General features: G+C 40.7%; 4 protein-coding genes across 4 annotated transcripts; all 4 read left to right on the top strand.

Annotated features, from left to right (window-relative positions):
- The first annotated feature begins 7,099 nt into the window (after window positions 1-7,099).
- On the top strand, window positions 7,100-48,150 carry cntn3a.2 (contactin 3a, tandem duplicate 2). The gene is made up of 23 exons (XM_085393218.1): window positions 7,100-7,609; window positions 10,235-10,374; window positions 11,128-11,263; window positions 18,864-19,039; window positions 20,856-20,951; window positions 21,113-21,316; window positions 22,165-22,267; window positions 22,944-23,128; window positions 23,995-24,131; window positions 25,147-25,276; window positions 25,749-25,899; window positions 26,185-26,312; window positions 27,585-27,754; window positions 28,037-28,154; window positions 33,859-34,017; window positions 40,079-40,228; window positions 40,332-40,402; window positions 41,041-41,275; window positions 41,756-41,865; window positions 43,293-43,479; window positions 46,282-46,394; window positions 46,522-46,690; window positions 47,547-48,150. Exons 2-23 carry the CDS (start codon window positions 10,320-10,322, stop codon window positions 47,642-47,644), a joined length of 3,081 nt encoding a protein of 1,026 aa, XP_085249344.1. The 5' UTR covers window positions 7,100-7,609; window positions 10,235-10,319; the 3' UTR covers window positions 47,645-48,150.
- A 6,650-nt stretch (window positions 48,151-54,800) lies between these two features.
- Window positions 54,801-66,967, top strand: exosc10 (exosome component 10). The gene is made up of 25 exons (XM_085392685.1): window positions 54,801-54,987; window positions 55,542-55,678; window positions 58,060-58,183; window positions 58,271-58,375; window positions 58,564-58,723; window positions 59,033-59,141; window positions 59,235-59,310; window positions 59,400-59,510; window positions 59,637-59,780; window positions 61,155-61,345; window positions 61,456-61,612; window positions 61,794-61,942; window positions 62,093-62,143; window positions 62,293-62,404; window positions 62,553-62,600; window positions 62,678-62,753; window positions 62,853-62,953; window positions 63,041-63,133; window positions 63,226-63,294; window positions 63,472-63,577; window positions 63,664-63,737; window positions 66,121-66,301; window positions 66,424-66,488; window positions 66,576-66,652; window positions 66,745-66,967. Exons 1-25 carry the CDS (start codon window positions 54,862-54,864, stop codon window positions 66,773-66,775), a joined length of 2,673 nt encoding a protein of 890 aa, XP_085248811.1. The 5' UTR covers window positions 54,801-54,861; the 3' UTR covers window positions 66,776-66,967.
- A 9,697-nt stretch (window positions 66,968-76,664) lies between these two features.
- Window positions 76,665-79,659, top strand: srm (spermidine synthase). The gene is made up of 8 exons (XM_085392687.1): window positions 76,665-76,857; window positions 77,174-77,294; window positions 77,371-77,463; window positions 77,551-77,704; window positions 77,825-77,908; window positions 78,129-78,274; window positions 78,433-78,555; window positions 78,660-79,659. The coding sequence occupies exons 1-8, from the start codon at window positions 76,727-76,729 to the stop codon at window positions 78,675-78,677; spliced, it is 870 nt and encodes a 289-aa protein (XP_085248813.1). The 5' UTR covers window positions 76,665-76,726; the 3' UTR covers window positions 78,678-79,659.
- A 133-nt stretch (window positions 79,660-79,792) lies between these two features.
- sst6.1 (somatostatin family member 6.1) lies at window positions 79,793-83,417 on the top strand. The gene is made up of 2 exons (XM_085392688.1): window positions 79,793-82,323; window positions 82,700-83,417. Exons 1-2 carry the CDS (start codon window positions 82,219-82,221, stop codon window positions 82,925-82,927), a joined length of 333 nt encoding a protein of 110 aa, XP_085248814.1. The 5' UTR covers window positions 79,793-82,218; the 3' UTR covers window positions 82,928-83,417.
- Window positions 83,418-100,946: the final 17,529 nt, after the last annotated feature.

The following is a 100,946-nucleotide window of genomic DNA, read 5'->3' as shown; positions in this document are numbered from 1 at the left end:
TAGTTATACTTCATACACTTACCTTGACATCTTTAACGAGGCAGTGTTATGTACAATAGTAGCAATTTATGGTACAAAACAGTATCTCTTCTAAGTGGTGCAAAATGTCTGTCTATGTGATTATCCCTTTTCTATAAGCCGTATTTCTTCTTGCTGTTTACCATAAGATATTAAATTTATTTCTGCTGCCTTGTAATAAATGAATTGCCTTCATATGCATTTCCATAGATAAACAGATGCATTGCCTTTTTTTCTCGGTACACCCCGTGTCAGACCTCACAAGCTGGTTTCTAATTGCAGGTGTTTTCTGTAGGCAAGTGAATTTCTTATTGAATAAAAGGCGGATTTATCTCAAAGTGGATCTTTCCCTTCTTGATCCTCCACAGCCGTGGAACTGCTGTATGCAATAAAAGGTATGCTGGCCAATTAGTCTTCTATGTAAGGCTCTTGAAAGGAGCCTAGCTAGCTAATGAACTAAAGCTACCAGAAATGCTAAAAAAAAGAAAGAAAAAAAATCTTGTGTTAGTTGATAGCAGAGAGAGAAAGAGCGAGCCCTCCCTCCCACAAAGTGGCTGTGTGATATACGTTTAAGTGATGTGAAGAAAACACCCAAGTTGCTTTAGATTGACTGCTGTAAAGGCGAGAGATGTTTTTTGTGTCTGGATGTATTACCACACAGAACAAATGGATGAAAAAAAAGAAAACAGGAGAGGATTTATGTTTTTTGTGAAAAATGATTACATAAAAAAGGTGAAGATGATATAGGTTTACATATTTGCAGCAATAGCTGTTAAATTTTTCATGAAATAATAAAGTATGCTATAGTGTTGCCTCCACTCCCGACAAATGACAAATTGTCAAATTAAATTCCATTTACGAGTGACAAATTGCCTTCCTTTCTACCTCTATGTGTGTGTGTGTGTCCCATTCATGCAAGAGCCTTTACTTCCCAATCTTTGAATGCATGCATTTTCCCCCTCACTGCCTTAAGAGATTCTGTCAGGTGTGCAGTCAGGATTTGAGCAATGTTCTATGATCAAGAAACATCATAATTAACATCTTAAATCCCATTTCAAGTGTGTGCGTGCATGCGCCGGTGTGTGTGTGTGCATTTGAGATTTCCTGCTCTACTTTGTGGGAAATTGCTGTGTTTCGCTGTCTGTTAACCAACCTGCAGAGTGAGCAAATTAAGCAGTGATGTTTTTCCTCCGCAAAAACTGGGTTAAACATGGGGGTCGCTGCATTGTGCGATAAGCGCACATCTTGCAACCGTTTGCTCTTTTCTTTATGCTCTCGCGCAAAATTAGACAAGACAGGAGTTATAAGAGAGAATTTACTGAGTCTCCTGAATGGTTGAGAAATAAGACCTAATGACTTTTTGCAGCTTAACATACGCATTCAAGGCACAATCCTCATTGCCATCATACGCACACACACACACGCACGCATACAGACAGAGAAGAAAGTAATACCTTTAGGGGTTTGCTATTAAGATGGTTAATCCACGAGCCTCCAGAGGAGCAGGATAAAATATTCCTCAAGGAAGCTTTTCACAACAAGCTCCTAGGATCAAGTGCATGAATAAATTACAGGCCTAATTAAAGGAAATGTCAAATGGCTGCTGTATGGAACATTATTAACGATGTTCTGGACATGTTAAAGAAACCTGGGCCTGGAATGAGGATGATCAATGTAAGTTTAATGGGGTTCCTATTAGACTGAGGGTTCTACGAGACTTAAATAATATAGTTAGACTTCACTGAAGTTCAGCGAAGATATTGACCCATGTGTTTGTGTTTTGGAGGAAGATTGGTAACGTCCAAAAGGGTAACCTGATTACAGTAGTATAAGGAAGAGGGCGTTCAGTGTTTTTGTCTGAGAGAAAGACACAGACAGATAGAAAAGAAGAGACTGACAGAGGCAGGGAAGTTGTTTATCTGTAAGAGCGGGAGAATGTGACTAGAAAGAGAAGCCGAGAGAGCTGGAACTGGAAGAGAAAGCAGTTTTCCTGCAGTCTTTGTCATGGGAAATGCATCCTTTCACAATGAACCAAAGCTGTCAGCGGATGCTTATCAAGAACACTCAAACATCAGCCTTCTGCAACTCAGTACCTACAACAGGCCTTTTCAGTCGGTGAAACAAACTTGAATCATAGTCTAATAAGTTTTCTTTCTGCAGCTCGAAATTTCTTTCAGACGACTTTAGAATCAGTGCAGTTTAAACTTTCATTTTATCCATAGATTTGGATAAAGCAAAGAGAAAAAATAATGAGTGGAAAAAGTAAAACCTACTAAGGAGCAGTGAGCAATAAATCCTGTTTTAGAGGTTGGCCAGTTTTAAAACTAGTAGCAAAGGCTGCTGGGAGTTAACCAGTGCCTGAGTGCAATTATATGTTAAAACCTACAGACTGTTTAAATCAGCAGAGCTGCAATTGAATTTTGTATTCTCTACCACGAACTATGAATTATCTCTGTTTTTCTGTGTTCTGTTATATTAAATTTATATATGCAGGTCAGAGTTTAACTCTCTGTGGGTCGGCACTTGTGAGAGTTGGGCAGTGAGAGCACAGGTTTTTCCTGGTGCTAGAATTCAGTGAGAAAGACAATAAACCGCTAAGTCACAATGACAGTATTAAGTAAATTAAGTAAAATAAACATGAGTAAATTTTTTTTGTCCCATGTGACCATAATGTCTTTTATTCGTGGGTGAAAGGATCGGTTGAGTTTTTCCTCCTGTGTGTCTGAGGAATAGACTATATTTAAAGGATAGACATAGCCTTGGGCGCTGTTGAAAGATAAATAAATAAGTCAATGCAGTCCATGAACAAGTGCCAGCAGGGGATGACTCCTATGATTGCAAAATCAAGTGTGATCGTATAGAGGTCTATGAGGCCATTTATTCTACTTTTTAGTTGATTTTAATGCCTCATTTAACATCTTACTAAGAAGCTTATAGTCTGAGTTGATACGTTCAAGTACTCTTCAATACAGCATGATGTTCATCCTGGAAATTATGTTCATATTTACAGTATGAACAGGGTTGGTTTTCTTTGGTAGGGTGACCATATTTTGATTTCCAGAAAAGAGGACACTTGCCCCAGTCATGAAGAACTTTAATAATACTGTTTGCTTAAAGAAAATTTTAACATATTTAAACGCTGCCTTCTCTGTGCGGTTAACGAATGGTGAAATACAAAATGTCATAAAGGCTTTTACAAGTTAACAAGTGCAAAAAATAACTTATAACCCTCTGGAATTAAATAATGATACAGAAATAATGCCTCATCTGTATTAAAAAAATTACCAGTACTGGGATGGTACGAGGGAAATTTCTTTTGTAGTTCATCTGAAAAGATGTACTTGCGCTTTGGCATCTTTTAAACATCATCAGGCGCGTTGCTTCATGCTGTCTGTCCCATCTGTGAGCACAGAACCACTCACAAAGCAGCAACTACGGGATAACGCCTTCGATGCTTATTCCCTTCCGATGCTGACGGTGGATCAAGGAGACCAGCGCACAGGCTGCAGGCCCGGATGTATTGTCTAAATCGGCTGTCTCTCACCCTTTACCCACCCCTGTTGCTTGTCATGTGTTTCTTTGGTGTATTAAGAGTTTTTTCATGTGCTATGTGCAGAGGTGTTTTTTTTCTCCTTATCTTTCCTCATGTGGTGCATTTTCCATTGTTATACCTCTCTGACCTGTCTTCCCCATGTGATGTTTTGTGTAATGTATGTATGGTCGGAGGGTAAGATGGCGCCGCCATTGCGTGCAATAGATCGGCAGCCTTATGAAATTTCCCCTTGTGGGACTAATAAAGGTATATCAAATCAAATCAAATAACGTCACACATATAGGTCCTCTTTAGGCCTATAGGAAAACCCAGACATTTCCATCAATCTTGAAAATCCCCCTGGACACACGGACAGAATGTTTTTAGACATACTTTGAAACACATTTAGTTGTCGACCTTCTCCTCCGGAGAAAAGAGGACGGTTAGTCACCCTATCTTTGCGTCATACTCAGCATGTCTCTTCCTCCAAACACAGTGGTTCAAGTTGATGCCAAAGAGCATTTTTTTGTTTCATCTGACACTGAGCACTGTCTCTGAGGCCTTCTCTGAATCATTTAGATGTTCACTGGGAAACCTAAAAGAGATCTGTACGTGTGCCATCTTGAGCAGGGGGACTTTGTGGATGTTGTACGATTACTGCCCACTACAGCATAGTGTGCTACCAGTGCTGTTGTTAGTGACTTTGGTAGTTTTGAACAAATCCACAACCTTTCTCATGATCATCATCATTACCCCATTGGGCAAGATGCTGTATAGAGCTCCAGACCGAAGGTCAAGGTCAATTTATGTTTCTTCCACCAACAGTTAGCAGGTTCTCACCAAGCTTCTTGCTGCTAATCTTTTAGCCCATTCCACCATTGTGCAAGTCTACAGTCTTGTCCCTGACGTCCTTTGACAGCTCTTAGGTGGTGAATATTAAAATGGAAATTGATTACATGGAGAGGTGTGTAGTTTAGTCAATATCTATAATTGATTGATTGATTGATTGGAATCTCTGTGCCACATGGGCACACAGCCAATCTGCCAGAGCCAGAATTCTGGCTGGGTTGCAGTGAACCAAAAGCTTATTTCATTCAATGAGATGCAAATCAATTTATAACTTTTGTCGTGTTTTTTCTCTATTTTTGGTTGATATTATGTCTCTCTGCATTAAAATAAAACTACCATAAATAGAGAGTTCATTTCTTGAGCAAACTTTAAAAAGTCAGCAGGGGATCAAATAATTACTTTGGCCAACTTTGCAGCTTTTAGTTTATGGAGTCTGTCTTCCATCCAGATCTTCAGAGTGTAGTGGAAGTTGCATGTCTGAGGGTGTGGAAGATTCGCTGTCTCTATATTTTATCTATGCTGTCCATACTGTATCTCCACAAAAGCTCAGGTGAACTATCATATTGTTTTTAATAGCTTTTAACCACGGGTTAGGGCTCCATTACATTTCCATGACAACCAGGTGCTTTTTCTGTACCGTGATTGGTACTGTGGGAAAAAGAGAGGTTCAGTTGTACCCACACCACTCCAATCTCATCCCATCAGAAACTAGTTTGAGGGATGTCACTCGGCCTCCATGCATGCCCCAACTGCACACAAAGGAGAAGCCACATCGACATATTTTGGAGTAATTTGAACACCCCACTCTGCCATGTTTTCAGCCACTTACAGCTCATTACATTGGTTTTCTGGTACATGTATACTTGAGTCCTAATGGCTCTCACCAACCCCACATATTATGACAGGCAGCCACTCCTATCTCAAAAGCTTGCACAAGTCCACCCACCTTTATGCCGCCTGTTTAGCGTAAAATGGAGGCTTGTTGAAATAAACAAGTAAATGATAAAGAAAGTTAAAAACAAGGCAGAGCAGAACTAATTTTCTTTTTCTTCTTTAACACTTTGTGACCCCTGGTGGTAGAAAATCTGTTCTTCCTTAAAGAAAATAAATATCAAGAACAAAGAAAAACAAATAAGTCATAAATAGAAGTAATAAATAGCATAAGTTCGGTCCTATTAGGGTCTTTGAACATTTGAAGTTTGCTGAAAATAGGACAAGTAAAGTCAATTATTAGGCAGGCTAATAGCACAAATTTGCTTGAAAGACATTTAATTCACTGTCTTCTCCCTGCAGACCTTGATTTGGAAGTGAAATCGCTCCTCCTCAGAGAAAGAAAGGAAACAGACCCGAGGAAAGGCAACTGACGAGTAATTCCTATTAGACAAACACGCAATGTTACAGAGCAAAAGAGCAAAATTGCAGATTATCCCCTGATGTTTGACAAAGTAATTATTCTCTTTAACAGAGGGTCTCTGGGGTATTATATACTGTTTCTATATTTAGATGCATTAAGCTTTTCTTTTTATATTAACCTATAAAAATCAAATGACAGAGAGAGCACAGGTGGAACTAATAACATTACCAAGTGCTACTGCAATAAATCACTCCAACATGATGCAAAGTAACTACACAAATAAAATCAACCATTTTTTTTATAACTGCACCTGTGCGCTACCTATTACAACATGTCAAAATATCTGTTCTGAGACAAAGGTGGACATATATTTTCACTACTGGTGTGAGAACAAAAATTCTGTTTTGGACATTGTTAAGCGAATAGTTCGGCACGGTTTTCAAAAACTCTTTCAGAAAAGATGTGAATACTGGATGAATGAGTAGAGAGAGCCAGCAGCTTTTAAGCTCGTTTAACACAAAAACAGAAGTGACATGTTTAAAGCTCAGTAATTAACACTTTGTCGTCTCCTTTGTTTAATCTGCACAAAAACGGCAGTGTAAAAAAACACAAGTTGCTGCTCCTGCCTCGTTTCAATCTCATTGTGGTTTAGGAGGTTTGGTGCACTGTGTTACCCCGAACCAGAGGCTCTCTGCCTCCTCACTGTAGCTTCATTGTTAATGGATAGATATGTTTCAGAACCTTCTTATCTATCTATCTATCTATCTATCTATCTATCTATCTATCTATCTATCTATCTATCTATCTATCTATCTATCTATCTATCTATCTATCATTTTTGGCTTTTTGTATTTGTACACTTTTACACATTTTTTCCTTATTTATTTGTCTAATATGTCTCTAATTCACTCTTTCTTGCAGACCCCTGTGCTTCTGTAACATGTGAATTTCTCCCATTGGAATTAATAACGTCTGTTTTGTGTCTTTATCTATCATTCTCAAATTAAAGTTTTCCTATGCAGCGGTATAAATTAAAGAAGTCTGGCCCAAAATAAAATAAACTTCCTGATACTTGTACAAAGCTACTTGTCATTTTAACTGTTTATCCAAGTTTTGTGTTTGTTTTCTGATTAATGTTTTCTGTCATTTCTAAACACTACACAAACAGGCACTGTGGGAGAATTAGCTTAATTTAAACTAATGTCTGTAGGCTGCACGTGTGCCAGGAGGACTGTACCAAATGAAGACGCAGGGGGGCGCAGTTCCCCGCCAGGTGCGCCTTCTTCCCTGCCTCCCTCCCCGCACCACCTTCCCATCCCATCGCTGCACGTTCTGGCTGCTTTATCGACCTTCTCCCCGCCGTGCAGCCCACTCCTCCTTCCTTCGCGGGGAGAGCGGGACTCTGACGCGCACAATAAATCATCCTCGCGAGGTTCCTTTTTCAAGCCCCATTTCATACTTACTCGCACTGGAGCGCAGACACGGGCGAGAGTCAAGCCTCGTAACTGTGGATGTAGCAAATGTGATTCAGCACAGCAAACAACGTGGGTGTTGTGCGTGCGAGCGCGCGCGCGTGTGTGCTTTTTCTTTTTTTCTTTTCTTTTCTTTTTTTGGTGGGGAGTGGAGGAAACGGAGGAGGAGGTGGGTGAGAGGGGCGATATGAAACGCGTGTGTTTATGTCTCCTTCGTTACCCGTTATCTGTGACTGACCACCGGCTCAGTTTCACCTGTACGAACGACCTTGCAATTGCGACCGAAATTCTTCTAACGAGGTTTCCATGGAGGAGCAGTTTGTCGTTTTATCCGTGAGGGCTGAATTTGGTTCCTATTGGTGTCAAGATATTTCGGGATAACAGGTAAGACTGTGTAATTTATATAAATAGCGACGGGCATGCTGTTGCCACCACGTCGGCCTGTTTTTATGCTGTTCCCGACAGCACCGTCCGCTCCTAATGCCTTTTATTTGAGAATAATTGTTTGTTTTAGACTCGAGCAACGTGACGTGACCTCCCAACTGCGGCCAATTCCTGCACACTGAGCAGGCTGATTTTTTTTTTTTTTTTTTTTAAAGAGGCAATCTAGAAAGAGGAGACTTCTTTTTCTTTTCTTTTTTTTTTATTAAGGAGTTGGCTCCAACATGCCTGCCTTTCTTTGTCAAAGTGATGTAAGGGGTGCAGTTAGTCACAGCCTGGCATTTCAGCCCCCTAACTGCTCCTGTGGTACTTACCTGGTGTGGTGCCACACTGCAGCTCACCCCGTGAAATAGAGCTAACCTACAGGCCAAAGACCAGTACATTTTTTAAGGGCTGAATGGGGCTTGGGTGGACTTGCATGCACTAAAACATAGAAGAAAGAAAAGTAAGAAACGTGTAATTACGGTTCTTTTGGCTGTATTTTAAGTAAAAAAAAAACAAACAGAAAAACTTCAGAAGTAGCAGTAATTATGGGCTTTATCCTTTATGCGATCCACTGAGTGCAAAGGTGTACACACACACACACACACACACACACACACACACACACACACACACACACACACACACACAGTTTCTACCTTGCAGCGTTCACAAGGTAATTGCATACTTTAATGCCACAATGTCAGCTGAACAATCTGTGATGAATGCAGCTCAGGCCTTCAAACTAAGTACACTCCTACTCTTTCCAGCTGGGCTGTTTGTTCAGTCAGCATGTTACTTGGATGCAGGCAGAGTGTGATGTAGGTGGTAGATATGTGTTTATACATTTATTCTTTTTTTAAGTGTCAGTTAAGCCAGTGGTGTATTGGTTCCAGAAAGTACCCTTCTTGATTGAGACCGATCCCCCCCAAAGCTTTCTCACCACCTTCTGTCACCATCCTGTTAGCACCATTATTGCAAGCAGTGTGAATGTGTGCTTATGTGTGTGTGTGTGTGTGTGTGTGTGTGTGTGTGTGTGTGTGTGTGTGTCTGTGTGAGTGGGTGGGTCAGCTTGCATCTGTGTGTGGACAGCTCTATACAGCATGTGTTACGCTGGTGTAATTCTCTAATCCTCCAATTTGCATTTTTAAACGATTTATTGGATGTGTAGGGGGAAAAAAGGAACACATGTAACTCAGAGCCATCCCTGTAAAACCCCGCTGCAAATGCAAACCATGCAACATGCGAAGTTGACTGTACTGTAATACCCTCCATACCTTTTACACACACCAATTTTCAGTCTTGAGATGCCAGCACTTTACACTGTGGGCCTATTACTGAGGTAAGGCATGCAGGAGTCTTCTAGAGAGGAGGCATACCAATCCAATTTAGCAGACTTTGGGAAGGGGGGGGGGGGGGGGGGAGAAAACATGAAAGGTAGGAAATAAAATCTTGGCTGAGACCCCAACGTGTCTGATTTGACATGCAGGCAGCTAACAAACAATTAGACCCTCCATAAGTAGCACTCTGAACCAGACTCGCCTTGGGATTAGACCACAAATGAGCCGCACGTCACAGCTTATGTCTTCTAAATGGAAAGTGAGGGTGTGTGTGTGTGTGTGTGTGTGTGTGTGTGTGTGTGTGTGTGTGTGTGTGTGTGTGTGTGCGTGTGTGTGTGTGTGTAAGCTGGCTGGCTGTTACATGTGTTTCGTACATGGTGAGAAAGCAACTTTAGTGTGTAGGTGTGTGTGGGCTGTGTGACATTTAGCAGATTGATGTTATTATCTGCCCCTGCCCTTAATACGGCCGCAACACCTCTTGAAGAAACTTGTATTTTCAGACCCGACTTATTCATATACGCTTCCCTTTTATGCGTGCGCAGAGTAATGTACACAAATCTTCCCATACGCTGCGCACTCGTAATATGTGTATGTGTGTGTGTATGAGACCGTTCCCTTATTTGCTGTGTTATTGCCTGCTCTTCATTGTGTGTATGTTTGACATTTTGTAATTGCATCATTACGCGCTCAGTCCCCTCCTGCAAGAAGCGCGCGCATCGCAATTTGCAACACATGCTACAAGCAGTCAGACTCTTGCCCTTGATTACGGACCTGGGTGGAATGGCTTCCTCATCAGGCTGTCTTGATTCACCCCAGCATGTGGGAAGACACATGCTGCTGTGGGTGAATCTAATTGATTGGATGGCACCCAATTCCCAGGTCCAAGTCTCCTCAGGCAGCCAGAGAGTGAATCTGTCCAAGTGAAGGATGAGCCTAGGCGTTGGTTGCTCCCCTAATAGATTGGCATGGACTTCCTCCCATATGCCTCTGGTATCACCCTCAGACATCTCCGGGTTCAAGTTGGCCACACTACAGGGCGCAAAGTGACATTGCCTGGATCATTGCTGATTAGAGATGTGAGGGCTATCCGGCACCAAACTGTTCCTCCAGTTTTACAGTGATTATGTTTCCGCTGACAGAAAAATTCTGACACTTCCCCTGTCTTAGCTTGATAGGTGATTAAAAGATGTTACGCTGTCAGTGGTGGAGTTTTTGGTATTTTACAAGGAGATTCTCGTTTCAACAGGTCAAGCTCCTCTCTCTCTCGGAGAACACAAGTGCCATTTCAAAGCTTATTGGATGAAAGTCTCATTTACCCCTGGCTGCCAAATATGACGTTGCCATGGAAACAGCTTCTACTGTTATCAATCATCGACTGTTTGACAGGTAAACTACCTTTTTTTTTTTTTTTACGAGTGATGGATTTTTGGGGGGGTTTCTGGTGCGTGCGCACGTGTGTGTGTGTGTGTGTGTGTGTGTGTGTGTGTGTGTGTGTGTGTCTTCACGTTTGGACATTTACAGCTGTGGAATGAGACAAAAATAGTGTCAGAGAGGATGATGGCTCAGGTTTATAGGAGCACTCTGCAGTATTGGCTTCCACTCACAATCCAGACACAATACTCTCAATCTTCGTCATCACTTTCACCTGATGATGAGGCGTTTTACTTTTCTTTTCCTTTTTCACTTAGACAAAAACACTTAAGTAACATAAAAAGAGAGTAAAGATTTCCCCTTCTGCTGGGAATGATTTTCTTTGAATAATAATCATGTAATGTTTGTATTTACCAAGCATAGACAAAAAGTTTGTTAGTAAATGATTAAAAAAGTTTTCTTGTGAATTTGTTAAACTAGAGGTGTGTATTTTATTTTTTTTAATGCTGGAGCAGTGACACTTTTAAAATGACAGAAATGGCTTCCTGGTACCGGGGAACGCTGTGAGAAGTTCATTTTTTAAAAATCTATTTGTTTGCAAGAACACTTTGCAACACCCGCAAAGATATGAGACTCGCTTCCCTGTTTTAAAAGCCTCTTTATGACACTTTTCCATCTAAGAAAAATCAGGTAATAATGGAGTCCCGACTCCATTACAGTGATTTCTATTCTGTCTTCATGCTCACGCTGGAACTGTGTCTCTGTCAGATTGCCTGGACAGTGGATCATTCCATGGTCCGAGATGGAGAATGGAGCCGGGTGATTTGTTCATTCCCATTGACTCCATAGAAGAGGAAGCTACTCTGACTTGTGACGCAAAGGGAACACCATCTCCTCAGTACAGGTAGGAGCACATTCACGTTTAGGTTTTTATTCTTCAGGTTTTCAAAAATGTTAGTTTGGGGTTATTAAAATGGGTGAAAGACTGATTTAGAAATCATTATTTGCAAGATTTCGTTGGGTTTAACGTAGCAGTCATTTATAAGAAGTCGAGCTCAGCAGAATCCCAGCAGCTCAGCTGATCTCAACGTTCGCCAACATCAGCTGACAGCCTTGCCGATGCTCTTCCATACATTTAACTGGCAAATCTCACTTAGGACTAGAGCTGGGCGATATGAGATTTTTTCATATCACGATATGTTTTTTTCATTTCAGGCGATAACGATATCTATCACGATATAAGCCAAATAACTATATTTGTAAGATTTAAATGTGCCGTTGCTCACAAGTAAAATGTGAAATAATCAGCAGCTTGTTTTTATTTAAATATTTATTTCCCATAATAAGTTCAACAGGGTAGATGTACTTAAGGAACATGAGACTTTTTCAGATAAATAAAGGCAAATATTACAAACTACACAAAAGGCAGCCGCTAAAGCGTTTAAGTTTCAAAATAGAACAAATGAAACAGACTAAATTGTCAATTCCACTTAGAAACAAAATATTAATTCTAAAAATAAATCTTAGTTTGTTTTACAGAAGAACAGACAAAACTGACTAACTTTTGTCAATATCAAATAAACTGAGAACTAAAAGGAAATTCTCAATCTGTCCTTGTTGTATAGCTTAGCTTTTCAAACAGTTTTAACAGTTACTTTAGTCTGACAAAAGCCGAATGACGAATTAGCGCTTCCAGTCAGAGACTGACACGTACACGGGTATTTTTGAAAACGGAGATTTTCCGTTTTCGTTTTAAAAAATAATCTCGTCCACACAATAAAGGCAGAAATGAAGGAAAACGCTGCTATGAACATGCCAAAGCAGCAGGTGGCGCTAGATTCCTAACCGTGCAGAAATGTTGGCCAATCAGAAGTCTAGAAGCCTTGGTGGGAAAAAGTAAACAAAGCTGGGGCATAGAAGCAGAACCGAGTCGTATGTGTGGAGGGACAGTAACTGTGTGTATATGTAAGCATTTAAACACTGCAGAGAGTAGAATTAACAGTAACAGTCTTGTAGAAATTCATTTCACCGAAACAATAACGTGGCGCACAGTGTGACGCATGCACCAGTTTATTGTATTTCCAGACTTGCTTTCGGCACAATTTACAGTGCACGCTACTCTGTTTTTTGTCAGACTTGAAATAGCCGAAATACCTTCACACTACGGAACTTCTATGGCTCTTCCGTTCGACAATCTCTCCGGCATTGGAACCATCATCTGTTTTCTCTTCGGTCACGCTCGGTTGATTTTTCTAGTCGGCACACTCATTTCCTCCATTACCCGCTGGCTGCTTCCCAAACAAACACACGTGCGGCTTGGCACTTGTGCTGTATGTAACAAGTCACGCGACGTGACGCTGCGGCTGTGATTGGTTCGGCTCTGCGCTACTGAATTTGGATTGGCTGACCTTTTTTTTTTTTTTTTTTTAAGAGGACAAGAGCGGCGAGGTCTATCGCGATAGCTTAATTTCTCTATCGAGTAAAAGTTATATCGCGATACATATCGTTATCGTTCTATCGCCCAGCTCTACTTAGGACACACTATTAAAGCTGCTTTAGCCAGCCCACGTTTGCCTCATTCCCCAATGTTTGCACCTGCAAGGCGCTTTGCAACCCACCTGCACCCCATCACTTCGTCTTGTGCTGTACCTGACTTATTAAATGTCCCATCTATAGTCACTGATGCATGACTCTGTGTTGGGTCCCGCTTGTGCTCACTTCCAGATTAGTACATTCATTCACTCATGGGAGTGAGATGCCAGAACACAGCTTTCAAATATAAACTGATGGAAATAAAGATCCAGCGTCCTAACTGAACTGCAGTTCAGTTAGCACATTATCAACGCCGTATTGCTCTTTTGTTTAAAATAACACAGACGGACTCGTTCTCCACCTCATAAGCAGTTACTTGCACTTTCTCCACTCTTTCGCGTTCATCACCGACGGTATTTTCTCAACTGTCAACGTCAAAAGAGGAGCTTGTTTAAAGTAAATGATTAGTTGAGCAAACATAAAAGCTGCATTGAGACATGATCGCAATCTAAATGGAAAAAGAAGATGAGGGAAAGGAAGAAGTGATGTACTCATCTGGATATTCTCAGTGACTTTTTACCCCAGAAAAGAAAAGTAATACAGATGCAGACACCTTTTTATACTCCTGGCTGCTCCCAGCTTGCCATTCTTGCAAAGCCAATTTAGATTATAGTTTTCATGCAAGCCGCTTTCCTTTCTATTAATTTTCTTCAAATTAGACTGAAATGCACATAGACACTCTGTGCAGCAGTGTCATTATGGCTTTACTAATTCATATTGACTAACACACCACCAATCTGCCTCTTGTCTTACCAGATAGTATCTTAGTGACACATGTGTAGCATCTTAATGATCGTCTCCTCTTATAAAACACAATGAGGCCGATGCAGGTTGCTAGACACCGGTTGGCACCAACAGACATTGATTACAAGTGTCTTTGGCGTTCGACGTTGGAATTACTGCAGCACAGCCGGCGCAGATGAAATGAATGACAGTGGTGTGGAGTATGTACATTCATTATTTCAGGCTCTTCACATTCCCCATCTAAGACCAGGTATTTCCATGTACTGATTAAAGGTGAGATGAGCATGTTTAACGGGGTGTCTTGTCACGCTGGCTGTGCTAGGCTCTGTATGCCCTCAGCACCTCTCTGGCTCCTCTCTTGAAGTGTAAATGGGCTCACACTGCTCTCTCCCATCCCCCTTCTTCTCTTTTCCCCCTTTTCCCTTTCCTCTGCCACTCCTGTCACTCACAGAGATATGAGACTTTCATACTATGCGCACAGCACTGATTTAAAAACTCGTGGGAGAAAATCAGATCTTCTATAGAAAAGCATCGTTGCTGCTGCAGGCTATAAAAGTTACACTGTGTGAGTGTCTTAAACGTAAACAGAAGGTGACTTGTCTACCAGGGATAGCTCAGTAGGTAAAGTGGTCGCCCCATGATCGGAAGGTCGGCGGTTCGAATCCACTTAACGGCTACCCTGAGGTACCCCTGAGCAAGGTACCGTCCCTACACACTGCTCCCCGGGCGCCTGCTTAGTGGGCTGCCCACTGCTTCACAGAGTGAATGGGTCAAATGCAGAGAAAAACAAGTAATTTCCCCATGGGGATCAATAAAGTATCCATTATTATTATTATTATTATTATTACCCTTTACTTGACCTGAGGTTTGAAGTCTGTGGCTCTAGACCGGTAGATCATCCAGAATACTCGGATTTCTCTGTGGTCAGACAACATGTGTTCACAAAATGAGTTTCAAGCGGAGTAATTCAGTTTTCCAGTTGCCATTCAATCACCTGCCCTATGTTCGTGGCACCACTGAACAGCAGAGGCACTTCAGAGCAGGTCAAAAAGAGGTGAAAACGGTGGCTAAGGGATTAAGAGCTGAATGCAAGAGTGGACATGGACACCTACACAAACATGCAGGCATGTACTAGTCATTCCAGCCCTTTAGGTGTTCATCGTAAGCCACAAGAGTAATAGGGTTAACCTCATTGCATACAGTGACCAAGCTGCATGTGTATTGATCGGCCACAACATTAAAACCACCTGCCTGATCTTGTGTAGGTCTGCCTCGTGGCGTCAAAGCAACACGGTCCCCTCAGAGCATGGACGTGGGATTTCTGGGGAAGTCCTGGCATCAGGACATTTGTAGTCGAGTCTTTCTTCGCCTTTCCGTCTCCAGCGACTTCATCATCTTGTTTATGTCTGTCTTTTCGCACAAATGTTTCTGTTATGCTTCCCTTTCTTGGCAAAGGAGATATTTTGCTTTATTTTTCAAAGTTATTTGAGTTATTTCTGAAACCAGTGGGCAGTTTTGCCTGCCACTTCAAGTTTCTGCCCTTTTTATTGCTTTGTTTCTGCAGCACAGACGGTTCATGAAGAGTCATATTTCATTAGTTTAAAAAACAAAGGTGTTATCGAGCGCTTGCTTTTTTTTTGCTCAAGTTGGTGGGAAAGCTGTCAATCAGGCTGTGGTGTCAAATAAACAACCACTCTCCCCTTTCCAGGATGTCCACATACACATATACCATAGATGTGAGAGCAAATTGATCTGCCAGTCTGCATTCTGTGTAAGCAATCTATGTGCAGCGCTGTGGAAAGATTTCAGGCAGAGAGGCATTGGTTAAGTCACAAACTCCTTGTACAGCATGATAAACGTGCACTGATCAGCCATTAAAACCTCCTCTATTGTTTAGATGCATCAAAACAGCACTGACCTTTTTGGGCATGGATTCAGGACCTCTGAGTCTAGCTCATTGGTAGCAGATCCTCGAGGTCCACTGGGTTAAGAGCTCTTATTGGATTGGGCATCCCACAGATGCTTGAACAGATTGGGATATGAGCCCTCAACTTTTCGAAATATTACCTGACGGAGGTGCATGTGAGAATGCAAATGTCCCACGCAGTGGGTTCTGGTTTGCACAGATTGTGAGAACAGCACAGATAATACCCTGGTGAATGCACAGCTAGCGAGCCCTATGTGCTGCTTTGTGGACGCTCTGCACAGGAAGATCTCTACTGTAAACCAAACTGAATATTTCCAGCATCGAGAACATGGCTGGCACGAGCGATCTCCATGTGTACTGCATGTGAGAGAAGACGGCATCTTCCCAAGTACTGCCAACTTTTTCCAGAGTTAATGTGTGAAAACGATTTTTGTAATACTCCCAAAATGTTCCCACCACCTTTTTTTTTAAATGCAGTGGAGCGCATTGCTCTACTGAGGCTGGAGGAAGCCACTGCAATTGTCATGAGTCTGCAACCATGTAAAGCATTAAAGTAAAATCCACATGAATTCAGTGGTGCATTTTAATGACCAGTGTTATTCCAATGTTGATATTGTTGCACCTGATCGCTAATTATTCTTTAAGAATGTTTTCTTTTTCTTCTCTCTTTTACTGGGAAGCGAAACATATATGCTTTTGAAAAGTCATCCATTGTGTTTCCCACATGTCTGTTGCCACTTGTTGCCACTTAAGTAAAGCAAGAAAGGAAGTGTTTTGCTAAGTGAAAGAAAGGGTTATGTTTTTTTCTTAAACACAAACAATGGAACATTCTTGAAAAGTGCTCTGTCCTTGAACCCATCAATGCTCAGCTTTTGAATAGCATTTAAAAGGAGATAGAGTTTTTGCGGTGGCGGGGAATGAAAATGAATAATGAGACTTGCTTGAATCAATGAATTAACCTTAAGTTTTTAAGAGTTCTTTTAGGTGCTTCATTTATTTGATAGCACCGTCGTAACCTGCTTCACAGAGCTTCTTCTTTTTTAAATTCTTCCTCCTGCTAAGTGTTGGAAAGATATAATAAAGGGTGAAAAGGAGTTTAAAAGGCCTCCTTTGATACATTGAGCCATTGTTACCTCTTGCCAGGTGGTAATGTTTAGTCCTGATGGGGAGTCAAAGGTGGAATAATATCACATTATGTAAATCTAATGTGACAGAGACGAGGTGATTATGGTTAGACTGATGATCATTGTCCAGAATGGCTTCTAAAACCTTTGTCCTCCGCTCCCCTTAAATAGCGAAGGACAGCTTTGTGTATGATACCCCTAGATTAAACTTTAATGATCCCTGTGGGGAAAATGGGATAACTGCAGCAGCAAGTAGTAGCAGAGCTAAATAAAGAAAAATGGAAAAAATACAACACCGTAAAGAAATTTGCACTTCAAGGTTTATACAGACACAAAGGACATCTGTTAGGTGAGTAAATTAATGATATATAGACATGGCAGCATGATTACGGTACTGTTAGACTGCAGGTACAAAAAAATATGATTCGCTCAAGCAGCATACAGTCTCGAAAAACAAAGTACACTCTCTTTTAATCCTAAGGTGGTAAATTTCAGCAGATAATAAACTCATCGGGTCCTTATCAGCTTCGAAAGTTACTTAAATACAACCTCAGATGTAGAACAATATATGATATATTGTTTATTTATTTTAACAAAAATAAGCTAAAATGCAGAAACATTTTGGTTTCTGCAAAATGTTTCTGCATTTTGGTAATAACTATAACCACAATAACATGAATGAATAGTTTTTTGCGTGACTTTATCAGTCTCTCACATTGTTGTGGAGGAATTTTGATTCACTCTTCTTTACAGCATTGATTCAGTTCATCAAAGTTTGTAGACTGTTGTTTATGCACAGCTCTCTTAAGGTCCCACCACAGGGTTTCAGTCAGCTTGAAGTCTGGAAGAGTTCATTGTCGACTCACTGACAGCTGGTTTGAGGTGTTTGTGCTGATATTCGGCGTTTGGTTTTCTCCAAATGTGGCACAGTGCAATGTGGCCAAACAACGGTCTTGCCTGTCCACAGGACATTGTTTCAGAAGTCTTCTGGTTTCTGCAGATGCAGCTTTGCAAACTTTAGCTGAGCAGCCGTGTTATTTTTAGAGAGAAGAGGGTTTTCTCCTGGCAGCTCTTCCAACCAAGCCATACTTGCCTTTTTCTAATTGAGTTGTCATGAACTTTAAATTTTAATGCTAACTCAGATGTTGCTTTGAGGTTTTTGCAGGTCACCTGTCTGACCTTGGGTGAATTTGCTGGCATTCCCACTCCTGGGAAGACTAGCAGCTGTCTTGAGTTTTTTCCACTTGTGAATAATCATTCTTACTGTAGAATGATGGACTTAAAATTGTGGGGGAATGTCCTTTAGACCCTTCCTAGTTTAATGGTCAGCAGCTTCTCCCAGATCACTGCTGATGTCTTTCCTCCTTGGCATTTTGCTAACACACACCTGAACTTTACAGACCAACAGACTGCCAAAAATCTTTCTTTTATAGAGGTGCTTACACTTGCTGATCATCACTTAATCAAGTGGACTGGATTAGCAGCACTTGGCTGTTTCTCATCCTCTTAATTCCTGGGGAATCAGTAAGGGTGTACTTAGTTTTTTCATGCTTCTGCATTTTGCTGGGGTGGGGATTTGTTTGTTTTTTTCAATATATAATGGCATGGCATAATATGTCGTCATCTGTTTGTCTGAGCCTGTAGTAACCTTGTATCAACTTTGAATCAATTAATTTTCATTGTGTCCTGATGCACGAGCCTTAGAATTTAAAGAGGGTGTACTTTCTTTTCAAATGACTGCAAGCATAGTTTATCAAGTTGATGCACAGAACTGTCCATAATTTGCTGGCAGTCACACATGTATCATCTCCATTGTCCTTAACCCTGAACACAACACAGTTGTGTTTGCAGATTTGTTTGTTTTTAAGGAAGTTTAATCACAGCCGAAAAGAATCGTTGGCCAAAGTCCTAACCACAAGAGTTCATTTCAACTAGCAACCTTTTAAAATCCTCGGCACCATCGCAAATCACACCACATAAAGTGTATTATTCTTATTCCAAGTGAGTTACCACAGTGAATTGTGTTTTCCACTCACCTCCTGTCAGACCACCTTGGTTGGAAGGAAGAAGGGGACTGCGTGTTTTGCCAGGGACTGATGGTGTCTTTGCCCTCACAGATGGTCACTGAATGGGACTCTCGTAAATCTGGGTCTGGATCGTCGGCGGCGTCTGTCTGGGGGCAACCTCATTATAAGCAGCCTGGACCGATACCAGGATGTAGGGATGTACCAGTGTATGGCCTACAACACAGTAGGAGCTATCCTCAGCAGAAGAGCAAGTCTTCAGTTTGCCTGTAAGTTACAGTCAGAGTTTTAACTACAAAAAACCACGGGTGTGTAAATGCTCTTAACTACAAATAATGCAGACGTACACTAAAATGGAAGCGCTTTATTTGCAGTATTTATCAGCACGCAGCAAGTTCAGTGGGGAGCCGCATTAAATATTAACGTAACATGGGAAGAATCTGAGTGCGATGACGCTTCCTTACTTATGGTCATGCAGACTAAGAGTTGCTATTTCACTTTGTGTTGTTTGCTTCAATCAGAAGTCATTCCAGTTTCGTTGGATGCACTCTGGGGTAAAGTAGTCTACCAAATTGCACAAGTAGTGTTTGAAGAATAACTTAATAAGGACTGGAGCCAGAAAAAAAAAAAAAGAACAGAACACAGCATACCTGCACTTTTATGAAAAAGGAAGAACAAAGCAAATGAATATAAGCTGCAGTGCAAACTATACTACAATGCATTGCTACAAAAATAATAATTTAGGCAGTAAAAAAAATGTACTTTCACATCACGTTCCTGCTGGTGAAGCAGGTAAACAACTCAAATGAATAACCAAATGAATACTTATTACTTCTATACTATTCATTAAGGCTTCCTTTCATGCAGATCGCAACAAAGCGCCTTTTCACACCTTCACTCGGTGGTGGTATCTTGCCGTGCAGATGTTTTGGGTCTTTTTTGACAAGCTTTTAAGATATGGGATGGTCAGAAAAAATGGAATAATGACATTTTAATAACTTAACAACAATGACTTGAGAATAATGACCGGATAATGGATAATCTAACCTCTCTGAAAAAAGTTTGAGTCATTTTATTAACCTTCAAAGGAGTCTCCAATGAAAAACTATAGTTCTTTTTCTTTTTCAGATTCTCTTAGCAATATTTGGATGCAACACGAAAGAATAATAACAAGAAAAAAATATTACTAGGTACATATACCTTAAGGTGTAGCTCAATAAAAAAAGTTTTCAGTCGTTTCAACTTTTTTCTTATAGTGTTATGAGCTCTTGCAGCATATCTCGTCATGGTATATTAATGTCTTGGTCCCCCTCAGGCAGTTTTTGGGCAGCTATTTTGAAACCACTATAAAATGAATAGAGAGAGATCCAAAAGTTCATTCTTACAATGGACAAACTCTACCTTGTAAAGCACTGATTTAAGAAAAAACTGTAAAGGTTGAAGTATGAAGTTTATAAAGCCTCAAATTGTAATTCTGCTTGGCACATGCAAAGTTGCACAGCCTTACAGACTTCATCACGACTCAATTCAGAATGCAGATGTAGCGAATGGCTCTCGCTCCTCCCACCAGAGCCTTGAACATATGCCAGGCTAATTTACACGATTCATACAGAGGCTATGAACCGTCATGAACCTCTTCTGTGCACGAGCCGCAGTTCAGCAACACGATTGGCTCGTGTGTTTACCTGTTCGGCCATCTCTGCTGCTGCGGGATAGATTTCTATTTGAGATTCTGTGCTAAGTCAAGTCTTGTGATTTCAGCGCTTACACAAACATGTACATAAATTAAGTTAGTGGCGGGTTTTCACATCCAAGTTCCTTTTTTTCACAAAATGGCATATCGCTCATATCTCATTCAGGCCCTGGGTTCAGCAGTCTGTCTAAACTCTTCTGTTTCAGAGCCTCACTTGTCTCAGTTGCTTTTGTTCTCCCTCAGGCCTTGCAGAAGTGCAATTTTCATTACAGCTTTCTTATGGGTTTGTGTCAGTGTCTTGCAGAAAGCTTTTACTCAGCCTCTTTTCCACTCCCCTGATATGTGACATCCTACAGTAAGCTTCCTTTTCATTTCCCCCCCCCCCCTGTCAGACTTAGATCATTTCAAAGTTCACACCAGAAGCGCAGTGTCCGTCCGAGAGGGACAAGGAGTGGTGTTGCTTTGTGGATCGCCCACTTCCTCAGGAGGTAAACTCTGCTGTTGTTTTGAGTCCTGCTGAAGTGTGATTAAAACATAATCTTGCTGCCACTGATTAGCCCCTTTTCTAATCACAGTTAATTCTCTTAATCACATTTAATATCAGAGAGCATCCAGGATCGTCTCATGCGCTTCCTTGTTTGCCTTCCAGACCTTACTTATGCATGGATCTTCAATGAGTACCCGTACTTCGTTCAGCAAGACAATCGGCGCTTCGTCTCCCAGCAGACGGGAAACCTTTACATTGCCAAGGTGGAGCCCTCTGATGTGGGCAACTACACGTGTGTAGTGATGAACAGCATCACAAAGGGCAAGGTTCAGAGCTCCCCCACGTCTCTGATCCTCAGGACAGATGGTAAGACACAGCTTGTGCCTTTGACGTGACAAGTATTGCCTTTCAGCCTCGCATTATGGGCCTTTCATTTTAAGGTGGCTTTAATCATTACCCCAGCGAGAGTGCTCTTTATCTCGTTGTACCTCACTGAAGTTGAGTCACAGAGGGCTAATGCCTGTAAGTAAATAGTTGCTCCTCAATGTAGGCCAGCAAACAAAGCACCCAAATCTCTTCTTTGCTGACTTAGCTTCTCTTATAATTCGCAGTCCCTTTAAAAGCTTTCTCTTTGCTTTCACATGAATTCTCGGGCCTGTTCTCAGCGGCGTGTTGTTCTGTTCTCTGTTATGCTTTCATAGAACGAGTGAATAAAGATTGCCTTGGGAATGAATTAAACATAAGTCATACGTCAGTGGACCATTACATTGAGTGTTCTGGTGGTTCAGCCAGTTTCTACTCAGTGTACTGTACATGTAACTGCATAAATTTAAATCCCCTTGCATCACTTTCTGGTCGCGATCTTGAGTGCCTTTCCTGAATGCTGATATTAACAATGAAACACAACAGAGGTTAGGAACTGCCTACTCAAGCTTTGAAATAGCAGATTAAAAAAAAATCTCTAGATGAAAAATAATGCTCGGTGTATTTAAATTATTCCTCGCTGGGTTTTGGCTACACTCTGGTGACTGTACTCTTAAGCGATGCACGATTTTGAGTTTAGTTTACCCATGAGAGAGCGTTTGCTCATGTGCATTTCATTTTTTCCTCTGTTAGCTTTCCAGTGCTATTGTTTGGTCCATAATGCCAGCCGTAATGCTTGTAACTCATGCATAATGGAATACTGAGCAAGTTCTTGTGCTTGGTCCTCATAGGAGTGATGGGTGAATACGAGCCGAAAATAGAAGTTAATTTCCCAGACAATGTACCCGCCGCGAAAGGATCAACAGTTACGCTGGAATGTTTCGCCCTTGGGAAGTAAGCTGGATTTCCTCAAGCATGTTTTTAATCTTTCACTGTCTTTTCTTTCCATACAAGGAACATCTGGATTTCTAAGCAATTATGGTTCTTAGAGCGTGGCATCAAGCCACGATTGGTCTGAAAGCAACGTGTCGTTGGAATGGGTTAAGTCCAGACCAGGGATGTCAAACTCATTTTATATCCTGGGGGCACATACAGCCCACAGGAAATCTGTCAACATGACTCTTTGGGCTTAAATTGTAAGAAATAGGTGTGTAAAATTATCATAAATTATAAAACAAAGGTTTTGTCAAGAGAATGTCTTTTTTTTCTACTCACCCATTGTAAATAAAGACATTTCTGTAGTAGATAAGATCATTTAATTGTTTATCTGTTACTTCATTACTTGTTTTAGTATGAATGACAGTGGGGGAGGTCTTCATCAGTGGGAAAAGCTGTAAAATGTATAAAAATAAAGTTAAAGGTCCCCAAAAGTTATTTTCCAAAACTACTCAGTGGGCCAGATTGGAGTCTTTGCTGAGCCAATCTGTTTTGACACCCGTGGTCTTGACCATTTATCAGCAAAACGAAAAAAATAAGTACTGCAGTCCATCTGACGCTTTATTGCTACAGATTGTTACAGACACCTGCACCTGATTCCCCGCTGAGCTCTTCCTTCGCATGTGTCTCACAGCCCCGTCCCAGAAATCACCTGGAGGAGGGCCAACGGCGTTCCCTTCCCCAGCAAAGTCAAAATGAAGTACTCGAACGCCGTGCTGGAGATTCCCAGCTTTCAGCAGGACGACACGGGCGGTTACGAGTGCGTGGCCGAGAACAAGATGGGGAAGAACACAGTCACCGGTCGGCTGGCTTTTTATGGTACTGCGACTTTTGTTTGAGTTTTGAGACGACGCCACAGACAATTGAGTTAGACAAAATGGGTAAACAATCAATATCTCTGCTTCTTTCAGCAACGTCGACAATTGTCACGTCGTTAGACTTTGTAAATGGCAACAATTGTAATGCGATCGTTTAAAAGCTATAAGTAATTTTATAATAGCAAGAGCTCATTGTTATACACGCTACTTTAATGCACACACAAATCTCTGCCTTCTTCCTGCATTTTAAGCGTTTCACTGCAGCTATTACATTTTGGGTTCTTGGCTTGCTTCAGCCGCTGTGTTTTCCTGTGAATCTGTGAAAGAGGGAAAAATGACACTTGTGAAATTGGAAGTGACAGTATGTACAGTGCCACCGAAGTGAGCTGTGCTTATTATGAGCATTGCACTCATGAAACCCATGAAATTTCCTGAAAGCTGTAAATATATGAGAGACTTAGGGGGGGTTGTGTGCTGGATGGGAAACAAGCAGGACCTGACATTTATTATACGCAGAATTAAGGTGACAGTTTGGGGGGGTGAGTGCTGGTATCGGGTGCTGTTCGCCGGTCATGAGAGCTTCTTCCTTTGTGGTTCGGGGTTTTAATGTTAATCTTTGGGTTGCCTCGGGCTGCTGACACATTTAAGAGATGTAACTGATAGACTGAATTCAATTTTCTCTCCTCTAGCCTCTTAAAGGAAAACCCATTGACGACCCCCCCCCCTTAATTTGGGCTGCCAATCTGCACACGCTTTCCTTTGAACTTATTTAGATGCAGCTTATTTAATACGATAATGCTCCTTCCTCGAAATCTGCCCTCTGGTTCTTGTCAGATAATTCACTCGAGGATAATTCTGTGTCCTCAGCAAAGCCTCAGTGGGTCCAGACAATGAAAGACACGGCTCTAGCCATTGAGGAGAGACTTTACTGGGAGTGTCGAGCCAACGGCAGGCCCAAACCCTCCTACACGTGGCTGAAGAACGGCCAACAGCTCCTCTCAGAGGTAAATTACCGGCTGTCGTCTGCCACCTACAAGTGTTTCATTTTAAAGACTTAATCTTCAGCTTCAGCTCTTCCTTTCATTTCCGAGAGCCTGGCATAAAACACACTGCTGTTTTCCCGAGTGTAATTCAGAGTGCGATGAGAGGAGAGGGTAAACATCTTACTAAGGTGTGCCAGTGATGAGACATGGATGTAACTGTCTCGTATTCTGCTTTACCTTGGCAGATTACAGAGTCTTAGAAAGTGGATGTGTACGGCTCCCGAGAGATTGCTCTATTTTATCTGAATGGAGTCAGTGCTTGTTTTTCATTATTCATGGTGCATGTTTAAGCTCCTTCATATTGAGGGACAATGGGTTTAATCTTCTGTGAAATATACTGTATATAGCACTACACCTAACTCTAGACCACCAGAGAAATACATGTGGTCTTGCATATTTTGAGATTTTTAAATTTGGCTGACCTCGATATGCCTCTGACACTTAATTTCTTACCTCTTACATGCATTATACTGTAGCAATAACCATCCTGATATTGTTCAAAACTAATGTTTAAATATCCTTATTTTATTTGAGGTTTATTGTTTTTACTGTTGTACGATTCAGAATATGATTTTCACCATGAAAGTTGCATTTTTATCTAATTTGTTTCATATTTATAGTACAGAATATAGCTAATGATTAAAAAAAAACACTAGTAGGTGCTGTACTGTATATGGTTAATACTGAGAAAATAAATTAAAAAGTGCAGATATAATACAAAAAGCTCAAATATTGCATAGACTGGACCAAAAGTGCACAGGATAGGGAAAAAAAATGAATGTTCCATACTTAGAAAACAAAATTGTGCTTTGTGCTCATAGCGATAAATTATTTTGCAACAGAATCCTGATTTGATCCGCGTCCATTGACAGCACCTCTAAACAAATCCAGCACTTGCCAGAGCGCGCCGCAGAAAGCAAAAGCAACCTGTAAGTGTAAGGAGAATAATTGCTTTCTTTCAACCTTTTCTTCACAGGACAGGATCCATGTGGAGGACGGAGTCCTGTCAGTGTCTGCGCTGACCCTGTCTGACGCTGGAATGTACCAGTGTGTGGCCGAGAATAAACACGGTGTCATATATCTTGCTGCTGAACTAATGGTTTTAGGTAGGATGGCATTTATCTCTCTTCTAAATCCTCAAATCTTTGTTGCCAAAAGGATCTTAAAGGTCATCTTTCTGTCATTCTTAAAGGTTGTCTGGATTAGCAGATAATGGGGTCAATGTGGATGTTTTTGTGGGGTCAGACACATTTAGATATATATATATTTTTCCCCCTTTACTTTGATGTGGGGATGAAGATGGTGTAATAGATGCCAAACTCATAGCTGAATAGTAAACATGAACTTTTACTGCAAAACCAATTAAAAGTTATAACAATATTTTCTGCTTCTTCTTTTATTAATACATAAAACTGGCTAAAAAACACCGTTACAGCGTCGATTTTTATGCCGGTTTGATTCGTCAGTTTTAAAAAACGATGTGTTTCAATTACTGTAAGATTTGAAAACTGGTGCTTGAAATGCTCAGTGAGATTTGCTGCAGTCTTGCACTAACGCCAGTTTGCTGTTTCCCACCAGCTTCTCCTCCAGACTTCACAGGGAACCTCCTCAGAGCTTTGCTCAAAGCCAAGACAGGAACTACAGTGACTTTAGAATGTAAACCCCAGGCCTATCCCATCGCTAGCATTTTATGGAAGAAAGGCAACCTGCCAATCCACACAAATGACAGGTAGTAACAGGGTTAACGTTATTCTGAAAAAGTCAATGTACACAGTTTAATAGGCTTGTTTTTTTCCGTATATAAGCCAGTTATCTATCCCAGCTACACTCCTCTTTAGCCATCTTTGGTCTAATCAATATTCACCACACACACACACATGCTGCCTAACTGGAAGATGTCCATTATGTAGAATGCTGAAAAATCCAGAAGTCGGTGTTTATCTGATGGTAAAATGAGTCTTTGTTCTTGGCAGTCGGATTGTAAACTGCTCTCACTGTTTGTGTACTCCTATAGGATCACACTGTCCCCAGATGGAACGCTGAGGCTTGCCAACGTGAGCAAGTCTGATGCAGGCAGCTATACGTGCTTTGCTAGGAATAGATTTGGCATGTCAAGTACAACTGGAAGGCTCCTTGTTACCGGTAAGCTCTCCTGTTAAATAGCAGATTGTTTGTGCGCTCCACTTAGTAAGCAGAATTTTATGCACACTATGGATTAACACACGAGAGCTAGCGTACTGCAAGGACCCGAGTCAATAACTTGTAGTTAAATTTAAAAAAAGTAATAAATAAACTTTGAGGTTTTGTGCTGAGGTGTGTGTCTATACTTTGTAAGGTCTCTAGTCTTGCGATTAAGTAGACTAAATATTTCAGATAATCATTTGATTGTTTTGTTTTTATTTGAAGGGATGTAATAAAAACAAAAAAACTTTACGCGTGCATTATTGAGTCGTTTTGTCCGGACGCATTTTGCAGCGGCTGCAGTAATACGCTTGGAAGGCGTTTGACGAAACACTCGATCATTGTTTTCCTCAAAGCAGTTGAGGCAACCAATTTAGTGCAATAAATGAAAGTGCCCTGAGTGGAAGCGGTGAGCACATTAGTGAGGTGGTGTTACAGATGCTGTTATTGTTGAGCGTGTTGTTGTTTTTTTCATTGGAGTTGAATGTTCTGTGAGTTTGTTATTGGTTTTTATTAATGTGCTGAATGATATTGTCTGCCGCTGTAACTGCCAAGGCCAGTTATTTTTTTGAAATTACCAGAGTATTTTTTCACAGCCGTAAAGCATTCGGAGGCACAGAGCCATGACCCACACATTGATTATTAGTAGCTTGAGAACTGAGGGGACGCTTTTTTTATCCCTTGACAGCTTCTCCAAGGTAAGATATGAGAGTACAAATCCACTTGCTTTGTGTTGTATCTTCTTGATTTGATTCCTGCCGTTCATTATCTTGACTTTTTGAAGCACAGGAGGCCAAATGATTGCTATAGCAGACTTTAAAGCAGCGCTCTTCATTTTTTATGTTTTTTCGTTGTTGTACTGGTTGTGCAGAGCAGCTCATTACATGAAGTTTTATCTGATCCATGGTGTATTGTAATTGCTATCAGGATTTCTGAAGATTATGTGAGCCATTTTAGTGGTGGCAAGGCTGCATGTTATCACACATTATTTGACTGAGTTTTTCATGAGACCTTCCTTTATATACACAGACTGCTCTGCCTGTGACTCACTGTATTGCGGAGCATGATTTTTGTGTCTCGGGAAGTGTTGTGTCACTACTCTGCTCCTATTTCCTGAAAATCAACAAAAGGGCTGCTCATCTGCTGGAAGTGAAATGTCTCATGTCTCACATAAGATTGCCACCCTCCCCTTTAGAAATGGCTGGCTCTCACGTTTTTATTTTTCCTGGGTAGATCCAACCAGAATCATCCAGGGGCCAGTGGACACAGAGATCATTGTGGGCGAGAGCATTGTGTTACCCTGCCAGGTCACCAGCGATCCCGTCCTTGATGTTTCTTTCTCCTGGGCCTTCAATGGACAGCTCATCGCCAAGGGAGACGGTCACTTTGAATTTGTGGGTGGGGTGAGTGACCCACAGCCGTAGTTTTTTTGTTTTTGTTTTTTCTTATGTGCGAATGGGCACTTGGCACCTCTCCCCATCTTGCTTCACTTCATCCCTGCCATTAGTTTAAAGAGACAGCTTGTGGTTTGACACCCTGGTATTTCTTGGAGAGATAGAGCATGGCAAGTTTTTAGAGCTGCTATTTACTGTGTCTTTATATATGCTTTGCTACCTTTTTTAATAAGCTGTCACGAGGTCCATTATCTTTCATGCTACATAAAGCTCTCTTTCCTCCTTCGATAGAGAACAGCAGGAGATCTTATGATCAGGAACATTCAGCTTTACCATGCTGGCAAATACATCTGTGTGGTGGACACGGACGTGGAGAGTCTATCAGCCGTGGCTGTATTGATTGTGAAAGGTAAGAAAAGCTCGTCTCTGCTCTGCAGTTACCAATTAAAATAGGGCTTACAGCTAGGGATGTTTAATGGGTAAAAAAAAAAAGGGAGAGAGAGAAATTAAAAAAAGTAGACTCAATGTAAAGTGGATGATGGATGCAGCCTCAGTAAAAAGAAGTCAGTAGTCTTTAAGTGTTACTGAGCAGAGCAGTGTTAAAGAGATTTCAGAGAGATTACATCGCTATGCTTTGCTGAGAATTAAAATAAAAAATCTTTTGAGGCGTGCAGTTTTCGATAGGGTTTTTAAACTCAAATAGGTTTGTTTTAGATTGAGATTGCAGTGCAACCAAAGTGTCCATATTCTCATCAGAATCACCCTGGATATCATCAGAGTGTTTATTTCTACTACAAGGCGCTTCATTACATCAAACAGAGGAAGGCGCTTTCCTTTTCTCTGGCGCTCAGAGATGTTTTTGGAAGAAAACTTCACAAAACTGTGTGAAATTCTAAGAGTACGAGCCATACATTTTTTAGGATGTGTTCCTTTTTCTCTCTCTCCCTGTCTTTTAATGACCAGTTTTCAATATTGTTGCAGTGTACTTGACAGCAGAATGCTTACATGCCTGTCTGCGCTCACTCATGCAGTATGTATAGCTCCTGAGAGACATTATTGTCGAGAGCTACATTTGGCAGAACAAAATAACTTTTGTTATTTATTTCAGGGAGGGGTGTGTTTGTGTTGCTCGTGGAATTGGAGGAGGGATGTTTCGGGGTGGAATCAATACACCAAATAGCCCAGCAAATTGACACCACCCAAATATGCTAAATGTCAGATGAGGTGAGGGATGATTTTAGTGTCAGGATTTGAAAAGGTTGAATCCATAGCTTTATCTTGCAAGGATAACAAGTTGCTATTTAACTTGAGGCGCAGAAGCTCTTCTTAATAAGCATTTCTTTACGAATGACTGCGGACAAAGAAAAATAGGAAGTAATGCTGTTTATCCAGCTGGAGCAATATCAAGTCCAGGGAAATGGATTGGCCTCCTGACTGGAGACAGGAGACAGGAGTGTGACTCAAGATTGTGCATTATTTACACTTCCTGCTCGTGGCGGCTGTCACAGATGTCTCAAAGTTTGGATCGAATAGCTTCAAATTCTGGGTGGAAAACACCACATAAACCATTCAGCAAGCAAACGTTGACATCCCAAAATACAAAATATTAACGCAACACGTGGAGTAGAAACCAACAGATAAGAGCCGGTTTTCAAATGCACCTTTTACATGGGTGAAAGCAGCAATGCAGTGATGATAAAATAGTCAATTTAAGAAAAATATCAAAACTAACAAATAAAAAACAGTTGCTTGACAGAAAAATGGATTAATGACAGTTTTACTATCAAAGCACCAACGTGTAAACAGCGGTTTGCATATAAAGTAGATGTATTTGAAGTCATTTTCATGGTAACATGGGGCATTAAATTCATTTTCATTTTCCAAAAACGGTGTATTTCATACAGGTAAGACTCACCAGATATCTCATGGCACAATCAAATATTATTATTGCAGTATGAGCATTGCAATAACATATATTGTGAGTTATCAACATCTTTTTGAACTGCAAATGATGTCCTCAAAGTTAAACTTTGTCAATATCTGTTTTTCCAAGAAGATAAAGTTATCACGCTGCAATTTTGATTTTGTTTTTGTTTGTTTTTTTAAGGCAAAATTAGATCAAGCATACCAATCAAAGTACAACATTCAACTCTTTGACAGAGACTCATTCAGACTGATGGCAACATGTTACCAATAAGACAGCAATTAATTGCAAACCTTCGACATTCTTTCTGAGAGTGATTGCAGTCACTCCAAATCAGACTACAACTGTTTGTCATGGTCCTGGGTCTTTTGACCCAGCGTTTTAAGTTTGAGTTTATTTTGTTCATTAGATTATCTAAGTTCATTTGGTTATTAGACTCCTTGTGTTTTCTTCCCCTGTATTTAAGCGTCCCCTCACCCTTCGTGTTTCATGCTGCGTGTCTTATGTTATCAAGTTTGTATTATCATGCCTAAGTGTTTCTAGTTCTTATTATTTCCCCCTCCGTTTCCAACCATGTTAAATCTCCCCTGCTCTTCATGCTTTTCATGTCTGTGTCTTACATTGTCAAGTTCTGGTTGTCGTGTCTAAGTCTGCATGTTTCCTGTTTTATTTTGAAAAGGGGTCTTGTGTTCTGTGCTCATGCGGTTAGTTTTACTCTTGCCTGTGCATCATTATGTTTATCCTAGTCAGCTGTTTCCTCATGTGTCTCCACTTCCCCTAATCACCTCCTGTGTATTTAAGTCCTCTGTTTTCAGTGTGTGATTGTCAGGTCGTCTGTTGTCCACGCCATGTTTCCGATGCCATGCCATGCTTCCAAGTTTCTTGTCTAGGTTTTTCTTATTGTTTGTTTAGATTCCCCAGTTTAGGTTTGTGTTAATTTTGCTTCAGTTTGCCTTGCCCTTTGTTTGTACCTTTTCTACCAGCCATATTAAACGGCTCGCCTTTTGTTAACATTTCAAGTTCTGTTCCCTGTTCCTTGGAGTCTGCGTTTTGGGTCCTTTTCTCAATTCATACAGTCTGCCCTCGCCAGATTGTGACACTGTTTGCAGAAAGGTTACCTCCTATCAGGCAACCTGTGCAATCACTTTGCAATCAAAATGTGTAGTGAGTGTGCAACATTGCTCTGTGCAACCATTTAGTCACCGGAAGCTGAAATCAGTCCCAGAATGTGAAGAAAATTCAAAACAAACAGCTGGCGGCTGCTTTTGTTAATTTTTAGATGTAAGCATGACTAACTCAAGATTTTAGTGCATGAAATTAGCCCTTTTGTATATAGTATTCACAGAATATTCAGATTTATGTAATAAAATATTGATATTTAGTGTCCCTGTATCGATAGAGTATCATAATACATGTCTATGCTAGTACTTGAGATTTTTTCTAGTCTTTGTTTTTTGGGGGGAAATATAGGATAACATGCCTTTCTGGATGTCCTGCAGTTTAGGTGTTTGTCTTCAAACTGTTGTAGCTTGTAGCTACGTGTTATTAAATGAAAAGAGGTCATTTGGAAGGAAAGGAAATGTAGCTCACAGGTGTAAGTATTTACAGTTTGATCAAATCTAATAAGAACTTTAGAGCGGAGGCTCAGATGAAAGTAGAAGATAGTGACAGGACTAAACCCTGATGATGGTGGAGCAGAGTAATCAGATGAGTTCAGTTAAGATACCCTGGACAACTTGTGGAAATGGAAGAAGCATTTGTGATAGACAGGCTGCTGACAGGCAGAGTGAGAACAGTGTCTCCGGGCTAATTGGGCAAAAGTAGTGAGTTGAAATTGAGAAAGAGCTGAGTTTGACAGCGTGGGAAAATGAAAGTGACAAAAAAAATAGTAGTAATAGTCCAAATCAGTAAGGAGGAGCAGAGGCTCCCTTATTGAACTTATAAAAAAGATTATTTCACATTACATTTGAAATGTAGCACAGTTCTTTTCTTTTTTTAATCATTCAAAGAGGCAATTAAAGAATAAGAACCTCATTATTTAAATAAAATTCACAACTAAATGCACTGTCTGCCACCTCTCATCTTCCCAGAGAAATTGTCCTTGTCTGTCCCTGATTTTAATTGAACTAATTTGTCTAAAGACACTGTCCCATGTTGTGAGCAATATTTAAAGCAAAGACTGAATCTGCTGTTTGGTTTAGTTTTTATGTTTTTTTAAAGAGTTTTTTCTTCCAATTTAAATTCACTCCCCTTTCTTTTGCGAAGGGTGCCGAAATGTTAGAGATAAATAGCTCAAAACCTTGACAAATAAGATCAAACCATTCTGCGTGGCTGTATAATTTAAGAGGAAGGTGAGGAAACATGAAAGCACAGCCAGCTTCCCCCAGTGGCTGCATTTGCATGTTCTTAAAAAAAAAAAGAAAAATCTATTTTAATGTTAAGACAAACAACAGCAAGACGTCTCCTTTCACCGGGATTCTGCAGCAGCACGTTTACGATCGTGGTAACAGTGATCGTTGGCGTTACTGGCATCAAACATATTGTTACAATCATGTATATTAGTCAGCTCGATAATTTTACAGGGTGTTATTTACAATGGGGTTTCGCTCCTTTCCTCTCACAGCGCTGAAGGTCAATGATAATCGCTCCTGACACAAAGACTCTTTGAGTGATCATCTGGGTTCTTGTTTTTCACAATGGGTGTGGAAAAAAAACCCGTTTTAGATGCCTCACAAACACTCCACTGGGTGGTGATGGTGGCTCTGGAGAAGGTCACAATATAAGGATAATATCACAGTCATTAGCATTCGAACCACTTGGGGAACACTTGTGCTTGTTTGACAGCTGCACCACCACCATCATCATCATTATCCCGAGAGATAGTTTTTAGGGAAATACAACTCATGACAGTCAATGTAACACTTCAGAACGATGTGTTTTCACACTGGTATTTCGACCCGCTTATGATATGCTCTTGTTTAGTTCTGGCACGTGTTGCAGCACATTTTGAGAATTTGGGAAATATTTGGTTGAGATCGGAATAATATCGCCAGTGTCAGTAAATACAGCCGGTTATTAATTTTCCCTCAGACAAGTTCACAATGAAAGCTCAGATAGTCTGTCCATATTAATAACAGATTATTTGAACACCCTCGAGACACTGACAGGAGCCTCTTGCCTCAGCCAATGAAATGTAATTAAGAGGATAAGGAATTGATCTTTGATTGTGTGTCCTATTAATATGTATTAATGAGGCCAGTGTATTAAAGTTGCTTTTTTTTCATCAATAGCCACTAATGAGTTTTACAGAGATCAATATCTCTAAAGCCACGGTTTTAAGGCCAAATGTATGAGGGCAGTAACGTCCAAGGCTTCAGTAAACAAAAGGATGTCGCTCAGCAGTTACTTGCTCAGCTTAATCCAATATATCCTTGCATGCATACATAGACATATACATACATGCTGCAGGAGATATGAAAACAAAAGGATTTGTGCTTCCAGACAATTGATTGTTTACTAAAATAATCATGCTACACTTTAATAATTAGTATATTTTGCTTCAGATTAGAAACCACTTCAGAGCTGGTGGGGAGTGCGAGAAGAGCAAGGGGCGTTATTATTCTGCGGTCTATCTCACAGCTCTCTAGTGGTCTATTATTTCTGATGAGCTGACACCTTCATTAGAATAGGAACCCGCAGATGAAACTAAAGTAAAACATCACACCGCTTAATTGGTGGGATAATAAAAATAAATGATAAAACTCTGTTTCCTTGGGGCTGTGAGGCCCCTTTTTCAACTTTTACCTTTTAATTTGACTCCCTGCATCCACTTAGGTCTGCTGTTTCATCGATCAATTACCGGGAGGATTACGGGGAAAGGGAAGGATTACAAGTTGGGTGAATATTGGAGAATAAATCTTGAATTAACTTTTAATACTTTGTGAAGGGCATTACATCTTCTCAGCTGAAAGCTTTTTTCAGAATGTTCTCTCGCTGATGTTGATTGAAAGATATGAAGGCTATATAGCGATATCATTTTGGCCGACGCATGTGTGTGTGTGCTTTTCCTTTATATGCCACTAAATGTCATGTTTTCCTTGCAAAACGTGCGAGTATACTATTCTGTAGCGTCGTCTGTGCCTCTGCATGTGCGAATACCTCACAATATCTGTTCTTGTGATTGAGCCAGGCCCTCCCAGCCCTCCAGACTCAGTGACGGTGGAGGAGGTGACAGACAGTACAGCCCAGCTAGCGTGGAGCCCCGGCAGAGACAACGGCAGCCCCATCACCAATTACCTCATTCAAACCCGAACTCCCTTCACTGTGGGCTGGCAGAGGGTTAACACAGGTGACGCAGTACTTGACGATAAATTTTCATCTTATAGCACATGAGATATTATTCAGATAATTCACAGATGTCCACAGGGAAATGCTGTTATTTCTCTTCCCCAGTTGGCAGGTGGGTCAGTGTATGGGGTCAGCTAGAAAAAAGGGTAGAGATTCATGTTCTTACTCAAGACAGTGAAAGGTCCTTCTTGCTGCTGTACTGTGCAAAAGTGTTGAGCGATCACTGATTCTTTCATATGTTGTTGAGAAAATTGGAAACATAAAATATAAGTGTCATATTTCGGCTGTTTGCAGGCAGGAGAAGGACCCAAACGCAAAACTCACCACACAGGAATTAAACCCAAAAAGCTGCTTTATTGCAGAATGGCACAAAAACTATAACAAAACTAAACAGGGATATGGATGACAAAAATACAGCCATGAGGAAGACTACAACACTGACAAAGACACAGGGCTTAAATATACTGAGGGATAACGAGGGAATGAGACACAGAAGGAGAGCACAGCTGGGAGTAATCAGGCTGGACGAGACAAGGGAAGCAAAACTAGAAACACTGACATGAGACACGGACCTTCAAAGTAAAACAGGAAACACACTGACTGAACTCTAGACATGTAAACTTAACAGCAACTGGGGAGACAGAACATAGGAACCTGAAACATGGTACAGAAAGGCACAGTAGACACAACATGGAACACAGGGAAGCCATATTACAAAACCTAAGAAATAAACTATGATAACCATAACTGAAACCTGGGGAAATAACAAACACAGTACAACAAAGGACTCAAAACATAAACCATAATATAAAAACACAAGAACTCAAAAAGCTGGGTCAGAACAACCCAGAACCGTGACAATAAAACAGTTTGTACAACTCTAATGAGCTTAAAAGTTGATATCTGGTATGATCGCCTCTCATAGGCAAACCTTCTTGTCATTTCTTTAAGTAGTCTCCAGGAATAGCTCTTCCGGCTTCTTGAAGGACATTCAAAGCTCTTCTTTGCATGTTAGATACCTTTAGATGATCCCACACTTGCTTCACTGTTGGGGTTCTGAGGAGACCAGTCCATAAATGATATTGTTTCATTGTGTGTTTTTCAATCCAGGTATGATTTTTCCTGCAATGGCAACTGCAAAAAGCCAATCAGCTTTCCAAGTGGTATTACATGGTGACTCAAAATTTTACTTTTCTCTGTTCATAATTCAATTAATTTTTGACAAGATCGCCAACCCCACTGGCTAAAATAAAGCCCCAAACCGTGACAGAGCCTCTGCTGTGTTTTGCAGATGGCTATAGACACTCACTGTTGACCTCCTTCTTACCCATCGATGACAATTTGAACCTAAAATGTCAAATTTGGACCTGCAGAGTCTCAATAATACCTGTAGGGACGCCTCCAGATTTTTTTCATAGGAGTGGCCATATGGGAGCCATTAAAAATATTGGGGTGGCACACCAAAAACAAAATTTCCAGTTTTATTATGCTGTTGTCAAATATAGAGAAAGGAAGAATTATATACCTGGTTAGTTTCCTGCTGTTAAAGTTGATATCACTGAAAATAGGTACATATCGGAACCATGATAACAGGGTTCTTGCTGATCGGAGCTGGCTTGGCCCTGACTTATCGGAGAAATAAGAGAGCGGAACCGGCTGTTCAAACTCCCCCTAAGCTGACCGCTGGAATTGAAGCGATGGAGCGAGGCGCGGCCTCCCACACCGAACGCAGCATGGTTAACACCTTGGAGACGCTTACAGCTGCCGTGAGGACTCAAACTAACACCATTGAGCGTATGATGGGATACATCAGAGAGGGGCCTGCTCACAATAACACCCTTGAGCGAAAGTTGGATAACATCGCAGAACGGCTCACTGCAGCTGTGGGGTCTCAGAACCAAAAGAATGACAACACCACGGACCAGAAGCTTGATACCATCATGGGGAGGCTCGCAGCGCTCCAACGGGAAATCGAGGCCCCAGTGTCAGAGTGCTAAATTCGCTGCTCGCATAAAGGAGAAATCAACAATATTCTACATTTGGACACCACGGCGCCAGCTGCTAGGCCCAAGGCTGGAGCCCACCAAAACAACTCCCTGATAACGACTGTGTGATGACTATTCTTCCCATCCCATGAAGGACACCTGGATCGGCTGGAGGACTGTTTACTTAGCCTGATACGGCGAAGGACACTGTCTCAGCTGAACTATGGACACGCACACACATACACTTACACTGATAAGCACGCACTCATCCCCCCCCCTTCCAAATGCCTTCGATGCTTGTTCCTGCGGGGGAAGGCAGCGGGTCTGCGTGCCGCGCTGAAATGATAGCATGGTGCAGGACGACTGCTGTGTTCCTTCAAATCACCCCCCACCCCCCTATCCATCCCCTGTGGCTTGTCATGTGCTCTGATGTTGTGATGTGGACATTAATGTGCTCTCTGTGCAGAGGAGTTTTTTTGTTTCCTGTTCTCATGCTGTCCTCCCATAGGTTGCCCAGCGTGGGAAGAGGTCTCTTTTTTTCCTCTTGTACTTTTCCCAATGTTGTGTAATTTTTTCAGTGTTATTCTCTCAACGCTGCCGGTCTCCGACTGTATTCCCATCTGATGTCTTGTTGTTGTGTGTGTAAGTCGGGGGGGGTCCTATTCCTCTGTGGGGCAACCTGCATATGGCCAATAAAGCATTCATTCATTCATTCATTCATTCATTCATAAGAAACCCATATATGATTTTGAAGTCCATAATAATCTGTTTTAACTGATTGATTGATTTACTGACTAGAAGTCCCAACCACTGCTTTAATGATTCTCAACAGAGCTGAGCAGATGCAGATTAAGATTCACACTCCAAGAATGGAGTTAAGTTTAGGAGCAAACTTGTTCAGGAAAGACAAATAAGTATTAGATCACGTAAGAGTGTGAACTGTTGTTGATGTACCAGTGATCTGTGCAGGGATTGGCACCAGCTTTGCTGCAACCTGATATCATCATCATCATCATAGTTTATTTATATAGCACTTTAAAAACACACAAGGCTGACCAAAGTGCTGAACAGTAGAAATATAAGAGATACAATAAGAATAATATCTCAATGAATCAAATACCTGCAAATATTATTTTAAACAATTACTATTATACTATTACTATCACACAGTCACTTAGGTCACTAGTTCTTTCTCTAGAAATAAGACTTTCAAACACCACACAGAGACCTTCATGTGTTTGAAAACCAACTATTTACTGGTACAAAACAAAATCATCTGGACTAATCAGATGGATCAGCTGAGGGCAGGATGCATCTCTCAGGTCTATCAGCTGGTGGATTTTTTTTCCTATTTCTTAAGGGCATGATTTTCAGATACTGTTCGTCTGCTGTAGATAGTTTCTTAGGCCTGTCACTTCTTCTGTCTTCCACCTGTCCTTTTAAGGACATTGCACACCACGTTGAGATATGTCAAGTTTTCAGCTAATAGCACTTTGGGAATCACCTTGTTGCTGCAAAAAATATGATTTGATGCCTGTCAAACTGTTATCTTTGGCATTTTTTGGAGATTCAACTAAAGAAATGAGAACAACTTTTGTGTTCTTATGACAGTTTGTTGGTAACAAACTATCTAACGATAAAAAATTTCCAATTTGTCTGTAGAACACTGGTTCATCCCCTGATTTAGGTGGCTTTTTATGCTAGTGATAAGTGTCTTAACAAACAAAAAAACATATATATGGTCAGGTGCAAGGTCTGAACTAAAAAAGAGTGAAAAATCTGTCAGTGTCCAGTGGAGAACTTTGAAATCCTGGGGAACTGTTGTTCAAGGCCACTTTAAAAATGACAAGAAAATCTGGCTACTTAGGAAAAATATAAAGAGATGAGGCTTGTTTTGGTGGCTCCATATTTTTTTTCATTATTACTTTTTCATTTTAGCCACTTCGATGACCTTCTGTGTACTCATGCTAAGTCAACACCAGCGTCCTTTTCATCTTTTCAAGTCAAGTCTGTTTTTGTCACAGCTTGGTCCTGAAGCATCTACACAAGCCTAATTTCTACTCCCATCCACAGCCATGAATGGATGAAAACATCATTTGCATATAAAATTGCCATTTCCACCAGAAGTTATTGGACATAGCAAAGAAACAAAACAGCAAACAAGCAATTTCACTGAATGTGAAACTGAGACACTCATCTGAGAAGTGGAGAAAAGGGAATGTGTTTTATTTGGTACCCTCAGCTTTGGAAATACAAACAGAATCAAACCCACTGAATGGGAAAAAAGAACTGAAGCTATCAACTCTGTTAAGTTCAGAGTAAAAGAACCCTAGCAGAAAATAAACAAAGAAAGAAAAGGACCAGAGGCAAGAGGAGTTTGGAGAAAGACAGACAGTCATTACGCACAGCTGCAGCTTTTTCCTAAGGTTTTCAAAATGTAACACTCAAAAAATGTTTTTCACCCTCAGTAGACATGAAGCAATAATTTTGATTAAAATGCAACTGAGATGCACAAAACGAAAGGTTTATTCATTCAAGTAATTAATCATTAAGGTATAAACTCAATGCATTGCAATCAAGTAAATTTCATTAATCCATTAAATGAAACATTTTACATTGTACTTATGTGGGAAAACTTAAACATAGGTGCACATGCTGTCATTTTTTATTCGTCTCTTATAAATGTGAGTTTATATGAAAAAGGCAAATACCAGGCTTTTTCTGCATTCTTAATGATCTGGGTCCAGGTGTCTAGAAAAGGTTGAATGCATATACTGCAGTTGTTTTTATTAGTTTACTTAAAAAGGGTAAGGCTTATAATAATAAACAGTATAAATAATAACAGTTATAATAACAATAAATCAGCTGGGGTGAGCATAAAGGCAGATTTTTACCAGTCATGGCAGATGGCCGGCCCTTCCTGCGCCTGGGTCGGCTGGAGGTTTCTTCCTGTTAAAAGGCAGTTCTTCCTTCCCACTGTCAACTAGTGCTTGCTCATAGGGGATCGTCGCATGTGTGAAGCTTTTTTTGAGACAATTGAGTTTAACTTAAAAGTATATTGTACAGATTTTATATAGAAAAGTTTGACCTAAATGAGAAAGTAGGAGTTGCTTCACGGTAAAATTCCTGTAATCAAATTTTTACCAATCCTGCAACTGTTTGTAACAAAAAAGGGGCATGATGAATTGACAAAGTCAAATGCTGATCACAGAACTTTCTGAGCACTACAGAGCTTGTTCTGGTTTTCTGGACTGCACCTGTTTTGCTTCCCTGTTATTGGTTTTATCCAATCTCATTATGGCTAAAACAGTCCTGTAATTTAAGTAAAAACGGTGTAAAGGCTGCATTTCACAAAAAAACAACTGCTTGGTTAATTCGGTGGGGGAAAAAAATCACATCTAAAAAGCTTAGATGTTTCCCTCCGGAATTAGCTGAGAGCAAAGCAAAGCTGAAAGGAGAGAAAACACTGGAGATCAACACAACTGAGAAATCACTTATGATATCTAACATTGGCCTGTATGTGCTGGAGGTGTACATTGGCAGCTGTTTGCTGAGAAGCTGCGTCAGGCTGGCGACCTGTCCAGAATGTACCCCGCCTCTCGCCCTAGCGTAGCTCAGATAGGCTCCAGACCCCTGACAAGGATAAGACGAAGAGAATGAATGGATAGATGGACATTTGAGAACACCACAACGAGTCAGCTTTTTCACTGTAGCTGTTTGTGCTGTACCGAAGTAGCGAACAAATGTCATTGCACGTTTCAAGCCAATGGCTGTAGGTTTTTTATTGGCATTTCATTGGATCCCTCAGTGTTACTATCAAGGAAGACGCCGCTGTGCACAGCAGGGCTGACAGTTAAACCATTTACTGTCCTTTGTCCGAAATCCGCTATCCTCCAGCCACCTTCTACAGTCATGACTCAAAACCAGCTTGCATTCAACACTTTATTGACCAGGCTACGCTGCTTAAACAGTGTATGTGTGCATAATTGTTCTCTTGCTTTAGTTGTAGCTGTTCACTTGTATACATGTAGGCTCTTGCAAAGACCTTCCGTCTGCAATGTTTTCTTTTATTCTTAGTCCCGGAGATAATCGATGGGAACACACTGACAGCCACCGTGGTGGACCTCAATGCCTGGGTTGAATATGACTTTCGGGTACTGGCAAAAAACAGCGTTGGTGTCGGAGAACCCAGCCCAGTGTCCGTGAAGACCAGGACAGAGGATGCAGGTACTGCGTATTGATTTCCCTTTTTGTGCTATAACTTGCCTTTATGCGGCTTTATATATATGTGTTTTTATACTGAAATGTGATCATGGTCTGTGTTTTGTAGTTCCAGATGCAGTGCCAGGTGATGTGGGTGGAGGTGGTGGAAGCAGATATGAACTGGTTATCACGTGGGAGGTAAATCATCAGTCTTATGCTCTAGTCTGTTATTCAAAGTGCCCGGAGTCAGTGTCGTTTTCATCTTAAACGAGGTTCTAAATATTCCTCGCTAAACCAAAGCACCTGCTCTGTTTTGCTTGTGGGTGTCATAAATTTGGGGTCAATGGGAGTCTGTCGTTGCTGTAATTTCTCAAATTGCTTGCATGTAAGGCAGCAGCAGCGTATACAACAGAGAAGTAAATCTGACAGATATTCTCATTTGTGAGTCTCGGATCTGTGATGAATTACTGTTCAGACTAATCTACAATGCTCAAATATAGCAGTAAGGAGTCGAATGGAAGAATAACAGTGCTGGCATTGTACAAGTCATTACTTTCTGTGTTATCTCATCATTGGAGATTTCCCATTTCATTATATACAGAATAACTTTTCATTTTAAAAGCTGCACGGATGCTCGGTAATGAGCGCAGGTTTTTAAAATGGCATTTTTACTGCTCCTTTTATTTCATCAGGTGGGTTGCAAAAGCAATTTGTGGGTCATGCACTTTTTTTGACATTATGAGAGACGGTGGTGACTGCGTGAGCCCGGCGGTGGTGTGAACGTGAGTGGTTTGTATATGTTTTAATATCACTATAGTTTTGTGTTTCACTCTCAGCCTGTTCCCGAAGAACTACAGAATGGTGAGAGCTTTGGTTACATCATCGCTTTCCGCGCCTTCGGAGAAGCTAGCTGGACTCACGTGGCCACCTCCGCCCCTGGCGCGTCGCGCTACGTGTACCGCAACGACAGCATCGCGCCCTTCTCTCCGTTTCACGTTAAGGTTGGCACTTACAACAGCAAAGGACAGGGTCCCTTCAGCCCCGTGGTCACCATCTACTCTGCGGAGACAGGTAAAAGGGTGGACGTGAGTGGAATCTGAGCAAAGCCCCCAAAGTAGATTTTTTTTGTTTTTTTATCGGATTGGATTAAAACTGCTCGGTAGATAAAAACACACGCAGAAAAATAAATCTGCAGAAATATCTTTATATGGACGAGGTACAAAATCATGGGAACACATATATGTACGAACCAGCAGATTGCCTTCAAATATCACCGCTGTATTAAAATGCTGCGCCACAGTAAAAACTGGTTGGCATTTAGATCTGTGCTACCTCTCAGTATGCTGAAGGGTGTGGGGTGGGGGGGGTGTCTCTGTGTGTAGTGTAGTGTTAGTCAATTTACCAGCAGCACCTGTGTGTGATGATTCATCTGAGTAGAGATCAAAAGAATGCGCACAGTTATAAATGTAAAAATTGAAGAGATTTGTTCTGCTCGTTTCTGTGCTTTTGGAAGACGGCGGCACAGCTCAGTCTCCCGTTGTCTGTTTTCAGAGCCAAGTGAGAAGCCAGCGGGAGTTAGGGCCAGAAGTGTCTCAGCCTCTGAGATTGAGGTGAATTGGCAGGCTCTCTCCTTCATCCCTGAAAGGGTTCTGGGCTATGAGGTACATTTTACTCTTTTAAATGGAAATAGAAATCACACACACATTCTCACAAGCAACACGATTCAAATGCTCACCATCAACCCCTGTTGTACCTCAAAACCATCACTTCCAAACTCTGCGTCGCCATGGAAATGGCTGTTTCACTTGGCCGACTGTTATTGCCAAAATTATACAGCTCTTTGTGGCAACACAACAGGAAAACATGTCAGAGCGTTTTCAAGAGAACAAAAGAAAATTGCCTGGCCACATGCCTTTTCATGTTGCTGTCATTCATGGGATATCATGATAGCAATATTGGGCCTTGTGTCACGGCACTGGGAAATGCTACACTGGAAATGCATGGAGCACAGCAGCAACACGGGTCTAGATGTGATGTGTTTTTACTTTCCTCTGAGTAAAACATTAAACTGTTACACTTCAAACCAGGAACTGCTGATTTCATCCCTTCTTACCTTTAAAAACTAGGACACCCTGATTGCCTCGTCCACATACCTCTGATGGAATAATCAGGATGATCAAAGGGCTTTAATGAAAGATGTTGTTATTCTTTTGCTCAATAAAGTCAAAGTTGTTTCCATAACTCCATCTGCGAAAGTAGATTTCTTTTTTTACTCTTTTTTTTTTTGTTTGTTGCTGTTTATATCTGAGCTGCTTCTATGATATTAGACACTGAATAATGATGACGGAAAAGTGAATGACTGCTTAAAAAGGATTTCATTTGGGATCATTTATTTCCAGGCTAATGGTTTGGATAATAACAAAAATCTCTTACGTTTATTTTAAATACATTTTGCTGGCACTCGATCTGTAGCATAACTGTTTAAAAGCCATTTTTAATCAGGCAGCTTTCCATTAAAGAAAAAAATATTGCCACATTACAAAGCCATGAGGTATTGTTGAAACAATTAGATAGTCAAGCAACAATCAAAAGAATTGATTGGCAATTTAATATCAATGAATAGTTTCAGTCATTAAGTACAGAGGCTTTATAGTTCCCTGCTCCACACTTGGGAGTATTTGCTGCTTTTCTCTTTCTAGTGTTTGTTGGAAAAACACTTTTACACTGAATATTTTTATTATTTTTTGGCAATTAATATATGTTAATTAATCAGCGAGGAGACTAATCATTCATCTATGTTCGAATGTATGTACATTTTAAACCATTTCTAGGAGCTGTAAGGATTTGTAATGTGAGATATCAAATATCCAGCTGGAAAGGTAAAAGAAAACCGTGATCTTTCTTCAGAGAATACAATCAAAGCCTTTTATTTAAAATTCCACAGTTCTTTCAAGACATCAAATGTAGCGTATTTGCAAGCATCCTTTTATGCCACATGGGCTAGAAAGCACATAAAGAATAGATGGACACATTTTGCTCCAATCCAAAGCCTTCTATCCCGAATGACGTGCTCTCTTTCTGAAAATAGGTGGCTTACTGGGAAGATGACACTAAACCAGAGACCATGGGGAAAGTTAGAGTGCCTTGGAACCAAACCTCGGCCACAGTGAGTGGCTTGGCAGGAAATACACAGTATTTCCTAACAGTCAGCGCCTTCAATACAGCAGGCACTAGCCCATTCCTCCCTGCAATCAATGTCACCACAAAAAAGCCACGTAAGTTGCGGCACACAATACTGCTGCTCAAGGGTTTGATTTTTGTGACTACACTGCTTAGAATTCAGAGGTGGAAACAGTTAGTGGTTTAATTGAAGTCTATTCTTAGCTTTTCCAATAATGCTGGGGAAATCTAGCATGTGTTGAAACGTGTCTGCATCCAAGTCCAGTAACGCAGTGCAGCGTTACAAAAACAGAATGCATGTAAAGGATAACTATGCAAATATAATAGGCTAAATCTGAGAGATTGTATTGTTGTGAAAAAATATGGTCTTTTTCACAGGAACACATGCCAAAAAAGTTAGATCAAAAAAATTTTTGAGAACCCAGAGAAATCTTGGTGTGCAGGGGAAGAGGGCTGAAAACCAGTTTGGATAGCACCATGCTCTGCAGGCCCTCGGGTATCACTGCATTCAAAATAGACATGGTTCTTCACTGCATGCAAAAAATGCATGTCCACGTACATAGCGTGAGTAGCTTGTACTTCTCTATGAGCACTTAAATTCATCATGTAAATATTCCAGATTTAGCCACATAGACTAATTTTAATATGTGGTGCCTCCCAGGTTGATGGCATATTTTATCACATAGCAAATAATCGAGGCGCAGAGCTGTCGAGCAGTTGATTTCTATTTAATGCAAAAAATATAAAAAATATATCTTTCTTAGGACTGCCGCCTCCCTTTATTCCCAAATGCTTGCAAAGTCTTCTTAAAAGGAGATGAAGTAGCAAACGTTTCCCTGTTGCGAACCTTTAAAAACACATTAAGTTCATAATGATCGCATATTATTCAAAAACATTAAGTCATCTCATTTACCACATTTGACATAGTAGTTTCAATTTAAAGCGGAGTATGAAGATTTGTTGAGCAGTGGTTAGAGACGTGCTGGAACACAGACTAGCAACAGTTCATGTAACAAACACAGAGTCTTCATCTCAATGCCGACAATTTCAAGTCAGCAGCAGGAGGCAGATTAGCGTGCTTAACCCGAATAAAGCTGTTTTATACACCATTAGTTTGCTTTGTACAAGAGCTGAAGCAGGTCTGATTTAATGCCCTGTGAGCAAAAGTTGCCTCCAAAAACCCCCCGAAGGAATAGCCAACATGGTTTTGTTAGCCTTTAGCTTAGTCATCAGCCTGACCCGCTTATATCTTTTCTGCTTCCAAGCACACTGCTTCCACTTGACTCTGTGCAACCGGACCTTGATCTGTCAGTCCCCTGACGAGGGCCTTGTGTCCTCAGTAGTCACAATCTGCAGGGCTTTGCCTTTATTATCCTTGGCAACTTGCATTTCCCAGGAGGTGTTACCCTCTCACTGAATTTACTAACTGCCAAAATGGGCAATGTAGTCGGGGAGTGGGGATTAAACAGATGCCACCTGCCATTTAACAGATCAGTGTAGCATCAAAATGATTTTGAAGCTGCAAAGCAAATCACCTTAAAGTGAACGGGTTCCATTCTGCTTTTATCCACACTTTATTTGTACTTCCAAACTGGGCAAAGATTAGTGTCATATAATAATAGTATTTAATTCAATCTTTTTAAAGTTGTGTTATCCTTTAAGTGAAATAAAATCTTTCTTGTTCAATCTCACCAAGTTGGGGTGCTGTGTAAAATGCAAATAAAAGCAGAATGCAATGGTTAGCTAATTCCAATAAACTCATATTTAGTACAAAGCAGAACATAGAAGTCATTTCAAAAGTTTAAACTGAAAAAATATTAGCTCATTTTGAAGCAGAAATAAGTCTCAAAAAAGTTGTAACAGGGCCATGTTTACTACTGTGTAGCATCCAGTCTTCTTTTAACAGCAGTCCATAAATTTTTTGGGAGCTGAGGAGAGAAGCTGCTGGACTGATGTTGTCCTATTCTTGTCTGATATAAGATTCGTGGTGCTCAACACTTCTGGGTCTTGTTTGTCGCATATTTCATTTCCGGTTGTACTAGATGGGCACTAAACACAGCTCCATACCATCACTGATCATGCTTCTCCTTTTTAATCTAGGGACGTAGTGTCCGTGTTTTGCAGAAAGATTTTCGGGTTTCAATTTGTCTCACCACAGAACAGTTTTCCAGGGAAGATGCTTCTGGATCGTGTTCACATACAGCTTCTTTGCACGATAAAGCTTTAACCTGCACAGCAAACTGTGCTCACAGACAATTTCTGGAAGTGTTCCTGAGCCCATGCTGTGATTTCCATGACTAAATCATGCCTGATTTTAGTGCAGCGTTGCCTGAGGGCACGAAGATCACGTGCATGCAGCGTTGATTTTTGTCCTTATCCTTTGCGCACAGAGATTTCTTCAGATTCCCCGAATCTTTCATGACATCATGTACTGCAGATGATGAGATTTTCAAAGTCCTAACAATTTGACAAACATCATTCTGAAATTGTTCCACAATTTGCAGACACACTTTTTTCCCAGATCAATGAACCTCTGTCCATCTTTACTTTAGAGGAGCTCTGCCTCTTTAAAATGCTCCTTTTATACCCGGTCATGTCACTGACCTGTTGCTCATAAACCTGTTTAGTAGTTTCTTTTTAATATCACTTACTTTCCCAACTTTGATGTGATGTGTTGTTGCCATCAAATTCAAAATGAGCTATTATATTTTATGAAATATTAAAATGTCTCAGTTTAATTATCTGTTATGTTTGCCTTGTTTTATTGTGAATACACTATTGGTTTTTATTTATATTTTACACAGTGTCCCAAATTTTTGAAATTGGGATTATACACCAATGTGACACTAATGTTTCTGCAGTGATATAAAATTGTTAATAATTTTTATATCACGCAGCACCTTCCCAGCCGCCAATGAATGTGGGATGGAACCTAATGGGCTCTCAGCTGTCTGTTTACTGGGAACCTGTGGTGGCAATGGAATCAGAATCAGAAGTTTTGGGCTATCAAGTGAGTTTTACTTTCTCAGTTGCTTTCACGGGAACTTGGTACACTAGGTAACCACGAAGCTTATGCATTTGAAGTTGTTATGGTGTTAGAAAACATATTTGCAACCTTGTTTGTGTTCCCCTTTCAGCTGTCATACCATAGGCAGCGACACAAAGAGGTAATCACACTCACAACGGTCAATGCAACAGCAGAGCTGACCCTCCCTGAGGACGATGAGGAGTACATCATCTTTGTGCAGACACTGAGTGAAGGAGGATTAGGGCCGGCATCAGATCCCATACGAATCCACCAGCTAAGTAAGCTCGGTGTTCATGTTTTGTGAAGTTGCAGTGGTTAAATGGTCAAAAACGGAAGGCTGGAAGAATAATTTGAGTTTTCCCCGTGCCCTTCCTTTTAAAATATGCTGCTCTCATACTCCAGAGGAACATAGACAAATGCCAAAATTTGACATATGAATTCACTGGGACCTTTTTCTTTCTTTTTTGCCCATTTTTGTAAATAAAGTCACTTAACACTGTAAATCTGACAGGGACATTTTGTCCTCCCCTGACCCACCCTTAGTCAAGGCCCCATCCCACCTCCCCTGCGCTCTTCTGCGCTTATAGTTTGCTGAAATATGCAACACAATCCATCTCTGTCACAGACTCGCTTTGGCTAGATGCTATTGGTGTCCTGTGGGACTCCAGCGGGGGCTATTCCCCTGCCCTAAATGCTACTTTGCATTGTTGAACTTTTGTGTCGTATCCCTGAAAACAGAAAGAGGTAGAACTCAACATGGGTTTTTTTGTTAAATGGGCTCATCATTCCCGGAGGAGCAGGAAACGCGCTGTCTGGCAGAGTCATTTTTATCAAGTATATTATGTAGTGAGAAAGCAGCGATTGAAGCAAACTGCATCAGTGTTCTGGGTCCTTTACACTCACTTCCTCTAATACATTTTTTACCCATGCACTTAAAAGCCAGCACACAAATGAGTTTGCACCACATTTTAAGTAACCCCATGAAACGTCAGCATGCATATTTTATGTTTTGACAACCTAAGCGTGTTATTCTCAGCAGCTGACAGAGCAGAGAATTGAAACTTTGGGTTAGAAATGTGTGTTTCAGACGGATGTCAGCCACGGTGCTTTTACCTTGTTTTTCTTGTTTCCCAGGTATGAGCGCCCGTGGCTCCAGAGCCTGGAGTGTGGAGATCTCCCCCCTCTCCCTGTTCCTCACCATCGCAATATCCTCATTCAGGTCATCGTTGTGACACAAACAGACTCTGCTCTGTTTTTCAGCATTCACTATTGGCTCTTGTTTTGTTTTGTTTTCTTTAATTTGTGAAAGTGGTCAAGTTTTTTTCTTTTCTTGCATTTTTTTAAGGTACCGCATATTTTTCTCCCAGTGTTATTTTGCAAGTATGCAGCAGCACAAGAGAAGAGTGTGCTGTCAGACACTTAATTAACAGTAAACGCTTGCTTTTTTTTTCTTACATAAGTCTGTTTTGACATTTTTGCTGGTTGGGAACAATGCTCCATTTCTACTCTTTTTTTGACTCTAGAATGATACAGATGCCTTACTTCCATTCATGTGCCAAAGTAGTTGCAGCCTTCTCGTTGTTATTGCTAAGATAGCTACATGCTTTCCTCAACATTTTATTCCTCACTTTTCTTATCACGAAGGTCTCAGTGAACCTTGCAGAAAGCCCTGCAGAGAAGTTTATGATTGTTTGTTTGTTTCCTTGTATTTCTGAGTTTTCAGTTCTCCTCTCCAAAATCAGAAAGTAGAGACATGTTCATTCACCTGTGCCCGTGCCTTGGAGATTCTTGTATCGGCGTCACTTATAGACACTGGTTAGTGGTACTTAGCGTTTCAGAACATACTGCAGCCATCTCCATCTTTACGTGATCCTTTAAGAGTCGGTTGTGTCCCAGATGAAACTCATAAAACACCTCATAGTGCCGTTGTCCTCCATTTACCTTTTATCTTTTGATTGTGCGGAGCTGAATGTACCATGAAAGCTCCTAAAAATTTTAATGCCTCACGCTAGTTATAGTTATAGCCTGCCGAATGATGGATTTGACTTTGCTCTGCGTTCACAAATTTTACATTTGCTTGTATACAGTAGTACCGGCAGAGGTGTGTAACTGCCAATGTAATTCCGTTTTTTTGCAGCACCAGTGCTTCAGCGAACTTAAACAGCAGTCATTGAAGTCATTTATCAAAGGAAAATGACAAATGTTCACCGGCTTCAGCTTCTCAGATGTGAGACTTTGTTGTTTAAGATGTAAAACACAGCAAGGTGTACCTTTTATTATATTTCCCTCCACAGTATTCAACTTTGAATGGGATTGCAATGATCTGCCAACAAACCACTATATGAAATCAAAATTAGAGGGTGATCTAGTTACTTTTGTATCGATTTTCTAATCTCACTTTCCTGTTTTCACATAAATTTTTGAAATATGCAGTATTTCCTTTATCTCGCTAGGCTAAAGGTTTTGCCTGGACCCTGTACTACAAAGTGAGTTCAGCATACTCCGGGTATTTCTCCAGTATCAGAATTCAGCTACCCTTACGCTTGGTAAGCTGGTCATCAACTTGATAAGTCAACCCAGGGTTTGACCGGCACGTTCTCGCAAAATGATCTGCACATTTGACCAATCACAGAGAAAAGAAGATAAAACTATGCAATGGGATAAAATGAAGAGGTTAAAAATGAAACAGTCTGAAACCAACACAGCTGCTGCAGCGTGAGGAAAAGCGCTGTACAGTCGTTTAGTATTAAACGCGCTGTATGAAAGCGTGAGCGTTTAGCCTGTTTGAAGCCAGGAGTGAAAAAATGCCCACTGTGTAACTTTACTGAATTATCGATATCACAGCTCTATCGTTAAAACACAGGAGAATCTGATGGATTATAATCGAATATTCCCTTTAATTAATGTTTAAAAGACAGTTTTAGGTTTTATTCTTTCTGCTGCAGGGCTGGTGGTGTTTAACGGTCTGAGAGTTAAGAATAAATATAAAAAATAGTCAAGTAGCTCCTCTGTTTTAGGATTTTAGGATTACATATTAATGCTTTCAGAACAATAAAATTGTTGTTCAATTTATTCCTGATGCTGATCAGGGAAATTCAAAGATTTCCCTTTAGACCCTCCTGCTATCCACAGATGTGAGGGATGTTTCAGGAATCATGATGCTGTTTTTGGAGAATTGATCAATCAGTAGGAGGTGACTTCATACCTGTTGGTTGCTAAAATGGAACAAAAGCTTCTTTAGCTTCACAGCATGAGTTACTGTGACGATAAAAAGCGAACCACCTTCATAGTAAAGAAAACTCAGGGTTAACTTGAAGTTACCTGGATAGAAATCCCCTGCTTTGTAGTACAGGCCGCTGGTTACTGACCTTTGATAGCACGGAGCAAAGCAAAATGTCATTGAGTCTAATGTCACATTCAAATTGATATTTCCACGGTTGGTTAAAAGAGAAGACTGATACCACTCTCATGTTAGCACATTGACAATGGGACCAGCGCGTAAGCATAGCTTAGCAAACCGTCAGCTTGACTTTGTCCAGTATTCACAGCCAGCACCTCTAAAGCTTACTTATTTGTTTACTTCATCAGATGGGGCACGTCAGATAGTCGAAACAAACAAATTTCTCTATCTGACTAAACTGACAATATCAACAATCTCTTCACACCCACTTCACACTGATTTGCCAGCCGTGTGGAGGTGAGAAAGTAAGCTGGGTTTGAACTTCTCTGTCGCATTTTTTATTTGTTAAACACCTGGTTTTTACACTGAAACATTACCAGTACTTTCAGTTAAAGACTCAAAGTCTCTCTTGGACAATTATTGCATTTTACACCTCACTGCGGTGTCAAAGACAAATTCTTATGCTTCCGACATGGTTGAATTTGCTCTTTCCTAACAGAGCCTGGCACTGGTTCTGTTGTGAATGCACGCACAAGGGTGGTATAGCATCTCTATGATAGAGTTATATAGGTAAGGCAATACAGTTTAAAGAAATGACACAAATAATCTGAACTAAGGAGTCTCTTTGCTTGTTTGGAAGATTTCAGCTGTATTTCTCTCCTCATGTCGACTGAAAGCTCCATAGGTGAAGCTTATTTTGTCAAACCAGTTTAATGCTGATGAGCTAATTTAAAATAAAGCAGCTGCCTGGTTACCAGACACGAAGACACACCTAGTGGCCAATCACAATCCAGAACTCTCATGTCTTTAATGTATGGCATGAAAAAGAAAATCCAATATGTTTGAGCTTTGAAACAAACAAAATGAGCAATCTTTGGATGTTGCCTCGAGCTCTGAGTAAGAGGGATATACATTGTTCACAGTTTTCTGAGTGATTAATGGGAAATACAACTGACTGATTAATCAATAGCGAAAATAATCATCAGTTGCAGCCCCAGTCTACATCCATCTGGGACCACACAGCCAGTGCCAGTCAGCGTATATTCACAGCCATTGCCGTCGGGACGAGAGGTTTAAAGCGCTGCCAATTGTGCCAGTCTGATAATTGAAATCTAGCCACCAGCTTAGACATTATTTGGCTAAATGTGTGGTCAGCTGTGTTTTTAATACTCTGTGAATTTGTCCTTTGTTGTCAGTCGTATTGGTTGTTTGTTTTTTTTTTATGTGGTCCGTGTTGTCATTGTTTATTTATGTATTTCAGCGAAACCCCGCAGCTCAGGTATTCAGACCTGCTTCACTTCATCTTTCAATAGCTCTGAGATGGCAGAAGCGGATAGATCTGAAATGTGTCAGCGCAGGACACAGGGGTCTATTTAACAGTCTGACTTGATGAACGGAAAGCCTGATGTGTGCCAAGATTTAGCAGACATTAAAACATCTTAATAAATTAGAGCAGCCCTGCAGGGTTTCTGTGGGGAAAGGGCATAGGAGTAATGGTACTAATGACACTCACAGAAGGCGAATATATCAGGATTTAGGGAAGACTAAATCAGGACAATCTCATCAAGATGACACGATGAAAGGTGCGTGCGTAAATGTGTACGAGCATGATTGTGCACGGTTATTACCTTAGTCTGCCACATCATGGACAAGTGCTTTCAGACAACCATTTATCTATTTGGAGGGAGGAGGGGGGTTAAACTCATTTCTTGTGCTATGGTTCAAAGCTTTGTGCGACTGAAGCATTGCGGACATTGAACGAGAGCAAAACAAGGTCAATGTGGGAGGTAGAGATTTTTAAAAAGTGAGTTTGACTCAGGGAGGAGTTGAAATGTCTGTCCACTTAACGCAGATTCCTGGAGCGAAGGACTAAGTAAGATTTAAAAACCAGAAAGGGACCCAAATCCAAGGTCACATCAGGTGCATGTGGCAGGTAAAGCTCACATTAAATGTAAAGGTTTACTTCCCCGATGAGTGTTGAAGCTGTCTTTGAATCGTGTTTCGTTGTTTTTGTGGCTCTACGTGTGGTTAATCTGTATACATTCTTTCATCGCAGAATGACATTGTTAGACTAACAGATGTTTACACAGGAAATGCATTATTCTGGCTAATTTATTGATTATATGAACTGGAAAAAAAAGAACTTGTGTCTTTGGGTACATAGAAGCATTGCCAACCTCTGTTTTGTAACGTATCAGTACTGTGGAGATGTTTTGAGTTTGACTTTGATCTTCTTCTTCTTTTTTTTAATGTTTGATATGGTTACTGATTGGGTTTTTTCCCCCTAAAGATTCTGCACAAAGGTCAAGTGTTGTTTTTAAGAGAACAATTGAGAGCCAGAGATTTCTAAATCAAAAGTTGGTGCGCTGAGATCTCCCTTGCCTTCATAAATGATGCTGTACATAGTGTATGTATTTCGTTTGGCTTTTTTAGCAACGTCCCCGCCCTCCCCCAACCGGGAAACCAAACAGTGCTGCTTCCAATTGTAATTCTCAGTCAAACCCTGAATCTGAAAAATACATGAGCAGAGAGTAACATTTCCTAGCAGCTGCTATCACACACAGCCTTTTGGTGCAGTGACACAAACACCTACCTGTTACAAGGTAGCCGGCCAGTGCACAGTGGATAATACGAGTGGTATTATTCACGAGTACTTTTTGTCTTTTTATACCAATACAGCTTTACGGTTTTCAGAAAAGGCTAATTTGATCCTAAAATAAGTGCGAGTAGTTTCATTGGATTTCTAAGTGCGGACAGACTTTACGATTACAGCTCTGGGTTACAACGCTTGGCCTTTCTGTCGTGACTCCTCAAAATGTTCATGTCGAGGTGATCTCCGTGAGATCGTGGCAGCAGCGTTTTCACATTGAAAAGTCATCAGCTGATCTTGATATGCTGAAGCTGTGCATGTATGATATCGTTTGGTGCATTTGTGTTTTCTAAATGAGGGAGTTAATAAAAACAATTCATTGAGGGTTCCTGTCTTGGATTTTTTTTTCTGAATTATATGTGTGCTGCTGTCATTTACAGCATCAGCAGTTTTAGTGTGTTTTACTGCAGGAAGACTTTGAGTGGTGCCTTGGGGCACCGTCAAAGCTATAAAATGCATAATATTATGAAAAAGCGTATAAATGGAAGTAAATGTCAGCGGTAATGTCCTTTTCGGTGGCTAAAGAACACATCTAAAGGGTTTTTTTGTTGGTTTTTTTGCTGCATATACTAATTGTATTCTTACACTGTGTAATAACGACTGCCCTCACAGATATGAAATGCTTTGAATACTAACGTCACGCTGTATCAAAAAAAATACACAGTCTACAGCACACATCAAGCAGATGGCTTTTTTACTGTAGCCTTCACAAAGAGTACTGCCGAATTTCTTCTGGATTATTAGAGCATATATTTGCTGAACTTCAGATACCTTCCACTAAAACAACAGAATGACAGGGAAAGCTGCTGTGAAATATTGATTGAGCCCAGTGTTGCAGAGATGCTTTTAAGATAATAAGAGGGAGAGGACCCTGTGAAGAGATCAATATGAAGGGGAAGTGAAGAAAAGATAGGTTTCTCCCTACATACCACAGATCATCCGTAATGAGCTAGTGTGTCAATACTTTGGCCGGGGCTCCTCGCATACCACTGGCCACTAAAGAGCATCAGGCCACTGTAACTTGTCTGCAATTAGTGGAATTTTACACCAGACTAAGGGGAATGTATTTATGTCCGATTAGTATACTCATGGTGGTCACCTTAGCTCGAAAACTGCAAAGTGCTTCGCATTCAAATATCCCTTAGAGAGATATTGGCTGAGACATGATTGGTGTATATTGCCTCCCAATGCAGCAGATGCTGTGGCACGGTTGCTACGGATTGCAAGTGTCAATACTGCCCCCTAATGGTCCCACCATCCCAGTGCATCTGTCCAGTGTGAGGCAGTAAACTGGACATGAGGCAGTGCCTGCAGTATGACTGCACCGAACAGGTACACTGAGAACCAGAGACGGAACAGGCAGTCATATTCTGATTCATACCCAATGTTGAGTCGGTTCACAGTTTTAGAGGTAGAGGTTAACCTAGAAAATCAGTAGAATAATCCTTTAATTGTCCCACAAGGGGAAATTTGGGTGTAACAGCACCAAGAAAGACACATATACAAACAAACAGTACACAAGACACAGAACAGAAACACACAATTTTTACATATTTTACATATATGTACATAATTTTTACATATTTAAAGTATTATTGAAATAGAATTGAAGAATTAAAGTGAAGGTTATATCACAACACCAGTGTCTTCAAGGGGCTTCATATTGTAAGGTAAAGAGTCTACAATAACAGACGACCCCCTATGTTAAAGCACTTGGTGATGGTGGGAAGGAAAAACTCCCTTTCAACAGAAAGAAGCCAGCAGCAAAACCAGGCTCAGGGAGAGGCAATCATGGGGGTGATGGGAGGAAGACAGTTCAGTTTAATTTAATTCATACAGTGCCAAATCACAATAACAGTCTCTTTAAGGCTCTTTATATTGTAAGATGATGACCCTACAATAATAGAGCGAAAATCCCCAAAACAGACAATCCTTTGTGAGCAAGCACTTGGCAACAGTGGGGAGGAAAAACCACCTTTTAACAAGACGAAACCTCTGGCAGAATCAGGCTCGGGTAGGGGCAGGCATCTGCCACGATTTGTTTGGGGTGATGGGAGGAAGTCAGGAGAAAAGACACACTGTGGAGGAGAGCCAGACATTATTAATAGCTGTGGTGTATAAACACAGAGTGTGAAAATAGATGAATGAAAAAGAAACGCTTCCCAGTGCATCGTGGGAAGCCCTCAGCAGTCTAAGCCTAGTGCAGCATAATTAAAGTAAAAATATGTGTGATCGTTTGCTTCGGCTGATGGTCTGTGATACGATCCGCCTGGTAGTGGCCCTTCCACCCCACACCGTTAGGTGGTGCTGTTTGTCCCTCGGCATTCCCAGTGGCCCAGAAGAATCATCGAAGAAACGAGTTGTTTCCTGCGTTACACATGTACATAGCACCAAATTAAATGATGGCTTCTTCAAAGAAGAAAGGTTTAAAGAGCAGTGGCCCTAAGGACAGTAATTTGGACACCAACGACGAGGACAAAACCGAATTGTGCCCCGGTTTCAGAGACGTGGACGCTTTTGTTAAAGTAAGTAAACAAATCCGGAGTTCATGCTAGCAGGCAAGAAAGCAACGTGGATGCCTGATAGCTGGTTGAAAACATCCACAGCAAGCTGTTGAGACGAGGTGACTTTTATACAGGTGATTGTAAAGGTAAAGGTCGACGTTACGAGTCTGGAGTGTCTTTGCTAAATCGTTAGAAATGTGGAAGTCTGTAGTTAACAGTTATTATCATGCAGTGTTGCAAGTAACGGACGAAAAGTGATAGAAATCCAGTCCTAAAGTATCTCCTGGGACCAACCACATACTCTATTAAAGTCTTTGGTTAAATAGCCTCTGTTTATATAAAGTCAGCAGAGCCAGCAATGACAAAGTAAGAGCATTTTAAATTATTCAATAAGCACTATATCCATGCTGCTTTTCCCTGTGGATAAACCTTATTGTTCCCTCAATATGATGTAATAACAGTAACTAATAGGGAACAGCAGTGTTTCCGTGCCCTTTATTTTTAATTATAATCAATTTCAATATATTGAAAATGGCTTTAAACAGTAACTAACAGCTCAATCTTTTTCTCTACAGCATGGGTTTGGTGCTGTATTATCAGCCACCAAAGCATCTGCCGGCCTGCCTCAAGCTGGGGATGAATATGATTTCTATCGGAGCTTCCCAGGATTCCAGGAGTTCTGTGAAAGTCAAGGAGATAAGCTCCTGCACTGGTGAGAATATAGTGTGTTGTTGCATTATTTTATTTTTTAAATTCACAGATTCAACAATGCATTCAGTGAGTTGATCAGAATCACAATACTTTATGGATCCCTGGGGGAAATTATGTTGATTACAGTGCTCCAGTACAAACAGTAACAAAAACAGACAATACAAGAAGTAAGACATAGCACAATATATTCATATGTATATATTGTGTAGTCCTGACAAACTATGTTGTTGAGGTTTGAGGCAACACTACAGTTTTGCAGCAGCACACTCCACTTATAATGAAAACTGAGCTTAATGATAATCAGACCACATGAATCTCTTAAACCATATCTGTATACCAAACATATATTAACTCATTTTAAAAAGTAATTTCCATCTATACTCACTTGCCTGTAAATGTATATTACATTTCCATCATTATTTTTAAAGTGTATTTTGCAAAAGTCTCAAGCCACCCGTCATTTCATGTCAGTGCAGAAATTTACTGAAATATGCAAATGTAGATACAAATACAGTATAGAAGACAGAGACAGTTGGTACATTTCTAATGAGTTTGAAAGTCAACATTTGGTATGATCGTTTTTATCCTTCAACACAGCCTGAAATCTGTTAGGTAAGCTCTGTTATCATTTCTTTAAGTAGTCTTCGGAAATGGTTCTCCAGGCTTCTTGGAAAACATTCAGGGCTCGTCTTTGGCTGCCCTCTGTTTCATGACAGAGGATCCACCATGTTTTTCAGGTGGCTGTAGACACTCAAGGTGTAAGACCTGTTGCCACTGATTTTCAATCCAGTTCTTGTGTAATTTGTCATATCTCACCCTTACCTCCCTGTTTTCCTTAACAATGGCTTCCTGACAACCACCCTTCCACTGAGACAGTTTCTGATTACTTTAATACTCTTTACCTGTTGTACATAGTTTTTAATGCCTACCACTATTTCCTTGGGCCTCCATTTTTCCACTTTCATTTTTTTTTTAAACAACATACTCCACACCATGCCAGGGTATGCCAAATTTTCAGCTAATAGCTCAGTGGGAATCACATTGTTGGCGCAAAAATGCTATTTTTATGTCAGACATTTCGTTTCACGGGCATAAACTAGCGTTTTTCATAGATTCATCTAAAGAAATGAGACCAAAAGGATGTTTTTTAAGCAGGCTTCTAGTAGCAAAATGCCTAAAGATACAGTTGGCTGTTTGCCAAGCTATGTGTAGGCACAGCACTGGTTCATCGTTTCAGTTGGGTTTCAGCTTGCATGATTCATAGGTCAGTGTTAAGTGGCTTAAAAAATATTTCTCTGAACATGATCAGATACAAGTACTGGATTAAAAATCAGTAAAAAAAAGCAACCAGTGTCCAAAAGCCTTTGAAATACTTCGAGAAAGCCTGGAGAGCTGTTGCTCAAGAGAAAAGCACTTTAAAAAAAATAGCAAGAAGATCTGGCATCTTGGAAACGAAATACAAAAAAATGAACTCAAGACTTTTGCTCATACTCTACATGTACGTGTGATGCTTCTAGCAAACAAGATCGGTGATCGTTTGCTTCGGCTGATGGTGGGTTATAAACGTAACTGAAAGTAACACACCAGTATTAAGTTGTTATGTGTTGGGTTTGATATGTGTTTGGGATTAGTAGGATCTGTAGTATTTTACTGACTGATAGTTATTGCTTAGTCGCTCGCACTAATTAGAAATCTGCTGACATCTCAGTGTAAAAGAATGCACGAGGGCAGCTGTAGACACGATAACTGGCGCCTGATATCGGTCACGGCCACCTCAGTTCCTGCAAAACGAGCAACTCTCCCCACCTGTTTTAACCAATCAGACAGATGCACATTCTCAGATAAGACTTTGTGTAATGCCTAGATATCTCCTCTTTTTTTGGGAAATTGGCTGCTGCTAACTGCTTGCAGACTGTTTTCTGAACAGAACAGATCCATAATCATCCAGTGCTTTAATAAATACACCAAAAGATGAAGTGTATCGACTGGTGATTCCTAAAAGTGGATAAACAATTGTGCGACATATGGCACTGGGACTTCTTACACAAGTAGAGCGAAAACACAGTGATAATTATAAATAATGTGGCATAACAAAAGATCTATCAGCCTTAGTAAGCGATCAGACCCATCCAGGATGCATACGTGGCTGGCTGCCTTGTTATTAGAAACTCGTAATTGCTGGACTTCTAGATTAAAACACAAGGTAGCAGTTTTCAAACTAAACAGGGGTCAGCAAAGGTTTCCAGACGTCTCCCACGAGGCTTTAGTGCAGACGTACCCTTTGACACGCATGCAGATGAGTTGTTTTATTGAATAACTAACCTGTCACTAGCTGTGCATCAGTAATCAAAATGTAATCTTTTCACTGTGCCTCTGTGTTAGTATGAGTCAGATAATGCAGCACCATGGATGCAGATCTCACATGAGAGACCGGAACAAGCTGACAGGGCTGGAGGAGAGGTTCGACTTGGTCGTGGACTCAAATGACGTTATCCTCGAAAGAGTGGTATGACCCGCAGCTTTGGTGTCGAATGAGTTTCTACACGAAAAAGTCTTTGCAAAGTAACCCTGAGCTCTCATGTCTGATTTCCAGGGGATTCTTCTTGATGAAGCTGATGGGGTGAACAGGAGCCAGCAGCCTGTCATGCCTGCAGGGTTCCAGCCTCCAAAAGTTGTCGTTTCCAGCTGGAATCGCAAGGTTGGCTAATTAACCTCTCCGCTATTACACTGCAGATACCAGTGTCTGCTCTGGGCCGAATTCAAGAAGAAACAATATGTGCCAGACCTGGCAGCCGTTTCTTAAATCTCACGCACACACAAAAAAAAGTTTTTTGAAAGTAGTACGTTTGTTCTACACTTTTTCTAAACAATGCTTTTATGGATCAGGGTTCCAGTCCTAGCAGTCGTTCCGAGACATTTCGACTGCTCCATGCCAAGAACATCACACGACCTCAGCTGAAATTCAAGGAAAAAGTTGACAACAGCAACACGCCTTTTATACCCAAGATCTTCATCAAGCCAAATGCAGTAAAGCCACTTCCATCTTGTAAGACATGCTTTTTACTCTCATATTCTTCCTCATCCTATTGTTTTCTCGTGTTAGCTTTTGATTGCAATATAAACGCGTTGACGCAGGGATGTCAAACTCATTTTATACCACTGAAACTCTCATTTCTGTCAGTGAAAAGAAGTCTAACTATAAATGTAATGTCTTGATGCATGCTCCTAAAGGAAAAAAAAGTCTAATTTTCCAAAGCTGTCCTGTGGGTGAGCTGATTCTCACCCCCAGGCCTTATGTTTGACACTCCTGCTTTAGCGTGTCAAACTTATTACCTTTCCTGTTCTCTATCCATAGATTTTACCAACAAACAAATGCGTAAAGAGAGGCCTGAGGACCTTGATGTCCCAGCTGCCCTGGCTGACTTCATCCACCAGCAAAGAACTCAGGAACATGTTGATGACATGTAAGCATTCTACCTTGTTTAATATACACATCATATCTTGTTCCATTTTTTATTTTTATTGTGCAACTATACTTGGGATTTTGATCCATGCAGGTTTGCACACCCATACCAATATGAACTGGACCATCTTACAATACCAGAAAATCTTCTGTCTAAGCCAGAACCTCAGGTAATACACTCATGTGTAATGTGTGATTCCTGTAATATGATGCTGTCACTGTTGGTTAGGCCTCTGTCTAATCTGTGGTTTCTTTTCAGATGCACAAACCAGTAGCTGAGACAAAGTTGTCATTTGTTGATACACTGGAGGATTTGGTAGCTCTAAATGAAAAGCTGTGCAAATTGTCTGAATTTGCAGTGGACCTGGAGGTACAGAGCTCATATTCATAGTGTTGTAATGTAATGTAATGTAAAAATTTTGCATCACAAATTCATTTATTTGGACATTTTCAGACAAATTTCACTGCTCACTTTCTTCTTTGTTCTTCATCGCAGCATCATTCCTACAGAAGTTTCCTCGGCCTCACCTGTCTGATGCAGATCTCCACCAGAGAGGAGGACTTCATCATCGACACCTTGGAGCTCCGCAGCGAGATGTACATCCTGAATGAGGCATTCACTGACCCCTCCATTGTCAAGGTAATGGAGACACTCCCCAATCATTTTCCCTCTGTATCCTGCTCTGCTCTATCAACAGCAGATGAGATTACATGTCTGGTTAGATTTGGTTTGAGGTGGGCAGGTGCACAGTCGGCAGCTGTTTTTAAAATTTTAATCTCAGTTCTGAATTCGTTATAGTGCAGTGGACAGGCATGACCTGTTGTTCTGGTACATGATCAGTGCAGCAGATAACTGGGGAAAAAATGTCTAAAGTGTGAAAATGTACTTTTTTTTTGTGCTGCATACTCTGTGTTATGTCGTTCCAGCGGTCCAATGACAATTGCAGCACCAGCGTGTCATGCAGGTCAAGGGTTGCCTTTTACAGCTTTGGTAGCACTATGATGCATACAGTTAGGTTCAGCCAGTTAACATCCTTCTGGTGCCAATTTATTCCTGTGCAACTCAGTGAATTTCATGCATTCTGTTCATGAAGACTCTCTTACCCTTTGCTCAGCTCTTGTTATCAGTTTCTTTGTCTTTAAGTGTTTTTTCTTTTTAAACAGGCCCACACAAAGAGGCAGAAAAATAATGTACTGTCACACCAGCAGGCACCTTATGATCACCAGTTTGTTTGTAAAGCACCTTGAGGTGACTGCTGTAGGGACTCGGCGCTGGTTAAAAGTGCATGATTTGACACTAAGGTCATTCAAAAAGCCAAGTCCAGTTTACTGTATCTTGGGAAGAAATCATTTACCCTGTTGGGATTTATAAATAGCTTATGAGCTCTATCAATAAAGTAATCATAAATGGGTTTACATACCAGTTTTTGGTGTTTGTACCTACATGTGAATGATTTCCCTGTAATGTGAAATACATATTTAAAGAGAAGCAGTCTGGTGGTCTAACTACTTGTCTTTCTGTTTTTTAAAGCCATTACTTTCCCACATCTCAGAACTGAAAATGCACTTAAAATAGCCCCAAGGGAGTATATCTTCCTTGGGGCTATATCTCATCATCTCCTTTTTGATATTACATGGAGGCCTTTTGGGAAAAAAAGAATCTTCACCAGTGTAATGATTATAAGTTTGTAAAGTTAAAACCCCCCTGAGCCGGAATTTGTTTGAGGTGTCCTTATTATTTTCAAACACATCCGATAAAGTTGGCAAGCGTCCCGCGGTGTGTGTGGGAGCAGACATGACTCACTCACTGTAGGACACCTGTGAAAAAAGTGTGGTGCGTAGGCTTTAAACCACTGAAAGATTTGCGAAAATGATCCAAATGTTACATAGCATGTCTCCACTTTTTTTCAAAAGAAAATATATAGATATAAAATGAGTCTTAATTGTTTTTCTTTATTAAATAAGCTGGTTCTGCACCGGTGAGGTTTCAACACTTCATGTTTTTTGTTCGTAGGTTTTTCACGGTGCAGATTCTGACATTGAATGGCTCCAGAGGGACTTTGGCTTGTATGTTGTCAACCTTTTTGACACACATCAGGCAAGCCGGGCTCTCAACCTGGCCAGGCATTCCCTCGACCACTTGCTAAAACACTTCTGCAACGTGGACTCTGACAAACGTTACCAGCTGGCTGACTGGAGGGTTCGGTATGGTGACTCCTGGTTATTGAATGCATAGTTTTATACTTTTCACTTAGCTTCAAGCGTTGTATGGTTGTTTTGGGGGAATTAAATATAGTCCACATTTGTCCACATAGCCCCTTGCCAGATGAGATGGTGCAGTATGCCCGGACAGACACCCACTACCTTCTTTATATCTACGACTGCGTGAGGGTACAGCTTCTCGACTTCAACCACGGACAGCCTGGTTTGCTGCAGAGTGTCTGGAACAAGAGCAGCAGCATTTCCCTCAAGGTGTGCACTTCATACACCATGAAGATTAAAGTGACACTTCCTTAATAGTCTTGTTCAATTCTAATAGTTCCATTGGAGTCTTTAATGCTTCCATAATTTTTACATTTCCACACCATGACCTCTCAAGATTTTCTGACATTTGTCACGATTCGCCATGTGCCCCCCCTCTCTTCCCAAACAGAAATATGTGAAGCCTATCTACACAGAAGAGTCATATTTGGAGCTGCAGAGGAAGCAGAAAAAGTCTTTTAACACCCAGCAGCTCACTGCCTTCAGACTGCTGTTTGCCTGGAGGGACAAACTGGCCAGGCAGGAAGATGAAAGCACCGGGTAGGCTGCCTGGAAATGGATGGAATTTGCTGGAGCTTTTTTTTCCCTCTCTCTAGCTTATCCTTCCTGTCCAGCTACATATTACAGTCCAAATGATTTAGGGTTTGGAAGTCGTAACATGTTTTAATCCAGTGTTACCTGTGTGTTTAGATACGTCCTGCCCACTCACATGATGATCAAAATATCTGAGGAGTTGCCAAGGTAAGTTGACTATATTTCTCTTCTCTTTCCTCTTTTTTTTTTTTCTCCTTTTTCTTTTTTCCGGTTCTTGTTGTTTTCACTGTGGAGTAGATGAATTTAATGTTTTTATTCATAACCTCCAGCTCAGTATTTTGTCTTTACCTACTCAGGGAGCCTCAGGGCATCATTGCCTGCTGTAACCCCGTGCCCCCACTGGTGAGGCAGTACAACAATGAGCTCCATTTGTTAGTGCAGCAGGCCAGGGAAATGCCCCTCCTTAAGGTGAGGAAAGATGAGTGGCAGCAGGGGGGGATGTTTTGGGGGTTTTTTCTCCCCTCTTGGTATTATAAGTTCAATGTTTGAGATGTCACTGATGATTTGAGGGACCAGGATCAGTCAAATATTGCAATATCTTTTGCATTTCACACAGGCTGAGATTGCTGCACAGAAGAAGAAAGGACTCACGCCCATTAAAAAGGTTTGCTTAAATTCCAGTTGATTTTGGAGGTTGAATGACTGCAGGGGAAATGAATGTGGTTTTATATCATTTTCCAGCCTGAGGTCCCGTTGTTTGGTCCCCATGATACATCCAGGGTTTCCGAGAGCGACCCCCCTCAAATTTCTGCTGATGGTAAGCTTCATGCTCGTGTGTGCTTTGCATCGCTCAAACGATAGCAGATTTCAGCCCATTAGGCTTTGTATTGATGCATCCATTAATTTATTTTTTCAGATCTGCCAGTTAAGCAGGGGATGCTGTTCTCAGAGGATGAGGACGTAGATGTACAGAAAGAAAGCGGTCTCGTGGCATCAGCTAAAATCACACTGTTTGAGGTGGAGATTAACATTTAGTTTATTCAGAGTGAGATGATTTGTGTGTAACTGTGGTGCGAAATGTGAGATCTCTGCTCTTTGTTAAAGGAGGTGGAAATAAAGGATGACCAGGAGTCAAGCTCAGCGGCTCAGATGAAAGCCAGACGTATTATTGAGTCCTTTGAAAACCCCTTTAGAATGGTAAGAGGCAGGCAGTGATTTACCCTCAGTGCTGGTTGTGTGCCACCGAACTTGAGGTTCAGTATTCATTTGTCTTCCTTTTGGGATTTCAGTATTTACCCTCCACTGATGTGCACGTCAACAAAAATGCCAAGTTTGACCCGTCTTCAAAAATATTCGAGGTAATCAAAGAGCTCTATTCACCGATCCATATCCTGTTTTTTTTTTTTTGTTTTTTTTTCGTTTTTTTCGTTTTTTCGTTTCTTTTTTTTCTTCTTCATCTTTTTTTTAATTTTTTTTTTTTTTAAAACCTCGTCCCTGTTTGAACATTCACAGCTACAAACTTCTCACCTTGACAGATCAGTAAAAGGTGGAAACTACAGAGTGTTGAACAGCAACAGACTGAATTAGAGGCCAAGAAGAAAGCCAAGCAGGAAGCCAAAGAAATGGCAAAAAAGCAGACGGGTAACAGGGTTAATTTACTCTAAATTGATCATTTTCTTTCACCCATAATTCATGTTCCTCATTGTTTTTAATGTTGACTTCCATAGAGGAAAGGACAAAGGCTAAACAGAGTTATCAGGAGTCTCTCAAGAACGTCGCCACAGTTCGCCAGCAAGTAGCAGTGAGTCACTCACTTTCTGTTCCTGCCATTTTCTCTTTTCAACTTTAGATGGGCTTCGGTGTCCCTGTGGCGTGAGAGTTATACTCACTCAAGAACATGTTAAAGCCTCTACATTAATGGCCAGTTTAACCCTCTGCTCTGCCCCCCATTTTCTGATGATGCCTTTGGTTTTTCTGCACATAAATAAAGTGACTCATAAGCGAGTAAAGCACTTTTACCAGTCTGCAGCACTGGCATTGAAGTGGCCTTTTAATATTTATGTCTGTCACATGATGTGTCTGGGGAAACAGAATCCGCAGCGGGGGACTAGAGCATTAAGAGACTCATCCTTTACTTATCACGTGATATTTATTTATTTTTTTCTCCCCTGGAGAGCGACAATAGCTCCTTTCTGCCCAAAAGCCCATCTACTGGGATTACTGCTTTACACCCACCTGGTTACTCATGCACAGTCTTTCCACCATAGTGCTTCCTTCTTCTTTTTTAAATACTCTGTCCCCTCTACCTTTCACCATCTGAGGCTTTGCCATCATTTGTTTGAGTGAACACTAATGGCGTGCACCAGACTAATCCTCTGTGTGATGACTGTTTCAGTGAAAACTTGGTTTTAAGGCACTCCCTGCTGAATTGGCACCCTCATATAAGCACGTTGGCACCATCTGGTGGCGTGCATCGTAGTCGGAGATGTTGGCAGCAACGCTTGAAAGTAACAGTCGTCAACTTGCCAACTTCAGCAGAACATTGGCAGTTTCGGCTAACTGTCAGTTTCAGCTGGCACTTGGGCAATGAAGTTTTCTTGTCTAATTACTAATTATTTGAAAGAAAGCTCAGTGATTTTTGGAAGCTCCTGCTGCTCTGATATAAATAATATTACAAAAGGGTTGTGCAGTGATTTGGTTGTTCACCAACAGTGGCATGAGAAAAATACAACTTGCTAGTGAGCAAAATGAAATGAGCTGAATAGACTAATTTGCTTGGGAAATAAAATATGCAAATTAACAGTTTAGCTTAAGGAAGCACTGCTGTGGCATTTTCAATGTAAACAGAAATGTGTGTTTTAGGTTATAAGGTAATTATTCACAATAATGTTTTCACTTTGTAAGCTTTAAATCCAGGTGTCCTGCTTCTTTGGAGTGAAAACAACGTATAATCTTCGTTGTAACATTATGTAATTCTCCAATCTTGATACAGCTGACTCGTAACAAGCAAACTGTCAGAAGACAGATTCTATGTAGGCTTGTATACACCATAAATATATACATTCACCAGGTACTACATTATGTACACCTTCCTAGCCCCCTTTTGCCTTCAGAACTGCCTCAACTCTTTTGTTATCCACCTTTTATTCAACAAGGTGCTGGAAATATTCCTCTTAGATTTTGGTGGCACAGCATAAATGCAGCTCAGCAGAGCGTTTAGAGCATGTTGCACTGTGAAGCTCGTGTTCCACCACATCCCAAAAGGATGTCATGTTGAACATCTGAGCTTTGTGACGTGCTGTGTTGTCCTGCTGTAAGCAGAAGAGAGTACAGTACGGTGATAAAGAGGTGGAGATAGTCAGCAGCAGTACTCAGGCTGTGGCATTTCAACCATGCTCAGCTGGTACTCCTCGTTTTCTTTCAGCTCCTCCCTTTAGTGGTTGTCACAGAGGATCTTCTGCACAGCCTTATCCCTAGCACCGTATCACCTTATCCCTAGCATCTTCCTCTTTCACACAAAGAAGTGTACTCCATAGTGCCAATCCATGGTGGCAAATGGGGAGGGTTGTGTCAGGAAGCATCCAGAATAAAATCTTGGCCAAATTAAATATGCGGATCATCAAGACAAGTGTGCCAAGAAAATGTTCCTCACACCATTCCTCCATCAGAAGCCTGAAATGTTCATACAAAGGATGTGTGCTTTCATGTTGCTTACACCAAATTCTGACCCTACCATCTTAATGTCGAGGCAGAAATGAAGACCAGGCAGTCTTATTCTAATCTCCTGTTGTCCAGTTTTGGTGAGCCTCAGTGAATTGTAGCCAGTTTGCTGGTCTTCTGCTACTGAAGACCATCTGCCTAAAGATTCAACATACTGTGCTTTCAGAGATGCTCTTCTTTTGGTTGTAGCAAGTGGGGGGTTTTTTTGTTTCTTTGGACTTTCTGTCAGCTCAAAGCAGTCTGGTCATTGGATATTTTTGCATAATTTGACCGTTCTCTATGAAATGTTTAAACAGCAAAACATTGAACTAAAAATCATCAGATATAGAATAAGGGGTCACATGCATTCAAGACTGGGGATAAACTCTAACTAGTTTGACAGTGTCTACATTTACAGAGGTGCTCATTAAAGTGATCATTCTTTGTATTTTACTGAATGCAGTGTTACTGACCTATTTAATTAGGAATCATCAAACGCCGGCGGAAAGAAAAGAGAGCGAGTCGACAGTGAGGTTGGAGACTTGACTCCCAAACCAAGCAAGAAGTTAATGAAATCTGCAGAGAAACCCCAGAAGACAGAAGTAACTCCTCAAGACAGCTTCAAGCCCTTTGACTACAGTCAGTCAGACCTCAAAGTCTTTGCTGGTACGCATATCATTTTTTTATTACACTGGGTGAAACCACGGCTTATTTTTCATTCATTTGCAGTTGTTTTAAAATCTAAAAAAAACCCATTTAAATTCTGTGCACTCTCTTTTCTTCTACAGGTAACACATCAAAGGATAACACACAGTTTGATCCAAACCGGCAAGCCCACGATTTTAAGAGAAAAGTATGGCTCTGTTAAAATAATTTATTAACCGAACTACATGTAAATATATTCATGTTTAATAATGAATTGCTACATTTTGTGTAACAGAAAACTCCTAAGGGACAGAAAAACAACACTGGTGCTGGAAACCGAAGTATGTCGTACCTGCCTGGAAAATCGGATCGGTAAATATATTCAGCGTACAGAGGTTTTTCTGGCCTTGCTAATTCAAACTCACAGAATATTAACCACTCTGTCCTTTTCTTCCCCCTTACAGAGGATTCCGGCATAACTGGCCCAAAAGATAGGCTGTCTTTGATGCCATTTTCTGTCTCCATTTTAAAACCTTTTCACCCTGCAGAAACAGTGTTTGTCTTTTTTTGTCCTTGTTGTGCAGCCAAGTAAAATCCAGGATTTCAGAATTTAATGAATTTTGAATCAAAAAGTGTCTTTTTCTATCTGCGCACACTTCCTAAATAAAGATTGTTTTAGAAGTAAACCCTGCCTTATTTTTTTATTTGTGCAACAGTATTATGTAGAATTATCACTACCAACTCAGATATTAAAATAATAGTTAATAAATAGTTAATAAAATTGGTCATTATCCTTCTTAGCTTGTGTGAACTATGCTGCATGTGTTCTTTGAAGCACTAGTGTCAGCATCAATCTAGAGCTTTACTTCAAAAGTTCCCGAGCTTAGCTTCTTTATTAGATTTGATTTTACAAGTGTACAGTCTGCTGCAGTGATGCGGACGCTGCACCAGTCCATCATGGTGAAGAGGGAGCTGAGTGTAAAAGCAAAGCTCTCAATTTACCGGTCGATCTACGTCCCTACCCTCACCTATGGCCACGAGCTGTGGGTAGTGACCGAAAGAACGAGATCGCGGATACAAGCGGCAGAAATGAGCTTCCTCCGAAGGGTGGCTGGCCTCTCTCTTAGAGATAGGGTGAGAAGTTCGGCCATCCGGGAGGGGCTCAGAGTAGAGCCGCTGCTGCTCCACATCGAAAGGAGCCAGCTGAGGTGGTTCGGGCATCTGACAAGGATGCCTCCTGGGCGCCTCCTGGGTGAGGTGTTCCGGGCATGTCCCACCGGGAGGAGGCCCTGGGGCAGTCCCAGGACACGCTGGAGAGATTATATCTCTCGGCTGGCCTGGGAACACCTTGGTGTTCCCCCGGATAAGCTGGAGGAGGTGGCTGGGGAGAGGGAGGTCTGGGCCTCTCTGCTTAGGCTGCTGCCCCCGCGACCCGGCCTCGGATAAAGCGGAAGAAGATGGATGGATGGATGGATGGAAGTGTGCAGTCATTTGTTAAGAATGAACTAAAAATGGTGGACACTAGTGTGCGAAAGTCTAGAGTCACATTTCATTTCTTCCTATTTTGCTTCCAAGTAGCCAAACTTTCTTGGTTTGTTTGTTTGATTTTTTTTTAAGTTTTTATGTTCAATAGTTCCCCAAGGTCTCTGAAGAGGGCAGCACAGTGATTAGTACTGTTGCACCACAGCAAGAAAGCCTTGAGTTCAGCTAATTTCACTCAGCTGAAGCCTTTCTGTGTGGAGTTTGCATGTTCACCCTGTGTTTTGGGGGTTCTCTCCAGGTATTCTGGCTTCATCTGGCAGTCCAAAGACATGCAGGTTGTGGAGTCCACATGGTTGTTTGTCTCTCTCTGTTAGCCCTGCTGCATCAGGCTGGCGACCTGTCCAGGGTATACCCTCCTCTTGCCCTATCGTAGCCCCACTGCGACGCTGATAAGGTTAAGTGAATGGATCGTTCAATCTCTGAATGACTTTCTACGTTTTTCATTGGCTGTCATTGTCCATTTACAGTTCAGTCTTTGTACCTGACGGTTAAAGGAATATGTTTTATTTCTGGCTGTAAATCCACTTAACACTGGCCTATGACACATTCAAGCTTTAAAAAGTCACCCGTATATACATAACAGACAACTGACAAGAAACCTGACAAGTGAAACATGAAAGAAATTTCAGGCCTAAAAAAAAGAACTGTCTACAGCAGATGATGAGTATCTGAATGGCAGGTCCTTAAGAAATAGGAAAACAATCCAGTAAAGACCTGAAACGGGACCTGAGATGCATCTGGACCTTCAGCTGATCCCTCTTCACTGAACCCTCATCGAGAATGGTCTCAGTAGAAAGGTGACTGTCAAGAAGACGTCCTTAAGGGAAACCGTGAAAAAAGGCTGAGTTATGTCAAATTATGCAAGAACTGGCCTGAAATGATCAGTTGACAGGTTTTATGGAGTGATGAATAAATATTTGAGCTTTTTGGTCCATATTGTCATCAGTATGTACAGAGGAGGTCAGGAGTGGGGTACAACAATGAATGTCTGCAGCCATCTGTTTAACAGATGGGCGATCATGGTTTCAAGCAGCATTTTGAGCCTGTGGTTTTGGGATCTTTTTAAAATGGATAAATGTGCAAAAATAGCATCAGATTTTGATCCACCAAGCAATACTACCTGGAAAGAATGTGATTGGCTTGGTTTTTCAGCATAATAGTGATCACAAACACTCAATGCAGCAGAACCATACATGGATAGACAGTAGAGCTGCCACAAATGATTATTTTGATAGTCGACTAGTCGCTGATTATTTTTGCGATTAGTCGACTAATCAGATCATGCATCCATTGGATGTAAAACATACAGCTTATTGCACCAGCATGCATCTGCTCTTATATAACTATCATTAGCTTACAGCTTTAAGTGTTTAAGGTATGTGCTAACTAAAAATAAAGACAAGATGAGAGTTTATTAAATTTTAATGACACTTGCAGATTGTTTCGATGGAGTTTAATCTGCTTGACGTTTATTCAGCTGTGTAAAAACTCTAACTTTAATCTTAGCCAAACCGATTTAATCAGGAACCAATAAAATACTAAAAAAAAGCCAAACAATAACATTTTTAAGTTATCTAAGTGACTTATATATAATGTTTAACCTGAGTAGCGAAAGACGGCGGTGGGTTTGAAAATGACTTGCTGGGAGTCCGGTGTTCTCACCGGCTCTAGTGAGCCTTGCCCCCGGCTAGCTATCGAGCTAGCTGGTGGGTAACAGACGTCTCCGAAAACGTCGGAGCGCTTTTGAATATATGTGATGTCTTGATAAACTGAGCCGATATTTGAGGTTTACACAGCTACATTCTCGCCTGAAAATATGTTAATCGTTTATTTTGTGACCCAGAAAGAATAATAAGAGTAATATTAAAACTAACTAGCTGCCGCCATTGTTGATAACTGAGCTGGGCCGCGCTATGAATTCTGGGACACAGCTTCTTCTTCTTCGGGGTTTAACGGCAGCTGGCATCCTTGTACATGCAGTGCTGCCATCTTCTGTTTCAGTCCGTTATTACACTCTTAAATCCTACTACTTATTCCTGCGTCTTTTGGGATCTTACAAAGCCTCAAACGACGCGTCGACTATTAAATTAGTCGTCGACGATTTTAATAGTCAAAGTAATCGTGACTAGTCGACTAATCGTGGCAGCCCTAATAGACAGTGAAACACTATTAGTCATGGATTGGCCTCCACGGAGCCCAGGCCCTAACGTCATTGAAGCAGTGTGGATCATCTTGACAAAGAATGCAACAAAAGCAGCCAACATCCAAAGAAGAGCTTTGAATGTCCTTCAAGAAGCCTGGAGAACAATTCCTGAAGACTACTTAAACAAATTACAAGACAGCTGCCTAAGATCAGGCTGTAAAAAAGGCTGTATATTGTTTGTTTGACATGTCTTCATGTGAAGCACTTTGTAACAGCGTTTTGGTCTTAAAAAGTGCTATATAAATAAATTTTACTTACTTACTTACTTACTAAAAGAATAAAGGTGGTCATAACAAATATTGACTTTCAAGATTGTTAGAATTGCCCAGACTCTGTTTATGCCTTGTATTCTGTATTTCCATGGAGGTTTGCATTTATTTCAATAAACTGTTCCACGACTCCTCAACATATAAATTTGACTTCATTAAAGTTGTTTTACAAGTTTTACAAAATGTAAATATTGCAGTAAACAGTCCCATTACTGTTGCGTGGCACGGAAAATTTGGGTTTATAACATGAATTAAGGTCAGCACACTTAACTTGTTTGCTGACTTAGTGCTTATTTTAACCTCTGGAAATAACAAACATTAGGGCCAACACTATGTAGAGAAACACTGGGAAAAGAATATAATATCTACATCCATCTAATATATCTAATCAACCAATAACATGCCATGTAGACAAAGTCAAAAGAACCTGCTGAAGCTCAGACTGAGCATCAGGAAGAAAGATGATATGTAACTCTGAACATGGCGTGGTTGTTGGAGTCAGATGGGTTGTTCTGAGTTTCAAAAATTGGTGAGTGGTGAGTTAGAGGTGGTGTAATGGTGTGAAGGATATTTTATTGGCAGACTTTGGGCCCTTAGTAGAAGCTGTCCACCCCACAGTATAGCCATCTTCTCATGTCTTCTTCCAGCAGGATAACACACTATGTTCCAAAGCTCGAACTACTTTCTTGAACATGACACTTAGTTCATTGTACTCAAATCACAGGATCTCAGTCCAAGAAAGGACCTGTGGGATGATGTGGAATGGAAGATTAATCTCAGAGTAATATTTCCAAGCATGGTTGAATCTGCGCTGCAAAGAAAGCAGCTCTGAAAGCAAAAGAGGATCCAGCTTCATAGTACCAAGGTGTGCCTAATGAAATGGCCAGTGAGCCTTTACAGATTCTGTGCTTGTCACAAAAAACTTAGTTACAAATGATTGCGAGAAGATGTCAAATTTGACGCAAGGGGGCCTTTCATTAATGTCTGACTGACGGTCCCAAGCTTTACATTGAGAGTCAAGTAAAAATTCACATGGCCCAAACGGAAAAAATAAATAATAAAATAACTGCTGTTTTTCATTTTCAGCACAATGAATCTTATGTTTCACTAACAGCAGGCTTTGATACGACATCTAGTACTATGTCTTGTCCTATTAGCTGTGTTTTAGTTGGCCTGCACCATTAAAAATGCTTTATTGGTAACAGACTGCAAGCAATATGTTTGCGCTGCACCTTTGGATCACATGGACTTAAGGTTACAAACTTTAATATGATTGTGATCTTAGCTTTCATTTTTCGTTGCTTGCCCCTTCAAGTTTGAATTGTTTGCTCCCCTTTAGCATATTTTACTTTCTGTTGACAATGACAGGTTCTTGTTTAAACAGATACAAACATACTTTCACAGGAAACTAAATAAAGCGCCTCTGCCTGTGTGAATTTCAGGTTTGTGTTTGAGGATTAGAGTATGAGGATTAGATTTCCATTTTTCTGCCAGCAGCCATTGAGGTGCCTTTTTTTATTTAGCTTTGAACTTTTTTGTAAATTTTCTTGGCTTACCTAGACAAGTTTGAATTGTGTGCTCAGCTAACTTTTGCCTTTGGGTATAACACTCTGTCGTGAAGATACTGAGCCTAATGTAAACAGACTAAGAGTGCACTGTTGCCTTGTGCAGTATAACAGCTGAGATCTGTCCTCACAGTCCATTTAGAGTGGCCGTTCTGATGTCAAACTGGAATTGCAGATATTGACATTTCAGTCTGAGACAATCGTTTTACTGTTTTAAACTCAAATGCTTTTGAAATTAATCCAAGTAAGTAACTACCATCATTTCGGGTTAGATTGGGGTTAGGATTAGGGTTTGGGTTGGTCTGAGACTTACTAAGAAAAATACCTCCAAACTGACCAGTTTTTGTTCAGTCACAGCAAATTAAATAAATAAATAAATAAAAATACAAATTCTGCGTCAGACACAAGTTTCCATAGTCAGCCGGTCATATGCAGGTATGTTGATATATAAATAAACATGATGTAAATTTACTGTTTAAGCTTTGGTGCTCTTGTGCAGTATGTCTTCTGTACTAAAGTCTAAGTTTGAAAGAAAAAAAACAATAAAAGGAAATAAATATTTCTTGTATGTCTTTGCATGACAGTGAACCATACTCTAAAAGGTGGGCGTTGCTACAACGAGGCTACAAATTCTAAAACATAGATTTTAACACAGGCATCTTCAACCCAGCAGGACAGAAGATCTAAACTTAACACAAAAAGTAACAAAATTCATGTTTGGTCAATTATTACTCTATTGTAAAGATGCTTCTTTACAATAAATCTTATACCATTGGAAACCAGGTTTTTATTTTTCCTTAAACGGTGCCACCTTTGTAAGGAAAATTTCATTTGTGGGTTGCGCCTATGAAAAAATTCCATATTTTCTCTGTGAATGTCAAACACCTTGTTTCGTCTGTGCCGAATTGGATGATTACAGTCGAAACAGTCGAAACAAGACACACTGACAATTTAACAATTTATTGATTGAACAAACAGGGGCCTCTGTTGCATGTGGAAGAACCATAAACAGCTGCAATGGCTTGCCACCTCCTCCTCATGCTGGTTACCAACTTGGTCAGCACCCCTTTCCTTCAACCACTATTTGTCACAAGACAGCCAATGTGGTTGTGTTGGCTGTTAAGCCTTCAATGTCTTGTTTATATAACTAAGTTCATGTAACTGCCAAAGTTTAGAGGCAGTTTCCCAAGAGAGTGAACAGTGTTTAGAGTTGTTTGTTATTGTTGTTTTATTCTTATTTTATGCAGTCATTTGTGTGAAGTTAGCTCTGTCACAATTAGAATATGAGTGAATTGAATCTTGGCTAAGACAAGTTTTTTCTCTGTAATGTTTGACTGACACAATCTGAAAGTTAGATGGGAAAAAGCTTCAGAGCACAGTTATTACTTTACAGTGTTTCGTTTTACAGGCAGAAATGAACCAAACGCAGACCTTTGACCACTTTTGCATTTGCGCAAAAGGTTTTGGGTGGAGTACTACTTTTTTTTCACGCACGCTCATTCAAAGGAGTTTTAGAATGTATCTTCACTGTTAAATGTTCTTATTAATCTTATTTTAATAAACAACACTGTCATACACAAAACTAGGGTGGCACTAGGGGTGTAAGCATAGCTGGACTGGCCATCGGGCATACCGGGCATTTGCCCGGTGGGCCGCTGGCGATTTTTTGTTTTTATGGGCCGATGGATTTTTTTTAATTTTTTTTTAGGAAGGGTATATATAATGAAAGGTGTTGGATTGGCCAATTGGTCATGATCGACTCTGGGCTGGACCAATTACAGCCGAGGAGGCCGGATGCGCCCTCCCCCCTGTTTAGCAATCACGTGATTTTCGCGCATTGCATGCCGGGAACTCGTGGCAAAACAATCCAAGTACCGCATCAAATGCAAGCGTTTGCAGCACCGCAAAACGTTCATTCTCCGGTTCCAATACCTTCTTGTTTTTTCTTTGCCGCACAAAAAAGGAATGTACAGAACAAAAGGAGAACAATGCCGGTCCGTACAAAGACAGACTCGACGAAAAGACAAAGAAAAGATACGAGGAAAAATCAAAGGAGTGAAAGGGTCAGACCCTTACGAGCACACAGAGGGACAAAAGACGTTAGCGTGCTGCCCAACTTTCACCACGCTCATATTTATAATTATACGGTTCTTGGAGTGAGTGCATACACTCATGAAGTTTAGTAACTTCAGGTCACTGCAACAAGCCCAGGTACAGTTTACCGACGGATGGGTGTACAGGACCTTGAAATGCACCGTGTAGAACGAAAGACCATAGAGCTGGGCGATATGAGATTTTTTCATATCACGATATGTTTTTTTCATTTCAGGCGATAACGATATCTATCACGATATAAGCCAAATAACTATATTTGTAAGATTTAAATGCGCCGTTGCTCACAAGTAAAATGTGAAATAATCAGCAGCTTGTTTTTATTTAAATATTTATTTCCCATAATAAGTTCAACAGGGTAGATGTACTTAAGGAACATGAGACTTTTTCAGATAAATAAAGGCAAATATTACAAACTACACAAAAGGCAGCCGCTAAAGCGTTTAAGTTTCAAAATAGAACAAACGAAACAGACTAAATTGTCAATTCCACTTAGAAACAAAATATTAATTCTAAAAATAAATCTTAGTTTGTTTTACAGAAGAACAGACAAAACTGACTAACTTTTGTCAATATCAAATAAACTGAGAACTAAAAGGAAATTCTCAATCTCTCCTTGTTGTATAGCTTAGCTTTTCAAACAGTTTTAACAGTTACTTTAGTCTGACAAAAGCCGAATGACGAATTAGCGCTTCCAGTCAGAGACTGAGGCTACGTCCACACGTACACGGGTATTTTTGAAAACGGAGATTTTCCGTTTTCGTTTTAAAAAATAATCTCGTCCACACAATAAAGGCAGAAATGAAGGAAAACGCTGCTATGAACATGCCAAAGCAGCAGGTGGCGCTAGATTCCTAACCGTGCAGAAATGTTGGCCAATCAGAAGTCTAGAAGCCTTGGTGGGAAAAAGTAAACAAAGCTGGGGCATAGAAGCAGAACCGAGTCGTATGTGTGGACGGACAGTAACTGTGTGTATATGTAAGCATTTAAACACTGCAGAGAGTAGAATTAACAGTAACAGTCTTGTAGAAATTCATTTCACCGAAACAATAACGTGGCGCACAGTGTGACGCATGCACCAGTTTATTGTATTTCCAGACTTGCTTTCGGCACATTTACAGTGCACGCTACTCTGTTTTTTGTCAGACTTGAAATAGCCGAAATACCTTCACCCTACGGAACTTCTATGGCTCTTCCGTTCGACAATCTCTCCGGCATTGGAACCATCATCTGTTTTCTCTTCGGTCACGCTCGGTTGATTTTTCTAGTCGGCACACTCATTTCCTCCATTACGCGCTGGCTCCATTACCCGCTGGCTGCTTCCCAAACAAACACACGTGCGGCTTGGCACTTGTGCTGTATGTAACAAGTCACGCGACGTGACGCTGCGGCTGTGATTGGTTCGGCTCTGCGCTACTGAATTTGGATTGGCTGACCTTTTTTTTTTTTTAAGAGGACAAGAGCGGCGAGGTCTATCGCGATAGCTTAATTTCTCTATCGAGTAAAAGTTATATCGCGATACATATCGTTATCGTTCTATCGCCCAGCTCTAAAAGACCATCGTACGAACAAAGGTAAGTTTACCAGTCTCACAAATCGTCGTCATAAATACACATTCGTTAACCGTTTATTAATAGGACCTTTGAGCTCAACGGTAATTAATTAGTAGTGGAAATAATTTCTGGTAGCATTACAGAAATGTAGCAGTGACAATAATATTGTATGCTGTAATCGTACTGGACAATTAGTGATACAAAACAACAGTTTTATCCTGTGAATAAAAGTATATGTTTTTGTCAATGTACCATAATAACAGAAGCGAAACGCAATATTGTGTCAGGACAATTTACTATTTATGCACAATAAATAAAGGAGCATAGCGCGACCATTTCTGTTCAGCGCCAGACTTGTAACCTATATCACCAATTATGTTAAGAAAAAGGACGTATTAACTACTACAAAACTCTGATCTTTGTGGGAATGCTTGGAGCAGACTAACATGTGAGCTGGAGTGTTCTGGGACGTTATATTTGGTATATCCAGACCATCCGTCGGCTCTTACTTCGGAAACATGGCTTAAAAAATTTCTCTTCAACTACGTAATCCGATAAAAAAAAAAACGATCTCTTTACCCGTCGGCTTTCCATGGCTGTCATGCGACCAGCTATTGCAGTTAATAATACAACAGCTTCTTGGCATTTTTTGGGTTTCTTTTTATCGCTAGTACCTCTTGCCACAAGTTCCCAGAATCCTTTGCAGTTTTACCCCTGAATGACGTCACATTTTCAATCTTTATCCTGGTGGGCCGGGCTCTAGTCAAAATGCCCGGGCCGATTTTTTGTCCCAGTCCAGCCCTGGGTGTAAGAGATCATTTTAGGGTGGCACATGCCACCCCATGCCACCCTTCAAGATCCGCCCCTGGAAGAACATAACAACTGACTGTTAAATTTCCTTGAAACTATCAAACAGGCATACACTTGTCTCCCGCACCCTGGTGTCCAAACTCACGGGTGTGTTCACACGCCAACTTGGTTGCGCTTCACGTGGGCTGCTCAGCTCGTGGGCCGTGCGGCCGCTGTGAAGTCAAACAAACTATACGAGAGAACCTGCCACGCAATTGGTTAGCGTCGTGAAGACCCAGCTACGTCAGCGCCCTCCCATTCGCTTTAAGAAGAGGGCGTCAAGTCTCGCGATTAGGCAATGTGTTTGTCGTCACTCTTCACTGCCACGCTTCCAAACACGGTAGGCAGCTGTCATGGACCACATTAAAGATGGATGGTTTACAGAGTCTTGTACGCTATGGCCAGGGCAAGCAATGAGTCTCCAAGTAGAGGAGGTCCTCTACCACAAGAAATCCAAATTTCAAGATGTTATGGTTTTCAAGAGGTGAGAACAGTGAGGCTAACTTCACTTAGCTAACGCTGCTAGCTGTTAGCTGTGCTCGCACTGAATGAGCAACCTAGAGCATGATTTTTTTTCCCCAGATGGTTGAAAGATACGACGTTTTTTAAGCTTGGCTCGTGATTTGCATGTCATTGAAACTTTAGTGTAAACTTTAAGGGTAACGCTAGATTCATTTAAGTCGCGGTACATGTATTTGTTTAATGGTACTAAGCATGTGGTTACACATCTGAATCCTACGGAAGCTCTTATGTAAAAGTGATCCTGTTGCCTCATGCTGTGCTGTAATGCTACTTTCCAGCAAAACCTACGGAAATGTGCTGGTGCTGGATGGAGTGATCCAGTGCACAGAGAGGGACGAGTTTGCCTATCAGGAAATGATTGCAAACCTTCCCCTGTGTAGCCATCCTTGTCCTAAGAAGGTATTTCTCGTAAATGTGAAACAACAGTACATTCGGGATATTTCCAGCTGTGACGGTTATATTTGCATTTTCACAGGTGCTCATCATTGGTGGCGGAGACGGGGGTGTGCTAAGGGAAGTGGTGAAGCATCCGCTGGTGGAATCAGCGGTTCTTTGTGAGATAGATGAGGTAGGAGCAACAACTCTGTTAATTTATGATGTAGGGATTGTCCTCTCTGCTGCCTTTGATGACATTTTTATGTTGTCTTCTCTTTAGGATGTGATTAATGTGTCAAAGAAGTTCCTGCCAGGGATGGCCAAAGGGTTTTTCAGTCCCAAGCTCACCCTCCACATTGGTGATGGCTTTGAATTCATGAAGCAGAATCAGGACGCCTTTGACATAATAATAACAGATTCATCAGACCCAGTGGGTAGGTGCTGCTTAAAGTCCCACAATCCTTGTGTGTCCAAAGAACTAATCAAACAACACAAATACGGGACACGCTTTAACGAGGCAGTCTCAATTAGAATCTCTTTAATTGTTATTTCAGGACCTGCTGAGAGCTTGTTCAAGGAGTCTTACTACCAGCTGATGAAGGCAGCATTGAGAAGTGGCGGAATTATTTGTTCCCAGGGTAAGTTTATATTTCACTGGACTTGTGCATTAAAAGCTGGCTAATAAGTAACATTTTGAGTCTGCTGAAGATGTTACTGTTATTCAGTTAGTGAATGGATTACTTTCTGTTGAGTTGTTCCCTTCAGATTGAGTAATGCCAAAAGATGGGAAAGTAACACTTTTTTTTTTTTTTTTTTTTCTCCTCCCCTCTCCCCGCCTCTTGCTTTTGTAACTGACAGGCGAGTGTCAGTGGCTCCATTTGGAGCTGATAAAGGAGATGCAGACCTTCTGCAAAACCCTATTCCCTGTGGTGGACTACGCCTACAGCACCATTCCAACTTATCCCAGTGGCCAAATTGGATTCATGCTCTGCAGTAAAAATCCTGTAGGTGTTAAACTGTCATTCTCAGTTTGTCATCCACCACACTTCCCCAAGTGTTCTTGGATTGCCTAAAAAAAAAAAAAAAAGAAAATGCAAAAATGTTCCATAGCATAACAGTTTCTCCCTGATCATCCTTGTGCCTTGTTTGTTTTTTTTTTTAGGAAACACATTTCAGGGAACCAGTGAAAGCACTGTCAAAAGAAGAGAAGGAAAGTATGAGCCTTAAATATTACAACCCTGAAATTCACAAAGCGTCGTTCGTTCTCCCAGAGTTTGCAAGAAAGGTAAGTTGGTTTCAAATTTTAATAGTCTGTCCCACACTTGGGGGTGCAATCCACACAATGCCGAGGGGTATTTTCTGCATTTCACCTGGTGTCTTGTCTGACAGGTGCTCAGAGAAGCATGACCAGCAGCAAAGGGCCATGTGCATCCTTCAGCCAACCCTTAGAACATGGATAAACAACCTTTTTCGATGGCTTCTTGAACTCTACGTAGTTAAACGTCATCCCAAGATTTTCAGTTCAGAGAAAATATTGCTTTTTGAGCCGGTCTTGCACACTCTTGTGTTGTCTTTCAGTTCTTCATGTAATTGTCTTATCTGCATTTTGTGAAGCAAACCTAACCTCATTCTGAAATGTTGTTTTTGTTTTTAATTCTGTTTTCTGTAAAACAATAAATTACACATAGCACAACATGTGTAATTGTTACATGGAGTATAGGAACCGCTCTACCATTTACAGGTCAAGTGAATAATACTTTGGCAGGTGGCTTCAATTTTATTGTCTGATTGGTGTATGTAATCCTCTACTGCACATTTATTTTGTGACCTTTTATTATTTTGATATCTTGTCACAATCATGGTTCAGAATACTGTCCACTACACAGAAACCCTATAGTGCCTGAAACTGGTTGCGCATAACCTACCAGTCTTATGGTCTCCTACTCAGAAGCTAAATGGGAAAAAGATCCCTTTAAACAAAACAAAAAAGCACCTAATTGGTTTAGTTAAGGCTCAGCTTTGAGCGTCAGTTATCGAATACTGTAAAGAGATCACATTACATGCAAACTTAGAAATGTTACCAGAGCTGTCCAGTCCACGAATAGTCTTAACATGTGAATTCATTATGCAGTTATAGCATGCAGTATTGGGTCTTGATTACTGGGTGTACTGTTTGTACTGTGTAAGAGTCTGACTGCAGGATGTGAGATCGTTTCTTTAAATGGAAATGTAATAGTTCAGTGATTTGAGCTAATGTAAGACATGATTTACTGTTAGCTATGGCTACCTTGACTCTTTACTGGGACATGGTGTTATACCTGAATGAATGAATTTGTCTTTTTTATAAGAATCATGAACTGTAATAAACTGGTAACGCAAAATTAATGGATCAATGGCTGGGTTATGTTTTGTTTTTCGAGGTCTGCATTTTCCAACCACGCTTTCAAGCTGCTGTTTGCTGCAAATGGTGAGCAGGTTCTGTGGGAGCAGTGTAGTGTTGAGACACGTGCAGCTTTGGTATTCAGGCACCAGGTGGCATCCTTGAATCTTTTATGTTTTAGGCCAGTCTCCGCGTTGGAATTATACTGCTGAAATTCTTTGAATTAGAGAAAAAAGCAGTCGGACCCTCTGAGCTGTTTAGTGTTTCATGATGGGAAGTGTCACTGTGGAACTTACCATTCAGTTGCGTCAACTCAAACTACTGTGCAAAAGCTCAGTCTTCACCAATATTTTTTTCATTTTTTTATTATAATGGGACCAACCTGCAGTTCACTGCTATGTTGTCACGCTGCTTTTACACAGGAGCTGTGCCCATAGCTGGATGATAAAGATAATTTGTGCTTGTGAGTGTTAATACTGTAATATAGGAAATGAAGCACATCTCTATGGGCTTGTGTTCGCACCAATGAAGCGACAGCCATGAATTTTTAATTTGACTGGGTTTTAATCTCCATACCACAGGAACAAAACTTGGGAATACAATAGACTGACATTAAAATTTATTTCTTCTACAGCTAAATTGGTGGCTTGTTTCCACGTGTACAGATTCACCTGTTTGTTTGATAACAAAAGCATAAAACCCTTATATGATCTGTGAGTCACTTAATTCTCAGCCATCTATTTCAGTTACTTGTTGAGGTGGTGACTCAACAACACGTAATAATGAAAATGGAGATTTTAATGCACATTAATGCAATCTTGGAGCACCTATAGTAGTCGCTGGGGGTTCCTTAAGTGTTTGAAGTCTCTTGCAGTGTCATCTGCAGATCCCTTTAAGCTGATGTTGCTGTATATTCCTCAAACACACTGAACTGCCAATACAACAATTTTTAACAGTCAGCTAATCTTTGGATTTGCTTTGGGCCAGCTTCAGATCTGCAGAAATCAACCCAGAGACTGTTGTGGAAGCATGAGAAATCCATTTGAACATATCAAACGAGGCATACGGGAATACGAGCGCCGCATGTTCCCTGCCAGCAGCGAAACAGTGAATCCTGTAAACTCAACTTAACTGTGCTTTTTCATGAAACGTCTCACAGGTTGACAGCAGATTCTCACACACTTTGAAACAAGGTCATCTCAGACAAGAAAGTATAATTAACTTCAGTGAGACATTTACCTCGTACACATTTTAAATATATATAGTATTAAATGTTTGTTTTTTGTTAAGCCATAAAATACAGTTTATGGTGTTCTTTGGTAAATAAGTTTATGTTATGTCACTATATTAGACCTATAAAATATTACTTTTTATGTAAGCAAACTTGATTAGTAGTTAAACCTGTGTAAAGAGTTGAGGAATTAATTTTTACTTATAATGTATGTTAATAGTATTGTGTAGAAAACCTCAGTGGCAGTTTTAGAATCCATTTGTCGTGCAGTGCGTCTGGTATCTATTGTGAAGCAAAGGACATTAATTCGTTTTCGATTCAGAGACGCCACATGCATCAAATCACGGGGCCCATGTTAATGCAAAGATAACCACAAGATCCTTATGGATCAGCACTAAACTACTGAACACTGCTGCTTCCTTTTTAACAGCTATGCTAACTCCACGAGATTGGTGATGTGCATTTCCTGAAGAGATTTCGGCGAGTCAGTGCGAGTGTCAGACCGTTCAATTGCAATCTGCAGGTGTCAAAGAGGCATATAGAAGCAATATGACAGGAATAGGATTTTGCCCGGGGTAGGGTGCCAAACAGCGGCCTGTGTTGGGAGTGGAAGATAAGCTGGCTCATGGTCAATTTGTATCTCTTTTAGATCTACTTTGACTCCTGCTACAGGGAAATGTGGCCGCTTTATTTAAGTGCTAAAAATGGTTCAGGCATATCCGTTGGTATCACACTTTAGATGAGCTGTGGAATTGTCCGTCCACCTGTCTGACAGGTATTCTCTGAGATTGTCTATCGTAACTGCGAACGCATTAGTTGATGTCAAAACCTGGTAACGGGCAATTGACGTCGTCGTGCGCTGCAGATGTTTCCTCCCGATGAATCACATGTACGCAAGCCATCTCACAATTTGTCAAAAAGGTTAACTTTTAAACGGTTCCATTTGTTGTGTCCTGACCTCTTCATCTCTCCTCCTCTTTCATGCTCTCCTACACACCCCCAACGACATCCACACACGCGCACACACCCTCCACCCTCCGTCATACACCCACCACCCTCTACGTCAGTGGCAAACACGAAGGGGGTAGAGGCGTATAAAAGAGTGAGGGGCTTTAGAGGTAGAGCTGAAGAAACATCAAATCTTCTGAGCAGCTGCCACCAACTGCACTCCACTTTTTTCTCTCCCATCGTTCTTCTCTGGATCTCCGGCTAGTCTGAGCTGCTCAGACTCTCCTGCTCAGACACACACACACAGACACACACAGCCACACTGTCTTTGTGAGCCTCCTGCTCCTGTGACTGTAGCTCTGGTCGGTCACCTGCACTCCTGTCACAGCATGCAGCTCCTGGTGGTGTTAGCAGCTCTCATGGGGGTTGTGTTCAGCGTTAGAGCAGCTGCCGTGCTTCCTGTGGAGGATAGGAGCCCCATCCATGTGAACAGGGTGAGGAGATTGTTCGTATTGCTCATATTAGTTTGATGTTTGTTTGTTTTTTACTTTGAGGTGTAATTATTAATAAATGTATCCAGTTACTACATGGGAAATAGTTTGAATGATTCGAATTTTGAAAACAAAAATGTAACTTACAATAAAACAAAATCTGTGGTTATGTAAATAAATAGTAAGATATTTAAAAATGGCTTTTTTAAATTGAATTAAAACTGCTTTTAACTGACATGATTAATATTGTCAGTATATATAATTTAAAATGGGAAAAGTATTAATGATCTGTGAGCATCACAGACAAGTGTTTTAAAGTCACACTTCCATGATTTTTCCTCCGTGATAATATTATCTCTACTTTCTGATTCCTGGTTAGGAGCTGAGCAAAGAACGCAAGGAGCTGATCCTAAAGCTGGTGTCTGGCTTGTTGGATGGAGCTCTGGACACGAACATGCTGCCGGGAGAAGCGACACCTGTGGAGCTTGAGGAGCCGCTGGAGTCTCGTCTGGAGGAGAGAGCTGTGTATAACAGGCTATCGCTTCCCCAGCGTGACCGCAAAGCTCCCTGTAAAAACTTCTTCTGGAAAACTTTCACCTCCTGCTAACAGTGCCCAAAAAAACCCCCACTCGGCTCCGCCTGCCTCCGGTACTCCTTCTGTTCCAGCTCTACATAAACTGTGGTAGACCTCAGCTGTACATATCATCTACACCTGTCACACATGCAACATCGATGGACTTCACTGAGACAGTGTGTCTGTTTGAATATTAATTATTTATGTATCTATTTATGTATACAATGTATGTAACAGTTTCTTTCAGGGTCAACAATAAAGCATGGATATAATATTTAAAATGGTGATAACAGTTAATTACTTTTTGTTTTTTGAAGGTCAAATTTTCCTTCTCCTGCTTCTGTAAAACAAATGCAAAGGCAGATTTCTTAAAAGTGTTGTAGCTGTATTTTTCTTTGCGACTAAAATAATCGAAATATTTCACGGCTTTCCTGTGTGCGAATATTTTTCTTTCTAAGAAACATTAAGGCGCAGCTGTGCCCTGTGGATACGGAACTTCTTTTTCAAAAGCACATCAAACATTATTTTCTTTTAAGTCTTTCTACTTTACCGGCATACACACAATAATAACCAGGGGCAGCAATACTGCTACAAAGACCGGATTTTCTATAACTATGAAGCATTAAAAAAGGAATAAACTGCCCCCTTTTATTTTTAAATTAATAGCCTTTTACTCATCTATAAATAAAACTATACCGTAAGTGAATTAAGTCAAAGTAGCTTGAGTATTAGTTCTTATTAATTCCTCACCACAGGTTGAGGGAGACGCTTCAGTGACTTATCACAGATCGTTAAACATGTCAGCATAATAGGAAAGTATATAAATCAGAAGCTCCTCCCGTGTTCACACAATCATGATACTCTGTTTCAGAATATTATGAGCAAAGTGGGGGGAAAAGGAGAACGGCTGTCAAAGCACATCAACAAAAAACAATAAATGAAGGAAATAAATGAAAAGAGCGTAAAGTCAATATAAGCAAGAAAAATCATGTTGCACTGATGACAGTCTGACCTCAGCGTTTAATAGAAAAAGCCCAGAAAAGGCTTTGGTTGCATGTTAAGATAATGAAGCGAGACCTCCATCAACCTGCTAATACTCTCTCTGATTCTGACTCCCAGTCAGCTGCACGCCTGCCCAGTTCTCAATCAGTCCTGCTACAACTGCTCCACACCCTCCAGCCCTTCAGGCACGCTCAACCACCGTAAAATGAGTTTTTCTTAACCACTTATTTAGGGAAAAAGTGAAGTTGGTGCTGGCCGCAATCAAATATCGACTTCCAACTCGGGCCCACGGCCCCTATTAGCGAACTGATGGATTTCCTGTGATAAATGACATGCAGGTGAAATGTCCTGCTGTTCGCGCCTGTTCAAGCGAACCGTTTATTTTCACACGTGAATAAATGAACAATCATAAAAACGGAGCAACAAAAACAAACAGTTTAAGAGAGCACTGCTGAATAATGCAACAATCACAGGAGAACCTTTTGATGATTATTACGTTCCGTTCAAGGGTTTTAAAATTAACTGCCCTGGCTTTTCCTTTAAGTTTTGCCAACTTGTTAAACTCTGATGCTGATCACATCGAGCTGTCTGTTACATAAATGATAAACTGTAAGCATGAGGAATACTTTAGTTGCTGTGGTTCTGTATTCAAATTTGAGACTTGGCTGGTAGAAAATGGCACATTAGCAGCACAAAGTACATATGAAGGATCAAAACAACATTTACCCAACTAACCCACGGAGAATGGGCCGTTTGAACTTCTCTGCCAGCAGTAATTATTGCTCAATGCTTAGCAGAGTTTTACACTCACTAACATAAATGAGAGACTTAAATGAAAAACGGCAATTCCTAAATTTCATTACTCCACCGTCCACAGAAATCCTGAACACTCAGAGGAAAGGCAAAGCTCCGGTGCTGTCTCAACTGGGTTAGTGTCTCCTCGTCATCCTGCACAGAAAGAATAGCACCAAATGACTCATAATCATGCTTGTTTTACTGCTGCGAAGTTAACATTCACACTTCTGATGAAACATTAAAGGCCATTGTGAGGATATTTTTTCCTCCATTTATTGCATGCGTTTAAGACTACGCGAGAGGAAAGACTCGTCGGTCTAGCCTAGGTTTTAACTGAACAAGACAATATAAAATCAGCTGAAAAGGACCACGTGACGGTGAGTTATCGCTCCGTGAATTTCAAAGCTGTATAATTACACGGTTCTTACAACCGCTGGGAACTCTGCTCCGTCGCTCCTTTTAACGATGCTGAATAGGCAAAGGCTCCTGGGAGCTGTCTTGATTACAGGTCATCACCTGGCATCTTGCATTCTTGTATTTGAAAAAGGAAAGGGGAAAAAAATATATGCAGGTTTACAGTCTGTAAGAAAACTAGACTCTGTTTTTCAATAGAATAGAATCGGTTTGAAGAATGAAGGAAAAATGTCAAACATAAAAACATTTCTGCTCCTTCAAATATATCAGATGCCAATCATTATCTAGGGTTGGGTTTATGGACACAGTACAATTTGATGTCAGTAAAGGCGCTGTCCGCTCCTGACTTTATGCCCGTGGGCTCAAATGAGCATGCAGAGGAGCAACTTCAAAGCTGATGCCTGCAAGTAACACATTTTATTGGCTTTCCTTTTGATCTGAAGAGGGAGTGAAAGGAGTGCTCGGGCCAAACTGTGTAATTCAAATTTAAATGTGACTCCATGCGCCACTCTTTAAAAATAACAAAGCTTTAGGTATTGTTGGTACACCTCACAGGAGCATCAAAGTGAACCCACTATCGACACATACAGAGTCCTTGTTGACCTTATGTGATATTATAATATATATATAGAGAGAGATAAATATACACAGCTCCAAATACATATTAACAATAAGCTATGAAAACAACTGGGGCATTTAGTGAAGAAACACATTTTCCACTTCATTGCTTCATTAGAGACAAAATCCTAATTTGAATGTTTGTGTTGAGCTTCATTGTGAAAGGTTGTAGAATCACCCCCATCAAAATAATCATTCGGCTTTTGGCAGATTTCAGCACCTTGTTTGGGATTTATGGTCTACACATTTACTACATGGTTTCACCATCGCTCTTTCCTGCAGCTGCGGGAGACAGCTCCTGTGCTTTCAGCCCATTAATCTGTGTTTTTGGACTAAAGATTTGCTAATTCAAATCACTTCAGCTGAAATTCATGTAGTCACTGATAATCCAATGGTTATTCAGGTTTTCTGAAGGTTTTCTTTGGGTATTGGCTGCGTTTTTCAGGAGAATAAGCTGAAGTGTGCCAAATTACCCACAAACTGGACTGAAAATCTACGGCAACAGGTCTTATTGGGTGATCAATCCAAATTTAACATTTCTGTATTAAGTTGCTATATTTGTTTGGATGTGGTATATGTTGATATATTTACATCTCTTGAATGATTATTCACATTTTGAAGCACTTTGTAACTGTGTTCTTTAAAAAGGGCTAAACATACACAGTTTTTCCAAAGGGTGAAGTGCTCCACTGTTCTGCTGCAAAGCGGACTGGTGGTTGAAACAACTCCCATCAGTTTTGTGGGAATTTTGTTTTTCTCCTGAAGCAGTTCTTAAACTGAACACATTAAAGGCTATGAGGTCATCCATAAGGCTGACCAAAGCTGTTAAATGCCAGGGTTTTCTGAGAGTGTGCTAGAAACTGTGCTGCTACAACTTCCATACACATCCCACACATTCACAGGGAAGAAGACACATCTGAATCCATGGATATAGTTTTCTCAAGATTATAAACTCTGTGAAATGATTCTATTTATTGTCACCACTGAATCAACTGTGGTCCAAAAACATTCAGAAACCCTCGAGAAATATGATTATTTTTATTTTAATCTGTTCCTGTATGTGATGTGTGTGGACTATTATTACAGGAGTGCTGATCCAACTTTTAAATAAATGTCTGGAACTAACATGAACTAACATGTCCCTTTTAAATATTCCCAGGAAGTCACCCTGAGATGTAACCTTATTATAACCATTTGCAGCACAAATACGAGGCAGGAAACTGAAACTGTTATTTTTTCCTGGTTAAATAAAGGTAAATAAATAAATATGTTCCAGTAATGTTGGAGTCCAGGCTCTGGGGAGGCCAATCCATAATGTATTCCATTGCTTGTTTATATGATCACGGACATGATCATATGCACGCAGCACTGACATGCTGAAGTTGTTGCTAATCAGAAGCTTTCCAGATGGTACTGCATGGCGGCTCAAAACACGATGGTGTTCGTAATTCCATCACTTCTAACAAGATCCCCAACACCACTGACAATGCAGCTAATAGCTCGTTGGGAATCACCTTGTTGATGTGAAATTGCGATCTTATGTAAAATTGTGTTATTTTTGGTGTTTTTATGGATTCAACTAAAAGAATTGGAACAAATGGTGTGTTTTTGTTACAGGTTGCAACTAACATAGTGCCCAAAGATACCATTTAAATTAGGTTATTTGCTAAATTGTCTTAGACGTAACACTGGTTCCTGTTTGGTTAGGTCCTTTTTTATGCTTTGATGATTCGTAGGTCAAAGTGTTCATTTGTTAAGTGGCAACTGAGAAAACATTCCCCTGAAAGTGATCAGCTGGAAGGAAAAAATGAATGAAAATGCATCCAGTGTCCAAAAAACAACTGTGAAACACCTCCAGAAAGCCTGAAAAACTATGATAAAAAAAATTGCAGTATTCTATAAATGTACTAATTTATCTATTTTATTTCACAAACAGATTAGCTTACCTTTATCTACCAGCTGACCTTGTAAACTTTGTTGGCCAAGCTGAAGCTATGTGATCACCCTGTTTGTTTCTGTTTTTCACAGATGTGTCAGAACCGATTTGAATCCTGCTCTTGTGGAAATTTAGAAACGGTTAACGTCAAAGACCTACCTAACAGGGCCTCCCATCAGTCAGAAGACAGGCCAAATTAACACCCAGCACTTGGCTGAATGCTTCTGAGAAAAGGTGTGAACAGGCGAGCTTGTATGGCAGTTTCCCTGCTGAAAGGAAGTCTGGGTCCTCTCCTGTGCACAACAAATGCTGACCACAATACCTCGTGATCTTAAGAAAGCTGAAGGAAAATCATTTGAAAAGATTTTGGAATGAGCAGGCCAAATTAAATAGAGAATAAAACAATATAACTACTATTTTCATTGGTACATGTTTTGCTTTAAATACGAGGATGGAAGCTCTTTGCAGTCCATAGACGAGCACTTGTACTTTATCAACCCAGCAGCTCTGGACTCAATGCCTGTAGCAGGCTTATTCATCCCTGTCAGCCAGACTCAATTTGTTTAGTTGTGACAGTTTAGATTTAGGTTGTGAACAGTGAAGCAGTGAACAAAGGCAGTATGGTTGAGTAGCTGAGGCTTTCTGAAGTCAAATAAATATATAAAGAAATTGTTGTTCCAGGGACATGACATGCCCAGGAATAATGGACCTGTCTCTCTGTGTATGCAGCAGGTTTGCTTCTGTTGAGAGATCATTAGTGCTTTTTGTTTTTTTCTTTTTTTTTCAAGGGGGCTGTTCTCATTTCAAAGGAAAGTTCTGTGATTTCCTGTCTTCATCTTAGTGACCAGTCGCTGCTTCCTTTTTTTTAAAAAGTGCAGATTTATAAGAGGTAAAAAATCAACTGACGACCAGATCTTTCAAATGAACTGCACTTTTTAAATGCGTCATTAAAACTTCCATCATCAGGAATATGGAGTCTTTGACTGCTGAATGACACCCAAAAAGCATTTTGCCACACACAATCAAGCATCTCTAGTGTATTTCTACCAAAGAGTTCCCCTGTTTAGGAGCACCAATGCGAATGAAGAGATTGTTTTCCCCAGCAGGGCTTAATGATGCCTGATGGCGTATTCAGCTGCCCGGTGCCAGCACTAAAAGCTGATCATTATAGGGCCCTCTGCTCTTTCAGTGCTAAAGCCATGGCTCAGAAAATGAGCTGTCACTAGCTTAAAGAAGGGATGCGGCACGCTGGTGGTCACTATAGTGACCCTGTTTATTCTGGATGCCACTACACTGGGCAGCTGGGCAGGTCTGTGGCATGAAAGTAAAACACACTCTCAAAGCTTTTAGTTGACACTGATATTTAGATGCAGTAAATTCAAACCCTTTTACAAGGTAGAATGAAAAGTGTGGAGTGGTGTTATTACAGGATTTGATACGTGATTCGCAACATTAACTAGGCTGGTTTAGTGTGTTGCAGTGCTAGTTTAAAACTAACCACTCCAGCCATGGGTCCATTCACCCGAACAGGTTACAGAAAACTCAAAACAGAGTTTAATATGTTGCCAATCCTGTGTGATGTCAAATATTATTATTCTTTATTTTGGTATCTGTTTATTTAACGAATATACGGGCACCACATCTGGAAACTGAGCATTTTCCCCTCTGAAAATCTTGTGCAGCATTTTCAAACACCAGCCACGCACACTAGCTCATGGTAGACATAATGCTGCATATGTGTGTGCCATATCATATGCACTTTAGGACATCCTTCAATTTTATGGACTTCTAATTTTAGCTAAGAGGGCTATAACCACTGTGATGGCAAATTAGCCTAAAATTGCTCAGCAGGTCTTTTTGCTGATTTTGCAGGTGATGGTAATTTTACACTTGCTAGACCTGCAAATCTAATACGGTTACTTTCTATCTGTATTGGATCAGAACACTAAGCTGTTTGTGTGATGTTAGACTTGAACTATTTTACAGGGTAGGTGGTCTTACAGTTGCTTCGGATAGTTTTTAGACTAATTTGCTTTATTTTATTATACATGTCATTTTAATGAAAATAACTTCCCGTCACTTTGTTGTTGTTTTTTTTCAAACCCCAAAATGAATCATTTACAAAAGTGTTTAGACTCTTTTACTGTAGCACTGCAAATGGAGGAGATGTATCCTGTCTGCGTCAATACTCCTTAGGAGACGAGTCTAGATGTGGCTCTTATTGCAGCCCACCTTTAGCAAGCAGGTATAATTGGAAAGAGTTTCAAATGGCCCACTGTGTAAATGAGATTTCACAGTTTACACCCATGTAAAGCTATAAACTAAGTCGTGATGTCCAGAGAATTCACTATGTCCTCATAGATGGGAGAACCTGCTTAAAGGGCAACCATCTCAGGGGCACAGTTTCTGTACCAAACAGCTCGACAGAAGACGCCAAGTTACATTTTCGAAAAAGGCATTTAAAGACTCAGGGAAAACACGAGGGAGAAGCTGGAGAAGACTTTGTGATCTGATGATTCAGAAGCTTAATCGTTTGGGCTGAACTTCAACCACTATAGCTAAAAGCACCACCCATAACTTATCACATGGCTAATACATGCAAACGACGTAGCAACATCATACTACGGTAGTTCTCAGGTGCTTTTTAGAATAAATCTTCCCTGAGAACTTCCTTCAGTGGCTTAATGTTTGCATTTATGCCACCACAGGTGAGAAGAAACAAAGTAAAACTACTTCATTATTGTACTTAGTAGAATTTTCAGGTATCTGTACTTTACTTGAGTATTTATTTTTCTGACAACTCTTTACTTTTACTCCCTACATTTTTAAACAACTACCTGTACTTTCGACTTCTTACATTTTAAAAACTGGCTCTGACTTTTGGTTTAACAGATTTCACTCACAGATGGAGAAAGATCAGAAAGACAGGACGGGAGAAGAAGAAGAGGGGTTGTATTTAAAGGTGATAACTTTTTAGTGGTGTTTAATAAACTGGAAATTTAAAGCTTACATGTAAGTCCTCATGCGTTTAACCTCCCACGACCCTTCTCTTCTGCCTGCTCCTGCGACTCCGTCAGTTCCTGGGGCTCGGACCTAGCTGTCCCCTGTACCCATTCCAATTCCCTGGGTAAGGGTGGGTAGGGCCCAGCCAGTCCCTGCTCCTGTTCCTGCTCCCAGAGCGGATCAGACTAAGCTTCTCCCTGCACCTGTACCAGTTCCTCAGGTGGAGATAACTGTTGTCCACCCCTGGCCTGCCAGAGGTCTCTGCCCTGCCTAGCCCTGCTCCGTCTGGTCTAGCATATGAGGGTCCTGCTCCACCAGAATTCGAGCCAGAGAAACCAGCACCCATAGACTCAAGGACCAGTTGATGGCTTGTCAACACTGACGTCAGCCTCAGAGAGGCCTCCTTCTCTCAGTGTGACAGTGTCCCCTTGTCCCTATGCTTTGGTTCCCCTCTTGTGTCTTTCCCAGTTTAGGTTTTCATTAGTTCCCGTTTATGCTTTGGACTTTTGTCTTTGTTTTGTACCTGTTCCATCAGCTCAATGAAAGTTTTTCTTCCTCTTAAAACCTCTGTCTGCCTCCGTGTCTGCATTTGGGTCCTCATCACAAATACTATGACTGTAAACCTCAGAGCAGCAGGAGCCCAGATTAGCTGATCACGACCTGTCCTCAAAGACAATCTCCTGGAGCTCTCAATAAAAGTTATTGTGCTGTTGTGATTCTTTTCCCCACACTGAGCTGCTACAACCGATTTTAGGGTTCCATCACCACCTGGCTGTACTAATTTTCTGTTTAAAGACAAAGTCACGCTTTCCAGTGTATTTAAGAGAAAATGGAGCTTTTTTAAATGTTCCTTTCATTTTGTCTGCTCATGTTCTACATAACTGATTCGAGCGTTGAGTACATTTCAGAGCCTGTAATTTTTTTTATTTTCACTTGAGCTAAGAAGTTGAATCAGTACTTCAACTTTTACTGGACTATTTTAACACTAGTATTTGTACTTCTGCTAAATGTTCTTTTTCCACCTCTGGACATCCAACTAAATGTCTTAATAAGATGTAATAACCGGGAACAAGATGGAGTATATGGTGATCATAGCTGTATATTTTGTTGTGAGGATAACAGAAAAGTCATTAAGTCCACTGACTGCGGCTAGATCAAAGGGGGAGGAGAGGCTTGTAATTCAATATGTAGTGCTCTCCACCTGCTGCTGTATTACTGACCCAGCCCGTATGTTCGCCTCCGTCGGCACATATCTTCACACCAGCAGCAGATGTGGTCTTCCTTTCCTCTAATCTCATTTTAGTTTCTTAATTTTCACTCTGCATTGCAGAGCTAACTTTTGCTTACTCAGCAAAACATAACATGGATTCATTTTTAGCATGTATGAGCAGATCAAACAATGTGTCTGAGACTACCTGCACTGCATCTGACAAGGATGCCTCCTGGGCACCTCCTGGGTAAGGCATGTCCCCCTGTGAGGAGACCCAGGATTATATCTCACGGCTGGCCTGGGAACGCCTTGGTGTTCCCCCGGACAAGCTGGAGGAGGTGGCTGGGAAGAGGGAGGTCTGGGCTTCTGTGCTTAGGCTGCTGCCTCCGCGACCCGGCCCCAGATAAGCAGAAGAAGATGGATGGATGGATGGCATTTATCAAAAAGAGATAAATGGGCCAAATATTCAGGAGCCAGCTACACATTATGTGATTCGGGTGTTCACTTTTAGCAAACTTTTTGCCCCAATTTTAAACTGTTGAATTTTTCTTAAGTTAAGCAGCACAGCAGTGGTTAAGTCTGAGCTGTGAAGCGGATGAATTGCGATGTGGAGGTGGAGTCGTAATTGAGTGACATTGCAAACTTGTAAGGATTAATTGTTTTGTGCTTCATTGACCAACTGAATGATTCTTTACACTCACAACTAATCTAATCATTTTATACGCTCGTCATTTTATGTTCTTTTTCCTACATCTAATATATATTGCTGTCTATGTGCAACAAGGTCGCAAATAACAAAATTTCCAATCCTTCAGGTTCAAGACCATTTTCCACTCAGGTTGTGGTGGATAGTAATAAATTGCATGATGAAGAATGTAAAACAAAGATGCTTCCAGAAAGAAAAACATACTCTTGAGTAATATACCCAGTAATATACACAATGGATTAGTCTCTCGCTATACCTTATAACAGCTGAGTGCCATTGTATCACCATTAGAATGGGCATGATCTGTCATATTGAAATAGTGGGAGTTTCCATCACAGTTCATTAGTTTGCCTTTTATCCTGAGTGTCATGACCAGGAGCCAATCACGCTGATAGTGTCATTAAGACTAGGACTTCAGGGAGGGAAGAAAGATGATGAGATGATATCAGCTGCCCTGTTTAAGCACAGCATTGTGTACAATATAGGTCTCTAATCACAATAACAACATAGCTGTGATTAGCTACTAGAAGCATCCTTGTTTGGCTCAGTGTTTGCACCTGTAATAGATGCGTTGCCACAGCAGCAGATGAGGTTCTCAAGTAATACTGATATTTTCTCCCAGGGTGTAGTGCCGCTTTTGACTATTTTCAGGACAATTGGGCCCTTGTGGGATGGCAATACACCTGATTGCAGTCGCTCTAACAACATGAAATTCCCCTATGTGTCAAACAGACTGGTTATGATGCAAAGAAAGAAAAGAAAAAAAGGGGGCGACGCAAGAGCCTAAATGTCACCACAGCATTAAGGGAGACAGTGATAGCTTTTGGTTATTGATGGCTGGTGAAGTTGTCGCTGCTGCTGCAAAAGAGTCATGCCATTACTCTTATTGGAAATCTATGTTTGATGCTTCGGTTGATAATAATTTTTCCCAAGCTTAATAGACCTGAAAATGTTTAATCAATTACACAAGAAATAACCCCCAAATCATGTATCTGTTAAAGTAATGTGAGTCGTAGCTTGTCAGCACTATTATATCACGCAGTATATATTTTGAATATGCTTATGATGACTCTATTTATTTTACTGCGCATCGCTTAGAGGCTTAATAAAAACAAAAGTGTTATGAGTTTCCTGATTTCTTAAAGTTATATTTGGAAGGCAATTATTTTTTTTCTTTTAAGTTAAAATTCAGTAGTTTAATTCAGTCGATCTATAAGGTGAAAAAAAAGTCTTTTTGTAACATAACGAAGGGCAAACCGGTGGCAATGAGGAACCATAATTAAGGAAAGGATTCAGTGGCACCTGCATGCCATTTCTCATCATTGCTTTCGCGCACCAATGTCACTGACTGCTCTCCTGCCTTGTGGCAGTCCACTGAATTGCTAAAGCTGGAGCCTGTTTGAATTAGCAAGGAAATGACCATATTTGTTATCTGTGGGAAAGAGCCACACCGGGCTAAATTGAAAGAGTAATGGGCCTGACGTCAGGAATGAAATCCTGCACAAAAGGCTCAGCATCAATTCATCAGGAGACATTCTTGGTGATTAGCATCTGGGGATGCAAGAAACCAAGATGAACAATAAATTACACAATGAAGACGTGGGCTTAGCGTTTGAGACACTTAGCAGTAAATCCAGCGAGGCACACACATCTCTTATTTACATTTTAAGGATCTTCGAAAATATGTGCTTTCTGTGTTTATATTTATATTCTGAGATGGTGCACATATTGTCCAGACACAACTTTTTTATACTTTTTAAATGAAAAACCTTTAAAATATGCACTGTTAACTAATATATGAACCATATCAATAATGAGTAAAATCTTAGAGCCATAATCATCAACAGTGTCATGCAAGTTTGTTCCCTAAATCTTCCTAGATGTGTTCATCAACCAGGATGAAACTTACTGTATAAAGTTCTTAGGGTAGCAGGATTATCAACATCTAGATAGCTTTTGGGAATTATTTGTAAAACATAACTTGGATAATTAAATCATTCTAAACAGTTTAAAACATACCATTTGTGGTGCCTGTCTGCACTCTATATGGACAACTTCACCTTTCTGCACTCCTGGCTGAAAAATTGTAAGTTATTATTAATATTGTACAATTATTAATACAAGAGTTATATAACTATCTATTATATTACCAAAGGTTATTTATTATCAACTGAAATTGACTAGTGGCGGAGGATTTTTTTTTTTAAACATTCCTTTAGGAAAAGAAACAATGAACCACTATAAAAATATAAAAAAAACACCTCAGTAAACATAAAACTGTAAATATAAAAATAGAAATAATTATTCTGCAGAAAAATGTTCCCAATCCATGTTAGATGAATTAACATTACTGCTGCATATGTTTAAGATTAAGCTCATTCACTTGAATGTAAATTTACTTTAAAGTATTTACAGAATACATTATATTCTATTTAATGTCCAGCATCATATTCTATAAATCATACCGTATGTTTATAGTGGGTGTCCTGTAAAAACTACTTATCTATCAAAAAATCTGTTGTCCATCTGCTCAGAAACACAGGCCTACATCTTGATTTTTTTTAATTTATATTAAAATACATTATATAATTACATTAAGGAGAAATATGAATCAGTGCTGGCTGAACCTGCACCTGCTTAACTTGCCTGTTTTATTGGACCAGACATGGTCAGAGCTGCCCATCATCCTCAGAGCTTTCCTTGCCAATTTACTTAAGCAATCATTAATAACTTTTTCAAAGTCCAACTTCCCTACATCACACATGTTGGCTTCGCTTGTTAGCAAGAGGAAAGTCATGTGTTACGATGCTAAATCACTGACGCTGTTTTACTTGCTAATGCTAGCTGCTACTAGCTAGTAACTGATCTCAGACCAGCAAAAACAGACCAATTTACAGTGACAGACCAGAGTTTTATCCAGAAAATGTGCAAACCACCAGTAAAGGCTGCTGGCCTCACAGACATGACTACACTTTTCTAAGAAATTGAAATAAGCACCGCTTTCGGTGACAATAGTCGACTGCAGCGACAAGATGGCAATAGTGTAAGGGATGGGTGCACATCGCAATTGACAGCGATGTCCTTACAGAAAACTATGGGCTCAAATTGTGGTCATAAATATTTTGTACTTGTAAATCAAATGTGTATTTGTGTACTGAGGTTTGTAACCTTGTAAACCAAAATATCTGAAAGTTTTATCTACAGATGAGAATTTGTGTAAATTTGTGATTGACATGACATTGACCAATCAGCTGAAAGGAAGATAAATCAGGTCAAAATTTGGACTTGAAAGTTGAAATCCACAAGCAGCCAGGGAGCATGAGCGCAGACATTTACACGTAGTTTTTTGATTTGTATCTGTAACCAGATCTTAACAAACATTTTTTTTAACTCGGGTAAATATTTTTTACAAACACAAATCTTTTTTAAACACACACAAATTTTCATCTGTAGATACACAAACATAAAACTTTCAGATATTTTGGTTTACAAGGTTACAAAACTCAGTAGACAAATGCACATTTGATTCACAAGTAGAAAATGTTTATGACCACAATTTGGGCCCATAGAAAAACACTGATATATATGTGAGTGTGTTATGACTGATTATATATATATATATATAATATATATTTATATTTATTTATTTATTTATTTATTTATTTATTTAGGACAGTGCATGTTAATGAACATAAATGTAAAAAAAAAAATTACATGAATGTAAACGTACCAGATTATAGCCAAGGGCTAATTTCCATCTGTTGTCCTTAAGCATAAAAATAGACATAATAATTCATAAAAATTCATCATTCATTCATAATAAAAACTCCATCACCAAACTTACACATACACACCATTCTGTTCCCAAATAAAACATTAAAACTATACAACTTATACATGATCACATATATATATATATATATGTTACATGTATCTTGATCTAATGCAGCATACCATCCATCCATCCATCTTCATCCGCTTTATCCGGGGCCGGGTCGCGGGGGCAGCAGCCTAAGCAAAGAGGCCCAGACCTCCCTCTCCCCAGCCACCTCCTCCAGCTTATCCGGGGGAATACCAAGGCGTTCCCAGGCCAGCCGAGAGATATAATCTCTCCAGCGTGTCCTGGGTCTGCCCCGGGGCCTCCTCCCGGTGGGACATGCCTGGAACACCTCACCCAGGAGGCGCCCAGGGGGCATCCTTGTCAGATGCCCGAACCACCTCAGCTGGCTCCTTTCGATGTGGAGCAGCAGCTGCTCTACTCTGAGCCCCTCCCGGATGGCCGAACTTCTCACCCTATCTCTAAGGGAGAGGCCAGCCACCCTTCGGAGGAAGCTCATTTCTGCCGCTTGTATCCGCGATCTCGTTCTTTCGGTCACTACCCACAGCTCGTGGCCATAGGTGAGGGTAGGGACGTAGATCGACCGGTAAATTGAGAGCTTCGCTTTTACACTCAGCTCCCTCTTCACCACGACGGACCGGTGCAGCGTCCGCATTACTGCAGCTGCAGCCCCAATCCGTCTGTCGATCTCCGGCTCCCTTCTCCCATCACTCGCGAACAAGACCCCGAGATACTTGAACTCCTCCACTTGGGGCAGGGATAAAGAGCTGGTCCAGTGTTCCGCGACCAGGACGAAAACCGCATTGTTCCTCCTGTATCCGAGGTTCGACTAACGGACGAACTCTCCTTTCCAGCACCCTGGCATAGACTTTCCCAGGGAGGCTGAGGAGTGTGATCCCCCTGTAGTTGGAACACACCCTCCGGTCCCCCTTCTTAAAGATGGGGACCACCACCCCGGTCTGCCAGTCCACAGGTACTGCCCCTGATCTCCACGCAACATTGCAGAGGCGTGTCAACCAGGACAGCCCTACAACGTCCAGAGCCTTCAGGAACTCGGGGCGGACCTCATCAACACCAGGGGCTCTGCCACCAAGGAGCTGTTTAACTGCCTCAGTGACCTCGCCCCCGGAAATTGGCGGGTCATTCCCCTCATCCCCAGACTCTGCTTCCTCCTCGGAAGACGTGTCAGTGGGATTAAGGAGGTCCTCGAAGTATTCCTTCCACCGCCTGACAATTTTCTCAGTCGACGTCAGCAGCGCTCCGCCAGCACTATACACAGTGCAGGTAGAGCACCGCTTTCCCCTCCTGAGACGTCTGACGGTTTGCCAGAATCTCTTCGAGGCAGTCCGAAAGTCTTTTTCCATGGCCTCTCCGAACTCCTCCCGCACCCGAGTTTTTGCTTCAGCCACTGCCCGAGCCGCATTCCGCTTGGCCTGTCGATACCTGTCGGCTGCCTCCGGAGTCCCACAGGCTAACCAAGCCCGATAGGACTCCTTCTTCAGCCTGGTGGCTCCCTTCACCTCTGGTGTCCACCATTTGGTTCGGGGATTACCACCACAGCAGGCACCAACCACCTTGCGGCCGCAGCTCAATGCAGCAGCTTCGGCAATGGAGACGCCACATAATGCAGCATACATGCAGCATACATTATGTGAAATTCTTTTGTAAATACATTTTGCTAAACAATGTTTAGTGCAGTGGCACTTTGGGGTTGTTATGTATATCTGTAAAAGTATAAGTGTATAAGTCTATAAGTATCTGTACACTGTGTAAGTGTTCACCAAACAGTGACACTGTAATCGATTACTTTGACTTAAACAATTACAATGTAGCTTGCAGTGAAGAAGAACAATAAATGTGTTTTTGTTATTCATTTGTTTAGTGTTCATGAACAGCCGTTTTTGCCACCTTACCATGTACAGTGAAGGTCAAAAGAATAATATGATAACTTCGAATTAATGTCTGTGTTTTCATACATGAGCGAAGCTAACAAGTGCAGCAGTCCTGACAAAAACCACCCACAGGACAAGATTTTGCTAGCATGACTAATGACTTTCATTGACCTAATTTTATTCACCCTATAAAAGAGTCAGACTTGTATCTTGTGATACAAAGAAACTCTAAGCCAAATTTTATATTTTTAAAACATTTACATTTTTGTGACAGCATTAAAATTGTATTGCTTTACCATCATTTAGTTTGACTCATCAGTCTCATCTTTCAGCTTATTTGTTGCTGAACATTGGTGAAGTATTTGCTCCCTGCAGTTATTTGTGTGTTCACACTTTTGTATTTGTTCCATTTCCTCTTAAACCACCCCACGGAGAAAACTGAAGTGAGTCCTTAACAAGAAATCACCGTAAGACATTTCCAGGTGTTTTTTCTTTTTCCTTTTTTTTAAAATCCCATTTACTGTTCGCCCACACACAATGAAACATGAACAACAGCAACGTTAATGGAAACATTAAACTGAACCTGCTGCTCTTCTGCTCCCCTCAGAACAAAGACAAATGTTAATGTGCTCTATGCTGACGACAAGTACATCAATTCTATTTCTTTAGCTCCTGAATATCTGGCCTCGAGGATTCAAGAGGAGTGTGACAACAGAGTGAAATTCTGGAAATGTGAGGTGGGGAATGATATCTGAAACCTTCCTCTCTGTTCTACAAATTGAAGTGCCTGCAACATTTTACATCGCTGCGCTGTAAGACGGACAAATGAGTGAATGAGTATCTGACACCGATAGACGTCATGGCCTATCCTTTTTTTTTTTGTCTTTAAATCATCTGTTATTTGCTACAGTTGTGGAAGCTTAAACTTTCTATGTAACTACAGCGGACGAGCAAATTACAGTGGATTAACTCTACATTGTTCCTTCGTGCTCAAATCAACTGACACATCCCCACTTATTCAAGTCCTTAATTACAGTTTACAGCCGGTGGGTGGTTGGGACTGCTCTGATTGCAGCCGGTGGAAAGGAAAAAGAGGATCAGAGTGTGTATGAAGATGGCACAAGGGTGTCGTAGTGAGGGTAAATACACTCACCAAGTATGCTAGCATGTCTAGTAGTATAATTTGTTCACACAAGATGTTCGTAGAGCTACTATAGCTTGGGAAAACTGTGTTAGCAGCATGTTGAGATCACTGAAGTGCCAGCAGAGAGGGGTGTAAATATTTGGTGTAAAGTATTTTCTCCTTTTCCTCTTTCCACCATCTGGTATTAGCACTGAGCTCTCTCTAAAGCTCCATAACTGCCACATGTTGACTCTCCAGTCACTGTCTCTTGGTCATTTCAACTGACTTTCTATAAGGATGCACTTCATTACTGCATGGCACAGCAAGCAGGTGGAACAGTGCTGTGAGGACGGTGTCTGTCTTGCGCGCATGGCCAGTCAAGATTTGATCATGCTGAAATCAAAACAGCCTCAGCTTTGTGTCGCTGCACGTTTTGAGTGCATGCTCAGCTTTGTGTGTGAGTAAATTATCTACGGTACATGCACAAACGCAACACTGACCTGAGTCTCGCCGATGTGCGTTTTTCATGACGCACGTGTACAGTACTTGCCACAGTAATAATATGTATCCTGAAGCCTTTATAATATTTGTATAATGAGTGCATTAAGGATGGGAATCAGAGTTGCACAATTAAAGCTACATGTAAGCTCTTTGGGCAAACCATAAATCCTTGTTTTAAAACAATAAATAATAAATAGAACCGCAAATAAACAAACTGCACTATTGGCTGATAATATTTTTATTTAGTCATTATTATTTTTTTATTTGTAAATAAAATGCAGATGTATTGGCAGTAGCATTTATAACAGCAAAGAAAGCAAAGAAGAGAAGGGAGAAATATCCCTCAACCACAAAATGAGTATTGATGTGTAGTTTGCTGACCACAGGGGTCAACAACAACAACCAGCATGAGCCAAGCAAACAAATAGAAATGTTATGAAAATTACACTTTAACCTTTAATGTGATGATCCTTTTTTAATCTATGTATAATTACTGCCTCCAGTCCACTGCCAATCAGAACAAAAGGAAACTTTTTTCACACCTAAAGGCCGGACCCTTAGGATGTTAATAGTATGGTGAGGTTAATTTTTCATATTTCAGAAAAGGCAGCAGATAACCGCCCAAGACTCCCGAAAAAAATCTGTGTTAGTCCCGTCAATAAAACAAACAAGCAGTACATTATGAGGGATTAGCTGTCTTGCAACTTTTAATTATTGCTATGGCATTTCAGTGCCCGTTGTTGCAGTGTCAATTAAAATGTGGACTCACTCTCAGCAAAGGCGTAACTTAAAAAAATCCTTTCCACATTAAGTGACTGACTTACCGATTTACATTGTCTTTTTGTTTTCTTTATTTTTGTAACACATTGTTGTATATTTTTGGACAATGTCAGCTTTTGGTTTGGGACATGTTCAACAGGTATGCCAGTAATCAATGTGTTTAGTGAAACTGAACTCAGGTTTCCAAAAAATGTGGTTAAACAGTTTTCATTTCATTCACAATTTAACAAAAGG

This window comes from Rhamphochromis longiceps, linkage group LG20 (assembly GCF_057381845.1).
Source record: "Rhamphochromis longiceps isolate RC_006_pf linkage group LG20, R_longiceps_female_GT1.1, whole genome shotgun sequence".
Lineage (NCBI taxonomy): Eukaryota > Metazoa > Chordata > Actinopteri > Cichliformes > Cichlidae > Rhamphochromis > Rhamphochromis longiceps.
Note: the sequence above shows the minus strand (reverse complement) of the source record. Positions and strands in the feature narration are given on the sequence as shown.

Coding starts and splice junctions, on each gene's coding strand:
- sst6.1 (XM_085392688.1), top strand. CDS start 82,219: ATGCAGCTCCTGGTGGTGTTAGCAGCTCTCATGGGGGTTGTGTTCAGC. Junction 82,324..82,699: donor GCCCCATCCATGTGAACAGG/GTGAGGAGATTG, acceptor ATTCCTGGTTAG/GAGCTGAGCAAAGAACGCAA.
- cntn3a.2 (XM_085393218.1), top strand. CDS start 10,320: ATGACGTTGCCATGGAAACAGCTTCTACTGTTATCAATCATCGACTGT. Junction 26,313..27,584: donor TGGAAGGCTCCTTGTTACCG/GTAAGCTCTCCT, acceptor TTTCCTGGGTAG/ATCCAACCAGAATCATCCAG. Junction 28,155..33,858: donor GGCTGTATTGATTGTGAAAG/GTAAGAAAAGCT, acceptor TGATTGAGCCAG/GCCCTCCCAGCCCTCCAGAC.
- exosc10 (XM_085392685.1), top strand. CDS start 54,862: ATGATGGCTTCTTCAAAGAAGAAAGGTTTAAAGAGCAGTGGCCCTAAG. Junction 62,144..62,292: donor ATATCTGAGGAGTTGCCAAG/GTAAGTTGACTA, acceptor TTACCTACTCAG/GGAGCCTCAGGGCATCATTG. Junction 63,134..63,225: donor TTGAAAACCCCTTTAGAATG/GTAAGAGGCAGG, acceptor TTGGGATTTCAG/TATTTACCCTCCACTGATGT.
- srm (XM_085392687.1), top strand. CDS start 76,727: ATGGACCACATTAAAGATGGATGGTTTACAGAGTCTTGTACGCTATGG. Junction 77,464..77,550: donor TTCTTTGTGAGATAGATGAG/GTAGGAGCAACA, acceptor TCTTCTCTTTAG/GATGTGATTAATGTGTCAAA. Junction 78,275..78,432: donor TGCTCTGCAGTAAAAATCCT/GTAGGTGTTAAA, acceptor TTTTTTTTTTAG/GAAACACATTTCAGGGAACC.